General features: G+C 43.7%; 3 protein-coding genes and 1 long non-coding RNA gene across 10 annotated transcripts; 2 read left to right on the top strand and 2 right to left on the bottom strand.

Annotated features, from left to right (window-relative positions):
* The first annotated feature begins 5,726 nt into the window (after positions 1-5,726).
* On the top strand, positions 5,727-29,427 carry LOC146208689 (uncharacterized). Of its 6 annotated transcripts, none has more exons than XR_014705393.1 (4): positions 5,727-5,919; positions 18,962-18,995; positions 24,058-24,122; positions 29,253-29,427. It is a non-coding gene; the product is annotated as an uncharacterized LOC146208689 (long non-coding RNA). The 6 variants fall into 6 exon arrangements; XR_014705394.1 differs by lacking the exon at positions 5,727-5,919 and adding an exon at positions 9,149-9,394; XR_014705392.1 differs by lacking the exons at positions 24,058-24,122; positions 29,253-29,427 and adding an exon at positions 22,243-22,496.
* LOC146208688 (N-acetylglucosamine-6-sulfatase-like) lies at positions 25,068-61,404 on the bottom strand. Its single transcript, XM_084595913.1, has 12 exons — positions 61,210-61,404; positions 59,670-59,729; positions 58,220-58,423; positions 53,233-53,298; positions 49,800-49,898; positions 47,807-47,980; positions 45,776-45,858; positions 41,235-41,353; positions 33,931-34,034; positions 31,007-31,210; positions 30,061-30,177; positions 25,068-25,449 (listed from the first exon to the last, which is right to left on the bottom strand). The coding sequence occupies exons 1-12, from the start codon at positions 61,327-61,329 to the stop codon at positions 25,282-25,284; spliced, it is 1,518 nt and encodes a 505-aa protein (XP_084452039.1). The 5' UTR covers positions 61,330-61,404; the 3' UTR covers positions 25,068-25,281.
* A 16,588-nt stretch (positions 61,405-77,992) lies between these two features.
* Positions 77,993-115,984, top strand: LOC146208687 (uncharacterized). 2 transcript variants are annotated; one of them, XM_084595912.1, is made up of 10 exons: positions 77,993-78,092; positions 90,246-90,435; positions 97,604-97,805; positions 101,612-101,715; positions 103,032-103,234; positions 106,081-106,249; positions 109,141-109,416; positions 110,967-111,111; positions 111,577-111,849; positions 115,703-115,984. In XM_084595912.1, exons 1-10 carry the CDS (start codon positions 78,079-78,081, stop codon positions 115,831-115,833), a joined length of 1,707 nt encoding a protein of 568 aa, XP_084452038.1. In that variant the 5' UTR covers positions 77,993-78,078; the 3' UTR covers positions 115,834-115,984. The 2 variants fall into 2 exon arrangements, with proteins under 2 accessions (XP_084452038.1, XP_084452037.1); XM_084595911.1 differs by lacking the exon at positions 77,993-78,092 and adding an exon at positions 86,874-87,112.
* A 6,360-nt stretch (positions 115,985-122,344) lies between these two features.
* Positions 122,345-143,749, bottom strand: LOC146208686 (uncharacterized). The gene is made up of 5 exons (XM_084579141.1): positions 143,651-143,749; positions 137,164-137,315; positions 136,226-136,296; positions 124,985-125,071; positions 122,345-122,645 (listed from the first exon to the last, which is right to left on the bottom strand). Exons 1-5 carry the CDS (start codon positions 143,747-143,749, stop codon positions 122,527-122,529), a joined length of 528 nt encoding a protein of 175 aa, XP_084435267.1. The 3' UTR covers positions 122,345-122,526.
* Positions 143,750-144,179: the final 430 nt, after the last annotated feature.

Here is a 144,179-nt window from a genome sequence, read left to right as displayed (position 1 = left end):
CAACCTTCCTTCGCCTTTGCCTGGGTCTGCATTCCATGTCCCTATTCCAAGGGTACGCCAACGCCCTACGAACCCTTGGCGTATCGCGGACAACCGGCCAATCTGCTACTCTTGCGGGCTGCCGGGCCATGTCGCACGCCTTTGCCGCCAACGCCTTCCACCTTCTCGACCTGAACTATGGAACTACTCCTACAATACAGACCAGCCCTCGCCGAGAAATCCGCCCAGTTCCGACTTTGTATCTCGTGACAATCAAACGTACACAACTCGCCGATCACCTTCCCCTCGTCGCCGTTCCCCGTCCCCACTCCGACGTGCTACCGGCACTGTTGAGGGAAACTAACAGTCGCAGTTCCCGGGGCAAGAACTGCGCTTGGTTCGAACTCTTCAAGTCCTCGGTGTTCTCCCACTAACGTAATTCAAGTGTTTGTCGACGGCGTCGCAGTACTCGTTCTTGTCGACACGGGCGCTGCCGTATCCGTCATCAGTGAAGCTCTTTGCCGTCGTCTTCGTAAGGTGACCACCGCACTTTCCGACTTTTCGCTTCGCACCGCCTCATCACAGCGCATTCAACCCTCAGCGGCGTGCACGGCCCGTGTTGTCATCGAAGACGTCTTATACACCATCGAGTTTATTGTACTGTCTCGCTGCTCAAACGACATCATCTTGGGCTACGATTTCCTTTCCACTCATCATGCCGTTATTGACTGCGCCCGCGCGGAAGTTTCCTTTTTACCTCTTTGTGATACCGTCTTGTGTGACGTCCCTACCCGGCCTGCAAAACTCCTCGTCGCCAATGACACAGACATTCCTCCATTTTCTGCTGCCCTCGTTCCACTCTCCTGTGAAAGCGTTATTAGTTCGACTGTCTTCTTCACACCTTCCGACGCCGCTTCACGCCATCCCTGCCTCCTGCTTCCATTTGCTGTCCTCAAGTTCGAAGATGGCCTTAGTGCAATGTACGTCTCAAATCCATTTTCGTGCCCGTCCGTCCTGCTACGCGGCAAGTGTCTTGGTCGTATTGAAGAACTTGATCCCGCGCTTGTAAATACTCTTCCTGCAACGCCTACTTCATTAGACGTTAATGTGCTCAGCTCTTGCGATACAGCGACCGCTTCGACACCACCCGATGTTCTTCAACAAGCTATTGACGCAGATCTCCCACCCGCACAACGCGATCAGCTCGCTGCTCTTCTACAGAACTTCACTCCTGCCTTCGACCTTCCTCACACTGCTCTGGGTCGCACGTCTGTCGTTGCGCACGTAATCGACACTGGGACAAACGCACCTTTACGACAGCGTCCTTACCGCGTGTCGGCCTCTGAGCGCCAAGTCATTGCTGACAACGTGGACGACATGCTTCGCGGGGCGTCATACAGCCATCTAACAGTCCATGGGCTTCTCCGGTTGTTTTGGTCACCAAGAAAGATGGTTCCATCCGGTTTTGCGTCGATTACCGTAGGCTTAACAAAATCACGCGCAAGGATGTCTATCCTTTGCCGCGAATCGACGACGCCTTGGACTGTTTACAGGGAGCCGAGTATTTCTCCTCTTTGGATTTGCGCTTTGGCTACTGGCAGGTACCGATGGCTGATAATGACCGCTCGAAAACTGCCTTTATAACACCGGATGGATTATACGAGCTCAACGTTATGCCCTTTGGCCTCCGCAATGCCCCAGCTACTTTCGAGCGCCTGATGGACCCTGTTCTTCGTGGACTGAAGTGGTAGACCTGTCTTTGTTACCTGGATGACATCGTAGTTTTTTCTGCCGACTTTTCTTCTCACCTTCTCCGCCTAAAGCATGTCCTCACGTGTCTCGCCGACGCTGGGCTTCAGTTGAATTTGAAGAAGTGCCACTTTGCCGCTCGAAAACTCACAATTTTAGGCCACGTAGTGTCTAAGGAAGGCATTCTTCCCGACCCCACCAATCTTCGCGCAGTTGCAGAGTTCCCGAAGCCAACCTCCCTGAAGCAGCTTCGGAGCTTTATCGGCCTCTGCTCCTACTTTCGACGCTTGAACTTCGCCTCTATCATCGCTCCTCTGATCAACTCCTTGCCGGCAGCTCCGACCTTTCTGCCTGGACTCCAGCCTGCGATAAAACCTTCGACACTTTACGCCGAATTTTGGTTTCGCCGCCCATTCTACGCCACTTTGGTCCGGCTGCGCCTACGGAGATCCACACTGATGCCAGCGGTATTGGGCATGGTGCCGTCCTTACCCAACGTAAGCCTGGTTACAGCGAGTATGTTGTGGCATACGCCAGCCGAACATTGACAAAGGCAGAATCTAATTATTCAGTCACAGAAAGGGAATGTTTGGCCATTATTTGGGCTATCGGAAAATTTCGTCCTTATGTGTATGGTCGACCGTTTTACGTTGTGACTGATCACCACGCTTTGTGCTGGCTTGCCTCTCTGAATGACCCATCCGGTCGCCTTGCTCGCTGGGCTCTTCGTCTCCAGGAGTTTGACATTCATGTCATTTATCGATCAGGCCTGAAGCATACGGATGCGGATGCTCTTTCCCGCTCGCCATTGCCTAGAGATACTTCGTCTGACCACGTCTGTGCCTACGATTTGTCAACTCTTACCACTATCGACATGGCTACCCAGCAGCGGAATGACCCCTGGATCAATGAACTTTTGGATTTTCTCTCAAGTCCTACTCCCGGTCATTCATCCAAAGCGCTCGTCCGCCAAGCCCACCACTTCTCCATTCGTGACGGTCTTCTCTATCGCCGCAATTATTTGCTTGATGGACGGAAGTGGCTTCTAGTCATCCCGCGTCATCTCCGTGCCGACATTTGTGCTGCGTACCATGGTGACCCACAATGTGCTCACGGTGGCGTATTGAAAACCTACACGCGCCTACGTCTGCGATTTTACTGGCGTGGAATGTACCGCTTCGTACGACATTTTGTGCGCGCTTGCGAATCTTGTCAACGCCGAAAAACTCCTCAGAAGTCCTCTGTTTCGTTGCAGCCGTTACTCTGCCCTGCTCGTCCGTTTGACCGCGTTGGCATAGATCTCTATGGCCCTCTTCCTACTACTCCTGCTGGAAACCGGTGGATTATTGTGGCAGTAGACCATCTGACTCGCTACACTGAAACATCACCGTTACCCTCTGCCTCTGCAAGAGACTTTGCTTTGTTCATTCTCAACAACTTGATTCTTCGCCACAGGACTCCGAAGGAACTGCTCAGTGACCGCGGACGCGTTTTCTTGTGCGACGCTCTCGAGGCCCTACTGAAAGAATGTCGCATCGTTCATCGCACCGCTACTTCTTACCACCCTCAGACGAATGGCCTGACAGAACGCTTCAACCGTACTCTGAGTGACATGCTGGCCATGTACGTCAACGACGCTCATTCCAACTGGGACCACGTTCTTCCCTTCGTAACCTACGCGTACAACACTTCGATACAGACCACCACTGGATTCTCTCCCTTTTTCCTTCTTTACGGGCGCGAGCCAACCTGCACAATGGACGCGCTTTTTCCCTACCGCCCTGATGTTTCTGAATCGACGCCACTCTCGGACGCCGCCCAGTACGCAGAAGAATGCCGTCAGCTCGCTCGTTCGCTTACAAAGGAAAATCAGTGGCAACAAAAACACCATTGTGACACTGGTGAGGCGCCCTCATATGCGCCCAACTCCCTGGTGTGGCTCTGGGTTCCTGCCACAACCGCCGGCCTGTCAAAGAAGCTTCTTGCTCGGTATCACGGTCCATACCGAGTCCTTCGAAAAACATCTCCTGTGAACTACGTAGTTGAGCCCGTTACACCATCTGCGGACTTGCGCCGCCGTGGACGCGAAATAGTTCATGTGGACCGAATCAAGCCCTACTACGACCCGTCTGTCCTTTCGGCACCATGAGTCGCCAGGATGGCTCCTCTGCCCGGGGGGAAACTGTAGTGTGGTGATCTTCATCGATATAACCACTGACATGCGTCGCGTGCTGCCGCTCTCAAGGACGAAGAAGTTGTTCGCTGCCTTGCTCTTTCGCCACGCCTGACGCTCCGCTGCGAGTCTCTCCTGAGCGGCTGAAACCATTTTGAGTTTACCGAATAAGCACACCCCTACAATATATATATATATATATATATATATATATATATATATATATATATATATATATATATATATATTAAGTTTTGTCCTAAACCACTTTTGCATTACTTTTGCTGCTCCACACTTTTGAGCATAAATAGCTTTCCATTCACAAGATTTCATTCCTTACTCAGGTAAGCGAGATAACGTGCCGTCCTTGCCGCTACTTATGCGAACTGTGGACGGTGGTCCGTCCTTCTAACTAAAATTCGGGGTAAATAGTACCACTAGAATAGTGGTAAATGACTCTCAATTTTACCCTGAAGAAGGACGGTCCACCATCTGAAACCGTCGGTAAAATATTAAAGAATAATTTGGAAAAATACTAGTAAAAAGCAAATTATATATATTCGAGTAAAGGTTCCGAAGCATTATATTGTGGAATTAAGTTAACGTCATGTATACATTAATAGGACAAGCTATGGTGAAGAGGTATACTCGGTGCCAATAGCTCCATTTATTTAAGACAACTCTCCTGAGTGGTCTTCTGGAATACAATTCTATTTTATGAAGTCACGAAGCGTCTGAGCATATGCTGCCGTATTTTCTGTAAACACACTAAATGCCTACAGTCACGGCACAGCACTACTGCCAAAGAAGCATGCCAGCAGCATATTACTGCACTGGTCCTGTGGTCTCTAAGTAATCGCCAGTGTGACTGCTTGTAGCACGTTTGATGCAGATAGATATATTTTTAGCAGAGAGTGATTGTCGTTCTTGTAACCATAATATTTGTGGCACATCATGAAACCCGTCTTTGGAATACAAAAAAGCGTCGTTACGATTTCAGCCTTTTAAATCTGGTTGCTTTGCTATATACATCGTTTTGTGTGTGCAAATATATTGCTGTTCATGTTTGTTCGATGCACATGCATTTGACAGTTAATTTAGAATTTTATTTTCACCCTAAACGTTTGCGAATGTCCTAATTAACGGGAAAATTGCAATCGGTTATTTTCAGACCCTTTTTTATGTTTTTTCACTTTCTCGTACAGCAGTTGCGTTGGGTTTACGGCGGATTCATTCATTAGCTCTGTTTCTATGCTGACGTGCAAGACAGTTTCGTGTCTTGTGTACATCTGTGTTATGGACACGAGGCACTTTACAGCGGAAGCAAAATGCTTCCATTGCAGCGCGAAAATACCCCATTGAGCGGGCAGATTTTTTATTGTCTGAACAAATGGTTTGTTATCCTGCTAGCGACAGGTTTTTTGTTGTGAACAGTCCGATTGTATAGCGAAGGGACCTTGTCAGAGCAGTATCCTAACGTAAGACCTACATTTATTGTTATAAATATCCTCCCTTTGGATTAACCGGAATATTGTGTAGTGGGACCTTCAATTATACGAATGTGACCACGGCTTTGCACATTACGTTCTAGCCAGATGAAAATACGGTGCTCCCTTCCGTCATTCCATATGCGTAAAGTAGGCCGTTAGGCGTGTTGCAGCCCCAATAATTGTGTTAAATCCTACATCAATGATGAAAGCACGACGCCACTATTTGATGCATAAGTAACCTGCATCAACACATTTAAATATTCCTTGAAGAAAATTAACAAACGAAGCTATCAAATTCTTATTTTTTTACGATCAGTATTTCGAACCGAGTTGCGGCGAGCAAAAATTTAAATATTATTTATGAACTATAATGATGACGGTCTCAAAAACTTAGCCATTAGAAAAAAAAGTAAAAAAAGTAGATGAATAATGTGGCCGGCCGAAACGAAAGTTTAATTCCTGATCCCTCCTATGATGTTCCCGGTGTTCTCCTTACTGTGCGTTCACCTGCAGACGCCGCAGACACAGGTAATTATTGCTTCATTTAAATTTATGCATACTTTAGTTTTGTGATCAATGGCATGACATGACAGTGCTAATACATGTGTGTTAATTCTACTTATAATGTGACATTGCAGTTTCCTTAAAGGAGAATCTGCGCGTACTGTATCTCCTCGCCTACCTGCACTTATGCTCAGTTTCCAGCCATACCGTTGGCAAACCAGACTGTTAGTTGAAATCCGCCACCTGCCTAACGTTTTCGGTTTCGCATGATTTCTACAGAGCATTTTAGTACACGGATGAGAATTTCGTTGCTTGGTTGTAACATAGAATTTGTATTACTCCATTTATAATCTAATCCACCGATCAAAACACGTACGCCCCATTATGTAGCAATATGTACCATGCAGCACAGTGCAATAATTCTCGTATTCAGATATGTGGCGCAAATAAACACAAACACAGGAGAAGATACACAGCACACGCGCACACTACCAACTGTAAGAAGAACCGGAAAACACTTCCTCTTCTACACTCAGGCACGTCTCAACTCCTTTTCTTCTCATTTTCCTCTTCTTTGCCCAGTGGGAAAATGGCACTCACTTCCTCGCAGACCTTAACCTTGTCCAAACATGGCGGTGACCAATCTCTTCTTCCTCTTCTTCTATTCTTCCTCTTCTTTCCCAAGGGAATATCGACACATTCTTCCTCTCAGCCCGAAAACATCAACCAAACATGACAGTCACAAAATCTATACTGTCTTGTAAATCCACACCTCTGCTTTGCCCAGTAGCTCCTACCACGCTGGACAGGCAAATATCACCACAAAATCACAAGTCATTCACTAAAAACACCACCACACATATACAGTAGGGCATGTCCATCTACACCCCATAAACTTAAGTAGTCCCTATATAATGAGCAACTTTATCTTGCCAACATCTAAGAAGCCACGAGGCCCATGTACTAGAGGGGAAAAATTCAGTAAACTCCCATGGCCCCAAAACGTAAGATGAGTCCAAGAATAACAACTTTAGGCCAAGATTAACAGCTAGAGGCCCGATAATAATCTCATTCTTTGCATAACTCAGGAGGATTGCTCAATAAAATTAAATTCTTTTCTACGTAAACTCAACGAAGCTTCACTAATGCATCTCTCATCTTTCTTCTGTATCCAATACGCCTCTAAAATTTCGCGTGCCATCTTATCCCGACTCATGCCTAATATGTTTAGCCTGCTGAACAACGGCTCACACTTGCACTTTTGGCAGTGCAAGGCTAAATTTGACCCTTTGCCATTTTCTATGGCAAAGGGTCAAATTTACTGAATTTGAATTTGAGTTTACTGAATTTTTCCCCTCTAGTACATGGGCCTCGTGGCTTCTTAGATGTTGGCAAGATAAAGTTGCTCATTATATAGGGACTACTTAAGTTTATGGGGTGTAGATGGACATGCCCTACTGTATATGTGTGGTGGTGTTTTTAGTGAATGACTTGTGATTTTGTGGTGATATTTGCCTGTCCAGCGTGGTAGGAGCTGCTGGGCAAAGCAGAGGTGTGGATTTACAAGACAGTATAGATTTTGTGACTGTCATGTTTGGTTGATGTTTTCGGGCTGAGAGGAAGAATGTGTCGATATTCCCTTGGGAAAGAAGAGGAAGAATAGAAGAAGAGGAAGAAGAGATTGGTCACCGCCATGTTTGGACAAGGTTAAGGTCTGCGAGGAAGTGAGTGCCATTTTCCCCCTGGGCAAAGAAGAGGAAAATGAGAAGAAGAGGAGCTGAGACGTGCCTGAGTGTAGAAGAGGAAGTGTTTTCCGGTTCTTCTTACAGTTGGTAGTGTGCGCGTGTGCTGTGTATCTTCTCCTGTGTTTGTGTTTATTTGCGCCACATATCTGAATACGATGATGCACCAACTTGCCCCTCAAGCCGTTATTTTGCAATAATTTATTTCCTGGTTTTAGTTGAGTGGTACAACCGGGCCGGTGTTGCCTAGAAGAGTTCGATATGTGACGTAATTGATATGTGGTATTCGTAGGTGATATTAAAGTTGTAAAAAACCTGGAAATGTACAGTCGAGCGCGATTTGAAGGCTTTAGCACGAGCATCGACTGCAAACATGAGGAGCATCATGGCCCAGAATTCGCTGCCGAGGCGAGGAAGGTATCAGGTTAGCTTCCCTCACTCGTTTTGCTATTTCTTCAGCAGCCGTCACTCTCTGTTGGGATATCAGTTTCTTTTTTTCATTTTCTTGATTCTGCGAACAGGCAGTGATCGTAGTGCGCACGACGTATTCTTTGGTATTAGTATCTGAAATTGGACACTTTATCGCAATAAATGGAAAGCTTAGAATAGAGAGCAAGGGCGGTGAGTTCGTCGCAGGGGTGAATATAGTTGTTTGGCACAGCGAACGAGGGAGAGAAGAGTGAAAAATCAGATTTTTCCTGTTCCGAACTCGGCCGCCAGGTGCCTGGAGTGCTAGGCTGGTCGATGCTCGCGCCATAACCTTCAAATCGCGCTCGACTGTACAGGGACATAGCAACAACCCCAATAACTGCCGTTAACTGATAAATTACATGTTTTACAAAATTTGTCATAATATTTTTTCAGCTCTCACGAAAACGTTTTGTTATTTCTTATCGGTTTGTCATCTACTATCAGGCATATCGAAAACCCTCGCATGGATGTCTTGATTCAGTTGGCGTGTCATTAATTCGTATTTACAGCCGTTCAATTTAGTATATACTAGATGGAACTCACTGTAACCCGTTTACCAGATTTACTTCTCTAAAGCTTCACTTAAGTAGCGCATTTAGTGCAGTATACATATTTTTCTCCACAAGCCTTCCGTGCCTATTTTTCGGATTATAGATGTCAAAATGCGAGCGGCATGAGGGGTATGGAAGCATAATTCTTCGTTGCTAAATGATTAGGGCTTTAACAACGAGTTTTAGGTCAATTGCTTATTTATCGGGTAACGCATTATTGATTCTGATCTGGAAGCGTGCACAGGAAAAATAAAAAAACCAAACGGAAATTAATTTCTCCACGTATTCAAACCTTGATAAATAAAAAAATCTCCAAAGCAAACTGAATCTGTTTTCGCATTATGCAAATAGGAAAGTCTGCGAACCGCTGTGAGCACCATAATTATAATAATTGACGTAGCAGAGTTTACTCTTGGAAAATGAGTTTGCAGAATATATTCAATAAAGCGTGAGTGCCGAATTTGAATCAACGTGGATATCAAGGTGAAATGTTGTATTACCAAGCTGTTACATTGTACTGCTATGCATTTCTAACATTTAGAAATTGGCGAGATTGCACGGCGGTTGGGAGAGTGTCTAAAGCGGTTATTATGACATGGCCTACTTGCAAAGAAAATAATCGCGAAATGTTTATTCTAAACAGTGTACCTAGTTTCAGAGAAGCAGAGTGAAAGAACATATAAATAAAACACCATGCAGTCATTATTAGGCAGCGGATTCCGAATGATATCTTGGGTGAGCTTATTTCCTGATGATTTTTCAATGTACGGTTTCCTTTAATCATTATAAAAGATATTATGCAGGCAGTATTTCATTTAGAAACTTTTACAATATCAATGTTTATTGCGTGGAGCAGTGGCGTAGCGGTCTTCGCATGCGAGAGGACCGTGGTTTGAATCCAGGAGCCACGCAAATCTCCACCGCAATAAAAACACATTGAGATTGCATAAATAGGTTTGGGGTGCGGCCTCATACCACTGAACACCTCCGGAAAAACATACCTCACTAGAATATGATTTGTTTCACCTTGTGTTTGGCGCTCTTTGGCCATAGATGCCCTTGCGCCAGAAAAAAAAATCAGTTCATCATCATCATCATCATCATCATCATCAGAGCATGATTTGGCCGCACTCGCGCAGATTTGGCAACAACAAACCCTCTGCTCAGTTCCCCAGCGTCAGCGGAGCAGCTGACCATGGCGTTAGTCAGACCTATAACAAAGCGCAGGTTGCTAAGAATGTCTGGCTCCTGACAGGCCGTGAATTAAAATCGGCCCTGCCATTGTTTACCGCTTCAACCTTAGACTAGAAGGGCTAGTTTAGCAGTTCTTAGTTTAGTAGCTGCCATAAAATGGAATATCACAGGTAGTAATGAAGTTAGGAGGCCAAAACGCGACACATACTGTACTGTGTTATCCAGGTTCACCGGAGAGCCAAGAGCTAGGAGTAAGGTTTCTAGTCCATAGGCACATAAATGGCAACATAGATGAATTCTGTAGCATTAATGCGCGGATAGCAGGAATCGTAAGCATGCTTAATAATCAGTATTTTAATGAAGGTTCTACAGGCTTAGGCGCAAGCATGTAGTCCTACTAACCGGCCAGTCGGAAGTTTCTAAAATAGATATAAAATGGCCAATGGGGAAAGTAAAAACGCAACATACTTTACTGAAGCGAATTCAATGCCAATGAAGGAATGAAGCAGGCTGGAGATCACGCAGTGGGAGGCCACAGCACTAGTTCTAAGAATAGAAGAGGGGAGCTGTTAGCTGAGTTTGCAGAGTGCAATAACTTAAGAATCATCAATACCTCTTCCAGTCAAGATAGGAACCGATAGTGAGCATAGAAAAATCCAAACCTGGGGATTAAAATTGACATTGCCTTCATTAATGTGCTGTGTTCCAACCCTGGCATAATGACACTGAGGTAAACAAAACGGTTTGATACTGTGATGGCAGGATAGTAAGCTATTAAATTGGTCTACACTTGAAGAGAGAACGAAACAGATTAGTGAGGGAGCAGTCCATCAAAGAATTAACGCTGTGGGGAGGTATGTACAAGCATTCAGGATCTCGCTACAGAGAAGATATTCTGCTTTAAGCGTGGAGGACGACCTTAGTGGAGAAGCAATGAACGAGTCCTTCATCATCATCGCTACTACTCAATATCAATAGAAAATTCAAGGAAGAAGTAGGTGGTAGGATAGATGGAGAGGATGGCGGTGATTTATCTAAGCGTACGAACGATTTTATTAGAAACGACAAAGTATGAAAGCTCAAAACCCAACATACAGGAAGAACTAAATATGTCCAAAGTGTCCGACATAAAGAAGAATAACATGGAGCCCGTAACACAAAACATGAATACATAGAGAAGACCAGAACCAAAACAACCGACCTTGAGAAGATGTGCACCCACAACCACGAGCGAAGACAGCACCACCGCCCAGGCCGTCCGGCATGTCGATGAGCCTTGGACATGGGCAAACAACGAGGCTGGACATGATGCGCCGGGGACATGCATTCATAATATCTTTCCATTCATCATCGTGGCAACTGTTTCATCTCAACTTCCTCCTCCTATGTTCAATGCCCATCATACATCTTATTTCTAACAGTGGACCGATAATATCGCTCCGTGGCCGCGAGTCATGATACGAAGATGGCGAAGCAGGCAGTGGCAATGGGCACAGCACTTGCGCTAGTCCCGCTGGCCATTAAAAGCATATCTCATCTTCATGTCATCATGTCATACTGTTTCTGTTATGTCGAAGCGATTCATCGTTTGCCATGTCTTCACGTAACAATATAATTCAACAGCCATCAAAAAGGTAATCGCCTACGCTTTCCTCGGAGTCAGCCGCTTTTGGCTCCCATTGTATGTAGCTCAGGAGGAGCGCCTCCTGTCCCTACCTTTGTGTGCTGATTACCCCCATAAACGCTTTCATGCCTAATGCACATGAGCTTGCAGATGATGAAAAGACGGCACATTGTTACACAGGTGACGAAATTCATTCTCCGGCATTGATTTTCTGCTTACCCGTTCCTCTGCTATTTCTTATGTTCGAGCTTCGTGTTCACTTTCCTGCCTTTTATGAAGTTTATATGCCACCTCATCGTTCCCATGGGATTTTAAACTGCGGACCTTAAGGCTTCATTCTGGCTTCGTTTCTCCCGATTTTTTTTGTAATGCCTACGTTTTAACTAGCCAATGAAGGCTGCCTTGCTTGGTTGAAACGCGTTATGGCGCAGTATGACGCAGTAACTTCACACAGCATTCGTCTTTTTAGCCCACTCGCCCGGAAGCTTAGCAGCAGGTTGATGAGTGATGACGTGCAGTCCAGACCAAGCCTACCTGCGTTCAGCCATTTGTATTGCTAGTTTCGGTTGTTCTCGCTACTGTTGACGTCATTCCAAAATGAAATAAAATAAAATAAATTCCAACACACCTGGATCTTACCAGAAAGAAAAGGTTATTTGAAAATTTTGGGATTTTCGTTGTTACTTTCATTATTTCTTTCGCAATCGACGAAAATATACGTAAGGACCTCCTTGAGGGCATTGCCTCAGCGCGCTGTATTTATTTATTTTTTTTTTGCATTGTCACACTGCCTTTCACAGTGGAGTGGACGCCATATGCAGCTTTCAATTTTACGTCCGTCCACTGGAGAGCATAGGCAGATGCGTTCATTATATCATGTAAATTGAGACAGCATTTTCAAGTTATAAATTCAAAAAAAAAACAACATCGCGTTATTCTTCATCTATACTGTAGCCTAAATGCTTTATGTTTTGTGGTTCGAAGTTTAGTTTTACCTCATTATTAAATGTTAGTTTCAGTTTTTATTTTTTCGAGTTGTGCTTATCAACTCAGGTTTGTCGAGATATCATTTCCGATGTCTTAGGAAAAATTAGTCGGCTACACGGGATTACAAAATGTAATAGCTGTTCCTAAACTAAACAATGGCTTCTCCACCAATGCTGTTACGTGGCGACAAACAAGAGAACGGCAGAACCTGGTTACATGCTGAAGGACGATTTAATGGCTGGCCTAGCGCGAGGGCTCCTCTAGCGTCACTGCCGATCTTCTTCGCGGCGCTTCCCGGTTCCACCAAGCGATCGTCCCAATCGGTTCGTTGACGGCGATGGTGACGTGATGATGTATATGTTCAAGAAAAGATAGAAGAGAATGATGCGCTTGCCACCACGATGACGATGACCACGATAATGCTTGGGTGATCCTTCTCCCCTGGAGCTCTTCAGCCATAGACCATCGAAGCATCCATGGCATCGATGGCTCGAGGTCCCTCGGGCGGCTGGGCGGGTTGGGAGTTGCGTGTTCTTGTCTTTCGGTTCTTCTGGTCCGTCGCGTACTTGCTCTGGTCTCGTCTCTGGTCAGTTCATATGTGCGCCTTGTCTTCAAATCCGAGCTGAGGGCTGGGCGGCTGTAGTTGGTCGGGCCTGGGCAGGAAGGACTGGGGCAAAGTTGCGCGGCATTATCCAAAGGCTGCTTAGAACAATCTAGATAACGTCGTAAACAGCTACCAGCGCAAGCTGGAACATTGTAGAAAGACACACGAGTGGCCGGAATCTTCGAGACAGATCTTGGTGCATCTTACGCTACGAAGAAACTGATAAAGGTGCGACTCGCGACATCGAGCATTAACAAACAAAGAATACAGAACTGATACGCGATCCAGAATCAAAGTAATAAGGCCGTACGCCGGCGGCTGTTAAAAAACAACAAATACAGTTTTGAACGTTTCGTGGCAATATTAACAACGACATGGTTTCAATCAATTCAATTCAATTCAATTCAATTTTGGGATCAATCCGGTTTCAATCCGGTTCCGGTTTCAATCAGCGACAAAGGAAACAAGAGCACAAAGTTATACCTATTCTGAAAACATTCTGCATGGCTTAAACACTCAAAAGATTAATACAAATCACCAAACTGCAACACTCTTGAGACCTGCGGTTGAGGTGACTAGCCTTATGACTTCATTGTGATTCCCCATTAAGTTGTCAGGACAAAAAGTAGGTATTAGCATTTAACGTAGGAAGCGCTACCTCTTCTATCACGTTCTATTCTCTTCTACAGTTCCACTTAAGTACTTCTACTATCATCGTCTCTTGGTCCAGAACTTATAGCAGCGCCTGCAGTTTAAAAAGTGATGTAAACTTTCTCTGAATTATTAAAAGTACACTGAAGACGTAAGTGAAAAATAACAGACACGTGTTCATTGCTGCCGATGATTGCTTCCTAGAAGCCGAATGTTTTCGGCACAGCACAAATAAATCGATGCGTAAGGTCTTTCATGTCTTTGCGTAAGGTCGTAATGTCTTTCATGAGCGTTTTCATGTTTTTGTCAAGCGCTCGCGAATTAAATACACAGGCTTGTATGCTTAACATGCCAGCTCTAGCACATTATCGTAGTGTAAATGCACAGCCACTGCCGCAGCCCTTCTTACAAGGAACAGGAACCGTTAAACTGAGACTGCAGCGATTACCATGGAAGAAAATTATATAAAACAGCTTTATGTGCCGAAAAGCTTGGGGGCGATGGACTAATGATATTATACCTCTGAAATGAAACCGCTCTGTTGGCGCTTGTTTCTTCGAACAGCGCTTGTGGCTGTGACGTGGATGCTTCATGGTTGACACCATTCGAAGTCAAAATATTGGGATGCTTTACTTGTGGTTTCCATTCATTTTGGGATTTAGATTCACCCCGATTTGTAGAAATGTTCGCATTATTATATTCAATATGAAAGCATAAAGAATTGTTTAGTAAGAGTGATATTAAGAGTCATGCGCATCAACTGCGCTTGGCTTTGACAATATCTCTCGAAACTTTAAAGCAGTGCAAGGCATGTATCTCTACTTAGCAATAGCCTCTTGTACGGACTAGTATTGCAGCTACAGGGCCTGCCATCGACGTGATCGTCTAATGATGCAGTGTCATGTAAACGGGTCAACGTGGTTCGCACTGCAAGACCACAGTTTGAAAGGAGGTTGTGTAAAAAAAGATGCTCTATTCCATACCCTCGCCATGCATTAATCTGTACAATGTTTTTTTAACCTTTTGAATTACGATATATTCATTGCCATCAGTAACAGCGTCGCTCATCCATGCAGTGTCCAGAATTGTTTCTACTCTATTCTATTAAAATTTAGCAGCGATTCCTAACAATATCTGGGTCCGGTAGCCGAAGTGCTACAATACTCTTAAAGAATTGTTTGAGTATATAAGATTCCCAAAGATATTATTTAGGCTGTCTTCTTCTTCTTCTTCTTTTGCCTTGATATATGGCGCACATACGCACGATGAGGGATTGGCCAGGGTTCAGTGTAGACTGCCAAATGTCCTACACAAACTGAATCACTGCATTAAAGCAATTGTCAACTAAACAAAAACATGAGATTTAAGATCACAAAATTTATTAAAAGGAAACAAAGGATTTTCAACATCACCTTGCTAGCATGCGAAATAAGCGCGATCGTGCGGTAGTTGGAACAATCTTTGGCACTGCCTTTCTTTGGAATGGGGATGTAAACTGACCTCCTCCAATCCTGTGGCCACTGCAGGGTTGTCCAAATCTTCTGACATAATGTATGCAGAATGTTAACAGCGTCATGGTTGAGGTTTTGAAGCAACTCAGCTGGAATGCTATCAATTCCGCTAGCTTTGTTCTTAGCAAGGCTGGCTAAGGTCCATTCAACTTCACTCTTCAGGATGCCCGGCTCGAAATCAGTGATCACAACCGTCTTATGTTGGGTTTGCACATTCGGGTCCTTCTTGTACAGTTCTTCTGTGTATTCCTGCCACCTCTTCTTTATCTCTGCGGCTTCAGTGAGGTCCTTGCCTCGTTTGTCCTGTATCACGCCCATCTTAGCACAGAAGCTTCCTTTGATATCTTTGATTGTCTTATACAGAGCTCTTGTGTTCCTTAATTGGCTGTTGTCCTCAACTGCTTGGCACTGTATGTTCAGGAAGGCATTCTTATCTCTCCTTGCTATTTTCTGAAAATCCGCATTGAGAACCTTGTATCTTTCTCTTGAGGGGTAGAACCCAGCAAAAGGGGAATCGTACATAGCGCCTCCACAAGAAAATGTAACGAGTACAAGGCAGCAAACACTGAACGGGTCAGTTGGACACACTACACTCAGTTTCGACCCCTTTTTGCTCCGTTCAGAGAGGCACGCGGCAATATAGTATGAGCGCCGACCAAAGTGCTTGTCAGCAGCTTGTAATGGCGAGAGTTCGCGCACGCGCAGTAAGGTAGAGCCTTGTCTGCTACGCTGTTAAACTCACGATTACACACGCCCTGTCACAATACCTCCAAGATATTATTTTTACTTCGTAATGTTTAGTTGCATTTTGAAAGGAATAAATAAAATTTAAAGACTAGTTTAGTTGGGCGAATGTGATGTACAGCCGCCCATATTTTTAACACAGCACTAGCGTGGAATAAACTACTCCTCAGCGCCTTGAAACGGCGAGAGTTCACGCACGCACACGAAAATAGATCTTCGTCAGGTACGTTGTTCTGATCCACTGGAGATACGCTCTGTCACGCTGCACTCTCTGCTAGCAAAAAAAAATAATAGTGGGCTGTAGAGTACAGTGCTTTGCCTGGTGCCCTTTATCGCGTTTTTCATCTCAGAAAGAGCTGCTGAAATCAAAAGATTCGCACTGTAAGCAATGCTTTTCATGAGCTACTGTATTTCTTTTATTTTTTCTTATATTGGCTCGGCTCAGCCAGCGCGGGCATCCATAATAGGAAAAAAAAAATAGGAAAACGCGTCTAAGTGTCACATCTTATTTATGCACATATGCTTTACTTCCCATCAGGGCCTCGCGAACAGATATTGTGGTAGAGGGTGTGTCCTCGTGGTCGACACAGCGTAGCAGACCACGCTCTATTCTCGTGCGCGCTCCATAACGTTCGCCGTGTTTCACGCCTATTGCCGCTATAAGGCGCTGACTACTAGTTTGTTCCACGGTTTCGCCATAGTGTTAAAAATCAGGAATATTGTATGTGTGCTGGCACGCGCTACGCTTGGTACTTGTACTTTCAGCCATGTGATTTAATAAAACTTTTTATTTTCTCCGACGATTCTCTGGCCACCAGCTTTGGCGTCGGCAGTATGGCAGCCTCTTCCTGTTCGGGCTTGTCGTTCTGTTACGTTTATTCATGCAATACCTATAGGCGAGCGCCGCCATTATGGCCACATTTCCAAATACACGCTATCCTTTAATTGGCCAGGTCTCTGTAACACTTCGGTCGCAGTTTGGCAAAGGTTGTGTTGCAACGACATGCAAAGCACAGGGTGAAAGCATATTCCCGTTCTCCGAAAACTTCAGTAACAGAAGTTCCGGGTATGTCACTTAAAAAATACAACCAAAAGCTAGTCAATAAAGTCTTGGTTTCGTTCGAACACACAGCGCAGAACGCAAACTAACACACTATTAACAAAACACTTGTCTGAATTAAAAACTTACACTAGAGCGCTTATACATCGGTTGCGTCCGTCGCGCCATCTTTGCCACGTTGAAAAAGTTACCATTGATATCGGCGCGCCGTAATTCTGTTTTCTCAACGGTAGGGCTCGCAATTTCTTTCGCCCCACTGGTTGTCTCTCAGTGAGTTAAACGGCGATTGTTGCTGAGTGGTCTCTCTGAACGCAACATAAAGATAACATACACTCACTGAAGGCATGAATTGATTACTGTGAAGCTAATTGCATAGTGTAACCGTCGCCGTATAGTCACCTCGTGACTGTGTTCACGGCTGGTTTTCCGGGTATTAAGAATAAAAAATTTCATATTATGCAACGTAAGCGGGAACACCCTCCAGGAAATGTAAGGGTAATGTATTTCAATGTTGTAAATTAAAAAATAAGGAAAGCACTAGCAGGATTCGAAAACATTTTAGTACTGAGATAACTAATCTTGATCCATTACGCCACAGAAGTGACGGCAATTGCGGCCTTTAAATGCGGTAATTTGATAATACATTAAAGATGGTGCGACAAGCCCAACTGTGGTGATCAGATGATTACTCCACGCAATTTTAATCCAGAGCAAAAATTTATTGCGTATGCATTTTAGTTTACGTACTGCATTGTATACTCAACAAAACATTTGGCGTAATGACTTGCTTCTGTTGTGTTTTATTTTTTAGTGTCGCATCCCGCACTTCTATTTCTGCAGTTTTCGACGAATGGCAATACGGAGGTGAGAGAGCGGTAGTAAATTAGGCGGAGTGTTGGTTGCCGCGTTGGTAGTACTCTAAAGCTTTGAACAGGAAATATAACTTAGTGACTGCACTGGGGCGAGATTTGGTCTCGGCCAAATTACTTTTATTTTGTTTATGAAAACAGGGACCATACACACTAATTGACTAAAAGACAATCATATTTTAGGTGAGTCGATTGAGCCCTTCGAACTGTTTCATTAAAACAATACGTAGGTTCCTCAAAAATAATAAGTATGGAGCTGAAGTTAGTGGAGCTGAAGAATCACACAAAATCGACATCCTGCCTACAAGAGCAATGCAAAACGAACAAAAACACCCTGATTCCGAAACAAGGAAACACAAAGGCGCTCGATTTTGACTAATCGACGGCAATGCACGAGCAGGTCTCTCTGGTTGTTCTCATTGGCCCACAAAGAAAATTTTCCCTGTTCTTTCTCTTGCTTTTGTTACATGATTCGCACACTTCTTCTGGTCGTCTGTTCACATCAGTCGTTCCACATTTTAAAACTCTCGAACCTATATCTTGACATCATTCTTATACACAGGCGAAAGTACGTTGGCATCTCATTTAGAAACCGGCTTTAGCCCATTGAGTGATGTTCTGCAGCTTATGTTCAGAGCGATTCTCGAGAATAAATACCGTGAACCACATAGCCAGGCAACGTAGGATGTTGCATATAAAAGAAGCTTTACCATGCCATATTTACGATTTGAGTTACTCTCCACAACGTGACAGTGGATTGATGAAATTTTCCCCTTTTTCGTGATTTGAATCCGGTTATAAGAGGCTGTGACCTCAAATGAGACACACTACTGTCAATATTCTTTCGACAGGTTTGAAATCAATTATATGCAGCCTACGCATTATGCTGTAACTCTGGATCCCTCTCACGCAGTATAAGGAAACGCAGGAGACGTATGCATAAAGCCTTGTTTAAGCAAGAGTTGTAAACGCTCTTACATGATATTTTCGGAGTATGATGACACAAGATTCAATATAGTTGGTGGGCTCGAGTGCCGTATCACCTTCTCATATTACAGTGCCTTGTCCAGTCGACAGCTGATACCATGTCAGGTGAGTGATGTCTCACGATATAATCACACCGCAGGAGTTTCGGTGTCCGGCCATATCACCTGCCATTTGCAACCTGGAAAGGCACGGCTAAAATTTTGTACACATATACAGCCCGCTCATTCTCCCCCTTTAAGGCCTATTGCACAGTAGTAATGCTAGCGTTTCTCAAACACTGCTAGGGCTTTATATCGCGCGCACGTATTACACTATTCATTATCCGCTTTGACGCTTCAGTGCTGACTTAATTTCCACTTATTGCTCAAACATAACTGCATTTTTTGGAAATCATCCGCCTCACTTTGGAATGTCGCATATACAACGGCATGCTGTTAGTAGGTCTAAAATTGGAAACATATTTATCCTTGTGACTGTCTGTGATCACGATTATGCAATCGCTATACAAAGAGGACGTCGGATACTACGACGAAGATGGCTGCCTTTACATCATCCAGCGACTGATGGATATGATCAAGTGCATGGACATCCAGATTATTCCCACCAAACTTGAAGACATAATTCTACAGGAACACTCTGAACATGTATCCGAAGTTGCTGTGCTGGTCACACCACATATGAAGAGGGCTCTGCAGTTGCTGGAGGGCTGAATAACTGCAGGAACAGTGTGTGTGCCCCTGAGATATTGGCGAGCGAGATCAAAGTTATCATTGCAGCTTAGTGCCCACTGACACGGTGCTCAGTGCCTGTGTTCACAATGCTGTACTTCTAACGAAAAGGGACATGACTTTAAATTCCTACAAAACCAAAATCTTGCAAAACCGAATGCCGTGCTCACGAAATCTGGTATGTGAGTTGAGTGCGCTGCGCTAAACAGGCTCAACACTCGCAGCAAGCAAAGGTACCATCTAATAGCCTATATTAATGATCCCACAATTGAACTATTCGAAAATAAATGTCGCAATAAAAAAAACACGGTGTGTCGTTTAGCCAAGAAGTATATCTTAGCATCGACTTTGTAGTCCAAAGAGTTCATGTAGACACTGCTTCGCGGTGAAAAAAAGGGAACGTAGAACCACTTCTGAAAAATATTACAAGGCCTGCAAGTGAATAACTTTCCCGCTTGTAGGTGTAAACAACCCTAGCCTAAATGTAAAAATTTATTGTGCGTTATGAACCCACTGCGAAATAGGCTACAAGCATTGTAACCCTAGAGATCAGCATAAAACTTTTCATATAACTGAAAAAATATAAAGCGCACCAAAAACATCAAATGCTTCATGTATTAGAAATGACGAGTCTGCGGCTGAGCTCATTATGCAGGGAGTGCTCATCATAAATCACAGCCAAAGGTCCGTGCTGAAAAGGACACCCGTAACGCTTTCTCACAGTCGTCCGCAGCTTACGCCGGAAACGGAGGCGCCAGCTTCAGCAAAAAGTGTTCACGGCTGCGATTCAATACACTCCGAAAAGCTGAATGTAGTTTCAGCGCCGCGCCTCTGCCAAATAACTCTGGCTGTGAGCTGCTGTATGGTTAACAAGCAGAACACTTGTGCACTACCCTGAAAAACAGAAAAGTGAGCTTCTTTAGTTCTGCGCTTACCTGTCCTCACAAATTTCCTCACATGTATCGCCGGCTGGCACTCCTAACGTGCTTAAGTCTCACATTCCGCACTGGATTTTGGCAGTTCGGAAACACACTAGCATCACTGACACGTACTGAACCAGCTAATGTACATATGTTGCCGTACGCGAACGTGGCCTTGGCCATAAACAACATTACGCGAGAACGACAGGTGAAGAGAGCTGGTGTTCGCAACGCTATTGTTCAACTGGTCACGTGACTGTCTCCTGCCCACCTCACACTGCAGTTGTTGTCGTTGGTTGTAGCGCATTCTAAGTAGCGGATGTGAGGTTGAATTATTAAAAATGATCATAGTTTTTCTTTTCGCGTCAGATGTGTGGGCACAAAATTTTAATGCAAAAGCAGCGAGGAAAGACAGACCATAGAAGCAATAAATCTCATATCATTGAACAAGAACGTGAATGTAGAATCAGTGACCTCAATATTAAGAGCAAGAAATGATTTAAACACGAATGATTGCGCAATATCAAACAGCAGGCCAATAACCAATATTACAGGAAATGCACAGCATAAATAGTAAAACCAAAGACGATAAATATAAGAAGCAGAAAGGCGCCGTGCCGATGCGGAACGTACAGGGTCGTCCACTTCTAGCTATAACACAGACACTGCTTTCAAATCAACATTACGTACGAAACAGCCACATATCGATGCAAATCGATGCACGCACACAGGGACCCGGATGTGCTGCTTCACATGGCCTGCCACTTAGCTTTATTGTGTGGCCGGTTCGAACGCAACAGCGTTTTGAAGGCGGTGAGCGTGTTATAGCTAGAAGTGGACGAGGCTGTACATGCATCATAAAAAAAAAACGTAATAATCAAAAAAGACAAAAAAGGGCTATGACAGAGTGTGCGAAAAGAGTTCATGTATCCAAGCAATGAACGCTCAATTATAAAAAGCTACTCTGTGCCTAAGCGAAGTATTACAAGAAAACGCAGTAGTCTCAATATATTATAGCCCCCCATATACTGTCTGAATGCACTTCTCTATATAAGCACCGCCTCGGTGGTGCAGTGGTAGATGCCCGACAACTGTACCGGAGTGCCAAGGAACGATCCCGACTGCAGGCGGCTGCGCTTCGTTGGAGGCGACTCGAACTGGCGTCCCTGAGCTGTGCGATGTCAGCGCACATAAAGACCCCCGAGTGGCAGAAATTTCCGGAGTCCTCTACTACGGCGTCTTTCATAAGCTGAGTCGCTTTGGGACATTAAAGCCTGCACACCAATCCAATTTCTATTAGCTATTAAGCACGAAGAGAAAGGTTACAATAACGATTTTCTAATAGTGACTAGTAGGTCAGCCACAGGTGCCAACGATACATCTATAATCGTATCAAATTCTACATCATTCAAAAACCCTTGCGAGAATAGTTGCAGCAAGACCCAAACCACAGAGAATATGTCCTTAACCTGGCGCAAAGTAGCAGGCGAGATGCTCAAATTTCCGGCCGACCTCTCAGCCTTTGCAATAAATTACCACATCTAGTCTATAAACAAACGATTACTGTCAAACGAACATTTAACTGAAATACCTACCGGCCATGTCCTGACATGATAGCTCCACCATGTTGACTCGAACCTACAATGTTTTTGCACATTGTTGATGTATTCTGTCATTGTAAAATTTCTTTTTGTTTTCTTGCAGGTAACTTGGCTGAACACAAACAACTGCATGGAAGTGTGTTCTTTTTAGTCTTTGGCAATGACAGAGGCAGAGAAATGTCGTCGCGTTACAATTGCCCAGACTTGCTCCAGTGGAAACCGTTTCTAAAATATTTGCTAAATTTTTTTCAAGTAAAGAGTCTCAATTTTTCTTCATAAAGAAGAATTGTGGTACTTTTATGGGGATAAATAAGCAATAACGGTTTAATCAATTTCATACAACACATGATGGAACGTTTAGCGTTGGCGTTGAGGGTGCATGAAATTACAACGCCGGGTATTCTGTGTGTGACGCCACGACCCTCGCTACGAATTAGCATTTTTCGCTCACACGCAATGCCAGCGCCTCCGCTGAGACCAAACTCTCCTTTTGATTGATGTTCACAGGAAGGGAAAGGCGCAGTATCTGTCACACTTGTAGCTGTGGACACCTGAACCGCGCCGTAAGGGAAGGGAGGAAGGTGGGAGAGAAAGTGGATAGAGAGAAAGAGGAGCCGTAGTGGAGGGCTACGGAGTAATTTGGACCACCTGGGGATCTTTAACGTGCGCTGACATCGCACAGCACATGGACGCCTCTTCGTTTCGCCTCCATCGAAACGCAGCCGCCGAGGTCGGGATCGAACCCGGGTACTCCGGCACAGTGGTCGGGCGTCTTACCACTGCACCACCCCGGCGGGGCCCTCCTTTTCGAAGGGTGCAGGTTTCAGTGTGTGATGAGGAAGTCATTGCGTTCTCTGGTAACCTTGTATTATAATCAAGACAGATAGGAATACAGCATGATGATGGCCTTCCTGGCGTCTGTAAGTCATGCAGTCATATAGAAAAAAAAAACAGGTGATCTTATTGACCTAAATGTTTCGACCAGATCTTGACGTTATCCGACAGGTTTTGACATTATCTCTATAGTTTGCAGGGCTCCCATGATGTCCGTGGGAACTAATTCACCCCGAGGTGGAATAACCATCCCATATTTCTCAGTAACTCTCTTTCCCCGACCCTCATCCTGGCAATCATGGGCAGCACCGGAAGCCTCATAGGACGAAACCTAGAATTATCATGAAATATTGAATGGTCGACAGGTTCTGGCGTTATCCCATAAGCAAAGTGACGTCAACGATAGGTGTAGAGACATTCTTTGCAGGCACGAAAGGAGGAGTATATCTGCGTTGGCGGTGTCTCTCACTGTACCAAAGTTAAGCCTCCTTCTTTCCTCTCTCTAGAAACCCGCGTCGACATAACCCACATTCCAAAAGGAAAGCGAAAGTGGTTTTATTTTTTAGAACGAAATCTAACGATTTCAATGCATGAATTTTGTGGGAAAATTTGCGCCAGCGCTAAACTTTCCGGCGCCGTTTAGAACGTCCAGGAGCTGAAATGATAACGGTGCGTTTTGATTCATTGCAGCGCATGGCTGTCGATAAAGACAATAGCGGTGCGCACGGCGATAGATTGCGAGGTATAAAAATACGGGGAAATCGGCTGCGGGGATAGCACATGGAAACGAAAGCCCTATTTAACCGTGATTGCGCTTTACAAATGTGCCCAATGATGTGTATGTTTGAGAAGGCTGCGGTACCGGAACACTACTGCATCCATAATTATTTTATTTGCTTCAAGTTGATCTCAATATGTGGTTCACTGAGGCGGTGCCCACATACACACATGCCGGCTTACGGGCTCAATGTGACATCTAACGCACGAGCATCAAAATGCCGCATCACATTGCACTTCCTTGCAATTTCATGTGTCCCTTGACATAATGACATTTGATGATGTTAACACGTTCATTTTATTGCAGATATAACTGAGGTGACGCTCTGTGTTGCGCGTATCGTGCCTTGTTTTGATGCTTTCGGTTGAATGGTAAGCAGTCTTCGGTTTCTTGCATCTTAATTCTCGCTTCAGTGAAAGATTACTGAGGTTCTGCACAAGCTGCCTTACGTGGTCCCCGTTTTCAAAACTCGAGATCTGTCCCACAATTTTAGTTTGCCGGTTTACAAAGCCACGAAATATGAAATAATTATAGCTCCTGCAGTGTGCCTTCTTTCTTTAATTGTTTCAGATTTTGTTAGTGTGTTTCATATATGCTCTTGGACCTTGGAATGCCACGTCTCGTTCCTTTACGGAGCCATGTAATCCGGTTTGTAGTTTTCCAAGCTAAGGAAATTAGCATATAAGAGGCACACAGGTTAGATGCTTTTGCTCTCAGTCCTTTTTACATGTCTATCAGGCTGCATGGCGAATGCAGTGTGTTATACCCTTCCTTTTTTACTTTCCTTTGAGAATGTGTCATTTGTATTCATTTTGGCACGGAGTATGGAGCCAGCACCTCCTAGGGACTTTCCATCATAAAGATAACCGGAGTCTTGAAGGCATTTCCTCAGACAGGAAGGTAGGTATAGCTTGTAGAGTGGCAAAGTTATCGAAAAATAGCCTCCGGAATACGCGGAATTATTAATTGTACCGGATTGCACTCCCAAGCTGCGAACTTGTTCATCGACCAAATGTTCTCTATGGAGGCTCTTAAAATATGGGGACTGTCCTAACTAAAAGGTTCTCATTTATTTTAAAGCATTTGTAAAGCATTTGAACAAATATGCGCAGATTTTCTGCCAAAGTGGTGAGCCCCAGTACACTAAACTGCAGTATTTGTGAGCAGCAGATCCAGGGAAATGACAAAATGAGTAAGGAACTTTCTCATAAATAGGGATATTACACCGGGCAACAACAGGGCCTGGAAAGGTAGCAGAATAATGTCTCAAAACAATTTCATAGAAAGAAAATATTTTTGAAGCACACCTCTGACAACATGTTTATTTTTATTCTCAGAAGTATGCAAACAGATTTGCACTCTGAAAACAGAGGTTTGATTTACAGCCGCTAGCCTTTTGTTCACACAAAACTAGTGTGGTGGTCCGTTTATATATCTGAACGCTTCTGCCTATGAAATGGTAGTGTGGTTAATTTATTTCGATGTTTTCTAGCTGCCATGCCCCAGTGATGTCTGGAAAAACGAAGTGTGTCATTGGCTCGCCTTCCAGCAGCTCTCATAGCAAGACTCGCGCCGGCAGGAGCGGAGTCCTTCGACACAGTTCCGCTTATCCCTCCCACGCTGTCGACTCCCCGCCATGGGGTACAGGTTGTGCAGTTCGTGAGGGTCTGCTGTCAAGTTGTAGCTCTCTGCGAAGCCCTGCAAGTATACGGCGAAAGAAGATAAAGTGGCATATAGAATTCGCAGTGAATAATAGGCTAAAATAAGTGCACGTTTCCTAGAGTGGTAAGGGCGTCATCACTGCGAAGTGACTAATAATTGTTCTTTGAAACAATTGCAGGAAAGTGATACGCATTATCGTGGCGCCTACAGAGCCGTCTTGGCAGTTACCCTCTACTCATCTGACACCATGCCCGATAACAAAGGGCGCTAAAGTTTCAGACTCCTACTTCACTTGCTGCGCAGTGAAGTAGGAATTTGCGTTTCTACAGAGCTCCCGCTAATGTAAACCCACTCTTGATGTCAACGGCAGCGATAGAGTAGGTACACTATTGCTTTCATCAGAAACCCAAGTTTTCAAGATGCAGTGCGATAGCCAAGTCCACTACCAAATGCAAGGGTATGCTCGAAAAAGGCACCCTGCGCCTAGTCGAAACATTCGTGACGAAGAGAATTGTGTGTTATAAACCGTATTTTGAACTCAACACGGGCGATTGCGAAAACATCTGATATGTGTATACTCGAATGTACCTACACTGCCAATCATCCTGTGCTGTGAGAGGGCAGAAACGCTGAAAGAAAAGGATGGAATTTTCTCGCTCCAGTTCTAGAATCACTCAAATGGTTTCATTCTTCGTACACTTCCGGTACAGATAAGTAAGCTTACCCCTTGGTCACGCTCTCGTACATTAGACAAGGTTTTCAGTAGATAGCCACAAAATATAACAGATATTCCATACTTAATATGTTTTTGTTGTTAAATGTCGAAATACGTCTCAATAACGAAAATATAAGGACAGCAGTCAAATCTGAGGCGAAGACATGGATTCTATTATATTATTGGCTTGCCTCAGCTGTGTAGCTGCTACTCTAAGTATACAGCACTTGAACATTGTTAGCGACCTCCATAATTTGTTCAATACCGGACAAGCGAGAATATTTTGAATCTTTCTAGTATCACCTGATGACTTCTTTACTTTGATTTTTACTCATGTTTTATTTTCACAGATTAGGGCAGGACAGTCAGAAAAAAAATAATTGTGAATGGTTTGATTTATTCAGACGAAATGTAAAGGCATCTTTTTCTTCTGTTGGATTGCGGTTATTCATCCTAGGGCATGTGCTGCACCTTTACGGCCGCTTTTACTGTTTCTTACTTCACTAAGTAACTATCATAACTACAACCCTATAATTGTCCCACAGCTGGCACGGAAGTGGCATTAAAAACTTAGCTTAGCTGTTGGTGCCCTATGTCAGAATGAATACCTACAAGTCAGAAGACATTGATATATTTTGTTGTTCTTGCCGAAATCTTCTCCTACTGTATAGTTCATAAATTTGAATATCGCTTTTCTTTCTGATGTTTGCTCTCGCGGGGTGTTAAATGCCATACAGTGTTTTTTTATTTACATTTTGATCAAGACATGATGAAAACGACGTGCTTTACATTTCACACACTGTTGTGATTGTGCGTGCATATTTTTAGTTTTGATGTTGTGCAGTCCTGTTACCGCCTCCTCCCCCCCCCCCCCCCCCTAAAAAAAGAGAAAAACACAGAGGCTGTGGGCGGGTCAAGGTGCCTGTCAGCAGCTTTTTTCCCACTTCTTCACATCAATTTGACCTGGCGACGAAAAAAAAACGATTATTTTGATTACTATTATTACTATTATGCCGGTGAGGCTTTGTCCCAATCTATTGCACTCATCACACCAATCACGTTAAAACCAAACAGCGCGAAGTTTTTTTTTATTACCTGAGACGAATTGGGGGCAATCAAAATTGTAACGCGGTACATTTGAACTCTTCTCGGCCTATCCACTCTTGCGGGAGATATTTTGTCTTCTCATACTACGGCAACACCGGCTCCTGCATTCAGTCATGAGGAGGCAATTGTAGCCGTCACTGGCAGTTATAAGTATTATTATCATAGACCAAAGGGACAAAAAAAGACAGTTACAGCATTACGGTGCCTAAGAGCTGGAGGAAGGGGGAGGAAGATGAGGAGGAGGAAAGGCAGGGAGGTTAACCGGTAATAGAAACCGGTTTGCTACTCTTCAGGGGGAAGGGGGTGAGTGGATATAAAAGTGTTGGGTAAGAGAGGAATGGGTGAAGTCAGTATAGTCACATCAAAGCTATATCACATTGCATCACATCACGTCACAGTCATATCACGTAACATATCAGGAAAATCACAGCCTATCGGGTTAGAGCTGGGCCTACACAAATCCCTATGGTGTCGCTCACATGAGTGATCCAAGTGTGCCTCACGGACGGTCTCGCTACATCCTGTGACTACAAATAGTGAGCTCCCGAGAACACTCACTCGCACTTCTCTGAGAACACTTTTCATGTACTGATTCTCATATCTACTGTCTTTTTGCACAATCACCCTAAGTAAATTCAGAGCAATCGCTTCGAGTATACATGGGCTGAACGGAGAACGCGTGTCAAACAGTTAGCGTTTACATGGCCCTAACTCACCATTCACATTACACGGAAATAGATAGCGGCCTCCAAGAAAGCGTGCGGAAGCTAAACGACACCATAAGAACAAGGGAAAGCATAGGTACCGTCTTTGCCAAAAGTAACCAGGCTGCATGTTTTGCTTCTCGCTTGAATTCTAAAGCCAACATAGCTTCCCAGACACAACCAGAGGATCACAACTTATTAATAAGTGGGGGCAGGAACTCGTGTTTACTTTGTACATATTTACAGCTTCAGAAGTGGTACGAATTCTCTGCTACCCGACCTACAAGTGAAACTCGCAGCCTGGTTACTTTTTGCAAAGACGGTACCTTGCCAATATATTGCAGTTCTTAAGGACGCTAAGATTCCCGAAATTTCTTATTTATTGATTATTATATTGATCGGTACAGGTGGGAAACTGCAGAATAAAAAAAATAGTATTTGCAAGGTCTGCGTGGTTTGTAGGTATCTCTATTCATAAATACGCTGCGGGCATTTTTGTAAATACCGGCCTGTCATACAGTGACGTATCGTTCCTGTTTGCAATGTCACCCAGCACCCATAATAAAGCTTCCTGTCTCGAGTAGTCGATCCTCTAGCGGTTTTACCAGAAATGTTCTAGAAAAAATTAACCGAGAAATGGATGTGCCAGTTTTTATGTAGTTCATCTAGGAGACCATGAGTAGCCACTACAATGATGACTGCGCGTCGACAAAACGTTATGCACCGAAAACTGTATTTATATGATCTCACCTGCCAGACACTAATTAGAAATGTTTTAGTACACAGGCGAGTCAAGTTAATTTGTCCCTCAAGAGTGTTATGGCACTTTAAAGTGTGAATAATTGACAGACGCTTCAGTGGGCCATATTGATTGCTTTATTCTAAAATTTCAAAATAGCGTGACGCCATCTTGTGTAAATCGTAAAAGCATATCAAAGGCGATGCGAAACGAGGCTGGTTTCCGCTGACTGACAGGCAAAGCAGGGAGAGTTCGAAGTACAATAAAACACCCGAAGCAGCCTTCGAAGAGTATAGAAAATGTTGCACTTAAGTTGCAGGGAGATTTTTCCAATATGTTGTCACGTGGGTTACTACAGTGATAGTTATAGCGTTTGCCCGCAACAGGTGAGATCAGTTGTTTTCATGCGAGGTTCTCTGATAAAAAATAGAACTAAAAAACCTTCGTTCTTCGTATGTGCAGCACTCGATATGTCCGATGCCAGGCAAGATCTTTTCATTTCCATCGTAGCCCAATCACATGTTTTAGTTCGTGTTCTCTCCTTTAACATCAATGCTATGTTTTGTCATTATAGGTATACTTTCCCCGCGACAATCCTAAACATCCCATTCTGGCTGAGCCCAGCAGGGCTATTGGGTTGGCAGCTAGATCCGAATTCGGCAGAAATGTTTGAAGTCTCAAGTTGAGCAGTGGAATTGACACCTGAATAAACCGTTGCATAAATTACAAGGGAGCAACATGACTTTACATCCCTGACACATATGTGTGTATATTGTAATTGTCTGACGAACACACTTTTGAACAAGATTGAGTTGAGGGTCGAACACGAGACCCCTGGATCCCGACTAAAACTTTCCACCCGCAGGCCTTGTCACATTGGGTAGAATAGGAAGAGCAAGTCGCAGAACCGATTTTGAAGGAGAACAAATTCGGATAGTGTAGTGAGTACAAGGCAGCGGTAGTACACAAGGGACAAATACACAAGCCAGAAGTGCTCTGCTACGTCAAGATGGCTGCACACCTGCTCTACTTTACCCTCGTCTACCCTGGTCGCTAGGAGGAACCTGGTAATTTAGTTGCCTGCATTGCTATCTCATGGTGCATTCTCAAAGCCGAATATAGGCGCGGATTTTTTTTTTTTTTTTTTACCTCCGCTGAAATGCAGCCCTTAGTGAATGCCTTTCCGAAATGGAACCTGTTTTTGCAAAAGATTGGGGAACATGCCCAAGCACGTACCGTATCCTATCATTAGTTACCACTCGGATGATTCAGATTAGGAGCTTGTTGTCAAAGTAGTGTGATAATCTTACACGAATATTGGCCTTTGCGGAAGTAGCGATGTAGTTGTTGTGAAAGTTCCAAGACCTTCTCTGGTGACTCACCTCGTCGTCGTCAAACGTGCAGAACTTTGTGTTGACCTGGTCTGTTATTTGTCGCACACAGAGGTACGTGTTGTTCCAAGAATCCTCGCACTCGCATTTCACTGCCGGATCGCAGCCCTGAAAATAAGGAGCCTTGATTTGTTTGAAACTTGACATTTTTCTTTTACGCCCTTGGCATATTTCGGGTCGCCACACAAATAAAGTAAATATCTGAACAGTAAAGTCCATTCAATCGTTTGTGCAGTTAAGCCAGCAGAGTCAGGCGCCGTTATTAAAGAGCGACAGCGATTAAAGTAAATCCGGAATGCATCCAGCAGCCCGTTGCATTGCGCAGGTATAACATTATTGGCAAGGCGCGAAACATTAAACCAAATTTCGCTGGAGTTGATAGCCATCAACACCTGAATCCCGTTTTTTCACCAGTTGAACTGAGCAGCGAGTAAGTATCAGGATCGACATATTTAGCCGACGGTACACACTCCCTGGATAAAACCAAAGAACGTTGTCAGAGGCCTGGCTTGCAAAAACGATTTGTAATAGGTTGTTAGGGTGCGGAGTCGCGAAACAAAGACAACGTTTTTCTCCCTGCACTGCGACATTACCGCTGGTTCTTGCTCAAGCGGGATTTGCTTTGTCTCCCACTTCTACTGTAAGGTTGTAATTGTGATGTAATTCTCGTGAGAAAATGCACCACAATTAAAATCAGCCCAGCGCTGACATAAACGCGAAACTGCTGTAATACTACTTGGCGCCAACTTATTCGCGGTAAATGCACTGAGCAATGCCCTTGGGCCGAAAGCTTCTATAAAAGCAGCTGTGGCCTTCTCACGACATCAAGTGCGCCTGATACGTAGAAGGCATTAGGTCACGGCACATACTCTGCCGTTATCGTTCTGTGATTTCTGTCATCAACTGCAATGATGGCACAGTTGCGTTTTGAACCCACCGACAAGCCATACGGCGCGTGGCATTCGGAGCGGTCGTGCGCCTCTCCCTCGCCGGTGTACTCGACAAGGAAGCTCTCTCTGGACCAGCCAGATGGAGCGCTGAGGAGGAGCGGCTTAAGACTGATGCCGTCCATATATTCTTGAGGCGGCAATCCAGCGAGATCCAGAAAGGTGGGCGCCAGGTCCACGTTCAGTGCTGTGGCCTGGGGTAAGAAGCATTGTTTGAATTGTGATTGAATTTCTGTGTGCAAGAGACTCGCAGGATTGCGCCTCAGCAGAGATGTCAGATTAGGCAAGCGGCCGTAATATTCTCACATGTCTCGCTCTTTTCCTCAACAGCAATAAATATTGTAACCATATATGCTCAAAACTGCCGTCGTTCTTTGGGTTCTGTCTATACACACCAACTATGTCAGCATTATCTTGAGTAGATGGCGTGTTTTAAGACAAAAGCCTTTATACGCCCATGAAATGAAATCCCGTGCGCGAGGGTTGTGCGCGGGAAATCTGTGCGTCGGAGCTGTGCATCTGATCTGTGCATCGGATCTGTGCGCTGATGTGTCGCTGCTAATAACGGATATATGAAGAGGAAGATTATGAATGAAAACGATTGTAGGTGATTGGCAAGTATTAATAGTTATACGATAGATATCGATAGGACTATTGAACCATGTCAATGACAATAATATGGATAAAAAGATAAAAATGACTACGGAATGACGAATACGTCAAACGACGACTTGTAATGACTGCAACTAGCTGAAAATAAGTAAAGATGTTTAGTTATGAGCGGTAATGACTACAATGACTAAGCCTGATTCAACATGTCTATGGAACAATAAATATTTCAAACATGGCTAGTAATGACCGCAACAGACTGGAAATAAGTAAACATCCTTAGCTGGGAGTGGTAATGACTACAATGACTAGGCATGACTCAACATGACTACGGTACAACAAGAATGTAAAAATAACATGTAATGCTGAAAGTAAGTAGAAATGAGTAAGTATAGTTAGCAATGAGTGGTACTGACTACTTGACTCAGCATGACTCGCGACTAATAAAATGAATAAAATATTACTAAAGATGATTACAGGGTCACCAATACGTCAAACGGCAACTTGTAATGACCGAAATAGACTGGAAATGAATAAAAATGTTTAGTTATGAGCAGTAATGACTAGACTGACTAGGCATGATTCTGCATGACTATATATGGCACGGCGATATTTGTCAAACAACGACTTTTATTAGCCGAAACATGCTAGCAATCAGTAAATATGCTTAACAATGATTGGTAATTACAGCAATGACTCCGCGTGACTACGGAACGACCAGAATGTGAAACGACGAATTGTAATGACCACAAACAGTAATAGAAAACCCAATAGTAAATGAGAGGCAAATAGTAAGATCAGAAAAAGGAAGAGGCAAACGATGAGAGGCAAAAGATAGGAGCGGAAAGGCAGCTTTCGCCGTTCCCCTCTTAACAATTATCGAAGAGTCCTTATAGTTTATTGTTTGTGTCTTTTATAACAATAAATGCATATTGAAAAAAAGGCTGATTGTAGGCAATCTATATTTGCATCCGGTCATCATGGGTATTCATGTGTCATATTAGTAACCGTATCTAGGAAGGGCCATTTGAAATGTTTAGCCACAGTTATAAGGTGAAACTGCCAATATGCGCTGCTTTTCACTGCCTACTAACTAACGGTGACAAAAATACTTCGCATCTAATACACAATTTAAAGCAAGAAGTTTAAGAACCTTAAAAGACGATTTGTTTTTTAAATGTGTGATGCAGCTTATTAATATTAATTAACGCGCACGCAGAAAACCGCGTCTTCTATCATGCTGCCGTACTTCTTGATTCATTCTTGCAGACTAAATTGGTTAGCACGCCAGACCATACAAAGCAAACAAAACGCTTGATATTGCTTGCTTATGTTTGAATTCAAAATCTTCTTATACCCAAACTAACATAAAGACTTAAGCTAAAATATATATGAAGGTAGAATTTACAAAAGTTCCCAGACATGAATAGGTGTCGGCTGAGACAGGGAAACTTGGGGCAGAAGTTGGCATCCTTTTTGATGCGTAGACTCAGTGGCTTGCATCAGAATGGTTTTACAGCATCTGTAGGAAATATAAATTCTAGAAGTATTCAAAACCCCTCTGCCTTTACTGCAAACATGTGCACATGCTCGCTACATCAGCGAGCGATGCTAGTGAAGAGGCGCGCAAGCTTTATTAAAAAATACGAAAGGTCTCTAACCTACATACTCTGAATGAATAGTGTGAAGAAACGCAAGCAATGATTCCTGCATTTTGTGTCAAAACTTGTCTAAATGAAAACTTCCTAATATATCTGACAAAAACCAGGAAACGGGAAAGGAGACTGCAAGAAAGGAAACCGAAAGTAATAAATCTCAGACTCCGACCTGCAACCCATTTTTTTTTTCGGCAAACGTGTAAGAGTTAAGGTATCTTACAATAGAAAAAAAAAATATTCTGGTATATGATGTACCTTTTGAACGTGTCAAGAGCAGGTACACGCCACTAGAAAATATATCAAAGTACGGTATCTAAGAGCAGAATGCTGGGAAAACTGCTGAACTTATATTCCCGATAACCTAGTTTCTAAACTTTTCTGGTTGTCATTTTTTCTTGAAGTTATGAGCTCCATCGAACTGTGATGTGCAGATGAGCACTTTGCTGCGTCCTCTAAGATTATTATTACATCCAACATGCAACAAATAGACATGCTTACTCAACGGCTCAATGAAGCACCTGTGACTGCGGCCACTATAATAAATTTCGGAAGTTAGAGTAATATCAGATCGAATATTGATACAGTATTTAACAAAATTCCCTTTCGTTTAATGCATTCCGCCTTCCAATTATTTCATGCATGCTTACCTTTTCCGTCCTGCTAGCTCCAATTCCTGGCCCTGTAACAATCAGCGGGACGTGAATATCAGTCTCATACGGCTGCCTCTTGTCCTTCGGCTGGGAGAACTGACCTGGACATACCGGCATATGCAGGCCTCTTTAACGTGGTGTTCAAATAGCGTGCTCTAGTGTGTCAGTGCGAGGTCGATTCAATATTTTCTAATTAGCCATTTTATTTCTACTCTATATGTAATGACGGCGATAGTGACGAAAGAATTAGGAGGCGAGGAAACAAGCGGCCAACCATGCGCAAAGCCGGCCTGTTGTCATGCTGCATCATAACACGCTCTCTACGAAGAACCTTCTTCAGTTTTTTTCGTCAGAAGATTTGTGACACCCATAAAGCATTAATCCTTGTTTCAAAAGATGTTTGTAGTGTAACCAAATGTAAGGGAACATGAGCCTACCAGGATGACTCGCGCACCTTTTCTGTGTTTCTATCATATTCTAACATCATAGTCGACAGGCTTGTTTGCACGCGGGCATGTGTCGAGGTCTATCATAAATGGCCCAGTTTTCCTCACTTTTCGGAGTGCTGCAAATATCTATTGATCGAGACTATAATCAATCTGAGCCACTGCAAAGTGTTTTTGTCGGAGCAGAGTTGGCTGCTAAAAAACGCACCAGAAAAATCATGCCTTCTGCGTGGTCCATCCATCCATTCTTCATCAGTGCCAGCCTGCCAGAGCTGCGTATTGGTGCTTTGCAATTGCATGCAAGCAAATGGTATTATGAATGTGTTTTAGTCGCCATCAATACAAAAAAATTCTTTCACTACTCCGCATGAAGCAGCGACCAATAAAAATAGACCTAAAGACATAAAATTAAGCTGATTTGTACACTCTGCGCCAAAATTCACCAATAGAAACAATTGAATATGCCCCTCCATGGCGGCTTAATGGTTAAGACGCTCGACTAATGAATCAAAGCAGCCGGGTTTGAACCTGATCTCAGGTAGCTGCATTTCAAGGCAAAACGGACTGACATTCGTGTGCTGTGCGATTTCAGTGCACGTTAAAGATCCCCAGGTGCTCGGAATAACTCCATAGTCCTGCATTATGGCACCTTTATCTCTCATTCCGCTTCCACTTACGTTTTCGTCCCTTCGCTTATGGCGGGGTTTAAGCGTTCACGAAGAAAGTGTGACAAATAATGCACCTACCCTTTCCTAACCAATTTAACGTTTTTCTTTTATACCAAAAAACTGCCTCATCTTAGACTTCTTCAAAAAGGAAATGAAAAAAAAGCCGACTAAGTAGAGAACTTCTAGCCTAGGCTTTGCGCAGCTCCTTATATCAATAGTTACACAAATGAATTATAATTGTGAGTTTACGTTTTGAAGCGAAAAGCTTCACTAGGAGGGTCGGAGCCGAACTTTGCTTTGCCGTATGCCGTGAACGAGTGACGTCACAGACAAGAACAGCTGCGCAGCGCACTCGCCAAGCTCTGCCGGCGTTGCCTAGCAACGCTTAAGAGGTGTGCAAGTCTTCCTTATTAAAAAAAAACTTGTCTCCATCCGTGAATCGAGCCTCCATCCCTTGGATCCCCAGCCGAGCGCTTCAATTACCGCTGTGCCACGCCTCGGGTCCTGAAACGCTCTTCATAATTCTGCTTGTCTGCCCTGAGGATGTTAACGGGATTCCGCCAGTGACAGATACTGCAATTGGCGCGCAATTTGAAAGTACCAAAGACTAAACTACTTAAGTCACTCAATTAGGGTGACGTCATGGATGTGACTTCGCCTATTGGCCGTCAGCTATGACGACCAAGCTGGAACGAGGGCACTCCAACGCCGCCGGGGGGCGCTTCTTGCCTTCCGCGAGATATAGGGTGATATAGGGTATAGGGAGATATAAAGAGATATTGCCTTAAGATATAGGGAGAAAACTGACCATGATAGCAACTGCTACCACCCCGTTTCAAAGGGGACTCTCCTATATTCCTTTCCATTCCATGTTCCCGGATGACAGATGCGGCGCCTTTCCTGTAAACGAATTATAGAACGCCGGTGAACTGAGACGCGCTCGACATGGAAGAAAAGAAGAGTTTTGCTGCTGGCGTACGGCGCAGTAGATTGGAGAAAATAACTTCTGATCTGTAGGTAGTCTCAGCTTTTCGCTACGTATATGCAGGCGTAGTAGAGCTAAGCCATCTAGCTATTGGTTGCATCAAGCATTCGAAAGGTATGCCATCCTAATGTTCCACATTCTTTCTCCCGTCGAGAATAATACAACCTAGTGTTTATATTTTTCAATGCAGCAGTGTAGATAACATTGGATGGTTTGTTTTATTGCTTTTATTGTATCCACCTAAAAGCACTGAGAGCCCTTTCGATAATTGTTATAAGCCTAACCAATAAGGCAGTAGTGCTATTAATGGCCCCCCTGCACAAATTTACTTAGTCCTGTCCTTCTGGCCATCGTTCCTAGACATATGGTAGCTCTCATCTCCACGCCTTCCACGTATTGTTTCAGAAATATGCTTTTTTTAGCATTCTTTTCATTTCATTTCATTTTATTTCCTTAAAGGCCCCAGGAAGGGGTACTACATAAGGGGTTGGAAACATTATAAAAACATAGTTATTGTACATATGTTTTGACATTTTCAAGGAACTTGGATGAGCAGGTGATAACAGCGATGTCATTTGGAAGGCCGTTCCAGTCTGCAGCTGCGCGGGGAAAAAAGGAATTCGAAAAGGTAACGGTGCGTGACAATGGACGGGCGACGTGCAGGCGATGACTGGTGCGGGGTGATATGCGTGCTGGGGGAAGAATATAAGGGGCGGCCCGCATGGGGCTGTTGAATATTTTATGGAATAAAGAAAGGCTTGAAGTGCGACGACGGAGAGATAGTGATGATAAACCTGAGGTTGTTTTTAGGGCAGAGACACTAACATCATAAGAATACAGGGCATGGATGAACCTGGCAGCGCGATTTTGAACGGACTCGAGAGAATTAATGAGGTAAGCTTGATGGGGGTTCCAAATGGGTGACGCGAATTCCAGTTTAGACCTGACGAGTGAATTATAGGCTAAGAGTTTAACATGTTGAGGCGCACAATGTAGGTGACGTTTTAAGAATCCTAATGTTTTATTGGCCGATGATATTGTGTTAGTTACATGCAAATTCCAAGAAAGATCACTAGAAAGTGTTACGCCTAAATATTTATATGACTGAACAGGTTGTACGGGCACTCCAGAGATTACGTAGGAAAAAATAAGAGGATTACGACGACGGTGGAAGGATAAAAGTTTACATTTATGTGGGTTAAGTTCCGTTAGCCAGTGGTCACACCTCTTACACAACCGCCCTACTGAGATTCATCTACTACGCCAAGCAAAAGTGGAGGAGAGAGGGCCCCTGGAAAGCTTGAATTCCAGCCATGGATAACACAAGAGCAACCGCTCTCATTAGATTAACGTTTTTCCACCTCCGGGCCAGCGACTAGCTGACTCCCAAAGCATAATCCAATTATCAGAACTGAGTCACTGCCTTTCTTGCTCTATGTGCTTGCACGGTGTGTGCACTCCAGGCCGTTAGCCTTACAGGACATCGGTTCTCACTTTTTCACATTGCTGCACTTCGACAAAGTACATTTTCTTCTTGCTGTCAGCCAGCAAATTAACCCTATTCACCGCTTTACTGAGCCACTCTACTCACTTCCTAATTCTCAGGTGTAAAAAACCTTTTTCATAGAATGTGGTCTGTTTAATTTCACGCTTTATTGTTAGGGTAAATATAGCGGCCCACACGTGACCAGCGTGAGCTGTGGCAAGATTTCGCTATTGGATAACGTTAAAGGTCTCTTGGCCCAGACAATCAAACACCTGTACCGGCGTTGTCGGTGACGTCGGCATCAGCGTAATTTGCCAACCATCTCGGGCTTTGCGCTAGGAGTGGTCGGCACTAGTTGGCATGACCGATCATTGGTTCTTATAAGGTTTTGGAATATTAGATATTAGCGAGATCACATAATGTAATAACGCTGGGAGCAGTTTCCAACTCGGGTGGCTTACTTGAGGTGGCAAGGTGGAATCAACCTTCCTGTGCTCTTGAATGTACACGGACGACGAACCGCTATACCCTCATTACCTTTAAGACGAAGCTCAGTTGTCACCCTAGTTCTTATCTCGTATTCGGGTCAGCCAATTTTTCTATGCACTTAATGAACAATGTTCTAAAATGCAAAAGAGATTCCTCGCAAAAAAGAGTCGAGGGGCCACTATGGACCCCTAAATTGCGATGAGGCGAAAGCTTTATATTGCGGTGGTGGGTATTTTGAGCGATCTTTAACTGAGCTATGGCTGACTGCTTACTGACTCTTTAGCGTATGGTAAATGATTTTACAGTGTGACACAGCTTATTCGTGTATGTGATCCGTTTTCCTGACGGACGGACGCACAGACACACACTGATGAGCTTATAAAAGCTTTTGCCTTGGCATTCTTTAGCGCTCGTTTCTTGCAGTGTCATTCAAGTATAGGATTGCCGGTACGACGTCGCTTCTATGGCTCATCGTTCACATAGCCAAGTGCCATTCTGAGGCAAGCCGGAAGCACCCGAATTGCACTCGACGTGTACGAAATTTCGATATTTTTTTTTTTTTTTTGCATCGCACCGCCACCCTGTCCTATGACACCATTTTGTTGCTAGGATGCGCCATCACATGAGCGGGGGCGGCCACCATGAAAACCACGTTTGGCGTGACGCTGGGCAGTGAGAAATTAGATATATTTCTCACGTTCCCGGCTTGGCTAAGCCTACTAACACGCTCAGCTGCTGGTTGGAGGGGTAGGAGTTCGGTCCCCGGTTGAAGATGATTTTTATGGAGAAACCATGTAAGGAGAAAGCATTTTACTGGCGTTGTCCGCCAGTAAAACATGTGAAACTAAAGCTTTCAATAATCTTGATAGCCACGCCAGGCACGTGAGAAACGTATTATTCAACTGAGAGTTTCCGTCCGCGAGAACTTTCACACTTCGCGAAATTCCGCAAGATACCGCGAGAATTTGACATCTTTGACAAACGCTGCGTGTGACGTTATCATGGCGTCACATCAGGTCGCGTGTAATAACCGGAAGTGACGGGAGTATTACGCGACATTCGGTCAGGACGCCTCGTTTGGTCATGACCGATGGCATCACCAAGCCATTCACACATCAACTGTAACTGTGTTGTCTGAAATAATAGACTTTGACTTTAATTTGGACATATGAAGCTGACCTCGCCTGGCGTTCGATATAAACGTTCTTGCTGCGCCTCTCATTTGGCGCTTCCTGGCATCGTTCAGCAGAAAAAAAGCAGATGCTATAAATGAGGGATACAGCGGCGTTTCAAACAAAGGATTTCGCCACATTGCACTTTAGTGGTGTCAAATGACCGCTAGAATTTTTCTCTTAGAGGGTAAACAGAACCATGCCGTGACTGATGACGTCATCGATTTGATTGACACCTATAAGGTTGACATTCTGGTGAGTCATGAACCAAGTAAGCTAAGGCTTTCGACTTAAAAGGGTGTCCAACAAGATGGAGAAAGAAAAACGATGAGGTTAAATACCGAAATCCTTGAAGGAGGGATCGAATGGATAGGAGAAAAAGAAGGGGGAGTTGATAAAAGAACAGTGTAAGACAAAATAGTACATGGCATACTAAGAAGTCCCGGTCACACATTAACGGAGCCGAAATCGAATACGACTTCGGCCAGCTTCCGAGTACCTCAATATCTGCCAGCGCACGTATACTGCACAGAGAGTGAATCAAGGCGGTAAATGCGGGGTATATACATAACACTAGGAGTGGCTAGAACACGCACTCTAGGGAAGAAGCACGTGCGTAGCTGCGGATGACAGCAGCCTGCAAATACCCAGACATGAGGGATAACTGTAAAAGTGAATATTAACAGTAATATAATCGTCTTCTCAAATATGCTTCACTGAAGTGTATCCTTCTAAATTCACAACAATCACAAATACCACTCCTACTGTGGTTAAAAGTCATTGTGGCTTGTCTGCGATGACTGCTGGCCGTCTTCGTTATCTCAACTTGGAGAACGAAAAGATTACAATAATGATCAGCTCCTTTACAGTAAGGCAGTAATAGTTTCTTAAAACTTTTAAAGCTGTTCTAGTCTCGTGCAATATTTCTAGCCCTGTGGCTACTTGGAGATGCTATAGATAAGGGGATTTGTTTTTAGGAAAACATTTCGGGCACTACCTCTGTCCCTGGCGGAGGCACACAACTCACCCTCATCTGGCAGTTCATAAAAGAATGTAAAATGCCTGTTTACAGCTCTAACAACCTGCTGTTAGTTTCAATTTGTGTGGGAAAATTTGATTCGTACAAACAAAAATGGGGGTTTATAAGATGCGTAGCATCCTGCACAGTTGGCAGGTCTCAAGATAAATAATAATCACAGTGCGTTGCACAATTTGAACACCTATCAGATTTCATGACGATACTTTGTCCTTGCTTCTTCCTTTCCTTTGCTGATGAATTGTTAGGCGGCCTGCTATTTGTTAAGGCATAGATCCATTATCTGCATGACTGACGAGCCCGAATAACAAAATCAAGAAGATATGCAACAAGAGAAGTATTAGTTGCGCAGATATTGTTCGCCCACTTAGTCGTAGTGCTTGACGAATTATGAGATGCGCTATTTTAGGCTAAATTTCTTTACTTTCTTTAGTACTGCAGAAGGTTGAGATTATATTACTTCAGCGGCGGCCCGGAAAACTACTACAAATGCAAACCTTTGCCTGCTGACGAAATTTCTGTGCCGCCCAAATGCCTTATCTTTTATCTGAAGGCCCACCTCTAGCAGCGCCACTCTTCGTTGAGGTGGGGCTTTATATGGTCGCTAAATAGTCGTTACAATAAGCTTTCCTAAACGATGGTGGAAGCTAAGCGAGGCGCTGCTTCCAATAACCACTGAAAATAGAGGGACTGTACCGAACTAAAAACCGACGCCACTAATATATTCAAAACATTCCATATATATCTGCATTACTCTGGCGACTGTAACTATTACTGTATAAACCAGAATTCATTGACATTTCACCTTTGCCAGCATGGCAATACTTAGTGAAAATCACTAATTTAATATGCAGGAGCATTTCGGAAGAGGTTCTAATAGCTTAATGTTGCCTATTTACTGGAAGGAAATGGACAAGGTGCTGAGCACACATACGAAACTCTAAGACAGTGCATTCTGTTAGTACTATGGGGAGAAAAAAACAGCCTGGGGAGAAGAAAGATTATTCCTTAATACGCACCCAGATGGTAGCCATTATCTGATGTGAAGAAGACATATGTGTTGTTTAGGAGCTGCTTTGATTCAAGTAAGGCTATGATGTCCGACACCAAATCATCCACGGATAAGAGTGTGCGCAATCTGAAAGTAAAGTAACGGCAAGACAAGTGATTTCATGCTGCCGCATGTGCGAGCCGCAAGGACCGCAATCTCTCTCACTGTTCACAACGTCAATAAACAACGCTAAAGCGCCTCCAGGAGCATTTCATGTCCCTTTCCAGCCATTCGACGACTATGGCAAGTGGGCATTTTCTGTTACGTCCTCATAGAGTGATTCAACACAGTTGCCAAATCTGAAGAGTTCACATCCTGCACTAAAACAGCTCGACATAGGTAACCAAAAGGGACCTGTTTGATGCACGAAGACAGTACGGATGATTTGAAGACATCTGCAAAAAAGAAAAAAAAAGTGCCCCTCTTTTGGACAGTTATTTACGATACTAACAGCCCATAATACGAGTCCTAGAAGCTAACTTAAAGGATGCAGTGGTAGATTATACAGACGAAGATATTTCCAAGCATCACGTTTTTAAAATATATCGCGCGCAAGAAACAATTATGTATTAGGTCGTCGCAAAGGTCAACAGGTAAACGCAGGTTGTTACCTTCACTCCTTTATTCGAAGTTTTACTCTCCTTAATTAACCTTAAGCACATTAATTTAAGGACACAGGATTCATTTGCAGCTAGTTACACGTTTGGGATGACTTCGTTAGCGTGCCACTTCTTGTTTCGGCACTCGAATTCAGGTTCCTCGTTCCCTGTCTGCGTCCATCGTGACTTCTCCAACCCTTCTTTCGTGACGGCGTCCTCCTAGACAGTATCTGTTTCGCTTTCCTTTCTGTGCAGGTTTTCCGAATACCCTAGCCAAGACTACCGAAACTTGCTTGGAAGTAACAGCCGCCGCCGTCGTTCCCAGCACGGGCCACGTCTAACTCGGAGAACGGGGGGTTGCGGTCTCCGCGACAGCGTGTTGTCGAGACATCGCCGCCTTCCACGCGCTTGTCTACCTGCCTTCACAACCAATCTGCTGCTCTGTTGGCTTTCATTTGTTGCCAGCGGCAAGACAAGCACAAAGGCAAAAATAAGTTGAATGCTCATTGTGCAAGTGTTCAAGCAAATCCGCGAACACAACTTAGCAATGCGGAACCACAGCGCTTATGAACCCATTTCACCGGCAGCATTCTTAGTGCCTAACTAAGTGGCACCCTTAAGCTGAACAAAACTACAGAGGTGGTCCCGAAGTGCGAGCAACGTTTTTGTCGTCCTGTCGGTGCGATAGATTTTTCAGCAGGTGTGTGTTGACTATTTGCCTAACAGCAGTGGCTATAGTGCCGCAAGCGACTGAAAAATGCCGTGTATATATAAAAGTGTTGCTATTGCACATATTTGCGTACTCAAGGCAAAATGTTGGGCTTGTTGACGTGACGTGATTAATTAAAAAGACGCGCATGTAAGAAGGACAAAAACATCAAAAAGGACAAGACCATATCATCTGTACTGCTCTTCAAGTGACTAGGTACCCTTGCTATACCAACGCAGTAGTCCGTTCGTACAGTGCGAAGTAGGAAGGCCTTTTTTCTTTGCGCCTAGTTATCCAAATACTTCTTTATAATCGGCACTTCGGAGAAAACCTAATAAAAAAGTTCTGCAAAATAAAGCTGTCGTCTTATACACAAACTGCTTTCTTGAAGGGGAACACTAGCCCGTGGAGCCATCGCCACATAGGATCTACGCATGTGGAGGCGACGAAGTTATTACTTTGATCGTAATCGTCACTATGAGCAAAAGCTCGCTCAAGCTAGCCTTTGGCTCTCAGCGCATGGTGTTTGAGTAGGGATCATTGCAATGTCCGTAGTCGTAGCGCTCCTCAGGCTAATACCTTTAAGCAACACCGACTCGTCTACTTGCTCTCCCTCTCGGAACAGTCAAGTGCTTCAAAGTAGACGTTTTCAAGTATACAATTGTGGGCAAATGCTTTATTATTCGGCAACCGTGGAACATTATAAGATACTATTATGGTAATCATGACGGAAACTTATGGATACGGTCTTAGTTTTCAAAGCTGAACGCAAGTATGCTTTTATTTTTCTTTACTTTTAACGAATACCTGAAATTTTTCGAACATCAGTGGCCTCTGTTCTTGACAATAGTTATCCGGTAACTGCCCAAAATAATGAGGCACAGCCATTCAAATCTTTAGCTCAGAATCACAGCATATCTGGCCGTGACGCACACTAGATAAATATTTGTGCGGTTGTACATTCTATAAACATATTGATTGAAATGGCCTAGGCTTCCTTAAGATAATTATTTTTTGGGCATTTAAGCTTCCACTCAGCTTAAGACATGATAGCTCAATTATTAGCTTTAAATACATTTACCTCCTCTTTTGCTCTTTTAATTCCATTGTTTTGTTTTATAGGATTCTACTTACATTATCCAAAATCTAAAATACAAATATTATTTTAATTAGGCTACATTTCCAAACCACACGTTAAAAAGTGTCAGATTGAAGCTTAAAATGCATTACTCCTACTATATCTTGGTCTTAGCGATTTTTGTTCCTTATTCTACCCTTATGATTATAAGCATACGTCATTGTTTGGCAGTGAAAGTTGACTTCTCGTTCTTTAACTCACGGCACCAAAATGCCTGATCACTGAATATTTCAAGCTTACTTTCGTTCGCAATCTGCATAATTTCAACAAGGTGCAGTGAAAGTTATCTTTCAGAGCTTTCGTCTCTTTTTTCAAGCTACCTAACATGCATCATTAATTACTGCTCTAACGCATTACCAACTCTTTCGGAAGCTTCGGATCCGCTTGCTCTTCGAATGGTTGTAAGCCGATGGTTCTTTATTCTACTCAGACTCTGTGTTTCCCCCAGGCAGATATGCAGTTACAAAGTAGCGCTCTGGCTTGCGAGCCTTGGAGGTGCATTCTACCTGAGGGCAATGTTTTCCGAAGCGATTAAGATTTAAAATGTTGGTTTCGCGAATCTAGTTTTGACCAATAATACGATCGTTTGTGAAAGAACCATCAACGCTTTTGTCTTTTATTTATCTTCTGAATATTTTACACAAATGTTTTCAGTGTTCTTACATTCCTTGCCAAACATTGGAAACTCAGGCTATTGTAATATGATTCAAGTGTCCCTATATAGACGTTCTCCAGCCAATGATGACATGAAATTGGGTAATTCCTTCTGGTCATTAAGCCATTGGATCTCCTATTGCAAACTCTTAAGATATGAGAAGCGTAAGATTAACGCTACAGTAACGAAACTAACCACTACTTCATGAGCACAAGTTGAAGCCAGTGGCTCTAGGGCTACCTTGATAAGCATAAACTACTTCGTGCACGAATTGCATCTGATCATATCGAATTGAACTTGACTTCTTAGAGGAACATCTATACCTGCTAGCAATGTTAATTCTAACTATCTTAGGAGGTTATTAAAAGGGGGGCAATTATAATGCTTAATTACATGACAGCGTTGCCTAACTGTGCTCCTGGTTTCGCCCTAAGTTCCCTCTCAGCGTCCTCAGATCGTGCTCAGTGGATATGAATGAGTGGCATATATCTGAAATATAGGAACGCTTCTGAACTAAACCGAATTTTAAGAAGATCCTCCAATGAATCCTTGCCGATATTTTTCTGCCTAAACAACAGACTGTAAACAATCCATAAAAGATTTCCTTGTGCCAAAACTAACCGCGCTGCGAAAGGAAGCAGATAAACTAGCAGATCACAAGACGTCGTTCGCAATGCGCCCAAAAAACAGCAAGCTGTACTGAAAACTTCCATCAGCTTGCATGATTGTGAAACCCATGGGTCCGAGCCGATTTCATAAACAGATTAGCATCATCGAAGGAGAGCTCAATCAGGTTGTTGTTCTCCCTTTTATTTTTCTTATAGTGGGCATGGATACAAATTTTAGCGGAGATGGTCCTAACTACTCTATATCGGCCCTACCCTTGCTTATTCAAAATGCCCAAACTTGCCCAGAAACTTGTAAGTTTTATTATATGTTCTCTCATTTGCGATTTGCGCTGGAAACTTTTATCGATCAAATTGCAGTCATTGCCAACATAGGCAGGAAATAAGGTTTTTGAAATATAAAATGTTTAACAGTTAGCGGCAGTAATTGCTCTTACAGTTTGTGCAAACCACGGATGCAAAATAGTACTCGAAACAAAAACTACCAGACCCCGATGTTCTCCTAGAAACGAGATCAAATAAGCAAAAATCTCATAGGTAGCAGTATATCAAGAGCATACCGCAGCCGAGTAAGGCTTTCAGCATTCGATTACATGACGTTTAGAGCACGAACAGTAATTCGGACTCATCCAGAATAAGCAGCTGTACATGGTAGAAACATTCGAATGCAAACATTTTTGTGCTATTCTGCGCACGGCCTACACCGTATTAAAATGAGAATATTTTAATATTGATTTCGTGTATCTTATGCAACCTGCGCGCCATAGAGAGTGTTCACATACCTGTCTCTGTACGCTTCGTCAATCCAGGAAACGACATCCTCTGGAATTGGATGAATTGCTCGCCGTACCAACCAGTGCTTTGTCTGCAACATAGACAGTCATTCCAAGAAATTTTGGACATTTACTGGGAAAACATTTTTGAACATAAATTTCTTACGTTTTTTGACATCACAATAGCAATCTATATACCCGCAGATTTTTGCATGATAGGCCTATAGTTTTGCTATTATTTTCAAACACGCTGCCCATTGGCTTTATGCGGCAGTCTCCATGGATTGTTAAGGGGTCATGGCAAAATTATGAAGCAAAATTTCTGCACGCAATATATCTTTAAACAATTCATGTGAATCTATTTATAAAAGCATCTTCAGCATTAAACACTTACCTCACTGGTATTTACAAGTGCAGTCTATGCTTCTACTACGAAAAGCCCTAATTAGACAATATAAGCGACAGACAAACATCACAAGCGATATTCTGATACGCATAGAAAGCACCAGCCATCTCGGTCAGTATGTTCACAATACGGATCCTACAATATTCTATGACTAACTTCAAATTTATTTTTTAGAGCGCAGTGTATTTTCTTTGTATCGCTGCCGTACTTGCGAACAGAACATCTCCTTCAAACTGTGCGCAACAGTATCTTTTATTATCCCACAATAACCTTTTTGCATCTCAGTCAAAAAGTGTCCTAATCTCCTGGACAGAGATTCCAATAGCCCTGCGGTGGCAGGGATGTCAATATCCTCTTCAATTATAGCAAATCGTACCTGATAAAGACAAGGTACCAGAGATGCCAGAGAAGAAGCAGTAGCCACGGTTTATGAACATAATGGTGTATATATTTCAATTATTGTTCTATTTTAATTATATATATCAAAGCCGTCACAGAGCTCTAGGGAGTTTCTACTGATGATCCGAACGACACGGGAGGCCGGTCTCGGCGGCCGATTTTTGATGCAGCGAAAACCAAGGCACCTTTGCACCCTGCGATGTCAATGCACGTTGAAGAGCCCCAGGTGGTTGAACTTCTGAACTCATTCAACATGCCGTAACTAAGAAGATGAGTCCCTTTATCACGTCAAATTTTAAGGCCGACCAACCGTACACTCCGATCACATACAGTTCGAAAACATTGTAGCTTACATAGAAACTGAGTTAGTGCATAACCCCTTCTACTCGTGAATCGTTTTTGGGAATGAATATTAAGTAGTGTGCGCTTTTAAAACCTTCGTTGAAGTCATTTAGGTTCTTCTTAAATGCAGTAAGGTGAATGCCTTTACAGCGACTCTTTCCAATTATTTGCCGACTTACCATTCATGTGCATCTTTTTCTTTTTTTATGCTCTTTTGTTCTTTTTTACTCTGTGTACTTTTCCATGTTTTGGCTTTTTCCTCTCTTTTTGACTGCTTTCATTTTTGTCTGTATTACTTTTTCCCCTTTTACTCCTGACTGACTATTTCGACCTTGTCCTGAAATGGCGTGGCCTAACATTAAAGCTTTGCAACGTTGTTTGCACGTTTTTTACGCCGCAGTTGATGTATTTCGCACAATTGAGGCGTCCGTGGCTGTTTTGAGGTCTGCACACTATACTGACAACTAGGTTATTTTGAAGTAGAATTTACTTTTTGTTATTCGTATTATTTAACTAATTCCCAACATCAACAAAATTTCAAATTCGTTTCTCTACAATGACGGCGTGACACGCTCCGCGCACACACAAATCCTTAACATACTCATGCGTCTATCAAGGCCTTCGCGTTGAACATTGCATCTATATAAGTAGGCACTCATGCTATGAAAACAGGCACCTTAGCGGGTAATGAAACTGACACCGCACTGAGGTATCAATAATAGACAGAGACAGCATCTCGAAGTCGTACTAACGAATATGTATATATGGATCGCCGTATCCAAGCTTCACGCACGCAATGGCTGGTGCGTGGCCGGGTTGGATGAATGCGCACGCGCAGGCATTACACATATTTATATCACTACTGAGAAAAAAGATCCAACGCCGATACGTACGTTGTTTGCACTGACGTTAAACGATGGCGTCCGAGGCGCGTTGAGTTTCGCGAACGCATCTTTGTGGCGCATGGCTGGCGTGAAGGGCTGATGAGGAGCCGGTGTGCTCAGCATCATGAAGAATGGACGCCGCGCGTCGGGCCGGTTGTCCAGGAAGGTCAGAGCCTTGGCTCTCTGCAGGAGATGTGTATTGTTAGGAGGATACTAATGTGTGCTTTATAATAAATCTAGAAGTTTTTCAAATAAAACATAAAGCATTTGTTTCTGTAACTACTTCATAGGGTTTTCAATTCTGTCCGTAGCGTGATGTTTAACTGATTGAAGTATTAGACTTCAGTAAATTTAGGCATGTCTGTTGGTTATAAATTTCAAATTTTCATTCGTATCTACATCCTTTGCGGCCAGGAAACTGTTATAATTACAGATTTTGAGAATATTTGGAGGGTGGCGGTGACGTACTACTAATGAATCGAGAGGAACCACGGCATCGCGCATACAAAGGTAGGACTTCATTCTGAAGCGTTCTCAGACTACCACAGCTGAAAGTATAGTTGTTTCCGTTGTAGAATCGGTGTCAAAGCAATTATTCGTGCGTAATTTCTTTTTGGATGCGTCTCCCAGTTGTGGATGACAGTTACGCCTCGACAAGCGCCAAAACTTTGTTTTTGTGCGCAGTGCAGCAGGCTAAGTTTGCTACTGACGTGAGACATGAGCTACTGACACAACCTCAAGGGCAACACTGAGAGCATTTTTTCGCCGCGCATAATGCTCCTCCAAACTTCATCACAACAGAGTGCTCCACAAAGAATGTTGGACATTGACGGAGTTAACAACGTGCAGAAATGTCACCGATCGCCGGCAATTAGAATCCTTAAAATTTATTAATTGCATCATATATGGCCATTATCGGCTTCCGTCTGCCAGTTATATAATTCTAGCCAATCCCACATCCACAAGGCACTATCATGAACTTAACCTCAGACCCGATTTTGCCACAACCGATGCTTTTAAACACACTGTTTTTCCTTCGTACGATTGTGGCGCGGCTACGTAGTTCACATCGCTCCCTTCCATTGCATGAATTTGTTAAGGCAACCATCAACCGTTGATCATTGCCTTCATGAACACATTTCAATCGTCAGTTCCTTTCTGCGTTTGTTTGATTTTTTTGCTTCATTGTATTCCTCCTGCTACAGCTCTAGATAGAGCTTGAGTAAGTACAAATAAAATACAATAAATAAATCTACGCCCGGTCATTGCAAGGCACGGGGAAAGTGCTAGTCGAGGAGATAGGCTATAATCTTCATTCGCGAGATGGGACTATTAATTCGCCGTCTAGCAGAGAGGCATGAGTGAGTACCTTAATTTGCTAAATTATATAACAATTATCGAAAGATGTGCCCGGATCTTGCATTTATAGACTGAATTCATAGTAGCAAAGAATAAATGGTCGAAATTCCGCAGCCCTCTACTACAGGGTCTCTTGAAGCGGCAGTCGCTTTGGGACGTTAAAACCCTACAGCACAAAGCAAACTGAATGATCATCACTTGTTGAATATCACGCCATAAAATGCATTTATTATGGCTTCCCAACAGATTGATGGGGATTATTCTTCATATTAAGCCAACAGTGTTAGTTTACAAATGCGTAAATCGTATTTTGTAGAGCAATCTTGAACACATCCAAATAATGAGCATTTTGAGCTAGTGCACGAGTACAGGGCGATGCGGCTGCTGATCATAGTGCGCTAGAGTTCAAAATTAGAGACAAGGACCCTATGAAATAGTCGCAATAATGTTTTCTTTTCACCTGTCAGGTCACTCATGTGATTATTGTTTCCTCTCTGAGCAATATAGCTGTATTTAATGCTCATTGCTAACTTGAAACCACACTTCTGTACTATACTTGAAAATGAACGTGCCATCATCCAATAATCTTCCCAGTTACATGGTCATTGTCGACGAATAGGTAAATGATCCGTTATAGGTTTACCATTACGTCCGTGAGGTAATCCTTGTCGGGGCTGTCACCATGCTTTTCTGGCGCACCGTTCACGGACAGGGTATAGTTGTAGTAAACAGAGTTTCCCACCTGCATCAAATGAAGGAAATAATATTTTGTTTCAAATGCCACACAAAGTGCCAACTATTAACTTCAATAAGCAGTATAATTGGCATTGTGTACTCTGCATTGAAAAATTCCGGACGGACAAGATGAATGCGATCCGTGAAGGTAACCATTAATGAAAGATACAGCTGAAGTACTGAATAGTCACACATGTCTGGCGACGTGCTTTCCCTAAACGCATTTCCTTAAAAGTAACAACCCCCTTCCTTTCCTTATACCTGATGTTGATTCTGAGGACGGCGCGAAAGGGACGAAGACAAAGAAAAAATACGAAAACAACAGGACAGGCCAACAGAATCAGCAAGGCAGAATCAACATCAGCTATCAACCCCCCTAGCCCAAACCAAAGTATTTCCTTATACATTGTATGAAATCCTGGAAACACCAAGCTCGAGACAATATTTACCTACGTACGAGGATGATCAACTAAGTGTTAAAGCATAGCTCCGAATCTGCATGGAACACGCTGAGTACATTTTTTCATGCTTACTTTGCGATCATAAAAGGTACACCACACATTTCACTGAAACCTTCGTGAATATTTCAGGACATTTCCTCAAATATGTCCTCCTTTGGAGACGACGGTGCCTCCTCTTAAAAGCCATTGTTCAGAGAGTTTCTTACTGATCCCACTAGATAATTTCGTCAACGCATGACACTAGCAGTGTAGACTTCAAGGCAGTAGGAAGAAAATTGGGCGCTGTGAGCGCTTCCGAGGTACTCTAGGGAGCTCGGAGGTGAAGCCTTAGTTCTTTGTTCTCAGTTAATTCTTCGTGCGAACTTGTTTGCTGCATAATCTGAAATTAGCCCGAATTAGCAACAATAAGGACACAAGCACAAAATAACAAAATCCTGTTAAAAATGGCCCGTCCTTCCAATCACATATTCTGAATTTGATGGCGTGATGGCTGATGCGTTAGCAGCTGGGAGCCTGTGTTGGCACGCTATCTAGTGCAAGGTGCCTAGGTACGACGTCCTGAGAAATAGTCGACAGCTGAAGATATGGCTCTGCCCTTTTCGGCGCATTTCCGGCTTTTTCTTTGAGTTAAATCGAAGTACAGCGCTTTACTGGACACCCGTGGCATAGACTGGGAATAGTAGCTTCAAATCAAAGGACGGGTGCAGTTTATGGGCTGGAACAATACCACCAGTGTAAGTCTAAGATGCTCAAGATTTCGAAGAATGGGTATCCAAAGCCACAGCGCTCTTACGATTTTCACGTAATCAAAGGAGGTGAGCATTCGCCCTCTACAATATCAGATATATGTGTATATTGGGGGCGGGGACACGCGCATCAGTGAAAAGTTTCGCGTAAAGCACTAGTTATAACGAGTTTCTTCGCTTTGAGAACTCGGAACTCTCCGAAAAAGCGCGTAGAGTACAATGCGTCTTCAGTCCTATATAGAGAGGCAACTGTTTGCTTTGCCTTACAAACGAATCGTCGTAAGGGAAGCTGTAAAGAATGTCCTTATAAGAGGTATAATCAGAACTAAAACAAAGAAGCTGGAACGACAACAGACGAGAATGAAACGAGAAATGCACGACACCTGCTGTTACTTAACGTCCGCTGGAGAAGTCACATACCTACACTATATAAACTTTATTTCCAATCACACCCCTAGCCAGGACGCCGCCGTTGTCTATAATGTTTTACGAGATTGTGGACACAAGACTATGATGAAATTGAGCGGATAAAAGCAGTCAGTCTTACTCACCAAGTTCCTATAACAAAAGTATCAGCCCCAGATTTAGATTCTCGTTCAATTCTCGCTGCTCTATCCCCGTCGCAGGATCCTTGTTAAAGTAAGATACACATGCCCTCATTTCTCTGTGTACTTTCTCCCTCCCTCATAAGTTAACCGTGATTGGAGGAGGTACCTATAATAATTATGAGGGTTTGAGAAGTACTTACCTCTTCGATCACGTGTTCTGAAAAAGAAGCAGGACCTACCGCCTGCCCGAAGTGTCCTGCATCGGCTACAGAGGTGGATATTCGTTACTTTCTGCAGGACAAGAGCTACAAGGAAAAGGATTTCACAAGGCGTTGGCAAATAGCGGCCAAGAAGAAGCGTTTCGGCCACTGGCTGAGAGATAATTGCAAGAAGTGAAGAATGCTCTGCGTCTTGCCCAAAAATTTGGTACGCAATTTCCGCTAAAAATCACCTAACCCAAATGGTGCCTTATAGAAAGTACGCGAAATAGAAGAGAGTCTGTCATCTCGTCTGAAGCGGAGAGAAAACAGGAGAAAGCCACCTTGTTTGCATATGTCAAACGCGACTGCAGGTGTTGTTTTTTTCTACGAGTTTCTTCGCGGCAGAAACGCATAGAAGGCCTGCTTTCATCACTGCAGCAAGAAAGCGACGCGCAATGTTTTCCCATACGTGGAGTACAAGCACAGCACTTGCACACATTTGAGGGAAGCACAGCATTGGCATACCAACAAAGCGTTCCTACTATCCGATACTTCATACTCCATCCCAAAAACCGGTTCGTAAGCAAAACAAAAAAAAACCTGGCCGCCATCGACGAAATTCTATGTTCTATGTACTAGCATCATACATAGGGATATGAACTACCTGAAACAGAAAATCTGACTAGAAGATATTAAGGTCCGACCAATGGACCGCGGACACAGCTCCTCTGACGAGCACCGTGAAAAAAATCACATTCGAAGAAACGAGCACGCTGGTAGCGTAATATAATGTTCTGAAAAGAAGTTAGGTTGAGTCGTGGAACAGCACAAAAAGATGGCTGGAAGCGGGCTCCCAGGTAGTGTCTCCCCTGTGTCGTAAACGGCATTGGGCGGTGGCAAAAAGAGAAAGCGAATATCGCCTCGTGCTGCTGCTCAATAGTCTTGCCATAACCCCATATAAAAGCCTAGGTCAGTCTCGAAACTCTGGGTAAAGTAAAGAATGGTTGACGTTACTATTTTTCGAAGTTTAGGTCTTTTTTTTCTTCAGTGACCCTCCGGAAACGGCAGCGTTCAGATGATAGCTATTGTTCCAAAGCGAAACAATGACGCCAGGTTGTGCCTTTATCGTTAAAATCGAACTTAGTGTTCGTGCGCTTTGTAAGAAGGGTTGGGAGCTGCTCCGTAGCTGTTCGCACTTGTACTGATAACTGTCTACGCAAGGTTATAGTTGCACAGGATCTGCTTCGTAGCTATTTGCACGTATACTCATACCTGTCTACGCAAAGTTAAATTAAGAAAGACTATCCATCCGCCTAATTATCGAGCGTTTTGCGCACACTGGTTTAGGTAGATAATTGTCATGACGTCTGTGAAATGTATACTTACCAGACCATTCCAATTGCTCCAACCTGGAGGCACGTGCTGAATTCCACCCGCTTGCTTGTGACCATACTGCGAAAATATACCAAAACGTCTTAAGGGAACCTTTTTGTTTTTGGCAATGTGAAGAGAACGAACATTATGGGGCCGGTGCTTTACTTATACAGAAGTAATATTGGAGGTGTTTGTTCAGCATTAAGCTCACATCTTTACAGGACTTGCTATCTGTCTATAAACAAGCGCAAACATTTGTGATTCGGAATATTATGGTTCTATATGCGTGTGCTTTTATCTTCGATCCGCACAGCACAGCAACCCTCCTTCCCCGCAAGCACACATACGCACACATGCACGCACGCACTATTTTAAGCGTGAGCTCTTTGGTGAAAAGAGCAGTTATTAACCGATGGTTGCTAAGGCCAACAATGTGTATTCTACAAGCAGAAAATATAGGAGTGGGTGGCAGAACGCTTGGTGGATTGATGAGGTTACGTACGCAGGGGTCAAGTGGATGGCGCTAGCGCAAGACCAAGTTAATTACTGGATTATGGGAGACGCCTTCACCATGAAGTAGCTACAGTCAGGCCTATGACGACGATGCCAATGATGCAGTTATGAAGACGCCTATCATACAGGTGGTAATCAAATATGCTCCTTCAGGGGTTTTATTGATATGAGAGGTAATGTGACCATCCATAATGATGAGGCATTAATTGGCACCGTGCCCATGATCAGCAATAAGCGGCTTGCTCGATGTCGTCGTAAGCCTTGTTTCTGACATCATTACGTTCTACTTTTGCCGCAGTCGAGACGAATGAAAAGACTGAAACAATACTGCGACTTGGCTGTAAACTCACAGCCCACGAGAAGGACAGAAAGCTCATAAATTTTGCACGGAAATGGAGCTGGTATCTGGGACAGCTGGTGAAAATTCATTGCAGGAACACTGACTGCGCTATCTAAAATTGTATGAAGAGAAGAAGCAGGAATAAACCCTTCCTGATATACATTGTACTTCTTTATAGAAGGTAACGCTGAAAATATCGGAGCACTAGAGTTTACAACAAGCGCAGATTTTCAATACATAAAATAAAGCTGTTGCCACAGTTGATGCTGCATCAACAAAAACAACATTACATCTTTCTACCGCCAGGGCATACCAATGGCTGGGTCAGGCTTTTGTCTCCTTTTCTAGAGAAATCATTTCACTTCCCAATGAACGCATGGCTTTAGCCGCTCTCTCCTCAGTAGAAAACCAGTGCCTCGCGTTTCTTGCAGCCTATATCGCTTTCGAGCGTCCCCGCTACTGAAAATTCCGTTAAGTATCTTGTACATTTTGCGCTAAACATATTTATTTTAAGGGGGAACCGGTACGAACCCAGCATGCCACCGGAATGATACCAGAATAAATGGCAAACCGGGCCGTGACATAGGAGTTGCCGACAATGGTTTCTGAAGAAAAAAAAAGCTTACCCAAGCTCAGAAAAAGTTCCCATTATAGAATATACTGTTCTGGATAAAACGAAAATTGAAAACGAACACAATTTTGTTCCTGCGAGAACTCGAGCCGTCATCCTTCGACGGCCAACCGACACTCAATGCCGTAAACTGTATATTAGTAGTACAATAATGCATTCCTCTCGGTCTAGCGTAACTTCGCTTTGCGCACTTGGAATCGTTCTCGAGCACAGAAATTTTGGTCTATTTAACCGTTTGCCCATTCATTACGATGAATCGTTTTTCTGGCCATCAGGTAGCTGCGCACAATACCAGCAGAGCAGCGACGCCAATAATTGACTTGTACAGTGGTAAGCAACCTTGTCTAGAGCGCACCGACGGTGCTCCGCGGGGCTAGTCAGCGCCATCTAACGTTAGGCCCTAGGTTTGAGTTATGCGTCCCGTGCGCATGCGCGGCCAAAATAAAGAGATGCCTACTCGTGGGTTCTCAGCCTCATTTCAGTTCAGTGCTTGCACTTCATGCCGGCAGGTAGGTGCCTAATGATAAGAAACAGCACCAGGAACACTAACGCGTTTCGCGCGGATCACGAAGCGGCTAGACAACGGCAATTCTATATCAGGTGAACGCTCGGTTCAAAAGCATTTGCAAGTGATAACAAATTATAGCGCGTTCCAACAAGCACTGTAGCTAAGAGGGCGAAAATTGGACCTAGTTGTTTGTTTGGTGCCTGTTTTTGTGCTCTCCGTATAAGGTTGCGACCACGCGCCACGCGTTGCAGACCTATTGTTTGATAGCGTGTTTTTTGGGCAGGGGTATTAGCTGTAAGAGATAAAGTATTTTGCATCCGTACAGATATAGGAACTGAACTTCTTCGATGATAAAGCACTGGGGCGGTGAGTGGTGCATATGCAGGAACGCGTATTAATCTTCTATCACTTGCGCTTGCTTGCCTGACCGTCTCGTTACACTGGAGAAAAAAAAGGCGAAATCACGACGCTCTGGGGACCATCACAGCCTCACAAATGCAGGCAGTGCGACCCTAGCGGCACCAAAGGTACTCGCAGGGCAGGGGCTGGACAAGGAAGTGATGAGCAGGCATACCTCTGAGTTGCCGCGCATGCGCACGGAACGCATATCTTAAACCAAAAGTCTAACGTTAGATGTCGCTGACTTACTCCGCAGAGCACCGTCGGCGCGCTCTAGACAAGGCTGCTCACGACTGTACTGACCCTTTTCTATGTGGCAACACTCAAGAAAATGTTGACCGAATTGCAACTCGCTTAGGGAATATTAAGAAAGTAGCAAGCCACGAAACAGCAAAATTGTACCCTACCCACCATTGCTACTATTTCTGTAGTACAGTCCCTAACCGACCGCTACAAGAAGTAAGGTATATTCGTCGTAGGTGCTTCGTGCAACAAGTAGAGTGATATGCTGCTAATATTTGGTAGCCATTGATATTGTTCAGTTATTAACGCATACTCATTGTGGTCAGAAAAAGCAACTAGCAATGCGGCCAACTCACGTGACGCATTGATGTACGCATAGCTTCCAGATATTTGTATAAAAATGCCCATAATACAAATATGCCCAGATACAAAAAAGTTGTAATTTATACTCTGCAAATATGTTTTCATGCTTATTGGAGAACTGGCATAGTAGCATTCGAGGATTGTGTGTCCAGTTCGAGCTCCATACAGTACCATGCGATACGATTTGAGCTCCGACCCGGACATGGCGTGCTCTGTATGAGCGCCCTACTGGACAGGGCTAGCCTTTTTGTGTTCTGAACTAGAAATAAGCTGTCCAGTTTGGGCTGCATACTGAATTAGTCAATCAGTTCGAATGGCTATACCGGCATGTTATAAACCTCTATACCTGTATAAGCTTTACACAAGATATTCGCCGGAAAAAAAAAACCGCTTTGGTGTTATACGGAACATTTAAATAGGAGTCTGCGATAATGAGACAGACAGAAGTCCGCAAATTTGTGGTGCCGCGCACGAGGGAAGCATGTGGTAGCTGCAATGCTAAAAAATAAAAAAAAAACCTCCTGCCTAAAAACACTGTCTTCATATATCTTATTAACAAATATTTAAAGTGTGCAAGGCTTACGGCACATTTCACTACTTCAATATCGTCGCTCACAAGGTTTTGCGAGATGCTTTTTTTACTAGCAGTAATTATAGTAGCAACAAAAAGCGCACGGTTTCATATAATAATGAGCGCGAGGGAATCAAAGTCAAAATAATGCTTAATACAGACTATAGTGTAAATAAACTTGAACAGAAAAACTACAACTGTTTTCGCGAACCACAGTAGAATTTTGCAATATAAACCAAGATAACATAAGCTTTCTTCTGATAATATAGTCCTCTGCCTGTGCTCGAAACTCCAGTCATACCATAAATAAGATTGTACGTAACGGCAGTGGTCTGTAAACGTTTTCTCCATCTTTTTCTTTCCATTTCCTGTAATAGGTTGCTAAAGCAAATCAGCACATAATGACGCCGCATTAGAGGGCTCTCTGCGAAGAATCGAATACAGCGCCCTGTATCACCAAACCAATCGTTACCGAATCAACAAATGTAACACCCTTCATAGCTAGATTAGCAATATCCCTTTTCTAGCTGGACTAATATTTCGCATTAGCAATTGTTCTCAGCGTTGTAAAGTTTTTTGCGCCCTTTTGCATGTTTTCATGGTGTTCTATAACAAAATTTATGTTGAGGCTGTAGGCGATTTGTTGCATTATCTTCATGTATCCCTCGTTTGATAAAGCATTAAATCTTCCTATGTTGCGTATGAACTGATTATACGAACATTCAACATGTTAAGCTCAGCTCCGTGCAGAAGAAATGACAGTACATTCTTCCTGCATTTTACCACTCAATATATCTGTATTGAACTATCGTATTAGGCCGCTCTGGACATGTATGAATAGCGACATAGTAAAATATTAATACGTTCTTCGGGCGATGATTGCGATGTTATTTATATATGTACACGGTTCAACACAGTGGCGGAAAATATCTTACTCTTAATCTGCGCTACTGCGCCCAAAATGCAGCATCACCTAAGAAGCGCTTATATTCAAATAAGTTCCTATTGAGGCTGCGCACTGTTGCACGTTTTTCAGGATACCAAATCATTTAGCAACAAACCACAAAAAAGACGCTAATTGGGACGCGGAAAGTACTTGTTCAATAGACCTCCCATGAGATATCGTAATCGACACTGTCAAAAGGAGGGCACAAACGCCGACATGGCGGTTAGATATTGTTGTGCCCAAGAGAATGATAATTGTTAGGAAGTTAACATGGACAACACATGCACAACCTGATTATGTTCTTCATTTTACAAGACAAGACAGCCTTACAAGCTTATATTTTATGATATAAAGGCAGAGAAAAATTGCCAAGAACGTAAGATGATTTTCCGATGGCCACAATGTTTTCTGAACACGCGAGAAGAGCCGTAAATGGCTCATCTTCGTTGTAACTGGATGAGAAAAGACTTCACGCATCCACATACCTGGTTCAGGTACTTGCCAGCATAGAAGGTTTCGTAGCCGGCCGCACGAAGGGCCACCACGAAGGAGCTACTCTCGGGACCGCGCTGCCACGCAAGCGAGCTGCAGCCTCCTGCTACGGAGTTGTTGCGGACGCCGGCGTTGTGCGCGTAACGACCCGTAAGTATGCTGGACCGGCTTGGACAGCACAGCGGTGTAGTCACGTACTGCGGTCAAACCACCGCCAATGCGAGTATTTGTGACGCAAGAGTCAGGAAAATGCTTACATAACAAAAACAAGACAGCAGCCATCAGTCAAAACGAATCTGAGGTGCTTTTACAAAACAGCTTTCATCTTGCGAGAATGTGGAGATATCTCTCGCCAAAGAGGCCGTTTCGATGTCGCTTACAGGGAGCTTCCACGAAACTCTGAGAGCGCCATTTTCCTGTGCAGTGCAGCAGTCGACCGTGGAGCGGGCTGCGCAAAGTGTCAAAGCGATGGTCTACTGTAAGGTCGAGGACTTCAATAGCCGAACGCAGACTGAAGTGCAACAGATGTAGTCCGGACGAGAGGACTGTGGGTTTTTCAAAATACTAAAGTACGTTTGCATGAATGCGACAAGACCCGGAGCTATATCGGAACGTTGCAGACAAACGTGGCTTGCACGCATGAACAGACATGACATTCTCAGCAGTTCGGAAAAATACCAAGTGTGTGCACGTCATTTCGTGTCAGGATTGCAGTCATCGTAAAGTTTAGACAGCCGAGACATGCAAAATGAACACATGAAGCTGGAATTGTGAGCTCCTGCACCAATCTGTGCCTCAATGTACAACATTCGAGGTGAGCCACTTTCGTTTGCGGCGTTCCGATCGCTGGTCTTGTCGCATTCGTGCAAGCGTACCTTTGTTATTTTGAAAAACCTGCAGTCGTCTTGCCTGGACTTCACCGTTTGCACATTAGTCTGCGTTCGGCCATTACAGCCCTAGTAGACCATCACTTTGAGACTGTTTGCACAGCCTTCTCCACGGTCGTCTGCTGCATTGTACAGAAAAATCGCGCTCTCAGCATTTCTTGCAAGCTCCCTATAGCACCATACTAGGGTTGGAAATCACAGAAACCTGCGGTGGCGAAAGGCTGTCAGTAAGAATATCCAAGACTTTTCGTGCGTACAAAAATAAATGAAACGTGGTATCTACAAAATGCAGGATGCCAATAGAAGATAACTGGTGATGGCTTTAATCATGAAACCATAAAAAGAGGAAAAGCTAGTACGGGATCCTATTCGATTCAAAAAAGCATGCATTTATTTTCACGCCTAAGAATTCTAATTTCAAAATAGGACAATATATATAATAAAGACGTTTATTAACGGGACAAGATAAAAACTTTTAAATATGATGAGCGTTTTAATTTCAGACGTTAACAGGGTCTGTAAGCCGTTAATGCTGGAAACATTTCTTGCCACTCACCGCATTGGCGAAAGTCACTCCTCGGTCGCCGAGCAGCAGGCGCGTCCTCTCCAGTGCTTTCTGGGATAAGATGGTTTTCTTTCACTATTCTGCGTTTTTGTGAAGACAGGGATGGTAAAAGAATCTTTATATGAAGGTATGATGCCAGTACTTATATCTTTCTAAGCCAACGTAAGACCATTTCAGAAATATTCGTGATTCACAGCGTTTTAAAGACCGATACTGAAGCATATCAAGCCATATGCGTGCTAATGACCTCCTTGGATCCATCGAGGGCGAGAACTTGCAGAAAAGTAAAAAAGAATCTACAGCAGTTTGCTATTTTTCATCGTCTTTCTCCAGCTTACTAAAAGCATTGATGTGTTTTTATTAATCTCTTCATTTCGTCTATGTTTTAAGAAAATGAGATGGTTCTGGTGGTTTTCATTAAAATCATGTTTGAATAATGCTTTAAGTCACAACCACTGTCTCTCAAACAACATCAGGGCGGGAGAAGTTGCTACGTGATTTGCCAAATGCTGAACAGTGCAGTAACACCTAAAGGACAGTGAAGCTCCGGGCAAAAGAACGTATAAATCCAGTATGCGTACGCCATATCAAGAGCCGATGTCGCCTTTTATAATAAATCTACTGTCACCGCTACCATCCTACAAATCGAGGCGTGATCCCCAAAAGAATATATGTGGTCATGGCGCAGACGACTCATGAGTAGCGCTGTGCAAAACAGACATTTGTTGCAAACAAAAGACTCATGACGAAAATCTGAAACTGGTTAGAACTGATGCTTGGGCGAGTTGGTATGCTATTTTGAGTAAGAATAGCGCAACTTAGACATGGACGGATAGCGCCTGTCAGTGTGTGTCTTCCTTTCGTCCTTGTCTAAGTCGCGTTGTTCTTCAAAAAGAACATCTGAAAAGTCGAGTAAAGGGCACCAACTCATGCTACTCTTCTTTAAATTTAAATTTAAATTTAGCTCTAGTTCTCTAACAGTTTATTGTTTGTTAAAATGTCTCGACAGCTGAACTTGAGTGATATTTTTTGTGAGTAACTGCGAAGGAGCCTTACACGCAACTATCTCAAGAAAAGGATGCACTTATGCCGAAAAATAAGTGCGTTCTCTTTAGAGAAACGCTGAGTACAATGATAGTCCTATTTACGTCTCGTCAACCGCGTTGTAGTCCTGCAGTACCATGAAGAATTGCTCTTTCTGAAGCAGAATTTCTCCTAATGTTAAATGCTACGAAGAGACAATAATCCCAAAGTGGCTATGCAGCGCCTGTAGCTCGCGACCGCTCATTTACAGACTCCTTCAAACGTTTGGGCATTTTTCTGATCGCTTTCTACTTCAGAACCAGTACTCAATAATCAAATCAGCCATTGAATGACACGTGTGTTACTTCGCCATCGCGCAAGAGATTTATAACATGACAAGGGCATGTTTTAACCGCCTGGTTTCACGTACGAAATACTTTGTGGGGTGAAAGAGCAATAATGGAGTTACACATCACAGAAGAACAAGAAAGTAATGTGCGAGGCTCACCATGCTGCCAAGCTCCAAGTCCAAATCATCTGTCAGGAACAAAATCATGTTTGGCTTTGCTGCCTTCGTAATAGTTGCAGTAGCGGCCGCCACCGTGATCAGCCAGAAAAGTGAAGTCATCCTGAATGACACAGTGTCACCCAAGCTATGGGTAGCTTGTGGGCGCTTATTGCAGGTTCGGGCTCAGCGTTCAGGAAAAGGCTAGTTGGTGTAGAGACAGAAAACAACATTGCGACCATTTAATCTCGGCTGGTAACAATATCGGCCGAAAGCTTAGCAAAGCTTTAAGCGATCAACAAAATAAATTTTTGTTCTAACATCTGAAAAAAGCGATCCTTACTTTCGGGCAGTGCAGTTGTGAAAACTATTCGCGTTAATAACGCAAAAATGCCTTGTACATCTTTATTCATGGATTGCTGCACATTACAAGCGCTATAACATTTTCCGAAATTCTTTAATAATTCCGGCTCAGTTACAGAGGGGCTTCATACAGCCTGTTTTCGCACAACGAAAAATAGCTACAGGCACTGAATGTTTTTTGCATAATCTCCGACTGGAACAAACTCGGGTAAAATAGAGTAATAGATGTATCGATTTGGTTCTTTCTGGTTAATTAAAAGTACTGTACGCAGCAAGTGCTTCCTCCTTTCGATCTCTGTTTGCTTGAACAGCCTTTATATCTGATTATTCTCTTATACATATGCTGGAGTTTCAAATTATTCAATACAGTTTTGAATGAAAGAGACAACGGCACTGCTTGGTAGGTTAAGTGCACGACAATGCGGACATCTATTGCGCAGTCATATACAATAGAAAAAAATAAAGATATTGAGATTGTGGGGATTCACAATCCCCTGCCTCCATTATAACGCCCGCGCGTAATTAACATGCGTGATTACACGCGCGCGGGTAGACAGGTGGGCGGAGGAGAAGGCATGCTGCTAGGGCTGGCACGTCGGGGCTAGAAGACGACTGTAGCGTCTAGCACCCCCCCCCCCCCCCCCCCCCGCCGTGGGACAATCTTGCGAGAATCAACCCCCATAAGATGAACTAATCAACTTCTTGATCTTTTTTGCAGGGGCTCAACATATTGCGAAAGCGTTTTCCACTGAAGGTGAGTTCAGCTCACCAAAGCCACGAACTAATCGTGTGGTTTGAAATGTCAAACGTGAAAGATACGCACTTGATGGCAGGTTAAACGGGTTGAATTCACCACACTTTCTCGTGCTGAATTGCATCCCTACGCCTGTTATAGCTGTGGAAATCAAATGAATGCCTTCTACGTCCTTAAGTACGTAAACTGCGTCATTGTTGCACTTATTCGGCGTCATTTAATCAAGATGTGTGTTAGGAAAGACAAATTGAGCTTTCGAAGCTGTTTTTTAATGCTCAATAACGCAACCCTGATTATAATTTTGAAAAAGTGAGCTCGCCTTTGATTTTCATTTCTTGGTTTGGTTCTCGGATTATAGCGTCATAAAAAAAATCCGGTTGAGAGAGGCAACGTAGTGGAGGTGTCCGGAAATTTCCACCAGCTGTCGTTTGACGAGCACTCCCATCGCACAGCAGGAGGGTGCCTTGCTTTTCTTCCTCCACCAAACCGCGGCAAATGCGGCCGGAATTCGATTCTGCGCCCTTGGGTTCAGCCTTCGAATGGTCTAACCACTGAGCCATCGCAGGTTTTTGTGTGTTTTGAAGTTGACAATTTGTTTCTTTATTTTTAACCTCAAAGCCCCAGAAGGGGCATTACATGAGGAGTGGGCATACACTACCAAAAAAAACAACATAACTTGGTACATATTTTGCACAATGCCTATACAGAGGGCCTAGACAAATATATGATATAAGTACACAACTACCGCGGATTGAAAAGCAATAACAAAAAAATTAACTGGTGACGAACAGTGGATGTAAACCTGGGTCACGCATAAAAGAACAAGGAAGAACTGGACACTATAGAAGTACAATGGAACAATGTTTCAGCAGATTGGTACAGCAAACTAAGGTGCGTAAATTACTTTCAGCGTGTCTGTAAATTTCTTCAGATCTTAAATGATTACTGCTATGTTCGGGAGACCGTTCCAATCGTTTTCTGTACGCATGAAGCGCAAATGTTTCGGTTTTTGGGCAAGGGTACACACTAAGCACGAGATACATGAAATGGGGGCACTAACAGCAGCCATTCGCTTTTTAGAGCCGTGTCATTAGAACGAACTCCATTTAAAACGGAGTATGTCCCTTGTTAAGCCCGAAGCCACGCCATTTGGTCTTCCGCTGGGCTCTGGCGGAGGTTTGAGGGGGTTTGATGCCACAATTCTAACGGTGCAGAAAAAAAATCAACGTATGACAGTTGAGATCCAAAAAGGCCGAAGTGACGCTGTGTTCCTTAAGCATACGTCAGTCGAAAGTACACTTATCTCGTTTTCGCAGTGGCAAGTTTTGATTTCGGCGAGAGATGCACTCAACAGCAGTCGGTGCTATCATCGTGTTTCGTGCCGAGGGAGGCCTACGATGCAAGCAGCAACCCCCCTTAGAGGTAGGCCTAACATCTCGAAATGTGCCACTGATGGAGCCCGGCCGGCTAAACGGTTTGGCTGCGGCCTATTTTGAAACAGTTATCGTGAGCGGCGCCCTGGTATTTTCATTCAACCAGTTCGACGTGATACTAAGATCAAAAAGACGCCTGCGCGATTGACGCTAAGGGTCGGGTTGCATCGAGTGAAGCGGGCGCTGCGTAGGGGTAGGCCTAACGTTCTCAAATTTCTCGGCTAACCATCCGAATTGCCTGGGGCCACTGTTTAAATGAATCGTGAGCGGAGGCATCTTCGCGTCCGCCTCGAACGGTATCCAAGTGCACCCGAGAACGAAAAGCCCCCTTCCCGCGTTGTTCACTTGAGTGAGCATCATGTACAGTGTGTTGGCTTTTGCTTCGCTCTGACAAGACGACGTTTGTGCACTCCTGTACAAGTTCTTGTACAGCCTTTATCAAAAGTTTACAGCCCAGGGGTCTACTTACTTCTGAGCGATACCATGTGGCTTGTAATGCATCCCAGGTTTTCATACTTGCTGAAGGCAAGATGATTTTTCGTCCTACCTTCTCCAAGGTCTAGGACTTCTACGATTATTAGATTAGAAGTCATATTATACAACTTAAGAGCAAACCCTCTGGGCTGTAAACTTTTGATAAAAACTGTGCCTGCTTTGTCTCACTCCTGACCTGCGAAATATTCCTGCCTTGATAGGGCAGCCCTGAAGGATAATATGCTTGAAACCCAGTCTTGTGTCTTTCTCGGCGCAAAATATTATCGTAAGTGTTCTTGAATTTGTCTGTTTGGGCGGAGAATCGCATTTTATTGTTCTGTTTTGCGTCTTAATCGCATCGAGCCGCCAGTCAAGAGCGCTAGAGGGTGCTGCCGAACAAAGGGGGTGCATTTTTGCGCCCACTCGATGCAAAGGGGACAGCCACATCATCACTATCATCATCATCGTATTAGAGCAGGTATATTGTTTTAATTGCTCGTTGCTTTAGTCATTTAAAAGATTATGCGCCTCCGTTCGAACGACGCATCGTCAGTGCATTGTTATTGAGTAATAATTGGTTCATAGGAAGGCAAAGATGCAGTATCTGTCACACTTGTTCTGTGGACACCTGAACCGAGCCGTAAGGGAAGGGAGGAAGGTGGGAGAGAAAGTAGAGAAAGGGGAGCTGCAGTGGAGGGCTACGCAGTAATTTTGGCCACCTGGGGATGTTTACCGTGCGCTGACATCGCACAGCACACGGACGCCACTGCGTTTCGCCTCCATCGAAACGCAGCCGCCGTGGTCGGGTTCGAACCCGGGAACTCCTGCAGAGTAGTCGGACGTCTTACCACTGCACCACACCGGCGGGGCTTGTTACTGAAGTACCTGCGTTGTACCTGCGTTAAATTTCCTCGAGCCCAGCTTACGCGCTCTGTGCTAGTCTTCTCATATGTCTTCACTGATGTTTGCAGTTGCCAATAGAGATAGTTTATCGGCATTTATATTCGATGAAACAATATCAGGAGTAATTATCATTTTTGTTTCCGTGCATATATGTAACGTATGCAGCCATTCGCAATCTTCTTGCCTGAACACCTAAATGGGTGCACGGAATTCTAGAACTTATTGTTTATAAGTGATTGCTTTTTGTAAGCTGCAGTCCCTGGGGAAATATGTTTCTTCTGTGTGTGTTGCCCGAACTTCTTTTTTTTTTGTCTCGCCAGATGCTTCCGAAGCCTGCTTTTGTGGCTTTGAAGCAAAAACTGCCGTGCCCGCTTGTTGTCTGAAATAAATTAGTGTTTATTCACCATTGTTTCAAGTTGACTGCTTCGTGTGGAAAATTGATTTTGTAACTTACACATCACTCTCCTGAATAGAAATGATCAATGTCTTGGTTTACTGTCAATGCAAATTGCATTTTTATAACCCTGCCCCTTCTTCAAGCACGTCCTTTCTGCTTGTAGTCTCGTTGTGTTTGGGCCGTGGGTGCTTTTTTTCTTCAGAAATGCAAGTCCACTGTCCCGTGCGTAGATTGAGGAACGCATTTTAGCTATCACACAGTTGTTACGCCTTACCGAACAAAAATTTGGAAGCGATTCATACATTTTTTGCCTCATGCCACTGGTGCATTTGCTCGTAAAACTAAACCATCGTAATTTCTGTGCGTAATGTGTGAGCAAGTTCCGAACGCCGAAGCGCGGTGCCTAAAATTTCGCCAGAACGTTTCAATATTTGCGTGTGCTTTCAGTACTTTTTGATTTCTCATTACTTCTCATTTCATCATTATTTTATTTTTTCAGTGTTTTCATTATTATATTCTCATCATTTTTTTCTTGTGTTATGAATTCTGTTTGGATTGGAAGGCAAATGTGTCTTTCTGGGTCCAGAAACTTCTTGCTAAGCACAGACCTGTATTTATTCTGCGTCGTAGCTTTTGTTTTACATCTTTTTTTAAAGAAATGTTTAAATAAATGAGCTTTTTACATGATTTCTAATATTACTTCCTGCGTTCGTTGTATGGTTTGTGTAATATTGTACAGCCGGGCAGTAAACATGGTAGAGCGGGTTCGAAGGTTAATATCAGGTGTTTAGACGGCATTAATTGTCACTGCTGTTAGGTTCGATTGAATTTCGTAATTAGAAAGCGTAAACTGCCGCAAAGGGCATCGTTTTGTTTCCGCCGGTTACAGCGATAGGCTGCGCGTGGCTGCGACGTCATGGGTATGCATGGCATCACAATGTAGTAAAGCCAGCATTCAGATGCATTTAAATGCAGCGATCCGATGCGCTTTTCTTTTGATAGTGGGAGGCAGAGCTGGCCCACACAGGTCTGTTTGAGCAGCGCAGCCTACTCACCAGAGTCCGGGAGGCAGCCCAAGCCAATAATATCCTGGACTAAGGAAATCACCCATGCCATTCCGTTAACCAAATAATGTTTACTCTCGCCCTCTCTCTCTCTTTTTTATTTTGATGTCCGCACTCTGCTCCCTGCACCACTATTCCTTAAAGATGTTGGTATAATATATCAAGTTTATATACCACACCTTTTAGGTCCTTTTGCTCTTACAGAATCTTACGAAATTGCACAGCTCCGCCTATATTTCACGGAGGGGGTGATAACGCAAAAGACCAAGCGCATCGGATAGTTGCCTTTACCTCTTTGATGACATCAATCTCGGGGGAGCAAGATCGTGGCGCCGTGCATACACGCCGTCATGCACAGCGTATGCTGTACTCGACAGAAACGAACCGTTACAGGTGACGGCGATAAAGGCTCTGTAATTGCGAAATTGAATCGATCCTCATAGCATTTATAAAGGCTGCGGAGAAAACAGCTCATATTAGCTGCACATGAACTTATGTTTCGCAGTGAGCATCTACCGGCTCCCTATACTAACCGTAAGTGCTCCGAATATTTGGGAGGGAAAGCCTACCACATATCACCTCCCGCTCCATGAAATAACTGCTCTGTTTCTTGGAGAGTGAAAATCAGCCTCAAATGAACTCTCGTAGCCACCCGCAAGTACATACATCGTTTTTCTTGGGGAAATGTATACCACAAATTCAGCGTTCTGAGTCTAACCTCGTTTAAGGAGTACGTTAGAGGACACACCATTTACTCCAGATTGAGTGGATTCGTGTTTAGTGTATGACACCTGTTGACAGTTTTTGTGACGGGCTGAAAATCGGGAGTGTTTGTTGATGTAGGTGGTTTATTGGAGTGAATAGAATTTTTTGCGAAAAAGAGATAAACTGGCTACATTTCGTCGATGCTTCAGTAGCGGTAAGCTGGTACGATTCTTTAGTTCGGTTACACCAAGGTAAGATGAAAAATCAGAATAAACAAATTTAAATGCTCGCTTTTGGATAGTTTCAATACTATCAGAAAGGTACAGTTGGTGTGGGTTCCAAACGTCGGTGGCATATTCTAATTTAGAGCGTATTGATGTGGTACAGGCTAATAATTTTGCGTGTATAGGAGCGAGCTTCATGGAACGTTCAAGGTAGCTCGGGGACCGGCTCGCTGCTGAAGCTCCTTCTTAATGTGCATCACTTTACGTTTAGCTCTGTTTAAAGACATTTTTATCTTTTGTATCTATTTTCTACAGCTATTAGGTCGCTTTGTGAGCTAAGACTATCCTTATAATTAGTTATTTGACTATAAGTACCGCAATCAGCTGAAAAAAGCTGAATGTTATTGTTTATGCACTGAGGGAGATCGTTTATGAAAATAAGAAAGAGGAGGGATCCAAGCACTGGTCCCTGGGGAATTCCGGAAAAAACATGGGCAGGTTTAGACACTGCGTTATTAATCGCTAAAAATTGTTTTCTATGGTTAAGGAAAATTTCTATCCATGCAAGAACAAAAGGGTTCGGAATTTAAAAGTGATAATTGTACATTAGCCGGCCATGAGTTACTCTGCCAAAGCTTTTTTTAGGTCTAGAAAGATAGCGTCGATTACAAGATTCTTATCTAAATTTACATGTTAGTCGCGAAGAAATCCCTAAGAGCAGTGAAGAATCTCCCATAAATAGAGAGAGTCAGCTTACGTTCCATAATTTTAGTCTATACTCCTCTTTCTGATCTACATTGTCACGTAAACGATGACTGGAAGATATCTTGTGTAGAATATGCGTCGAATAATTCAGAATCCTGGCAAGTTCGGTGCTTTCAGGCTCTTAACAATATTAGGTCCGTTTTACTGTAATTTAAGGCTGCATCTCAAAGTTACATAATTTCTCTCTGCGTATGCGTGTTATTTGTTTTACCCCCAGACGCGTTAAAATACCTCTGATGGATATTAGTTTAGTAGGTATCCAAGGTAACTGCATCAAATGTTTGATCGAGTATAGTTGCCCATCCGAATGGGACGAACTGAGTTATAAGGCATGGCATAGTTTACAGCATTTTTTGCTGCCCAAAAATGCTTATTAGTAAATACTAATTAATTATAATTTATTATTTTGGATCACAAAGTAATTCTGAAAAGAAGGTAACAGACACTAAAAAAGAGTATCTGACTTCAATGCTTGTTCCAAGTTATCATTTACACTCACGGAACAACCTATGTAACCAACTAATTAATGAAGCGGGCCATAGTTTGCGGTATTTCTTTTCATTGTTTTTACCAGCGGCTAAATTGTTACACTTTTCATTAAATGGTCTCAAAAAGTAGAACACTCTGAAAAAATAACACTTAAATGCTTTTTCTAAGCGACTATTTACACAGTTTTATTATCATCCTGTAAATCAGGCTATCAAGTTGCCAGAAACGGCTGGCACTTATCTCTCGCTCAATTCAACAGCAAAACCCCCATCGGGGAGACACCATTTCAACGGAAAGAAACATTTTCTTCTCTGAGACGCCTTTGGCGGCGTCGAGCAGCACCACTGCCGAATGGAAGGCTTCTATTGTATGTGCTGCTATGAACGGCGGCAAAGAAACATTTAGGTAGACGGTATACGGGGCAATTATTTGTATTAGGTTTATTTAAGAAGACCAAGAAATTCTGCGTTATCCCTCTTCTGCTGACGTCAATACCTAAAGATGTATTGTAAATATTGATTACTCTACTAATAATTTGGAGAACGAAACCTAACAGCAGACAAGGTACGCGACTTTCAAGAGAAGTAAGTTTGTTTTTACGGCTCGAACCTTTTTAACTTTATTCATCTTTGCTACTTTAAACTGGGACACCGGGAAAAATAAAGAGAACTGCAGAATCTGCATTGGAGTAATACGAAAGCACGGATGCTGCTGTTGGATACTTCTAGTTACTTAATTCAGTTCTTGTTTACACATTTTAGTCTTTATTACTTTCAAATTGCGCGCCAATATCTTTCTATGCCCTTTTTTGCTCTACTTACAGTTGCGTGACGTCACATTCTCTGCGTCCCATTATTTTACTTCTTGTTTACCCATTTTAGTCTTTGGTGCTTTAAATTTGCGCGCCATTATGCTTGTTTCCTGTTCTTGTTCCGCTTACGTGGCGTCACATCCTTCACGTGACAATAATTCACTTCTTGTTTATCCATTTTAGTCTTCGGCGCTTTCAGACTGCGCGCCAATCCCTTCCTATGCTTTTTTCCCGCTCTAATCCTGGTTACGTGACGTCAACGCCTAGACGACACCTAACTGCCTTAATTACCTACTTTAGTGTTAGGCACTTTTAAATTGCGCGCCGATCCCTTCATATGCCCTTTTTTGGCTCGACTTCAGGTTGCTAGACGTCACACCTTTGATGTCCCCTTAATTGACTGACCTAATTATCTAACTTAGTATTTGATACATTGAATAGTGGCGCCAAGCCATTTGCTAATGAGACCTTTTTCGCCTTTACTCTGAACTCAATAAATAATTGACCTCAATATTTTTCGGACGCAACATTACGTTACTTCTATCTATCGATTGACACCGCTCATTAACCTCTACCACTTCTCAATTACTAACGACTTCTGCGGACAACTTTTACATTCGTTGCCTAAATATTGGCCTAAATATTTATCGGCAACAACATTACATCAGCCTCTATCAATTGACACCACTCATTAACCTCCTCCGTTACTCAATTACTCACAACTTCCACTTACACGATTTTGCTGACGCGGTCTGCGGACAGAAATCTGTGAACATAGCGAAGTAATGCTTTCGAGTTAATGAATGCTACTATACAAATAAATAAATAAACTCCATAATTACATTCTTCTTTATAAGCCACTGCCGAAAGCGGGGCTTTCGCCAGGCAGAAAAAAATATTTGGCGCACGGCGAAAGCTAAGAACACGCATGCAATGTAGTTACTAATATATAGTTTTCAACCACCCCCCAAGGTATGCGAGCAAATTGCTTATTCTCGTTCCACCGGGGTGGCGCAAGGGTTACGGCGCTCGACGGCTGTGCCCAAGGAAGCGGGATCGAATCCCGGCCTCGGCGGCTGCGTTTTGATGCAGGCGAAACGGAGTGTCGTCCGTGTGCTGTGCGATTCAGTGCACGTTAAAGAACCCCAGGTGGTCGAAATTTCCGGAGTCCTTCACTACGGCGTCTCTCATTGCCGGAGTCGCTTTGGGACGTTATACTCCACAAACCAACCAACCAGCTTGCTTATTCTTGCGCTTTTTTATAATTCGCCTCATCTTTGGCAGTTATGGAAAAAAAAAAACGTCTCTGCTGACAACGCAGAATGAACAGTAAAATGCTCTAACATTTTTGACAAGTGAACATACACAACGACGATAGAAAACTACCTACACAGGTTGCGAAATTGTATTGTGTACATATCCTCGCAATCAGTAATGCACCGCTACCTTCGCTGCCCTCATTATGTTTTTCTTCCCAAACTAGGAGTGCAGTAGCTCAGCAAAAATATATCCTTCTGGTGATCTCGCCATACCCTCATTTGTAATAACTTTGCTCCCGCATATTGTAACTGCCCTTTGAGAAGCAGCTGTAAGAAGATTGCAAGTTAAGCCCTATGGGGCTTATGACATGTATATGAATTCCTGAAAAGTTTCGCAATTTTTTCTCGTTTACAAGAGTAAAACATTTAGCAAATCATTAATCTCGGTAATCGAGGCGCTTGCAATATAATCTTGGAGTCCTTGTTCTGAACCATACCTTTCATGATTACATGCCTTACAGAACTACTTTCAAATATTTACCCTTGAACACGCCCAAACAAGCCGTAAAGAGGAGCAAGTGCCTATTTTTTACGCTGCATGGTAGATTCACGCGTCACGAGTTATGCAGCTAATCAACTACGCACAAATATAACGTTCGCCCTCAAAGATGGGTCATAGAAATCTTAAGCGCCACTAGTGAACGAACGGCATAATTCCTTATATTCCACTGCTGTTTTCTCATTCTGGCTTAACACCCTGATTGTGATTCTATCCTAATAGTGGCTACTTTCTGAAAAATGCTTTCTGTGAAAATAAATAATAAACGGTAGTATGATTATTTTTTGTGTTTAGGGAATCTTAAAAATGTGATTTTGTAGCCAGTTTTTGTGGTCTCGGACAGACTTTCAAGCCGTAAGCTACAGGCGGTGACCGCGCAAAGGGCAGCCGCATTGTAACTTGATGACTTTCCATCTATTGTAAGAAAACCAGCACGAATAACGTCAAGTAACCTGAAGTGGAAACCAGCTAGGGTCAGCGTGATGTTTGTCGCAGCCTGTTCGTGTTCTTTTTTTTTCTAAAAAAGCGGCACTATGAATGCGTTGTAAGAACATAAACCACCCACCTTTCTTTGAAAGCCAGCTTCGATCAAGCCCATACGGAAAGATGTCTGCAACAGAAACTCCTCTCTGTGGCCGCATCGAAAGTATCTCAGTTGATAAGAACGTGTCGGCAAACACCACGGCGGAAACGAGTAATCGGTCTGATAGTCGCTATCGCTGAAGAAGATCCCCTTGCTTCTCCAATTTGGTTTCAATTTCCGTACAGGCCGGCAGCTCTCGCTCCCCTCCCCCCTCTTTTCTTACATTACTAGGCTCCGACATTTGAGAGCACGTATTTCAAATGCTAAGCAGCAATCATTTCGGCGCGCCAGGTCCTCTTGTACACGCCGAAATATTTAATGAAGAGGACTTTGAAGTATGACTAAATCGGAACATTTTACTCCAAGTAGCGAGGCGATAATTGTAGCAGGAGCTGCGAAAATCAATCGCGTCTAATTTGAGTTCGATTTCGACAGCCTTGAAGTGGTATTAAATCAGCGTTGGATTTAAAGCATGCGCCAATACTTTGCGAATATGCTCAAGTTGATCACAAGAAAAATAAGCCAAAGAAAGAATATAAAATATCTTGGCTGTCTTAATTATAAATACTAAATGTATAAAGAGACGGAGAAAAGGATGTGCATCAATAGATGACGCTGAATGTGAGACCAGGAGCTCTGAGGCTCAGGGAGTAATAAACACGCCTGGTGGCAACATTGTGATGGAAAACTGAATTTATGAGTACAACACATCCATATAAGTTGCAAAGGCACATGTTAGAGTGACACTTAGTAGCCCGGGGCTCGGAAGCTGGACCAGGAGAATATATTGTTACGTATATGCCACCGTAGAGGACGACGATAGAAAATAGAGTGAGAGACGACGAAGCTGAAGAAACCGTTGGGGCTTGCCTGAACTCTTGCTGTGTTCTGCTGTGCTGTGCTGTGAACACTTGCGAATCACCTGCTGTGGTTTCCTGTGCTAGCCTTCTCCCCGTATCGTCTTGGCGGAGGTGAATCAAGGTCCTCGTACGCACCGATTAGCCCATTTACGCTGCCAAAAGCTGGATCTGCGCAGCGGCCGCCACCTACCTGGGATGCCAACGACGTCCCAAACAGCCACGATGACCTCTGAAGCAGCCCCTACCACCACGGGAACATCGCCCCAGCCAGTTGTACTCACGTAAATTCGCCACCCTCCCATCTTTAATGGCGACGACCACCCAGACGTTGACGACTGGGATGAGTATGAGCGCTGCAGCCGTAACAACCAGTGGGACGCAACCATCATGCTCGCTAATATCATCTTCTATTTGGCGGGAACAGCTCGAACATGGTTCCAAAACCAGGAACAAGAGCTTGTTACCTGGGACATCTGCAAGCATAAGCTTCAGGTATTGTTCGGGAAGCCTATTGGGCGGACTCTTGCTGCAAAAACGGAACTTTCTTCTCGAGTTCAAGCCCCCACAGAGTCCTACCTCGCATATATTCAGGACGTTCTTGCGTTATTTGTATCGCATAGTCAGCAGCTCTTGGCCGGAAAGTGATAAGTTAGGGCATATCCTCAAGGGTATCGCGGATGATGCATTCAACATCCTATTCTGCATGGATTGCTCTACTGTCGACTCGGCGCTTCAAGTCTGCCAAAACTTTGAGCAAGCAAAGCAATGACGTCTCGTACATCGCTTTGCCAGTCTTCAGAACACGGCGGCTACATCATCCTGCGATGACCTGGCTCCTATGCACCAGCCCTCCCATCCCACGACCGTGATTCGGATCGTTCGGAGAAAACTTGCCGATATTCATTGGCTAAGCTCGTCACCAGCACCTTAGCTTGGCCTCTCACGAAATAGGTGATGCCTCTTGCGATGAACGGCAGCCGTTCCAAAGCAACGGGGTATTTCCTTCTATGGTTTTGATGCATGCGCTACCCACTCCGACGATGACGCTTGATCGGGGCGACACGGTCAAATCACGGCAACGTGTAGACCGACAGGATGCGTCGAAGTCGTCATAGCAGGAATGGTGTTGTCCTTCGGTAGCGTGATGAGCTTTGATCGAAGGTCGGTTATCACCCAATGTTCACGGTGCAAATCCATGCCCAAACTCAAGTCTCGCGAACAGTTCTGCTGTGCCACGAAGCAGTTATGATAAGTGCGTTCCTTTACTGTCCCTCTTTCCGTGCACCCCGCTTATGGCGTGATAAGGTTGCGTCTTGTGGTGCGGATCAGAGGGCCATCCAAAGTTGTCTTCACTTTCTTGAGCTGGCGGGCGAAACGTTTATTGATGATTGAATAGTCGCCTCCCGTGTCTCCGAAAGTGGCAACCATGCAATAGTCGACAGGAACTTCATGGTCACTTGTTCGTGTCCTCGTATTGCCTCAATGTTTTCGGCGTTCGATCTTAGTCGAGTACTGACATCGCGGCCGAGGCACGTTGTCGTGACTTCGTGTGTAGGCGTTGTCAGTTTGCGGTTTGTTCGCATTGTCGTCGGTACTGTCGTCGTGTACAGCGATGATATAATAGTTGCAGCGTCGTCACTTGCCGTCGGCGACGGGGAACCTTCGTTAGTTCATTGTGTAGCAACCTTACCTAAAAAACGTTACTCTCTAGTTTTCCCGCGGGCGCTAAGGGACATTTTCGAGCAAAGCATCGGTACGAAGACGCCAAAGGGGCACTTGACTGCAATTTGAACCGGTACCGACAGCTTGGTGACTGTACCCTGCATAAATATCTAACAATCTTGTGTGGCCGTTATGCGACTCGGAGTCGTGGGGCGTGGAATGCAAATCCGCGCAAGCAAATCTGTCTCTACAGGCAGTGACAAAGGACGTGGCCGGCCTCAACAAAGTGGACACACAATCGTATGTTCGAAGTCCTCAATGCGGTGCATTTCGTGGGGCTTGATAGTCGTTCAAGGCTTGGATGGTGGGGTCAAATGGGGAGGTGCGGGAACACATTGAAGGCAACGAGCTCTTAGCGTCTGATGTTATGGTTGCGGCGTTCGTAGCGTCAGCGTAGCTCACCGTTGGTTCTTGTTAGTAAGTGGCCGTCGGAATTGAACCAAGAGTCTGCTGAATTGTATCGTGGACTATGTCAGTGATCGCCGTTAAAGGGGGCTGTTGTCAAGATAGTCCCAACCAGAACAGGTCGTCTGGGACAACCTCGCGGATAATACCCCGAAGGCTGCCTCGATTCGATGATGCACTGCTGTAGTACATTGCACAGGCCGGTTGAAGGGATCGATTCTCGTAGCGCAGCCGGGTATTCATCGTCTTCTCGATGGGGCATGCTTTGCATTTAATGGCGGTCACGGACTTTGACGGATTTCCGAAAACTCCGGCACAAAGCAACTCTTTAACGTTTCGCATCGAATATATCACTTTCCCCAGATCGGTATGTTAGAGTCGGCGTAAAGAAATAAGCGCTTCGTTCCCTAAGCATAAGCCGGGACCGGTACATTGGGAAGTTGAATCCTTGATTGGAGAGGGGACTGCGCTTTTCCTTTCCTGATGACTCTGGAGAATGTCTTCAAGAGCTTCTTGAATGCGTTCCATTCATTTAAAAACTTAATTCTTTGCAGACCAGATTCGAGCAGGTTCCGGAAATGCGATGTGAACTTGCTCCAGATTTGCAGAGTCTTTCCTAGCGTTGAACCATAGGAGATGTTCGGAGAGGTCCATCCAGTCTTTCTAGTTGTTACTGGACAGTCCTTGGCAGATGGAGGCTCCCGGTGCTACAGGAAGAACAGAGGTGGCTTCTGGTCGTCAGGCATCCTCGAGGATTCCCTTAGTTAATGCAATTTATCACTTTTACCAAATATCACGTGAAAGTGACAAGAGTATTGAGAAACAAATGAAGAGACTAGCCTTTCAACAAAAGAAAGTCTGTTGTATGATGCTTTATTTTCCATGCAGAAAAAGAGTTTGTGCTTATAGGCCAACACCCATTTCTTTACAGCTACATGTTCACCAGTCAATTTGTGTCTGATTTTGGATTTAATGGTTCGCGCTGAACCCAAACTGGTGGTACTTTCCTAAAGGATGTACTGTCACTTCAAAGACCTGTCTAAATCCGTATTGGACGGCAACGTACCAGCAAAATTATTTGTGCCCTCAGGTCATGCTTCAAGACACATAAATTATAGCACGTTTAATAGAACAGGGCTGTTTGATTATGCTTGGAGTAACTTTAACTTTTCTGTTTATTTCTAATATTGTAGAGAAAACATTTTCAAAAGGCATGCACTTTGTGCAAAATACCGGACAATGCATTTCTTTTACTGCCTCAGCCTCCTCACTTAATTGTATAATTTCTGTCTAGCGAGCAAAAAGCCTCCTTCAGGTGGTTCCGTTGGTATATTGTGATTATTGCGTACGGTTGGATATAAATTTTCTCATCTAATGATTCAACCATCGGTATGTAGGACAACGCCATGCTTTCTGTTGCCAAAGGTAAAGTTTTTTTATCCTGTTTTATAAAGGGAACATTCTGCGTGTCAATTTAGCCGAATGTGTCTTTTTGTGCTGTAACAAGCATAACCTTAAATCAGGAGGGTACAAATAAGGTCCTAAAGCGTTTTCGTTAATTGCGTGTCTTCACAAGGCATGCAGCGGCCCACGTAATGAGAGCTATAACCTCAGCTGAACTTATCTGTTCTGCGGTACAAAAACAGCCATCTTTACTAGTAAAGTTATCAATACCCACAGAATAATTTATCTTAGCTGTGCTAGAATAAACGACAGCATTCGAAGGTAAGAGAGGTAAGAGAAGAAACAAGTGCTGCTTGGTCAAATTCGTTTGTTAAAGCTTCTTGATGTGAAATAAAGCGAAACAAATCTTTGATTACTGAACGTGGTGTATATACAAGCACTTAAATGAAGCTGTCGAACCATTTGCTTATCAAGGCAACTTCCACTGCTGATTTGGAGCTAACATTGGTATGAAATATGAATCTCGCCCTCAGACATTTCGTAATTTTGGGAACGTCGTTCAGAATACTTGAATCGTTGTCACTGTATAACTAGCTCCGTAGGAATAGCGCTGCACAGTATGAAGGATAAGGAACTCAAATATATAAATTGCCATGTCATGAAAGGAATTTAATTTTAAAAGTAATCCGAGGAAATGGTAAGCATTTACGTTATCCAGAATGTCATGGTAGTTATAGGTTAGATGAGGAAAACAGCGAGGTTGAAGTATGTAACAAGTATGAAAACTTAAATGCGTACACGCATTTCACCAGGCACTTGCTTTTGAATACGCAATTATGTCCCACACACACACACACACACACACACACACACACACACACACACACACACACACACACACACACACACACACACACACACACACACACACACACACACACACACACACACACACACACACACACACACACACACACACACACACGCACGCACACGCACACGCACACGCACACGCACACGCACACGCACACGCACACGCACACGCACACGCACACGCACACACACATATATATAAACATGCACGTTATTATCACTACTGCTTTCCGTTTCATTTTGGGCTAGCGATAATTTCTTCGCCTTCGTTTCTATCTTATCCAATAAGGGCACATTTGCTTAAGTAATCATTGTTTTTAAACATTTATTTCAGAAATGCGTCATTAAAATTTTTTTCGGTCTCTTTGTGCATTGTGATTCTTATTCAGCTTAGATAAGCTCTGGTAAAATTTTTATCAAACGTAACTATTTTCCATATTTTGTTTTTGCATATGTATTTTTTCTGATGTATATCCGTGTTCAACATCCCAACTGTAAGGTCCGCTTCCCGCATCTTTTTATTATAAATTAGGCGTATTCAATGCACCTGAATAGCTCGGTTCGCAGAACTTTCTTTTCGGCAGCCTAACGAGCGTATAAGGATCTAGGAACCGTGTAATTAATGTGGTTGTAAAAAGCCCGAATGGAAACAACTCATTGACGACATGCCCATATGATAACCATACATTTCATAATAAATCTATTTGACTATATTTACCTTCGAATGCCGCTAGTTCACCAAATATTGAAGACAGCTTGAAGTAATATGCGCTCGTGCATCTGAGTAATTGATAGACTACCCAAGTGTAATACTTTGCCAAGATCATGAAAGACATCCGGTAAGGAATGCTGCACGGAGTTTACCAAATCGACCAAGAAATTAGTCGAAGATGCTCATTCCGAGAGTATGTGCATCGTCTGGGCTTGATAACATTTCATTATCCTTAAATGCTATATCTTAATTGGGCCATGGAAGACGTGATAACGTTCAGCAAGGCTGTTGCTTAGGCTAGTGGTGAAGTTTGCTCATTTTTTGCTTTAAATGAATCGAGGACATTGCTCAGCACCTAACAGCAAGTGTAGAGAGCCCTGCCACGCGAGAGCATGAAGATTTTCCACAAGAACATAGAGACTGAAGCTCCGTGTATGCCTACGGCGACGTCTTCTACGGTTGCCGCCTAGTGAACGCCAAGAGACTGCTTGCATGCCTACACTGTCTCGTATTCGGTAAAAGGGGACTGCTCAACGCCCTCGTATTAGACGCACGCGCTGCGATACAATTCTCATTGTGATTCCACGTAAGTATCAAAGACAATTAGTGTCTTTCATAAGGATAAGCACCCGTGGTTGAGTAGCAGCATTGTATTGCAGAATTACACCCGGTAATTTCCGAGAAAACATGTCGCATATACGCTACTTTTACCCATGTGCCGATTTCCGGCACCTGTTGATTTGCTGATTGAGAACTTGCCAATACAAAGAGAGAGGTTGGTTGCAACCGGAAGCGAAGTATTCACGGTTCCGACTCTGCGGTCGTTCACGCGGGACAAGCAGCATAGCGCGTCCTCGGCATGACTCGATCTCTATCCAGGTCATCACCGCTACACGAGCATAGGTCCAATAAGGTTTAACGCGTCTTCTGCAAATTCTGCGAGATACTGCCTGGAAAGCAGGTTCTGTAATGAACACACTGTTTGCCCTTATAGAAGAACTAGCGTAGCATTTCTTGCGGACTACGTTATTCTTCACAGACAGATACATATATACTGGCTGCCAGCACCTGATCTCTACTATACGCACACTTGAACTACGTAGGTCTCTGCAGGACAGCAGACGATGCAGATGTTAGCGATAGCTTCCATATGTAACGAACAAGTCAGCCAGGTATCAAACAAATGCAGAAAAAAATTGTGGCTTCGTTATGAAATACATTAGAAGCAAACCAATTTCCCCTGCCGCGAATAGAAGCATAAAAAACTGTTTTACGAATGTGAAGCAATAATTAATCATGGATGTGACTGACTAGAGGTAGACAAAAAAACCGCATTTCACTGGTGCGATCAGGCGTCACAGATAATGAAGCCGTTTGCCAAGTGTGAAGCGAAAGCTTGTGAAAGCGTATATACCCGGTAGCGTACGGTGCCTCATGCTGCCTTCTCTCGATTTCAACATTTCCTAGTGATTGTGGAGATGTAATTGGGCGTAACCAGGAGGCCCACTCAAAATGCAGCATACTCTGAATTAATGCGCGACCAAGCCCTCCGTATGCCTTCCAGGCCGCAGCAGCAGATGTCGCTAATCTTAGGCGACACCGAACTATACCGCTGCGAGTTGGGGTCATATTTCGTGTTTCAATGCCACATTGTACATCAAACTACACGTAGTGAGCCATTTTCGATACAGTCATTCTACGTAAACGAGAAGGGAATTCCTCGCGCTAGGCTTTTAGCGTTACTGGTGTCAAGGGATAATTATTGCGAACCTATACGAATAGACCTAGAGTAGCAGTAAAATGATGCGGACTTTGAAATGACAATCGTATTCAGCGCGCCAGCTGCCAGGTCAAAATGCAGAACAAATTTCTGTATGACTCGAAGGATTCATGCATTAAGTGGCAGCTACCCACTGAACTATTTCCGTTGCCAAGGGCAAGTATTACTAATGGCTACAATGCTGTTTTCTGATAACCTTTTGGAGAGTACTACCTGTATTTCACTTTTGCAGCTTCATAAGTTGACCTCATGCATAATTTATAATCAATAATTTTCGTATTTAGGCCTCAGATTTTTATATATCAATCTAAACAAAATTACCGCTTATCTTCCAACTTTGCCGGAGAGAGAGAGAGAGAAAACTTAATTTCAAAAAGAAAAAGAAAAGAAAAAGAAAAGAAAAAGAAAAAAAAGGGGGGGGGGCAGTGAGTGGAGTCTTCATTTCAAGACCCCAGTGGCCTGGGCTGCCGCTCTTGCCTGAGTTACCAGCCTGCGCTGGGTCTCTAGATCAGAGCATTGCAGAGTGGCCTCCCACTGCGCCTCCGAATGGTGCATGTTTATGTGTGGAGGTTTGGGGCCTGTGCACCCCCATGTGACATGGTAGGCGGTGGGCTGGTCATTGCACCAAGGGCATATGTCTGTGTAGCGTTCTGGGAACATTATGTTGTATTGATGTAGATTGGGGTAAGTGTTGGTTTGAAGCTGTCTCCGTTCCCGCATTTCTTGTGCATTTAGACCCTTGTGTGGAGGGGGATAAATTCTACGTTGTTCCCGTAGGTACTTAAGTCGCGCGCCGTAAGTCGCTGGGACAGGAATGCTGGTTGTGAGATCGGGATTAGTGGCCGCTCGGTTTGTGTGACCTCGAGCTAGCCTATCCGCGACCTCATTACCTTCCAATCCAGAGTGCCCCGGAACCCAAGTGATCTGATGTTTGAGCTGTGAGGTTGTAACCAATGGGTTAGTTGTGAAGCGAGATAATTTTTTAGGTATTCTGCCTGCAAGGAGGAGCCGACACGCCGCTTGTGAGTCGGTGATTACGTGCAGCTCTCGATTGGTCGCGTCTCCGTAGGTAATGGCCAGTACGATCGCCGCCACTTCCGCTTCTGTGATAGTAGAGTGCTGGATGGACATGCTGGAGACTTCTGTGTATGAAGAGCCCGCCAACACGGCTGCTGCTGCGTTCGGTGTATGCTCGTATAGAGCGGCATCCACATAGACAGTTTTCGGACTGCGTTCCACTGCACGTTTAAGATAATTCACTCGGGCGTGTCTTCTGCCTTCGTTGTGGACTGGAGACATGTTCTTTGGGAGCGGGGACACATATACTCTTGCCCGGTACAGAACAGGAATGTTAGTCGTTGACTATATAGCTTGTACGTCCGAAGAATAGCCAACGCGCTCGAGAATGAGCCGGCCAGTCCCAGTTGACAGAAGGCGTTCCCTTTGGGACAGGAGTACAGCCTCTTGAATTTCTTCAAATGTGTTGTGCAGTCCAAGAGCTTCCAATTTGACGTTGGAGGTGTTTGTTGGGAGGCCTAACGCGTTCCTGTAAGCTGCACGTACCATTGCGTTTACTTTGTTGAGATCTCTTCGGAGCAGGGTAGTCCATAGGAGAGGCGACTGATCATCAGCGCCTGCACCAGACGGATCGTGTCTTCTTCCCGCATGCCTCTTCTGTTTCTTGCCACCCGGCGGATGATTTTAGAGATCTGCTGTGTTGTGTTCTTGAGGAGGTGGAGCACGTGGTCTACCTTTCTATCGCTTTGGAGCCAGAGACCCAGGATTCGTATGAGTGGCACTTCCCGGATTGGGACCCCATGCAGGAGGATGCTAATATTGCCTGGTGATGTATAGTGGTACCCACGTATACGGATGGCTTCAGATTTATCTGGGGAGCATTGGAGCCCGCATCGAAAGGCCTCTGTTTCCACGCAGGTTGCGGCTGCTTGAAGTGTTTCTTCTTTCTGGCCTAGAGAGTCGGTGGTTGTCCAGATCGTAATGTCATTAGCATACAGGTTGTATCCAATGTTCGGAACCTGTTGCAGAGCCCTTGCGATTCTAATCATGGCGAGGTTGAAGAGGAGCGGGGAGATGACCGATCCCTGTGGCGTGCCCTTGTTTGGCATGTCGTGAAGATCCAATCTGATGTCACCCATTCCTATCGTTGCCGTTCGGTTGGACAAAAAATTCTTGACGTATCGGAAGGTGCATTCTCCGCAGTTTAGGTTATTGAGCTCGGATAGGTTTGCCTCGTGAGACACGTTATCAAACGCGCCTTTTAGATCTAGCGCCATAATGAGGTGCTCGCCTCCTCTCGCAATGTTAGAAAGTACCTCCTCCTTGAGGAGAAGAAAAGCGTCTTGAGTGGACAGACCCGATCTGAAGCCGATCATGGAGGGATGGAAGAGGCCGTTATCTTCTATGTAGTGTTGAAGTCGCGTCTGGATGACTCGCTCGTAGAGCTTGCCCAGGCACGAGGTGAGTGATATGGGTCGTAGCGTTTCGACCGCCGGCTTCTTGCCCGGTTTTGGAATTACGATTATCTCCGAGCGCTTCCACTCAGAGGGAATTTCATTCTTCTCCCACAGCGAGTCGTTCAAATACTTGGTGAGGTCGCTGATTTGTGCCTTGCTGAACTTGCGGATCATGGCGTTGCTGATCTTGTCCGTTCCCGCCGTCGGGTTGCGGGTGCATGATCGAACTGCAGCATACACCTCGGCTTCAAAAATGGGAGCATCGAGTGCCGGATTTTCCTCGCCCTGGTAGGTCAAAGAGCAAGGAGGAGCTGGGCTGGTGCCGATATATTTGTCCTTAAGAGCTTGAAGCAGCGTGGCGTCGTCCCCTGGAAAAAGGTGAGCAATACGCTTCAGGGTCCGTGTAGATGCGGATTTTGATTTAGAGGGGTCAATCAGGTTCCGCAGGATTGTCCAAGTACGGCACGTTCCCAGCGTTCCTCTCAATGACTCGCAAAATTGTTGCCAATTTTGTTGTGCTAGGTTGGTGGCGTATGTCTGGGCTTCCTCCGTGAGCTGCGCAATCCGCAGACGGAGGAGTCTATTTAGGCGCTGTCTTTTCCATCGCCTCACAAGGCGGCTGCGCTTCTGCCGTAGCTTGAGAAGATGGCGGTCTACCTCTGGGGCTTCCAATGTGCGTTGTATTATTTCGGTGGCTTGCTTGTGTGCTTGTCTGATGTCTTCGCCCCAGTCTTGTATGGACTGAATTGGACCTGATGGGACGTATGCGTTGCGGAATTTGGGCCAATCGGTGATATGGGCAGCGCCCAGATCCCTCCGGATTTTGGTAGATGATATGGATACGCTTAGTATGCAGTGTTCACTTCCCAGGGTTTCTTCTAGGTTCGTCCATGTAGCCTCAGCAACATTCTTGATCAGGGTGAGGTCCGGGCAGGAGTCACGGGAGACGCTGTTACCTTCCCTTGCCGGATATAGAGGGTCGGTGAGGAGTTCCAAGCCGAGGGCTTCTATTGCTCGCGCAACTGTCACTCCTCTGGCTGAGTTTGACTGGTACCCCCAGTCCCGGTGAGGCGCGTTGAAGTCCCCGACCACGACAAGCTGATTTGCTTGCGCCAGGTGGGTGGCTTCGGAAAGGAGGTTGGTGAAGTCGGCCTTTGCGGGTCGTGGCGGCTTGTACATGTTGATGACGAATGTACTCTTTCGGCCTCGTTTGTTAGGCACTATTTCTATCGCTAAGTGCTCAACTTCCGATTCGGATAAGGAGTGCTCGATTACAGTAATGGAGTTTGCGACTAGGATTGCAACCGACGGCATGTGGGAAGGCGCAGAATTGGCTTCTCGTTTACACCTCCAGCGCCTGCTTCGCCGAAAGTTCAGTTGCAACGTCGAGTGTTTGCGGAGTTCCCGGAAGTTACGCCTGCAGATTTAACGCCCCTTGGTACTCAAGTTAACTAACTACAGCTGTAAACCAGGTTCATTGAGCAACAACAAAAACGGTGTGTATGTGAACAAGCATTCTACATTCTGCCTTCGGTCCAGCCAGGTGTCTCCATAAAGCTCACATAGCATTTTAAAGTGTTCTCCGCCAAAGTTGCTAAAGTAGACGGAACCATGCCTAACAATGCTAAAATGCAAAGCTAGTGGAAGAACTGGATAATTTTTTCAGGGCAAAATAAATGAAGTTGTAGCAAACGACCCAAGAATGCAGATCGAAATTTGGTGCAGCTACACCATGTGTGGTCAGTTAACGCAAGAAGAATATCAGAGGAATAAAACGAGCCTCAGCTTTCGAAGAACATGTTGAAGGTCTGTATGGGGGCTGTCAGAAAGCGAAGAGCTGAAAGGAAGGAAAAAAGCAAGCCATCGTGGGACACCAAGATTATCTAAAAATAAAAAGAAAGTGGGACTTAATCCAATACTCCACAACAACTATCTTTGAAATCAATACACCCTCGTGCTCACAGGGCGAATATTACGTGTAAAATTTACAAATTATTATTGCTTCAGAGACTGCTGAGATACTATTGCGGACTTCATCCAGCGCGCTGAACTTAAGCAGAGTTCAAAACCTCAAATATCGATCACGAATTCCATTCCTGTCTGAAGAACACTGAATACATCAAGCAATTTCTGAGGACCTGTATTTGCCCAAATAATATTGATTTCAGTTATTGTAAATCCATGCCACTTTTTGTCAACGTCCGCGTCACGCCTCAGAACAAGCTTCTCCTACAAAGGCTAAGGAACTGAAGGAAAATAAGTGAATGTTGGAGTTTGTGTCAAGTTGGCGAGAGAGGCGCAGAATAGCATGACCTAAGGGATTCAAAGCGAGACTGACTTTGGGATAATTGAATAGGACACGCAAGGTTTCTGTTTCTTGGTGAAACATTCAGCTTGGCCAACGTACGTTTGGATTACATGAATGTAGTTTTTTCTAGTTCTCATTTTGCAATTAACTTCTATGCGCGGAGAGTTCGTGAACGTTTGGATAATTTTCAACTGCCGTTGTATTTTTGCAAACACATCTTTTCTATCATCTGTGGGCCTCAAACATCGCTGCGCAGTTATGCCAAGAAGTGTTTTGCTTTGTGTATTTGTCTGTCAAATATTGTCGTTGCGCGTGTTCTCACTATGATATGCGCAACTTTTATTTTTCAATATTTGAAATATTAGCGCAGATCACGCCTGTGCATGAATATGACTAAATGGTTGCCCTTTGGATACAGAATGAGCATTCTGCATAAAAACAGGGGATAGGAAAGTAGTATTTCGTACTATATACAAATCATCTAGTTCTAGTCACTTGCTAAACTTCAAGACAGTTGCCCAAGCGGGAAATAAAATTAGAAATTCAGCAATTTCTGATTGGCATCCGTCAGGTGCCGCCATATTGCTAGGAAGGAAACCTGTACCGCTGTCAAAGAAACTTCATACTTCAAACGAAATCTTTCCTGTCCGGAAGCTGTCCGGGGTTATGGCTCCACTGTCTGTGCTAAACAGGAATGCAGTGCATGGTAGCGTGAGAGCGGATTCAAGAGGATTTTCTTTTATTGTAGCAGGAAATATGTTACAAAAAACAATGCAAAAGCAGGTGCCAAAGTCAAGACTTTTAAAAGGACTTCCTGTAAAGGCTATTAAGAAGAAACTTGCGGAGAGCAATTGTAAAAATTTTACAGTATTTCGCATCAGTGATTTGTGGCGAGAGAAACATGGGAAGTTATTACAATCATCCTTGTTTTAATGAAAGCAATACTACAACAACTCATACAATAATACCACGAGAACTAATCATAAAATGAAATACAAAATGACACACTAACGATGTATGTTTGCAAATTTATTTAGGCTTTTAATAAAAACTGTAGAAGAGCGGAAATAAAGACGTAAAAGTTTTAACGAATCATTAACAGCAAGTGGTAATAATTCCAAATAGGAGTTGCGAAGAATCGAGTTGTTTGTTTTCCATAAGTGGTGTTTGGTTCAGGCAGTACGAAATTATTGCTGGTAGGGAAGCGTGTGTCGTTGCGATGGGGTATTTGTTCATTGTAGATTAGTGAAAATGAAAGTAACTCTTTACTACATTACAAATTAGAATGCATAGACTGTAGTTTATTATTTAGGGCGCAGAAAGATTATTGTCGAAATGGAGCAGACGTAGGGAATTTTCAGTCCGGTGACTATAAGTAATAATGCACAGAGCTTGATTTTGGATGATTTGAAGGGAAGACTAAAGCGAAGGGTATGTGTGATACAACACTGAATGTGGGTGTGTGTGACCGAGTAATAAATAGGAATGTGTTTGGGAATTACAAAACTACTGGCGAACTTTAATTAGAACTCTAATACCATAAGCCATCTTGCGCGAAATGGAAGTGATGTGAGTGCGAAATTTATTATGTTTATCAAGTTCCGCACCTAGTAGGGATACATGGTCAGAAGCAATGATTGAGTTTGAGCCAATGATAACAGATGGATGTTCGCTAATAATTTTATGAGGTGAGCTGAAAACTATTAACCTGGATTTGGAAGCTATATGGGACCGAAAATTATCCCGGGACCAATTAAATCAATTCTCTGCAAAAACATTCAGTTGTTCTATCACCTTGTTTATATGTGAACTTGAGCTAAGATGGTCATGTCGTAGGTATAAGATTTATTAAAGCGCATTGGGAGGTCATTAGTATATAGTAAAAATATGTCATTTGATAGCAATAAATAATCAATCCCTGTTTTTAAATCCCAATATACCTGTTTTCAACTCTTTTGGCTTGCTTTCAAATGTTCATTTAGCTATAGCCCCATTTGTGACTGGCCAGGCATTGAAATCTTTCCAGAAGATAATTTTCGTGACAGTCTTTTTGCCGTATCACTTTGCATCCATTTAACGTATCTTGCACAAATATTTATAGTAGTCGCGCCACACAATATCGTTCACTCGTGATAAACAGATTACAGGGGATGACAAAGTCACTTTGGCTGCCCGTTAACCCGCCTAATAAAGCAATGCACTATTCTTATCTTAAGAACATCCTTTCATCTTTCAAGACTGTTTGTTATCGCCCCTACTGCTCCTCGTATAAGGCGACCGAATATATCTAGGACTAGTGGCATCACATGAGTGCGTTTACATAAAGCACTTGTCACTCGTGACGTATTGAGGTTAGAGGACAGTATAAAGCTGGAGATTATTATTCAGCCATGTTCTGACTGATAAAACAGTTGCCACTTGCGACGCGTCCTTAAGTATTGATAAACCATAGCCTCTCGGACGCTATCTTCAGCAGTGAGGCTAACACTTCAGACTGATCTGCGCTGCTATCCGCCAACTTTGTCAAGTGTGATAATGGCTTCTTCGGGACCTGACGCTAAGCCCCCTCTACCTGCTTCGAAACGGTATGTGTCGGCGTCTGCTCATTCGACGCGCTCGTTTTTCTCATATATTCATATTTTTTGTGGTGCACTGCCAGGCAGTTAAGAACGTTTACGGTACTTTATATGCTATGGCAAGCAAAGTTTACGCGGGTATCGTGAACCGAGAACATTTTGAATTAGGAAAGTTTCTTTCTCCAGTCGGTACCTACACCGTTCTGCCGCAATATATGGGCTAATAGAGTGCCTTTGGGAAGCAGCTGTGTCGCAGTTGGATTCTGCTGAACTGGAACGGTAACCTTCTATACGATACCAGCCACGGACTCATGCGCCTATCCAGCTTATTTATAATTTTCCGAATCAAGGTTTAGTGATGACACGCTGTTTCATATCATACACAATGAGCAGATAAAATAGGCTTTTTAGTCCACTCCCCGTCTCCTAGAACGCTATGGCTCGGCCCCCCGTGGTGGTTCAGTGGTTAGGTCGCTCGACTGCTGTGCTCAAGAATGCGAGGTCGAATACCGGCCTTGGCGACCGCTTTACGATGGAAGAGAAATGAAAGGCACTCGTGTGCTCTTCAGTGTCAGTGCGTGGTAACGAACACCAAGGGGTCGACATTTACGGTGTTGTCAACTATAGCATGTCAAATAGCTATAGCCCCTTTAGGATGTCAAACTTCATAAACCAAAGCCAACCAACAAAATGTCACCGGCTGCCAGTAAATTCCCGTTTTCTTGTTTTATCTAAGTCTAACAAAGGGTGATTAACAACCTTAGATATGCGATGATATCACTTGAATGGCAGAAAGTGAAGTGGAACGCAAGAGACTTCTGATGCGCGTACAAGAAGAGAGTGAGAAGTTTGGGCTTAAACTGAATATTAAAAAGACAAAGATCATGGCGTCTTGCCCTATCAAGTCCTGGAGCATCAATGGACAAGAAGTGGAAGCTGTGACAGATTTTCTCTTCTTGGGCTCCAAGATTACCTCGGAAGGTGACTGCGGTCATGAAATTAGGAGATGCCTGCTTCTGGGCAAGAGAGCCATGGCTAGCCTTGACTGCCTAGTAAAGAGCAGAGACATTAGTCTGCCAACCAAGATCCGTATAACTCGTGTTATGGTCTTTCCAGTTGTGATGTATGGATGCGAGAGTTGGACTGTGAAGAATGCTGACCGCCGAAGAATTTACGCGTTTGAATTGTGGTGCTGCCAGAGACTCTTGAGTGTTCCTTGGACGGCCAGAAGATCAAATCAGTCGATATTGTCGACCATAAACCCTGACTGCTCATTGGAGGGTCAAATTCTAAAGTTAAAGCTCAGCTAATTTGGTCATCTGATGAGAAGAGAGGAGTCGCTGGAGAAAGATTTGATGTTGGGAAAGGTCAAGGGTCGCCGGAGAAGGGGTAGGCAGCGAACGCGATGGTTAGATGACATCCTCAAGGCGCTGCAGGTGACGTTATGTGATGTTAGGAAGATAGTGAGAGATCGGAAAGCGTGGCGTGATATGGTCCATAGGGTCACGAAGAGTCGGACACGACTGAACGACTGAACTGAACTGAACAAATGGTTATTCGGCTTCGCGAGTCGTCGTTCTTCTGGTCAATGAGATCAGACTATTTTCGCGACCCTATCCTGTGCTGAATGCAGCAATACTTCTCTAGTTGTGCGCTAGTGCCAATCGCACGTTAACCAGGGTTGCTTAATAAACTCACCGAATATATAATGATGTAATATGGCAGTGCACTCGATTTCATCAAGCCTAGTTTCAAGGCTTCCCGTTCATGTTTTGCTGACGCCCGCTTCATAATATTTTATGCCACAGCAACCAGACACCCTTTATGCACTAGAATTTTAAATAAACGGGATAAAAACACAGGATCGCACTATTAGCCAAAGCTACTGACCTGTATATTACTAGCGTTATCGGCTTGAAGAAATTGCTTTCTTGGCCCCCAATTCGAAATAGGCGATTAAGTAAGTAGGCCTACATTGATGCAGGAAATAGAGCAGGGAAATGTTTTAGTTGATCGCGACCTTTATGAAAATCTGGCTACGTTTGTCTCCGCGAGCAAAAAAGGCACTGTTTGGAAATACATGAAATGGCTTGCCGCAAGTCTGTATACCAATCGTTTCCTTTTTTTCAGTATAAAGTAAACAACGAAACTGATTACCAGAATGCGTTTTCCCAGTATCTTAGACAGTTTTCTTAGTACTGTTGATGTATCATCATAAGTGTAAAGATTGTGTCTGTGCGTTTCTGCCTTTGTATTTTTGTACCTTGTTGGCAAGTTTTTTTTTTGGCGCTGCTTCCACGCTTATCGTCTTCTGATTTTACTGTTCCACTTTTGCCTTAATGGCTTGGTGTCCTTGATTGTTTTTGACGGTTTATGCCTTGATTTACCTGTCATTTTTGTAAGGCCCCCAAATGAATGCCCTCTGGGTGCAAAGTAATTAAATGACAAAGGGAACTTATAAGCGATTAACGCGACATGAGAATTTAAGCCGGAAATAACTGTGCCACGAATGTTCAATAGTGAAGTTTTCAGCGACTTATGGTGAAAAACATTTCACGTTCAGTTTTCGTTGAAGAAATTAGTATTCTTTTTAAGCTTTTTCTGGAGGTCGCTGAAGCTGTTCAACGAGAAAAACTTGGAAAATAAAACTGTGAGGCTAATATTTTGCCTCTGTGCTGTTCAGGTACCCGTTGCTGCTAAAAACAATTTGTACCTCTGCTTCAATTCGTTATAGTCACCTGAAGATGGGTTTGTACGAGTATATATATTCTCTTACCATGACATCTATGCATATAACCAAGCCGTGCGTTTCATCATTTTGATTCCGCAAGAGTGCTGATTTTGAGCGTTTGCAGACCCGAGCTGGAATGAGACTGTCTGTAAACCAGTATTATGCTCGCGGAATTTATTTCAGCTTATCATGTGTTCCACAAGAGAGCGAATATGAGCTGGATGGTACATGTTGAAGAAAAGAATAAAACAGCGCTACGAAAATTGTACCTGGAAGGGGAGGGCAGATCACGTTTTTATTCTTCCCTTGTAGCTTCTTGCATAGCGATTTTGTTCTGTTTTTATCGTAGGTGTCTAAAAAAACTTCGCCTTCACTTCTGTGACGAAAATAACTTTTGTTTCTTTGCTACAGAAATTTGGACAAGAAAGCCAAGTGTACTGCGCAGTGTTCACTCACCAAAGCTTCCTGTCCGGTAGTAATGAAGGCCAGGATTGAAGAATGCATCGTCCACTCACCCTTTCCAGCCGCAGAGATACCTTGCTGCTTGTTCTACGAGGCTGCTAAGGAGGCGCTTTCCAAAGATCCAGAAAAGCTTGCGCTGGTACGTGTTTCCTTAGTGGCTTCATAAAATGTGAGAGAGAGGTTGAAGAATACGGGAAAAAGGGGAGCATCGCTGGTTTTATACTCTAAACTTGTCAGGTCGCTGCATCCTCTAAAAATTCCAGCTGGGAGCCACTTTAGGGAAGGCGTCCTAAATAAATGCCTTTTCTTTTGAACATTAAGCCGCGGAATGATAATTCACGATATAGTTCCGCGACCCTTACCTATGTTTTCCTTTTACGTGCCATCAGTTTTCCCGCCTGCGGACGTGTTATTTTTTTAAAGCCGCGAGAGATGGAGTGCTCTTCTAGGTTCATTTTAATAATTTCAATTCGCGCATGGAGGACGCAAAGTGACGAAACGTGCGTGGCCGCCACAGCGTCCAGTCAGTACAAAAATGCCTGGCTGACATCGTCGGCCACCTAGCTCAGTTTCTCTTCAATACAGGACTGCACACACACTCGATACACAGCTCACCTCATAAAGTCATCCTCTTTTCTACCTGCTTTCCATCTCGACGACGTTGCAGTATTTTATCTGCTGCAGCTATGGCATAGCCCTGTCGATAGGCACAGTGCTCTTTATCGTGCTGAAATTGCAATTTTGTAAGACGCAAACGCAGATAGTGATATCTCCAGCAGGAAAGGTTCTTTACAGCGTTTCACATGCTGCATTCAGTACTGCGAAAGGTGAGAACGATTGTTGTTAATAAAGACTTCGCTTTCGACATGAATTCGCTCCTGCACCCCAGTTTCCTGCGGCGGCTAGAAGCATAGACAGGGGTGCAGGCCATACTGTACGGCCCATGTTGCCCTTACCTTTCGAGGTGCTGTAAACAGAATTTGAAACAGAGTATATAGCGGTTAGTACCTGAACATTGTCGGCAGTGTGCTCGCTTTTCCTCCCGTCACCGTATTTGAAACATGAAGTAGGATTCCCACTAAAGGTGTTTAAGCACTGTATTCTAGGCGTTTAGCATAATTGCCCTGTAATCGCCACCTTTCGGATGCCGCATGAGCGTACCACAGGCACGGGTGAAGGCAAAATGACAGGATGCTGAGCGGTGTAGCTTGAACCTAGCTTTACAAGCGAAAGGTGTTAATGATGGCTTTTCATGGTATAGTCAGGTTGCGCACGGTTTGAAGATTTCAATTAGGCGTACGGTCAAGCTATGTCTTAAGACTAGATGTGGTAGCGGCTTCAACATAAAACGGTATTTATACAATTTTGTTGAGAAAGCAACATTAAGCCAGGTTTCGCGTCGTCGCGTAGCCGGTGGCCGCTGGGTAAGAATGGCCTTCAACCGCCGTTGCCTAGCAACCGCTTCAGCCAGGCTCCGCCGGATGGCTCCGCAGTCGGGTACGCTTGCTCCCGCCAAATGTTTTGCTTTGTTTTGGTGCGAAAAGAACGCTACGACAGCCAAAAGGAGACCTCGGGTGGCCGCAGCTGCGCCGTGCATGTGAAGAGGCGTAGCTACGGTCTCTTCATAAAAACAAATAGTCTCCACCGGATCATCAGATCCAAGCCGAGCTGTTTCACCAACTGAGAAACGCCTGGGACATTTTTTTTTTTCGGACGTCACGTTTATTACACGGGGGTATGTACAGAAATGGCTATATACACAGACTATTTACAAAGCACTCCGCCGTTTCTGAGCTGCTCAACAGAAAGCACACATAAAAGGCAGGCAAATATAACTGAGTAGTGCATCTTAAGTCTCCTCTAGCTTGAGGATGATAGCAGGGATGATGATAGGCTAGCCAGCGGCGTATTTCGGGCGAGCGTGCACTCGGCAAGAGCGCTAGCTCGGCCCTCTCCTTTCATGTGAGAGGGTGAGATTAGAATCAGCCTGTCATGACATTTGAATTCAAGTTACCGCTATGCCACGGGTAGGAGCTGCCAACTCGGGTCTTTGCTTTCATATGGTAGGGTGATATCAGAATAATTCGGCCAGAACCATTGCGTTCTTGTTATCCCTACAACACGCAGGCACGTCCATGCGGTTTGGTTGAAGCGTGACTTTATATGTCGGCTGGTAGCTTGCGCTCTCGCGTCATACCCTTAAAGGATGAGCTTAAGTGTTCCGAATAATGTGTGCACCTTACGTTGATAGGGCGTCACAGGGGAAAAATGTAGCAGGCAAAAGAAGCTTCCGCAGTTGCTTTCGCAATTCAACTAGGGTTAACCAGTGGAAAACCTCAGCCAACGTTTTTTTTTGCGTCGGCCCTGCCGTGATGGTGCAGTGGTTAGGGTGTTCGACTACTGTGCATAATGTGGGATTGAATCCCAGCCTCAGCGGCCGCTCCTTGCTGCGGGCGAAAACCCAGGCGCCCTTGATCTCTGCGATATCAGTACAGTTTAAAAAACCTCGGTTGGTCGAAATTTCCGGAGCCCTCCGCTACGGCGTCTTTCATTTGTACGTTAAAACCCACAATTCAAACTATTTTTATCGGGTTTGAGGTGAAGAAAGACGCCGTATGTTTGTCTTATATTTCGGCAAAAACCTTTCAGGTATGCTCACAGTGCGTTTTCATTCACTGATGCTTTGAAAAAATTTCATTTTGGTTGCTCTGTCGGGAAAAAGAATGCATGGTATCTGTCTTCACTCAAACTTATTCGGACATGCGAGACCAAGTCTGAAGTTGCGGCCTGAGTAGAGCGTACTTTTTAACATATGAGAGTAAGCCGGCTGAGAGCTATAGAGGATTTGAAAGGCTGTTTCTGAGACTTCAGGCCATCACTCGGAATTCTCAAAGCAGGACTGCGGTTGGCCCATCTAATTGAGGTCAGTTTTGAAAATAACAGCTGCTTCGGACGCATATGGAAACGAATTCATAATGCTATAGAATATAGTTACTAAGGCTATTCTTTCTTTTTTTCTGCTTTTTTTTACTTGATATTTATGTTTAATATCTGAACTTTTAGATATTTGCTGTAGTTTTTATTTGTGATCACAAATTTATTAAGCATCTTCACAAACTCATCAATAAGGCCTTATTTCTGCGGTCCAAAAGAGCTCGCGAAATACTAAAAAAAAAAAATTCTAATGGCGGGGCACTTGCGCATCATTAATTTGCTGCTCTCAGACGTACAACGGATGAACGAGGTTCACTGTAGTGTTACTGTGACCAAGGAAACAATAGCTTTCTTTCGGCCAGAGTCATGCTACAGTCAGCCTAGGAAAGCCTATGTTGATCCTCCGTATCGGCACATGTTGGGGTGTTCTCGCTGGAGTCTTTTTTTTTTCTTGCTTTTTAAGGTGACTAGCGACGAACGAAAACCATTTAAGTACACAGAATGAAGGTTGCCTCTTGTGCGGATGGCATTGTTCGGTGTTGGTACCAAACACAACTAGACAGGCTATCGAATTTTTATCTTTCGAAGAGGATAATGCACGGCTCTACCCGTGGACAGAGACAAATAAAAAGAATATACGCAGCCTTCGCAGCGGCGACCTTGAGTTCGGGATACGCCGCTGTTGCGTCGTTTGCGTTGACATCCCACAAACGCCGCGTTCACTTTCGCTCGCTGGCGTGATGTTGCCAACCGCAGCATTCAGCATTGTCGTCTCACAGCCCTGCCTCCGTGACAACCGCTGCATGCCAAGGTATATCTACCTTGTGCATGCTGTATCCGCCTGCTTTTTCCATCTTTTCTTTAGCATGGCAGAGAAATCCGTAGAAGCAAGATAATGAAGCGAAGGCGCATGACGGTCGCTGACTGATAGCTTAACAATAATTCACAGAAAAAGACGCAGTGGTCAATGACACGATAGGCCAGGCGAACCGACTGCGAGATAAGGTGCCGAAGGGATAAAGGGCGTAGAAGGAGGGACGAGGTTATAGATTGAATACTAATTACGAACGATGCCTTCAAGCTCTTCAGATAGGGGCCGTGTGAAAGGAAAAGCGAAAAGATGGAAGAGAGCCATACTGCGTCAGTGAACTGGGGGAATGTTCTGAGCGAAGGGAAGAGGTGCCTCAATGTTTCCTTTTCAGGAGTGCCGGCGGACCGGATAGAGGAGCAAAACCGAGGCATTAGAAGACAAAACAAAGAAATAAACACAAAATGATGCATTGGCGTGGAGCGATGTCAACAACCGCGGAATAAATAAACAAACACAGCAGAAATCTGAACTCAATCTATAGAAACTTCATGGAAAGGGTGCCCCTTGATTCCTAAGTAATTAATCGCTCCGCGCTGTCCCCATAGCGCCTTTGTACGGAGACTTTCTAGTGAAAAGATAATATCTCGCATGATGCATGTGAAATTTTGCTTCTTAACCATACAAAGGGTAATGCTTATGCCAACCCTGCAGCAGCGCGGCGACTTTATGAGCACATTTAGAAGGCCTTCATCACAACCAGGTTAGGGTTATTGTGACTTGCGATAGTTGAAACATTAGGTATTTTAATGACGCAAGTGTAACCATGGTATGCGCTATCAAAGCCATTAATGAGACCGCAAAAACGTCGCCAATGACGACCTCTGGCTGACTGAGCCCTATCAGTTAATATCCATAAAATTACATACCAACATTGAGATCTCCACAAGTTCCAGTTTTTTTGTGGACGGACAGTGAAACGTATAGAGGTTGAAAGGTCACCTGAGGCTTTTCCAACAGCAGTTGCTTCATATTTCGAAACAACGAAATAATGAAAAAGAGAAAAATTTTGATCCATTCTTAGCCGAGAGCATCGCTCTCTTTCACGCCCCTAGGTCTGTGTCATTTCCTTTCAAGTGTACTTTTTCAGTCTCAATCTCTTTCCCGCTAGTTGCACTGTATACCCACCTACGGCTATTTTTCTGGTAGCTCGTCGCCCGATTAGCGATTGTTCGCAAGCCTTAGCGAATACCTTCGAATATATGTAACCGTGATATGGCGGTGCTCAGCGCATGGACCGGTCGGTCTTGTCACCTGCACACTACCGCCTGCCAGAGGCACGTTTGTGAAGAGGACCATGATATAAGTTATTCAGGTTGGCAGGAACGAAGTGATAAAAGTCCCGCTTTGTATCCAAGTGGATGAATGTTCCTGCAGGGCCTTGGATTTGCAACTCTGAGTAAAAGTTGGCAGGCCAACTTTCCAGCTTTTGCCTACTCGGTTATTGGTAGGCGACGCACAACATTTATAAACCCGTTTAGACCTAGCGAAGGGGTGATTTTGCATCTAAATGGGGAGATAACTCAAAAACAGGATGAAGAGAGGAACGAACAAATCGGCGCCTCTGTTGTTCGTTCTTCTCTTCGTCCTGTTTTTTCCTTTTCCCCCTTTGTACGAGGGTCATCCGAACGATAAGGTCTCCAAGTCTTTTATAAATAGAAAAAAAAGGTTTATTTTAAGCAATTTACAAATTACTTAAAAGGCAGACCATAGTTCGACTTTCCCACATAACTGCCGTTGCGGTCTAAGCCTTTTTGCAGATGCTGGTACAGTTTTTTCATGCCAATGTCATACCAGCTCACCGCCATGCCCATGTCATGCCAGTTGGCTTGAATTTTCGTGGCTTGAGCGAAGGGGAATGCCGCCATTCACGTGATTCTTGTTTGGTCTCAGGTGTGAAATCGAATGCCCAGGCTTCGTCACCCGTAACAATGAAAGGAAATAAGAAGAGTAAGATTGGGATGGAGCGCGTTTGGCAAGCACTCGCAGATTATGACTAGAAGCATACGGGTATTGCTCAAGAGGAGAGTATATAACAGTTGCATCTTAACTGTGCTCACTTATGGGGGCTGAAACGTGGAGGCTAACCAATAGGATTCTACTTAAGTTGAGGACAACGCAGAGAGCTATAGAAAGATGCTTCTGAGGTAGAGACCACGAAAGAGACCAAAGTGCGCAGTTTGCGCTCCCGTCAAAGTTCCCCAACTTTCATTCCATGGCCCGCACCTTTTAACTCGACTCTACCCTAACTTCGTACATGGCACATGATAGTCAAACCCTACCAACCTACAACTGAATAGATCACATTAGTTTCAAAACCGATTGAAAAAAAAATATGTATACAATACAGTTGTGATCTCTTGTACTGCTCGTCGACTATCTACTGCCCACGCGGTAGCTATCTGCTTTCCTTGTATCATGTACCGCGTACTTAAGGCGTTGTAAAGAAGGCGGGGGTGAGGGGGGCGATAGCATTCACTGTTGCCATTATTATGCAGTATGACAAAAGAAAAATGCGCGTTTATAACACGAGAGGTGGCGACACGGAATTATCTCCCACAGCAAAAGTAGTAGCCTTGTTCATTAATCTAGCAACTGGGATATATGCCTGATACAAAATCTATATCGCCTCGAAGTACAGCGCATGAGAACCACACAAGTACAGATAGACTCCTAACGACATCATTCGTACCCATCAACGCTAGTGCAGTGGTTAAGGCACCCTACTGCCTAGCCCAAAGATGCGGGATCGAACCACGGCCGCAGCGACCCATTTTTGGATGTAGTGGAAAAGCTAGGCGCCCATGTACTGTGCTATCACAGTGCACGGTAAACTACAGGTGGTTAAAATTTTATGAGTGCTCTACTACGGCCTCCCTCCTAGTCTGAGTAGCTTTCAGACGTTAAACTCTATAAACTAAACTAATAAACTAAGGCATCCTTCAATTCATATAGAATATTTTCAAACAGAATTAAAAAAACAGAGGGAAATGGGTATTGCATGAAAAACAGATATATGTATATTTTGTGTTATCAATATAAATTTGCTTTCTGATAGTTCCCCATATCGAAATTGTTGTAACTGAATTTCGTGCCTCAATTCGAATTCTTTTCAGTGTGGATTTCTACATGCAACAAGCATGTAAATGTAGCTAATATAAAAATGATTATAAGGCGTAGACTCCGACGAGCCTGTCATTGAATAACTTGTTTCTTGATGAAGAAGGAAAATTCTGAACTGTCTGTTTGGCTCTTCCACTAAAAAAGTAGCGACTTTTGTGGTGAAGACACACGGCGGGTCTATGATGACCCAATACCAGCTATATGAATAACATCGAATAATAAACCCTGTATGCTGTTATACAGCTTTTTCAGTATAGAATGCCTTAACCAAATATGAAAAAGGTATAAAGCTGCTTGATAGCCGCTGGTGAATTTGTACTAAAATAACACTGGGAAAGCAAAGGAAACACTGGATAACACAAGTGGGTCATATCATGTTCAGGCGGATGGCACTGCCTCAGCAACGCGCCGAGAGCTCTTCGTGCGCATGCAACGCTACGCCGCCGGCTTCCAGAAGCATGGCTTGGGCCCTGGGCACAGAGTCTGCGTCCACCTCGGCAACAATGTGGACAACTTCGTTGCCATGTGGGCATGTGTCTTTGCTGGAGCAAGCGTGGTTCTGGCCAAGACGTCGCTCACCGAACGTAAGCAGGCTGCAAGCAGATCATCATCCAGTGTTTCAAATTCACAACGTGCGCGTAGTATACATTCTCACTTCCTTGATGTTTAGTCAACCGCGTGTCTGTTGATTTCTAGTACTCCTTTGGCCTGCATAGGTTATCAGAGGAAATGGTTCAAACAAAAATCGTGCGGAACAGTAAGGCCGAGCTTTAAAAGTAAGTCTAAGTAGGTCTGGTACTGAGGCTGCAGTTTTCCCGTTTCCCCTAGAATACCCTTCTTTGGTTTAATGAACTCTCTTATACAGAAGTACTTTAAATTTTCCTTTATTTTAGCTTTGGATCGGCCACGACCGGGCACTCAGAAACTAAACTATAGGGCGGTAGTTCAAAATGGGCTTTAATGTGTGTACCGACTTCTCCTCAAATCGAGAAGCAACCGAGTGCAGGAGAAAACATCCCCGGAAGAAACGGCCCCTGAAGAAGCTGCAACGAGGAAAAAAACGTCTCCAAGGCAAAAACTGGCCCTAAAATGACTTCATCCGGAACTCACGTGAAAAGAAAGATACACATTTTATGCCATTCTTTCTTGGCTTTGAGTTAAATGTATACATCATTTTAAACCTGCGTCTTCTGGACGCTCGAGATGTTTACAAGAACTGCGTAAAAGCATGGTGAAAAAGCCATCTGGCTCTATATATATTTTGGAGTTCCGAGCTCCGCAGCTCGTTAAGCGATCTAAGACAGCTCTAATCAGCTTCGTAATACTGCCCACCGCGAAATGCACAAGCTGATCGACGTGCGGTAGTCTCGGGAACCAGCCCAAAGCAGAAGACGTCACTAGAATAATTTCCCATACCTTCTGGTGACAAGGTTCAACCGTTCTTCTAATGATGGTGTACAAGTGTGATAAAATTGATGATGATGTAAACAGGGCGAAGTTTAATCGGTCGTGCCCCCTGGCCACCCTCAACGAACGCTCTAAGCTTCTGGTACGGAAAAACCGGTGGTCAGCTCGCCTTTTTCCCGCAAACAAAGCGAAAACGAGGCGCTGTCAATAGTATTACAGCTGCCATAATTTTTATTGTTGTAAATGCCCATATCAATTCGATGTTCGCGGTCAATTATAAGCCGACCACTGAAACCGCGGTAATAAAGTTAACATATATCATTCATGATTGGAGATCGCCGCGGTGGTACGCAGTCTACGTCCTGTAGCGCAAGACTACAGTCCCCGTTCGTGGACATTTTTTCCTACTTCACAAGTAGAGACATTTAGTTACAGCAACGTTTATTCCGCCCTGCTTTTTTACGTTGCACTAATCATGCTTCCATCAAAGCTAGAAGCAAGTGAACGCGTGAGCCACAGATTGTACGTGGACAATCTGGACCGTGGGACGTAGTGATGTAGAAATTATAGGCACCTTCAGACAGTCATGACAACGTTTGAAGATCACGTAATACCTGGAAGCCTCAAAATCATCTCCCAAAAAGTCTGAGATGTTCGTGTACCAGCCACTATGCAGCAGATCGGGGAAAGAACAACGAGAATCAAGCCAAATTTACAGAAGCGACCAATCTCCACAGTCGAAAAGCTTTTCAACTAAGGTATGTGGTGGCGAGATAATAATTTATGCGGAGAAACAATAAGGAAACTCGAAGGCTGTGCTTAAAAATAATGTATCTAATTCAAAGCATTGTTAGCAGAAATTGGCAACGAGCGAGACAACCTATAAAGCTCGTAAAAGCCTTTGTCATCAACAGAATCGCCTACGCTGTCCCGTATGTACACAAAGCTAACTTCTGGGAGGCTAAGATTGAAGGGATCAACACGAACAGCATAAAATCAGGACATGCTTCCTGATCACCATATACACTGATCGGCTAATGAAGCTGGGGTGAAAATGATAAGGGAAAAGTGGTAGAGGCCAAACAAATCTCCCAATACGAAAGTCTGGCTAAGTTCCCAATGAAACAAAGCGTGCAGCTGAGATTAAGCATCCGTAATGGAAGTCAAGGGTACCATAATACAGATGTTCAATAGATGTCGGAAAAATTCCCCCGCTGCCACGGGGAAATTCTAGAGCATCACCACGAAAGAAGGAAGAGAAGCGCGGAAACGCTGCATATAATATATCAAGGAAGATAGGACGTGGTTCATGTTTACGTCGCCGAGAGTGAGCACAGGTAGTGCTATCGTTGCGGTAGTAACGGATTATCAACAAAATCTCAGAATAAGCGGCTCGGTCAGAACGAGCGTAGCTAACATGACTGATGAGGAGGCTAGTGCCGTTGCGATAGCGGGGACAATGGCTTCCCCGAAATATTCTCAGATAGATGTAAACAATGTTGCAATAGGGCAGATTGTTTAGGTAATGTATGGGCTTCTTCAAAAATCCAAGTTATACTTTGCAGGCGCTTCGTCTCTTTAGCTTCACTGTGTTTGGCCCGTACTATCCGTGTCATTATATAATAATATAGGGATGTAACTAACTCGAACAGGAGCAAGTTCTCATAAGTTATTGATCAAGAAAAAAAAATTAAAACATTGTGGGACTTTGGGACACTCCAGTGTTAAGCTCCAATTCTGAAATTCCCCTAGGTTTATTCCGGGTGGTAGAACACGCTGCCTGGGTCGAATGTCTACAGGTCGCCATCTAGATTGAAAAGAAGACTATCCCGTATCTGTTTGATAAATAATATTTACCGTCACCACTATTCTAAGCTGGCATCACGCCTGATCTTGAGGGGAGAACGTGTGCTCCACCTCGCTGCTGTCCGCGGTGGAGTGCAGAACGACCCAGCTCGCGAGCGTCTGTGCGCAATCCATATTTCTACTTTTTCACTAGCTTGTCAGCGGAAGCAATAAGAAAGATATACCATTATCTTTCTCTCACTCCATTTCCACACAGTCCTCGTTTCCACTCTGTGAAAAAGATCGTCAGATATATAAATAATCGCTTCCTTCTTCACAGAGTACAAACAGGCATGCATGACGTGGAACTAGCTTGTCCGAGTTGAAATCAAACAGACCAATAAGTTTTATTCCCATTCAGTACCCCATTTCAAAATGATCCCGACTTGACCATATATGCCAATTTGACCATGCCGTGAGGTCTCCCGATATTACGTAAACAATGAGGAGTTAGGGCTCTGCCATTTACCCTGATACCTACCACACCCCGAGTCATGCCAGTGGATTACCAGTCACCAGTATGTTGTGGACAACGGGGCAATCAGATGAGGACATATGAGCTCGGCGGAAGTAGGTTTAGAAAGGCTAAGCAACAATCCTTCCTTAGTTTCAAATAATAGGGCGACATATTTGCCTGGAAACAAACCGCGACATAACGCCCTTTCATTAGGCAAACAGACATATATTAAATCAAGCACTAAAGGTATTTCCCTTTAAGGTTACATTTTTCGCTTTCTTACTATGCCTCTATTTCTGCCACCTCAGTTTCGAAGCTTCAGATATTAGATAGAAGATATCAGGGCCGGCAAGTATCGTTTCCCTTGGTTTTCTTATTTATTTTATAGTAACCACGTACTACTGTTTCTCTGTGATGGCTCTCTATACATGTTCATGGATGTATGAATGTATGTACGTATGGATGTATGTATACACTGTCTTCTACAAAATGTGCAGCCTCATTATCTTCTGTGACAAGACCAATAGCTGAGTTTGCAAAATCAGCAAGACTTCCATCATGAAAACGCTATCAGTCGACTGCGTTTTTTCCTAATCTGCAGAGAAGCCCTCACTGGCTAGGAACATTGGAGATGAAAATTTATGCACTTGTGGATAATATCTGTTCTTTTTCGTATTCAAGGCGAATTACACTATCAGCTCAGAGACAGCGACAGCACCCACATTCTAACGGAGCCAGCTTATGCAAAGAAGGCTGCCAAGGCGGCATCTTCTCTTCAAATGAAGGTAAGTAAGGCAATCCGAAGTAGTAGCAGTCCACGGTATAAACGACAACCCATAAACTTTGCCTAAGCACCTACCGCAGCATAATGAGGGCTTCTTTCTTCCTCCCGTAGTCTGCCTTTTTATTAGACATAGTTTTATTTGAGAAAGCATTTTCCCGCACAGTTCAGCTATCTCTCGACTATTGAGACTATCACATCTTGTGGTGCTACTTCTATGTCCCAGTGAAAACAAAGTTGACGCTTCTATTAAGGAATACATAGATGCATTTAGTTAGCTGCTGACGATGCTGCAAGAGGGCTTTCTTTTGCGCCTTCTTACTATGTAGTTCTCGTGCTTTATCGGGAAGTCTGGTAAATAAAACAGCTCTGACTTGTGCCGTGCGTATTTAGAAGAAAAGATAGTGCATAAAGGCTGGAGTTACATAAGTGACAAAATAATTACAGTGATGATTATTATTCATTGGCAGAAAATATACAAATAGCCAGCCCGCTTAAGCGACATTCTTGTAAAAGGAGCAAGGCACTACAGCCTCATTGCATATGTGCCGAGCAGTACACAAAATTGACGCAATATTAAAAGTTATCAATAATGTATATACACATACGTGAATTGGAAGGAATGCTAAAATACCAGCCAATAACGCCAAAATATGCAAACGGTTCACAGGAATTTCCAGAAATGATATATTAGAAAGTACAAAACACTATAGCCTACACGACAATTATCGCTCGTGGTAGTGAGCGTTTCCATTAAGGCAATGTACTTAACGTAATTAGGAAAATAATATGTTGCAACAACGAGGTATAGGAATTATGTGTGCTCTAAGATGGAAGGCTTTTCGTGTTCGAGGACACGTTAGCAGCTAAGCTTACTTTCTCATGTACACGCATGGAAACCTGAGTTTGATAAATATCAGAGGAATACTGCTGAGAGACAACGTTACACGTGAGGGTTAACGAAGCGTTACAACTGAGCGCTTTGGTTTTAGTTCCCTTTTTTATGCCTCATCGCTTTAATTCTTCTGCACTTAACTTTGCACTCTTCTATTTTCTTTCGAGCTGCTTGTGTTTATCACCGCAAGATTATTATTTCGTTGATAAAATGCGCTTTCCAGTACGTTCTTGAAGCCGTGATGTTTTTCAGTCCATCAAATATTTGAGGTGAAACATTAAATAAACAAAAAGAAATGTTTATCGAATTGCCTGCTTCTTCTTTTAACTATAAAGAATATGCAAATTTTTTTTAGGGAAAGTTCGGAAGAGGGTTTTTTTGTGTGAGTAATCTCTGAGGCTACCACCTCTCGCATATGTTTGCAGGGGTTCTTCGCTACGGGATCGACGGAAGGATTTGTATCGACGGCTGAGTTTCGGGACCTGGACGAAGCAACCTTCCGAGAAGTTCCTGCTCAGGACCCTCGAAGTTGTGTCCTGTGCATCTGCTATACATCGGGAACAACAGGGCTTCCCAAAGGCGTCGTTTCCACCCACTACGGCTTCCTGGCCAACATTGCCACTGAAGGGTAAGCTGCTGGCTTTTGCTGAAACCTTCAAAGAGTATCAAGGCTGCACAAAGAAAAAAGTTAGCGGAAGCCTCTGCAGAAGTTTTGCATTGAACTAACTCTTTGCTGTTCATTAGGGTTATATATATATATATATAGCATACGTCAATAGACGTACTTGGTTGCTAGAGGTTACATACAAGTGAAAAATTGCTTCCTACTGTTTCCAAGTTTATTTGTAGTCGACGTTTCGGCAGCAGCCCTGCCGAAACGTCGACTACAAATAAACTGGTATGAAGCAATTTTTCACTTGTATATATATATTATCTCAATATCAAAACTTTTGATGCACGTGGGTTCGCTCGAAGCAAACTTGAGAAGCAACGTGCGGACATAGAATTGTTTCTGTGGTTCAGGCGCTTTTACAAGTGCAAAGATAGATGAGACCAGTGAACAGAAGGTACATTTTTGAAATAAGGGTATAACAGAATCACTTCCATAAGCATTCTAAGATGCATGTTAGCCGGCACAATTTACATTCATAGCAATTAATATAACAGACGAATCAGTACACCTTAAAGAATAAGACGGTGTACAAATGCATATATGCTAAGAAACTCTGCCGAAAAAATGGCACGAAGGTAGTTTAATTCTCAGTCACCTGGTTGAACACGCTATCTTCATTGAAAGCAATTCAGGCAACATATGAGCGCATATGAGTCCACAAAGTGTAGACTCGTTTTGTGCTTTAGTGCGCAAGACTAGCGCAGTGTATATATTCGACATAAAATCAGCGGGCAAAAAATGTTGAAAAAATTGCATACCTTGCCTTATAACACGATCACGGTCACATCTGCTTCTGCTTCAAATTATGCCATTCTCAGCACTATTTCTTGCACTGGTGCGGCTTTAAATTTGTACGAAGAACGTGAATCAATTTAGTTTTCGGCTTGCATTTAAGTCTGACGTATTTGCAAGGCATGTGGTTGCCAACATAATTTTTACCCCCGCACGCTAGCCACTAGCAGGTGTAATAACTTCTACGGAGCGGCAGCTTTCAGCTCTGGAATCGTAAAATTTATGTTTAGAAGCCGTCTGAACACATTCATTGCTTTCTAATCGTATCGGCCTCGGGAAGGAACCACAGATCGGGATCAAGAAAGAGAAATAATTTGGAGAATAAGATTGGGATGGAGTGCCATTGGCATATACCCCGAAATTATGGCCAGCAGTTTACCGGTATCACTCAAGAGTAATGTATATAAGTAGCATCTTACCTGCACTCAACTAAGGGGTTGAATCTTGGAGGCTATACCGTAATGGGTTCTCTTACGATGAGGAACACACAGAAAGCTATCAAACAAAAAGTGGCAGGTGTAACGCTAAGAGATGGGAAGTGTGCAAAGAGGGTCAGAGAAATTTCTTGAGTTAATTAGATGCTATTGGAAATTGGGAAAAAGAAATGGGCATGGGCATTGCATGATCTGCCCATAGCCATTTTTGGCGAAGAGAGGATAACCGACGGTCAAAAAAGGTGCCTGAAAACTGATTGAAGGAAAACGTAGCAGTGGTTGGCAGGTCGGCGGAGGAGGTTCAGAGGTTCGCAAATGTCAAGAGGGTGCAGCTGGCACACCACCTGATGACTTGGGCAATGGGGAAAAGGCCTTCGTCCTGCAGTGGGTGTAGTCCAGCTGACGATGATTATTATTATGATGAACAGTTTTGGACGTGTGCAGACCAGTTTCCCGCCTTTGAAAATCTTTGGATCCACACCGCCCGCATATTTGATATATCAGCAGATTGGAAACTAAGGAAATGCTGTTGGGGAGGCATTTTAAGCAACGATATTTTACAACTATGTCGTAGCTATTCGCATAAGCGGTTTTGAATCTTACCTTGAAACTTTACACTAAAACGCAGAAACAATTCGAGAACTATTTGTTTCGGGACTTCTATATTCCCTAAAACCGTACTAATAAGGCTTGTACATAACCAAGTGTTATAAACGCAATGCATGATTTCGGCCTCTCGTCAACTTTTGCACACAGCCAGATGATAGCCGAGGTAACAACGAATACTGATGTTACCCTACCCACCTCTGCGCAGGGTATCTCAGGGCTAAGGCGTCGGAGAGCTTCTCAGAATTCTGGCTATCATTCGCATGCAAGCAGTAGCGCATGCTACGTTATTAGGAGATCTGGACACGCGTGAACGCAGACCATTAGGAGGGTCCTTTAGCGTTGTTTGAAGATAACCTGCGCCAGGTGGCGGAGACTAAATGATAAAGCCTTGCTTATCGACTGTGAACCACTGCAAGCTTTGACCTTCATCGAGTAAAACGTCACGTGCAGTCAAGGACCTCTCATTCACTTTTGCACAAAGAGGTGGCCACCTCACTCTAAGATTGAAAAATTAGCTAACATTCTAAGCCAACAAAGTTTGCGGAGTGCATAAACCGAAAACCTGTTTATGTTAGCTTGTCTAAATGTCTGTAGTAAGAACTATGACTAGAGCGCAATCACGATCACTCCAAAGGAAGAGCTGCGAGCTTTACGATTAACCTAACCGAGAACATATAAAAAAGGTCTGCAGCAGTGTAGAATACCCCGAGCTGGACCTGCTGTTGTTTTGAGAGCTTGAGCAAAATCAATCCGCTGTATGGTCTGACTGGTAGAGCTAGCAGGAAAGCGAGAAACTTGGTGACGCAAAAAGTGGCATGATCATCAGCGATGCATTCACCATTTCTCAGCGTATTTGATTGATAGCTGGTTGCTTGGCGCTGCTGACTATAAATGCATTTTTCAACGGCCCGTTGCCTTGGAATGTGCCTCTGCTCCTATAATTCAGGACACAATGTTAATTCGCAGGTCGTGCTTGTGCTGGGAAGAAAGGGACGGGGTACTCGTGGCCTCCCCTATTACGCACGCGTCGGGCTTCATCTTCATCACCATCGGTGTTCTTCTCGGCTCCACAGTTGTTATGACATCGCCCGGGAGCAATTTGGAATTAGTCAGCCAGTTAGTCAGCAAGTACAAGGTACGGTGGTCTTCTATAGTTTTGAACATTCAAATTCATCGAGGATTTGTGCCATTATTGTGAAAATATAGGTACAATATAAGACAGGGCTAATAAAACATAAACTTGATGAAAGGTGATTGCTTTTCCTAAGGACGCTTGGGGCAGCCACTTCTTATACAGGTGAAAAGTGAAAGGTGTTGATTGATGCGGTGTCACGGCGTGGTAAATAATGGGGTGTGGATTTTTGACAGCCTTGAAATGCGGCGTCCTTCATAGGTTGAGGCTCATTGAGACGCTAAAACCTACGCACAAACCTAGACTCAATAGTAAAGACATCCTTAATTTACATTACTCATCTACTGTGCCCAAGTACAAGGGATCAAATCCCGTCCGCCCAGGCCGCTTTTCGACAGAGGCCCAAAGCAAGGCGCCCGCATACCGTGCGATGCCAGAGCACGTTAAAGTACCCGAGGTGGCCGACATTTCAGTAGACTTGTTCTACAGCGCTTCTAATAGCCTGAGTGGCTTTGCGACGTTAAACGCCTTGAGCCAACCAAACCAATTTTGACATTACCTTGGGACATGCGGAACATGTCATCACATCGAAACCAATTCGTTCCAAAAAGTCCTACTGGTGTGTTGTGGTAATATCTGCCGATATTAAGTTATTCAAACGTTGAGAGAAACAATAGGCGCTGCTTATCATTGACGTTATAGTAGCTTGTATTTTGATTTTCATGTTCTCGCAATCGTAAAAGATATACAACAGCGCTATTTGCAGTTGATGTTGCGATTTTATAGGCACAAAAAGTTAGCCTATATACACAACCACCATCATCATGCTCCAAAGTTCCCTCTAGTACAAAAAGAACCAATCCCTTTATTTTCGCATGAATCTGTGGGTCTCGGTTCAATGGCTTTTTAATTTCAAATCTTTATGACAGTCCTTTTCCTTCTGATGCTGAAGTCTGACTCAATTAGCTGAAAACGTTAGCAATTGAAATTCTTAGAAATAGTGCAGAATTCTCTTCCTAACAATCATCATAGCATACACATGAAAGATATCAACATTTGTAAATGAGTGAAAACAGATAATCTTCCCTTCTGTGTCTTTTACCGATCATTGAGAAGCAATTTACCAATTGGTGACGGCACTAGTAGTATCATCAGTGTGGATTTTTCGTGTCGACTGATAGTTAAAAAGCCTATTATAAAGACACAAGAACCAAGATTATGTCAGAAGTCTTGAAACTACAGAATCTTTAGAGACTGGGCTCCTCGGGACGACACACGCAAATTGCCTATTGCAAGGATACTTCGCGGAACCCTGAACTAATACATTTTAATTTCCAAATATTTTCTAAATTGCTGCGCGTAAAATCGCTCTTCCACTTCCTCTTCTAACCATTCAACTTAACCTGTGTTTTCTAACGTCGTTGGCATATAAAATCAAAGCAGCTTTTTCTATCCCTTCAGTGCGCATGTGGAACTAGCTCTTTTATGGCACCCTTGGAGATCTATTCCGACAGCAGTGAAGACAAAAAGTTTCCAATGTAAAATGTTTGCGAGCCTCGCCAGTTATGACGGAGGTGAAATTCACCTCAAATTTTGAATATGTAGCTGAACGGGTCCCACTCGTATAACTTGTTCAGTTTTATTCCCCTGGTATATGTATCATATAGGTTTTGTAAGTTGATGTGTGAGGAGGCTGCATAAGGAAGATTTACTGGATGTTCACTGACGCATTAAGTGAACAAGAAAGTACCATCGAAAGTGGTAAAATTCGAGTTCTCTTTGCAGAAAAGCTCCCCGCCGAAATAATTTCGCAAACAAACTACCACTCTAAGCTTATATATGTCGAATAAAAAAATATTCATACCAGTGTACTGCGTCTGTTGGAGGCTTTTGTTACGTGAAGTTTAGCCGTCTTAAGGCATGAGAGGAGCTTTTATTTCCCCTCTCTTTAATTTCAAGGAATACAGACATCTCGGATTCCCGTTTATTGCTCCAAAACGTCTGGCTATGAACCGACTTCCAAAGCCTATTTTTATGGGCGAACAGCGCAAAATACAAGCATAGGAGGTTAGGAACCACAAGACGAGCGCTGACTCACAAACAAGTTTCTTCACTCAAAGCAACACAATTTATGAAAAAGAAAACCTGCCATCCTATCACATATACAAACCAAAAGCACATGTAGCTAAGCAGAACCAAGGCATATTACCTCTCTATCTTGTAGTAAAATAGATGGCTTGCTTAATCGTTTTTTTTCTAGAAGTGATAGGTTTCGATAATCTCAGTTTTTAAGCGGGTCGGGTGCTTGCACAGGATATCACAACAGTGCAAGAAAGGACAACAAGATTTACAGACATGGACATGGTCAACAAAATTACTAGGTTTGTTAGCGTGCAAATTACTTGCACGGTCTTTAAAATGTGTATTAATGCCCCGCCCCGTCTGTCCGATGTACACTTGTCAGCATGACATGGGAATTTACGAAGTACCTCTTCAGCGGATGGCACATACCTTCTTTCATACTTTCCTCCGCAGGTTATTTCAGCTTATTTCAATTGCTCAGCCTATTCTTCCAACACAGCCTAAGTCCTTTTAAGTCTCCTGGGAGCAGGAAAAGCAACCCCTTATAACAAACGTTGTTGTTATGCCATTAAAGTGTTATTTTATATCTACTTTTAAATTGCAATTTTTACAGGGGCTCCAAATATACAGCTAACTTGAATATGCTGCGCGGGAAATTAATTTTCATTAGGCCCCAACAGAAGAAGCGAATAAAAGGAAAACATTATTGGGCCTCCTGGGTATTGCTTACGGGATACGTTTTGTACGTCTGCTGACTTTGCTTCACAGCAAATCACATATACAACGCTAAAGTGTATTCATTTTACTCCCAGGTGACCACGCTGTCAATTTTACCTGGGCATCTAGGCTTGCTCGTGGCTGAAATGCAGAAGTCAGGCAGCAGTCTCGCTGGCATCCGTCGTATAAGCCTTAGCGGCGGCGCTTTTCCAGAGACCGCCCGCAGGATAGTACAGGCCACCTTTAGTGACCTTGAGCGCGTAATACACGTGTACGCCTTGACCGAGGCCATGGGTGTCGTCTGCTCACCTTCCAACTACGGGACCCGAGGAATGGACGTCGGCTTCCCGGCTCCGTGCTCGCAGATTATGGTGGGTACTTCCGGAGTTACTGTTTTCAATACACTTTGAGTGCATGTGCCTGTACAAGTGCCTGTGACAGAAAGTTAGGCTAACATAAAAGGCGAGACGCATCCGCCTCGGCTAATTGGTTGGGTGCAGCTACAGAGGGGAGCGGCAATTCTTGCTAAAAAGAATAAATAAAAATCGAAAAAACAGGACAAGTTTCTTGCAGTAAAATCAAGGAGCATGCACAAGCGAAGGAAATACTACGGTGAATCTAATAAATTTTGATGACACCACTCTAACAGCCGTAACGTTTTTTTGTTTGACCGCAATAGGTATCATACGCTGCTATAGTTAGTAACTCTCATGGCAAGTGCAGCGCAAGAAGCTGCAAAGTTTTTAAGTACTATTGTATCTAAACACGCGACGTGTATGACGCTTTCAGCGTTAACGCAACCAAAATCAATACGGCATGTAGTACGTGCAGGTGTAGACACAAGTAAACGCTGCATGCTTTTTCGTTCAAATTTAAACGTCTCCTTCTGCACTGGAAATAAGAACGCATCACTTATCCACGTCAAATAGCACTGGCAACTACTACCGGTTCCCATTGGGTGCCTAGATGTTGCCCGCGCACCGCCATTCACGGTGATGACAGCGCCGCCATTTTGGTTTTAAGGAGCGCGTCGCGCATTCGACACTACAGCATCGAAATGACCGCGCTTGACCGCTCTATCCGGCTGCAGAGACGAGCGTAGTAGGGACGGCCGCACAGACAGCCGCTTAAAACCAAAATGACGCCGCGGTGGCGCGATGCGGCACAAAAAGGTCATCACCCTGAACGGCGGCGCGCGGGCAACATTGAGGCACCGTAGTTGGCACATTACCCGACTGCCAGTTTAAATTATGCTAAGGATGAAAAATGGTAGAAGGAAAAAGCTTGCACCCTTTTACCTTTCTCCGCACCGATACATCGTGTCGCAAAGACATACACTAAAAGCTTGGCACCACTTGGCGAAGGGGTATTAAACTGAACTTTTTCGCATATTTAATACATCGGCATATTTGTTCTTCGATATTTGTTCTTTCGTTACAGGATTTAAAAAAATACCTGTTCCATTGATTTTAAGTGCCACAAAAGATTTCCCGTCGTCGCAGGACTAGCTTAAGAAGAAACATATTGCTATACTTCAAGAAATTAGTTAATTTCAAGTATGTGTTCACAACACTGCCTTAATATATCTCGAACTGGCTGTAAAATTGTTTTAAAGTGTTTCAAAGTCCGGCTAAATTGTGAAAGGTGTTCTTAAACGTTTAGCAAATGGCCTGCCCCTCTGGAGAATATGCTGCTTTTTTTTTTGTTTTTACTGTTCTCGTTAACTTAGGCTTCATGATTTTCCAGACCACTTAGCTTAAGGTGAAGCGACCCTTAAATGTTGCTTCGAACATATGGAAGTCTTGTGTATTTTTTTGCACACAGGCGTAGAGTGCATTTATTTGTGTTGGAATGAGAGCTCCTGAATGAGGTAGAAATAACAATAGCCTTGTACTTGACTACATATCAAATTATCTGCCAGATCGCTGACATGGTGACGAGACAAAAACTGGGACCAAATCAGACTGGCGAAATATGCTTTCGGACGCCTACGTTGTTCAAGGAGTACTACAAGAGGCCTAAGGATACTGCCGAGACCATAGGCAAGGACGGCTGGTGCAAGACAGGTGCGTTATTCAATTTCGTAAGGCAATCATCCTGAAAGTAAAGACCTGAATACTCCTCTGTCCACCCCCCCACCCCCCCCCCCTTTCAAAATTTCCCCTCATTGATTGAAAGCGCCGCTTCATACAACACGTAATACAATAAACGAGACCAGTCTGTGTGACTTTTTTAAATGAAGCATGCCTTTAATTCGCAAAACAATGAAGTTTTTCAGCGACTAAGTAAAACAACGTCTAACATAAATAATAACTTTGCATATAATATATACAGTATACTCTAATGCGATGAGTTTTTATCTCGAGTACCATTTGGGCAGTGTTGCTTATAGTATTTCCGAGGCGCAAACAAAAATGTCAACATGACAGGAATGCCAGCTCATTTTCTCATTACTATTGGTGACATAGCGACACAGTTCTATAGAAAACAGAGGAGCCTGTTTTCAATGCCTACGCAATCATCCAACACAGGCGACGCGGGATACTACGACGAAGATGGCCGCCTTTACATCGTCCAAAGGCTGAAAGAAATGATCAAGTGCATGGACAACCAGGTCGTTCCCTCGGAACTTGAAGAACTGATCCTCCAGGAATACTCGGAACACATTTTCGAAGTAGCCGTGGTGGGTCTTCGGCATGCTCATTACGGAGAGGCTCCAGCGGCTGCCGTGGTACTCAAAGAAAATTGTGGCGCGAAGTGCGACACTGTGCATCTTGCCAAGAAGATTAAAGCCACCATTGAAGGTTGGTACAGAATTCCATGCTGTTTTCTTTCAATTGCCCTTAAATTACCCTTGTACAGAATGATAGTGATATCGCACGATGTCACTTGACCACCTTACATGGTCGAGTTGGCAGTTCTTTCTATATCAGTCGGATGGATGAGGGGAGCTGCACACTTCACCTTCCTTCCATTGCTTTTCTGATCTGCAGAACATAGGCCATGCAAACGCCTCAGTTATGATATGCATGTATATACGTCGGGTTGTTTCTGATGTAATGCAGTAGCTTAGAAGTTCGTGGAAATTGGTATATGTGAGAGGCAGAAATTAAGGAAGTGCAATGTGGATGCACCAGGGTGACGGCGCCGCAAAGGGAACCGCTGACGGAAGCCGTTAGAGCTTTGCGTCTTACCTAAACAAATGGAGCGCAATCACCCGCCCTTTAATTTTTATGGTTCGCTCGGAACGCAATGCTTTGGTAGTAATAACGTCTTCAAAGGCTTCGCGTTCAGCAAGAGAGCCGTTCATAGAAGCTAAGGTGCATTACTTTCGAGAAAAAAACCTGCCGTCGGTGATTCTTCTGCTTGTTTAAAGCTTATAGAAGCGTATACAAATGGCCTATAAACTCAAGGGATAGTCATAAAGCTTTAGTTGGTGGCATATTTCCGCATATGACGTTCGCATAAAACAAAACCAGGAAAAAGTGTCGGATAACCGTTAGTTTGCAAGGTATGCACTAAAGAAAGCTTTCGCGTAGATAATGGATATACCGATGCTCATTCTCTCTCGACATTAATACAATACATATGAAGAAATGTTAAATGATATAACACCACAACGGCGGCTTAGTGGTTAGGACGCTTTCTGCTGAGTAAAGTGATATGTGGCGCATCCCGAGCTCTGTGGCTACGTCTCGAAGCATTCAAAGTGGCAGGCGCCCGTGTGATGTCTGGTGCTTGATGATAGTGCATGTTACTGTTTTTCTAACACCCCGCGATTCGAACTTCATAGAGATGGATGTCAAATCTTCCAGGGCTCTCGTGCGACAAGAAAGGCATGCTAATTCGGACCCATGCCGACGCGCCCGTACTTCTTTCTGAATGCAGTGCTTTGAACTTGACCATTCACATGATTGGATAGCTTAAGAATGTATTCTAAAGAACACTTGGGCACGAATACAGGCATAAATTCACGATTCATTGATTACAATATGAGCTAAGTGCATCTATATGTTCAAGGTCCTCGAGGTCAGGAGGCCCAAATGAGAGTCGCTCCTGGCGTCTTGTGAAACCTTCAATGACGCCGCTTAAGTGTTCTCCCAATCCCAAACGGTTAGCAGTCTTTTTTACCCCTGTAATGAGCCACGCAAGCCAATTATGTCTATTATTGTTTCTAGTTTGAGAGAGTTTTGAAGCAGGATTCGATGCAATATTACTGCTTTAGCGCTGGTGTGCGTCACAGTTATGAGGATATGCTTTCAAGGGAATGCCGGGCAAGGCGAACAATTTGAAGCCATATCGTTGGTTGCCTGTAGGATTCAGACTAATAAAGAACTATATTGAAGACGGATTTTTTTTTTTTGCAAATTGCTGGCAATGATTGCGAGCAACAGCAGCAGCACCCATCCGTATCCTCGGACCATCTACGTGACAGTGTTTAGGTAGCAAAACATGTATAAATGCTTCTATGCATATAGGCACACTACACCTCTGGTAAAACGAATTCAGAGCGCATTTACTCAGAACTGCGGGCCTGCCGTCTTGTCCATGCGCTCATGTGTGGTCTTAGAATACGCTCAACACTGATGATTCTCCGGTGTGGAGCCTTTCTGGTCCAACAATTTGCTTTGCGCGTGATTCGCTTGCCGGCTTGCAACAAACACGTAGCAGCAGCGAATAATGGCTGTCCTAGTGTATGTTCGGCCGCACGATGACAAAAAGGTCTATGCGAGAACTTTTAATAAAGGTGGCCATGCTTTCAAACATCCACTTACGCCAGTGCATGGAAGCGCTGTCTCTCGGCACGATCGAGTTGGTTAAATATACAGAGCTAATTCCTGCTTCACGAACTCTGAACCCGTAATAAAGCACCTGCTCACGCGCAAAGATCTACATCAGTGCCACGGGTTGCCTCCCGCAGAGAAAAAAGGCGCCAGTGCGTAAAGAGCACTTATAAATGCGACAGCATTACTTCGCTATGTTCACAGATTTCTGTCCGCAGACCGCGTCCGCAGACAGCGTCCGCAGAACGTGTCCGCAAAACGTGTCCGCAGCAGTTGCGACTAATTGAGAAGTGGTAGAGGTTAATGAGTGGCGTCAATCGACAGAAGGTTACATAATGTTGTGTCCGAAAAAATAATTAGGCCCATAAGTTAATTAAGGAATAATTTGAGGTAGAACATCTAAAAATAATTGCGAAAATATTGCCATTAGCGAATGACTTGGCGCCACATTTGAATCTATCAAATAGTAAAATAGTTAAGTCAGCCAGTTCCGGTAACGTCAAGATGTATCAAATTCTAAATAGTTGTTTAAATCAGTCCATTAATGTGATGTCCAGGATGTGACGTCACGCAACCTGAAGTCGAGCCAAAAGAGGGCATAGGAAGGGTATGGCGCCTAATTTGAAAACACCAAAGACTAAAATAGTTAATTTCAGTTAATTAGGGTGACGTCAAGAATATGGAGTCACGAAACCGTAAGTAGAGCTGAAAAAGGACTCGGAAAGGGATTGGCGCGAAATTTGAAAGTACCAAAGACTGAAACGGTAAACAAGAAGTGAATAATTGTGACGGATGGTGACGCCACGTAAACGGAAGGAGAGCCATAAAAGGGCATGGTAACGAACTGGCGCGCAATTGGAAAGTACCAAAGACTAACATGTGTAAACAAGAAGTAATTAATGTGATGTCACGCGATCGGAAGTAGACAAAAAGGGCACATAAAGGGGTGTAACGAAACAGTTACAAAAAAGAAAAACAACCCAAATTAAAAATAACAAAAAGAAAAATACCGTAAAAAAAAGCATCCGTGCTTTCTTCACATGACTCAAATGCAGATTCTGCAGTGCTTTTTAATTTTTTTTATGAACTTGGGGGAACCACAGTATTAAGTCGCACACGACAGTCACAGAATGGTCGCACACGACTGTATAAAGTTCCAACCACACTTCTCCGATCCGGGCGGCTGAGTGGTAGTGGAGTGATTAGGGCGCTCGGCTACTGTGCCCAAGAATCTGGAGTCGAATCCCGGCCGCGGTGGTCGCTTTTCGATGGAGGCGAGAAGCAAGGCGCCCTTGTTCTGTGCGATGTCAGGGAAAGAACCGCAGATCGTAGAAACTTCTGGAGCCCCCCACTACGGCGCCTCTGATAGCCGTAGTCGCTTTGGGACGGTAAACCTTAACTAGGTTCAACATGATTTACTTGCATCCTGATTCTCTTCAAACTCGTTATATGTTCCAGAGTACCCAATGTTCATTCAATTGCATTATTGGGGATAACTTCCTGGAGTGACTCACAGTAGAGACGCATTTAAGGGAATTGATATACTTTTTTCCTCCTCCCCCCGTGGGGGGGGGGGAGGGAGGCGTTCCACAACATGAACAGAAATCGCACTTTAAGCGGCGACATTCGGCTCTACAGCATTCGAAATGCAGACAGTACACCTCGGATTGAACCCGTTTCCCCCGACTAAGCAAGTCTACGGCCCTGACCACCCACCCACCGCGGAGAGGCAGAAGGTTGATGTGCCGCATATTGAAAGAATCATCACCATTTCCCTCAAAAATATTAAACCAAGCGATTATCTATTTCGAAAGAAAATGTTATTTACTACGTTCAAAACTCATGATGACCTTTTCTTTGCTTTTCCTCACAGATAACCTGGCCGTGCACAAGCACCTCTACGGAGGAGTCTTTTTCTTCGATTCGCTACCTAAGACTGACACTGGAAAAGTCAGCCGCATTGCACTGGCAGAAGCATGCGAATTAAAAATGCTTCACCAGTAGAGACCGTGCATTATTCGAAACAAAGTTAATGTAATATTTTCTATTTGAAATGCTGCTACGGCAAAATGTTGTTCTGCAATCTTCACAAAGTCTAGTGTTACCATGTGGCTTTGCAGTGAACAATAAAAATCATTTACCTAGTCATTGAAAATCACGTGACTTCATGGCTGTGTTCATAATTTTCACTTAATTTTATGCTGGTAACCTTCTGTCGTTTTCTTCGAGGAATCGCCTGCTCTTAAAAATTATGCGGGACTATCGTTAACTAGATAGAGCATTTGACCGCTTATATCCGTCAGTTTCATAGATTTAATGCAAACGACCTAATCACCAGCGTTTAATTCGGCAACGATCTGCGTAACTTCATTAAAAATACGGCGAACTCTGCTCCTTTCTTGTTCCAAGCAGCGTCGTCATCGGCACGTAAATTTTGTATTCTTCGATATATATATATATATATATATATATATATATATATATATATATATATATATATATATATATAGCGAAGGGTACGCTTCATTTAAAGAAACATTTTATTGGACTCGACGTTTCGACCAGAAGCTGGCCTTCATCAGGAGTGTGAATGCAAGCGATGGGAGTAAGTTTTATATGCAAAGAGTGGAAAGAGAGACAGGTGCGCAGAGTACGATGGCATTGTAGTGATGGGTGGGGTAAAAAGCAGGTGCAGGCGGGTAGTGGAAGAAAGTGCAGGTGGAGAAAAAAAAACGGCACATGGAAGGAAGCACAGTAATAGGTATGACCCCAGGCGACAAAAGCAGGAATTGTGTGACCTTCATTGTGTGTATGGTGGAGGAGGCTGACATTCCTTTGGGCCACCTGCAGTAAGCTTGACTTGGCCGTTTTGGGTGTGTTTGAGGAAGAAATTTACGGGGTAACTGAACTTTGAAGTGGAGAAAGAATACCAGGGCTCTCATTAATACCGGCATGCAGGGCACTAAATTTAAATATAAAGTACGATTCTCGCTGTTCCCGTTCGCGGTTGCTATGGAAGCCGTTCTGGAGCAGGAAAACTTTAAGTTTGTCGAATTCGTGATTTTTCTGTTGCATGTGTTTGGACAGGGGAAGGTGGGGGAGAGATTTGGTGTGTGCGCGATGGTTGTTGAAACGAATTCGGAAGGGGTTCTCGGTCTGCCCTATGTATTGCATATGACACTCGCCACACTCGAGCTTATATACCACGTTCCTGGAGTCACAATTCAAATTTCCGCGGATGGAGTGTTTAAAATCAGAGTGTGTGCTCTCTGCCGTGGTCGTTGTTTGCATGTGTTTGCAAACTTGACATCTATTCGTTCCGCACGGCATACAACCCACAATATCTGCTTTATCGATAGTAGAATGTACTACGTAATTTTGTGAATTTTTTGGTCGTCTGTATGTAACCCGCGGAACCACAGAAAACATTTTGGAGAGGCGATCACTTTGATCGATGATGTTAAAGTGTTTTTTTGTATTTTGTTGATGTTCGGAGGGTTGTTTGCGAAAGTTAAGATCAGGTTTGAGCGGTGTTCATTTTGTGCTGCCGGCCGGTCTTCCCCAAATGTTTCATTGCGATCAATTAATCCCGCTTTTTGGATGGAATCATCAATAATAGTTGGCGGATAGTGCTGGTGTTTCGGAACCTCCCGCATACGGTTGGAATTTTCCTCAAAATCTTTTGAGCGTGAGCAGATTCGTTTGAATCTTATTGCATGAGAGTATGGAATTGATGTTTTGCAGTGGCGCGGGTGGCAGCTTTTAAAATGAAGGTATTGTTGTCTGTCCGTGGGTTTTCTGTAGACATTGGTGATTAGTGCCCCGTCTTCAAATTGAATTAATGCGTCCAGGAAGTTAATTTGAGTGGAGGAGTAGGTATGTGTGAATGAGATGTTGGGATGTATGTTGTTAAATGAGGTAATGAATTGGATGAGTTCATGCTCGTTTTCTGTCCATATGATAAATATATCGGCTAGGAAGCATTTATAAAAAGCTGTTTTTTTTGGGTACGAGCGTAGGAAGTCAGATTCAATGTGATCCATGAATATGTTAGCATAGTTTGGCGCCATTTTCGTTCCCATGGCTGTACCACTGATTTGTAGGTAATACGAGTTGTTTAATTCGAAGGAATTGAGTTTTAGAACCAGATTAGCGAGTGATGCGATGGCGGTTGGGCTAAGGGAGTTTGGGGCTTTGTGTTTTTCATATGATGTGATCAGAGCTTGGATCCCGTCCTCGTGCGGAATGTTCGTGTAAAGGGACACCACGTCAAGGGTCACTAAAAGGGCTCCTTTGGGGACAGTAAATTTAGATAACTCTTTCAGGAAGTGATTAGTGTCGCGTATGTAAGATGTATGTTTGGGAGGGATATGTTTGATGAGGGAATCGATGTAGTTAGATATTGGTTCTGTGAGGGTGCCAATGCCGGATACGATTGGTCGACCGGGATGATTTTCTTTGTGCACTTTCGGGAGCATGTAGAAACGCCCTGGGGACGGATCTATTGCCTCGAGTGCCTATCTTACTCGTGGTAGTATTTCCCCTTTCTCGGTGAGTTGCTTTAGAGTTTGTGTTATAATTTCCTGGTGTTCGGCAGTGGGATCTGATGGGAGTAATTCATAGAAATTTGAGTTGTTGAGTTGGCGATATCCCTCGTTAATGTAATCGTCTTTGTTTGAAATTACTATACCACCTCCTTTATCGGCAGGTTTGATGACGATTTCCGTTCGCTGCCTAAGGGATATTAAGGCGTTACGTTCTTTTTTTGAAATGTTAGAGGGTCCGGGCCAGTAGGTCTCGAAAGCGCGAAGGATGTCCCGCTGTACAGTTTTATGTACAAATCCAGATGTTTTTCCCTCCCAGATCTAGGGGTCCACTGTTCCTGAGAACGGGGAAGTGAGGCAGAATTACTGTTAGGTTTTTCGAAAAAATATTCCTGTAGTCTTAGGGTTCGTGAAAAATTGTCTAGATCCTTAAGTAATTTGTATTCGTCATATCGTCCCATATTTGGGCAGAATTTCAGTCCACGGGATAGGAGTGCTGTTCCTTCCGGGGTAAGTGCTGCGTTTGAGAAGTTAAGAATGTTATGCTGAAAGTGTGGTCTGTCCGGTGTTTGGTTAAAAGTGTTTAAGTGGGTTCTTGAATCGTTTGCTATATTAGACTGATTTTAAAAATTAACAGGTTGTGGTATCGCGCCATGCTCAAGGTTTATATAAGGGACGTTATCTCTTTGAAATTTTTTACTTTTCTTAGTCCAAATTTCTGTAGCTCTCCTGCACTGGAAGACCTCAAGCTCGTTGCCCTCAGTTGTTGATAGTGTAATGTTATGACGAACCCGCCCCTCCTCCCGACTCAGCGATGCCAACGTCTCCTCGCAGTGATTTATGGTTATTTTCAGAAGGTTAAGTGATGCATTGAGGAGTTCTTGGCTCCAAGCCAATTTATGGGCATTCGAAAGGTTGTTCATTGACGGAATTAAATCTACAGAAAGGCGCTTCGGTACCATATTCGACTGGAGATAAATCTTAAGGGCTTTTACATGGAGCTGGTGCCTGATTCGTTTGTCTAAATTTTTTCTTGCTTTTAAGAAATGCTTGGAGTACTTGGCATCATCTGAGGAGGGAGCAGTAGGCGGGCGAGCTCGGTCAGCTCGTCAGTCCCGCTTAATTCGCTGCGCTGAGCCACAGCGTCGCCTGAGGTCATACCTTTGTTTCGGTGTAGCGGCGCTCTCTGGTCGGTCGTTTTCATTGGAAGGAGGCTGTTGGAGTCCTGTTGTGTCTCTTGGAGTGGGTGTGCTGGCATCATTTCCGATGCCCTGCATGGTGGATGAAGCTTGTTGGGATCCACGTGTTGCAGCTGAGACTGGACCCAGCCATGATCGGGGCCTCGTCGAAGTGGAGACCGGGGATGTACCGCCTTGCACAGCAGGCGTCGGTAGTAGGGACGGGCGGTTTGATGATGGGCAGGTGTGGTTATTCGGTGTAGGATTTCCTGTTGTTCTGGATGGTTTGGCGGCGGCTGGAGGCGCAGTGAAATGTGGTGATCTTGGAGTTTGCAGCAGAGCTTGGCGAAGGGGCGTCTTCGTGAGTGTAGTGTAGCCTGAACCACTTGGTGTTAGGTTATGCGTGGCACGGCGGCATTTCAACCCAGATGTCCGTCCTTGGTTGATCAGATGCTCTGCTTCCTCAATGGTTGGGAAATCTGGTGTTGCGGGTGGACCAGCATCTTCACTGTTTTGGGATGGGACCTCAAAACAGCTGGCAGCTATTCGGGTGCTGTGCTCCATGGTGGGTTGGTGGGTCTTATCCGAGGTTGGGAGGTGGTCTTTCCATGGGGCCATGCAGTGCCGTTGAGCACTGAGGAGGAGGTTGAATATATTCCAGGCGAGCACCGAAACACCTCCAAAACTTGGGTGCACTCCATCAGCAGCCAGAACTTTGGTAGCGGGAAAGGCCTCCAAGGAATGGTGGAGGTAGAACACGTTTTCTTGAGAACACAATTCAATGAGTCCGTTGTTGAACTGCATGACGCGGTGGTTAAATTGATTCACCGTCCGCCAATTCCCGGAACCTCGTCGGCGGTTAGGAGCCCGTGGTAGCACCAAAGTGGCACATACTGCCTCGATTTCAGGCCGTGTGGCGCGGATGAGTTTAAGTGCACCCGCGTAGCGGTTGAGGGCATCATCGATGCTTGTACGGGAGATGTCGTTGGTGCCCAAATGAAGAATGAGTCCACTTACACTTGGAGGCACGAAGTCCAGGAGGTTTGTTATGTCCTTGATTTCAGCACCGGGTTGTGAAATGAAGGCTGGAGAGCATCGGCTTGATGCATCGAAGTGGTTGTAGAGATGTTTCGTTTGGGAGTCGCCAATCAGAGCCCATGTTGGCGCGTGGAGAGGAAATTTCCAGAGGATGTTTCTTGAAGCGTTAGTGGCGGCCATTGAAGAAGGTAGGATGCGAGAACGTTTAACGTACTTGGCCACTTAAAAAATTATAGAGCGAAGGGTACGCTTCATTTAAAGAAACATTCTATTGGACTCGACGTTTCGACCAGAAGCTGGCCTTCATCAGGAGTGTATTATAATAAGGGTATAATAATAAGGGTATTATAATTTTTCTTTTTCGGTTTTCCATGTCTCAAAAAAAGCAAAAAGAAAAAAATGTTTTCTCAAAATTTTCTTTTTTTTTTCCCGATCCCTCCCATCTCTAGCTTAAAGCATACGCGGCCATAGATTTATTGGACATAGGGTTCCACTACGGCACGTGACCCCATGACATAAAAAGAAGTACTTTGGTGGTTTGGGCTAGTTGGTTCATAGCTGAAGTTGATTCCTAGAACGGCGCGAAAGAAACGAAGACAAAGAAGGAACACAAAACCAAACCTCAGTTTAAAGTTGGTGCCTTTCCTGTTGTTTACGTATCCCATGACATACCAAATTTGGAGGAAGCAGCCAAATCGCAGTTCTCATTTCAGATGGGAAAGTAAGTGTGGCCCACAAAGCTCGTAGCGTTTTGAATCCTACATCCAACCTCTAGAACACGTCGCAACGTTCGTGCGCCTTGCCTGAGTGGGTTTTGTAACTTATGTCTCGTGGTCCTTCACTTTATGGAGAGCTTACGTTTGTATGCTAAGGCGTATACGCGAAGTTATAATGGCACAAATAATCCAATTAGTGAAATATCGAGTTTAAAAGAGCATATACGCAGACTAGAATACGCAGAAACCAGAATGGTAGTAGGTGTTACCGGGGTCGTCATATTTTAAAGGCAGATCTTACGTGTCCGCCAATATGTTGCTCTAGAGGTGAGGAATTATTTGACACCTTTAGATAACCAATCAAATTTCCCAGTAATTATTTATTGGGGTAAATCATATGAAAGGTAAATGGGCCGCTAAAATATCGGCACTCTCTCAATGGTTCTTATGAGCATAAATCTATCTTTGCGTTAACTCTAAAGCAAATAATGTCTTATCGAAGTAAAGAATTTGAGAAACTAAAAAGCTTACTATCGTTTTCATGCGCAAAAAATTCACATATTCTTTATGCTTCTCCTCTGCTTATGCTAAAAGCAGAAGAGCAAAATAATGTTTATAACCCGAAAAACTATTGCAGAAATCTCAACTAATCTGCAATTACATCGCATAGAAGAAAAATTACTGATCAGGAGGACACAGCGTCGCACGCAAACCTGCGACGGCAATCGAAGTCTTAACCAGGTTAACTTTTATTCTAAGAGTTCTGCTGGCAAAACTGATGTTCAGGTGAGTTGGTACGTCATTTGGCAGAGTAGCAAGGCTTAGACGAGCACGGAAGGAAGACACACACAGTCACGCGCGTGAGTTCCTAAAAGCGGCCTTCACCTGCTGTTTGGAACTCACGCAACCAAATAATCAATGTGTTGTTCCTCTCTTGTAATAGAGTCGTAACATTACAAATTGTTATACACACTATGACGCAGCATTTGTCCTGTAATCTTTAGCTAGAAAAAGTGAAGCAGCCAGCGGTGTCGTACTGTCCATGACGTTTAATCCAAACCATATTAGAGAGCGATAAACTTTATTAGACGGGATCATACGTAATCGTTACGTTATAAAGAAGACATTCCAAAAGAAAATAACGTTTCAAGATACAGGTACAGATTATTGGCGCTCTCAGTGTTACAGCTTTTAATTCATGTGCATTTGTTGTTTCACTTCTCATTTACAGACGTCCTTCTTGTACAGCAAGACGCCGTCTCCACACTTCTTTTTGAAAGCCGTGGTGCATGATTTAGGAGCAGTGGCTCCTGACTGTGGTGCCCACCATAGTAGGCAATCTGAAGAAGAAAGAGATGACAATTATTTTTGCAGTTATAGGGCTGCCGAACCTATGCTTATGATTTCCATGTTAAGACCAGAATGTTGTTCAGGGGATTACAGTGGCACCAGCAAGCGCTTCCTCATAAACGCATTGATTGATTGTGCCATCGCGACATTACAAGAGAATCCCAGAACCAATAACCGGCCCTGATGAAAACCTTTGCTCTCATAGGCACTGGGTAAAGCATAATATTTGTCTCAGAGCAACTACTCCACACTTTACGTCACGAGCGTTCCGTTTCGCGCCTTCGGTTTTCTCAGAAATCACATGAGAATGTTTGCTCCTTTAATGTAATGATGATATTTTGCTTTTGAAATCATTCCAATATGTTCGAATTTAAATCAAATTGTCAAAATTATTATTTATAGCACTGAATCTAGTCATTTGTTCACGTTACTAGGCAAGCTACGTGAGCTGAGCATACAGCTTTTAGCATTTTTGCAACGGCAATTTTGCTGCCCATTGCCGCTCACTAAATTCTCGTCCTGCATACAAACTATAATATACACAAACGGCCATAGAAACAGCTAGCTACGCTTACTAGCATTCGCCGCAAAGCTTCGTGTTATTTATGTTCTAGCTTCACACGTCAAGAATATCAGCGGGCAGTGAAGAGCATAGAAGAGCTGCCCTGTGAAACGGGCTCTTGTTATGTCGAAGAGCTGCGCTACTATGTGAAGCATGCTCGTAGGTGTGACTTCCCGTCACTTCGGCTGCAATACATCGCTTTCGGCCATGTGAATCGCGAATTTTCCAGTGAAAGAAATGAAATTTGCTGAAGTGTAAATACTTATACAAATATTAGTCCTGGCTGGCTATTACCATCTGTAATAATAGAGGAGCTTGGTTGTAAAATCTTATAATTGAACCGTTCAATATTAGCGGTAGAAAGAGCCTTCTACTTGAGAAATCTTCATTTTATTTAGATGGCCGTTAGCACTGTAAATGCTATGGCGAAGAGTGTAGTGTTTTAGCTTGGAAGTCCTGCCATTGAAAATGCTTACAGTTCTCAGCTGACACAACCTGTATATTTCATAGTGGCAATCACCAATGTACCACTAAGCGCCGACGCCCAGGCCCCTTACAAGGAACCTGTAAATATTATTCGATATTGTGAATAACAACATTACAACCTTCCCGTCTAAATGTTTTCCGTTCTGATTCAATTACCATGGCTTTACGCGAGAAAAAAATCACTTTCCTAGAAGTTTAACATGGCGCTACTTTGAATCCCATACCCTGATCATTTTCCGCAGGGACTCAACTGTGCCTGGACAGCACCGAGTGTGCACCTCTCGAGGGTTCTGAAAATGGGTAGTTGCCACTTCGACTTGCCAGTTCGTAGTAGCGTCTTGTGCTATGCTAAATATTGCTACTGTCCGTATTGTGGATCACCGCACTCACCATGACAGCTTCATCAAGGTCGCCTAATGTTACAGGAAGACACTAAGGAGATTTTCGCAAGAAAGCCAACCAGCTACGCTAGCTGTCCGTTATAAGGGTGGGACACTTACGAAAACGCCCGAAGATATTGCTAACGGCAGTATGTGCGGCTCGTGTGGCCTGTCTTCATTCTTATTCTTGTGAACAGGAATCATGATCATTGACTAATGATGCCGACTCAAACAATTATTAGTTATATACTTGAGATGGTGTGCACCGGAAGCTTCACTACATCCTCGCATATTGCTCTGGCAAAGCATTCTATAAAAGTATACAAGGCCTGCGCTTTTAATCCGATGAAAAAAGTTGTTTAACAATGTTATGTTGATGCTTATTTACTGCATTTGTTTCAATTACCGGATGAGAATGTTGACAAAAGTGCTCGTAACGATTCAAACAGGTTGGCTGCTGAGAGCTCTGTGCCTTCTTGGATGCCATTTCATGCTTCATAATGACTTATCTTCTACTAGCCGCCTATATGTGGTGCTTAGCAAGAACAGAGTAATAATGACAGATACAATTCATCATCAGGTTGAATTTTGCAAATCTAGCACCTGACTTTTACGCGTAAGAGCTACCTATGGCAGATTTCAGTACAGCGTTTAGAGTCAAGATGCTGTTATTTTCTCTCAGACTACCGTTTGGAAACATTATTGTAGATTTCGTTACGTGAAGCGACCCATTTGTGCAAAATTAATCATCTGTATTCATTCTGCAGAATGCACTGGCCGCTGATCATGCCTGAAGTGTTTTCTTGAGTTTGCAACGTGTCCAACTTCTGGTCTTAGCATTATGTTAAAAAACGCTAAAAGAAAAAAAAAAAATGTTCAGAATAACATCTTATTTACTCACCATCGCGCGTCCCCCAGAACATCCTCATAATCAAACAACGCGCTTCCTCGCTGTAAATCGCCTGTGCCCGTATTGGTTTAGATTTATCTGAAAAAAGAATGGAAAATATAAATCTCTACGCTGAACATTGTAAGACACGCGAAAATATACAACATCCGCATCTGGGCCATGCTTTTGTCTACATCGGCCCAGCACTCTCACCAAGAATCATGTGAATCCTTCGCCTAGGGCCACCTGTCACAATGCGGTTTTTATTTAAATTTTATGAACCATGCGAACTATGTGCAACTATTTAAATGAATACGTTTTGTGGCGCAAGACGAGTGACTTATGATCAAAGCGCCTGGGGCTTAAGAAACATCTCTGGATTGGAATATGGCAAAATGAAGGAAAATAAAATTGTTAAAATATTACTTTGTTCAGCAATGTTTCATTTTCCCGCATGTCCAATGGCATTTACAACATCTGTATATTCACTCCACATATTAATAAATGCGACATATAATTGGGTGGGGTTACTAGGTAACTATTTAATGAAACTAAACAAAGTACCTGGAGTGAGCCCTTATTGAAACGATTTATAGCATCCTGCCTTACACTTCTTTCATCTTTAACCAGACGTGAAATTTCCAAATTTCTGATAATATTTGGGAGCGCTCCATGTGAACAAACATGCACAAAGATTAAAGAAAAAAATTCGGCGTGAAACATACATTTTAGAACTTTAATTTATTCCAGCCTAGCCGGGAAAATGAACAGCAGAACCATATCAAAATATGACAGATCATTATATATTATTCATAAGCGTTTTTGTGTTTGTGTAGTCGACGGGTCAAGTTCTATGCGTTTCAGTATTGCTTGATTCTGTATTCCTTCTCAGAACCAATAATACATTCCAGTAATTACTGTACAAATGTCTGCTTAAAAAATCGGTTGATTGCCGGTATGGTAATGTAGTCTACTACAATGGAATGATTGTAATGCCATCCAATTATTAATCTGATAGCAGCAAGGTGCACATCTGCAAACGACCCCGAGGTCAGAACCAATTTTCCTCAATTTTCACCAAAGTTATGACATCATAGATTAGGTGTCATTAATCCTCTGCTGTAAACCTCTGTACTATGTAATGTGCTTCCCTGTTTCCCTCACCCTCTCAACAAAAAGCAGAATCAAAAGTCGGCAGAAACTGTGGAGTCATATCATCTCGCCAAATGTCTGCACCCGCTTAACAATCAGAATGCATTCATATGTCACGTGCCTCGTAAGAGATGCAAAATCTGCTTATACTTCTTTGCCAACAACGCCTACAGTGCAAAATAGAGCGGAGTTTTTGTACAATTAGGCACTTAGCGCTGCACGTTAAGTTATGGCCGTGCGGAAATCGAACTGATGTCCTCTCGATCGCAAACCGGATGCACTTCTTTTACGTTTCAGGGGATTTATTTAACATAATGTTTAGTGGATTAAAATTATGCTCTCTTCACTCTAAAGATTAGCACCGCTATCTGAAGCGGCAACAACGATAAATTTTGGGCCAGATGATTGTTCTTACGAGGTAAGTGTATAAACAAACAGCCATCAAAGAGGAACGAGAATTCATGCTGTTGGGTACTCAACCTCAATTCTTTTCTACTCGTCTGTAAACCTGTAGTACACAGCTGAAGACCGTTTTTTCAGAGCGATTGGCAGGTGTCTTGTGCAATAGTGTAATACCTTAGGGTAGACAGTAGTCACACATTACTTTAAAGATAAGCACAGTTCCAGTTCAGACCAATATTAGCACTTATGGTAAGCTCCCCAAAGTATCATCCTGCTGCTTAGAACTACTAACTGGCCCAAATATATAACTCTATACTTAGCACCATTGTTTAACGAAAATACATATATGCACATGGAATTTCTATCACATCAACTGCATAGAATATTTAAGCATTCCCTGATATCTGTCGCCGCGAATAAGCTACCTATCTGAGGTATACATATACTAAAATAAGAACACGGTTTAATGTAACTATCGGTGACCAACTGCCAGTGTGTTTCGTGCAAATAAAGTCAATTGTGTTAAATACGCTTCGAATCAGTTACATTCTGGCGGCTAATAAAATTCACTTCTTTCGGTAAGTGGGGTACAAGGCTTTAAATCATTTTAACCAAATAACGCTGCCTTAGCACTAAATTTCAAATTTCGGAACATCTAGCAATGGAAAAAGGGAAGCAGTAAATATTTTTCACGAAGGAGGAGGCACGTTGCCCGAACGTAGATGGTGAAGCACCGCCACCATTGTTAAGGACGGGGGTCCATTTGCTTTCAGATGCTTCTTCAGGTTTTCTTTTTTTAACGCAATGGCGTTAATGGCGACGTTACGCCGAATATCCGACGTGGGCGGCGTAATCGTCGATGTAGCTACAGCACTCGCGTTTACGTCGGTGTTGTAGGAGAGAAAGGACGGACATGACTTTGGCAGGTGGTAGCTGGCAGCAGATATGGCCAAGAAGTGATTGTTAGATTTTTTCTGCGATTTACAAGACCAAACAATATCTGAAAGTTGGGAGAAGCTGCCAACTCGAGTTTCTCATTTAAGATGGGAATGTGAAATACAAAAATTTGGAGGACGCTTAAGCTTCGCCTTCAAGAGTGGAACGCGATAGCGTTATTGCACCTCGTTCGCACCGCCCACTCACTCGCTCGGTATGCTCTTGAGTCACACAAAGACGCGGACGCGATCATGGGGCTGACGCCTTGATGGGATCGCCCTCTATCTCGCTTGGGAGCATCACGCAGAAGCATGATTCCTCGGAAGCAGCTCGGCACACATCGCAGGGGACGCGTTCCCAGCAGAAGCGCTACGGGGCAGTGATCACGTCAGAGGCGTCCGGCATCAGACGCTGCACCTAGCAATCGCACTGTGAGCGGAAAGAGGAGCCGCGTCGCCTAAACACCACTGTTCGAGTGACGCACGCTGGATGTTGGAAGGGGAGAGAGCGAGAAAACTTATTAAACGCAAGGGTATTGGGGCATCCTCGCACCGCTACCCGCGCGGCCCGAAGGGGAGAAGCGGGTGAGCGAAGATAGTGATCTAAAGAAAGGAAAGACGCTTGATTCTACAACCCGTGAGGGTGCACGGCGAAACGTCAGGGGCGAGTGGCGCGCCACGTGTCGGGGCAGCGCCGCACATTGCGAGGAGGGGTTCTTCTGTGTTTGCCGCAAGATGGCTCTGCATGTGCGCAGAGCGGAAGAAATGTAGCGGAAACGTACTTCGCTACTCGTGTAACTGCGACTTCTGTAAGTAACATGCTCATAATTACCGATATACACCGCAGTATAACGTTCTACGGCACGTTTCTAAGGCAACGCCGCATTCACTAGAAGCGCTTTTGTACCGCTTTCAAGCATCGAACTCGGGGGCCCACTTCCGGCCGCCGTAGCGAACGGATGTGTTATGTTGGGCTCTGTTGGAGCGGGTACAGCGGTCATGTCTGGCCGCGGAAACAGGCTTTTTGTTTCGGACAGTGATTATCAGGTTGTACTGCCAAGTTTGCCTACAGGGCAATTTGTTGAAAATACTGTTCTTTTGCACGGTGACATCAGGGCCCGCTCATACCGGGTGGAAGACTTTCGCGATGCGCTTGCTCCGCTTTCGCTCATGCCGGATGTTATCGCCCTGGGGGCGTACCGCATGAACCACGTCTGGGCCGTGACCTTCAAGGACGCTGACTCGATGAAGAGGATACCTGCAGACCTGCAGGTTAAAGGTACTCGGTGTCTCGTCATCGATCCTGCTAACCGAGACGTCCGAATGAAGGTACACTGGTTGCTGCACAGTGTACCAGACGAAGACGTGCAGCTCGCCTTTGCTGCTTTCGGGAAGGTGACAGATGTTGCAAAGGAGAAGTGGAGAGCACAGGGTGTGTCGGATAAGGGTTCAACAACAACAACAACAAGACACTCAAGTTGAATCCAGGTGTCAAGCTCGACGACCTTCCGCATCAGGTGAGCGTCAGTGGCGAATTGGCTGTAGTGGTAGTGCCTAGCAGGGCCCCGCTTTGCCTGCGCTGCCAAGGTACAGGTCACATACGGCGTGAGTGCCGCATTCCACGATGCAGCTCTTGCCGTCGGTTCGGACACGAAGAGAGTCAGTGCACTCGCACATATGCAGGTGTCACCGGCCCCGGCAAAAGCGATGAAGCTTCCGAGCTGTACATGGATGAGGCGGACGCTGAGGAGACTTCGAAAGCAGGAAAAGGACCAGCGGTCAATTACGTATTACAGCCTAATCTTCAAGTCCTTGTGCCGCAGAAGCCTAGTGTTCACGCTAGCCCACCGAGCAAACCAATAGTTACCGACCAAGAGGAATCTGCGTTGGATAACGCGACGAACGACGACGAATCGAACATCGAGGGCGCCGAAGCAACCGCAATGGACGTTACTCAGGGAGCAGCTGGCGTCGGTGCCGGTATACTTCCCGGAAAACGGCCGCGTGACGAGAAAGATACCGAGAGTGAGCAACTGGACGGCAGTGGCAGCGGGGAGCCGCCACCAAAAACAACCGGGAGGAGACGGCCGCCCGTCAAACCGCGGCCGAACCCGAACGTCCCGTCCGAGCCAAGGCAGGCGGTGAAACCGCCTCCATAATCCTTTGGCCTATGTGGCCAGGTGGACTCAGTAAAGACGGTGCTGGCTGTGATCTGTACGGCGCCTGCGAAAGACTGGATTGGGGAACGCTGCATGGAGGCTTTATGCACTGTGAGTTTAGTGCTTTTTTACCCGCTACAAACTCTTATTAGCGGGGCTTTTGTTACTAAACATGGCGGTTAATCTCGATGTAACATTCGTCTAGCATCTTTAAATGTCCGGGGTTTGGGAGCAAGAAGACGACAAAGCCAGCTGCGACGCCTAACTCTTGAAAATGACCTTGACCAAGAAACTAAGATTGAAAGCGAAGAGCTAACTGATCGTATGGCGGCGTCGTTTTCTTCTTTGTATGACGTATGCGTCTGCCATTCCGTCGGCGCGTCGGGTGGCTGCGTTTTATTTATTCGTAAAAGTTTAGGCATCAACGTTGCTTCCGTTGTGGCTTCCCAATGCGGTCGCCTTCTTGTTGTTGACTTTTCGTTTTCGAATTATAGTTATCGTGTTGTCTGTGTTTATGCTCCGAACGCTGTGAGCGAGCGCAAAACATTTTTCGAAAGTCTCGAAATGCATCTTAGGTGCGACAAGGTAGTAATATTGATAGGAGACTTCAACTGTGTTTGTTACGCACAGGACCGCGCAAGAAATTTGCCAGTGAGGGATAAGAGTGCTCAGCTGCTGCACTCTTTAATTAATGAATGTAATCTCGAAGACGTTGGCTATTTGTTCTCTTACGACGCACACCCTAAATACACGCATTTTCAAAGGGATAGCCACGCCAGATTAGATCGAATTTATGTCTCTGTTGAACTGGCTTCATTGTGCACAGAGTATGACGTTAAGCCTGTAAGCTTCAGAGACCATTGCTTAATAATTGGAACATTTGGCAGGAAACAGCGGAGGTCACGATTTAACTGGCACCTGTGGAAATTTAACGTGAAGCTTTTAGAGGACGACAGTTTTGTAAGAGAGACAACGAAAGAACTCGATAAATTACTTTCGACGCAGGCCGAAAGCTATATAGTTGAGTGGGAGGAGCTAAAGCAGAGAGTAAAGCTTTTAGCTATCAAAACTGCAAGCGCAATTCGATATGAAGAAAAAAGAAAAGAGAAAGAAATGCACGAGGAGCTTGAGTTTTTGCTTAGCATGGATAGCATCCAGCCGGGAAGATATGCACAAGAAATAAAAGCCTTGAAACGACAACTTGAAAACATTGACACTGAAAAGTATAAGGCAGCAGTGATAAGAGCAAGGTCTGAAAAATTTTGGGCGGGGGAGACGCCAACTAAGCGAGCGCTGTCAGATGAGAAACGGCACGCGTATCAAAAGGAAATACGGCAAATTGACAACCGAGGTGCTGTAACTAGTGATCCTGCTACTATCAAAAATACCTTTGTAGAACACTACAATGAATTGCTTGGCCGTAAACGCGAAGTCAAAAATGGCTTTCAGGCAGAATTTTTGCGCCAAATGCCAAAACTCGATAATGATGTTAAAACGCGTCTAGAACGACCCATAAGTTTGACAGAAATAGAAAGCGCGATAGACGAGCTTCCAATGGGAAAGTCGCCAGGACCTGACGGGCTTGGCGCTACTTTCTACAAAGCATTTAATGATTACACAGCCCAGATTTTGCTTAAAGTGCTCGACGAGTCATACGAGCGTAAGCAGGTCCCACCTTCGTTTTCTACATCGCACATTGTTTTGATTCCGAAGTATGATGAGCCAGGAAAACGCCTGTTGGTGGGTTCTTATCGGCCGATAAGCCTCACCAACGTGGATTACAAAATATGCATGAAAGTGCTGGCGAAAAGGCTTCAAAGTGTAATACCGAGTCTGGTTGGGCCACACCAGACGTGCGGCATTAAAGTTCGAAGCATCGCAACTAATGTGCACGTGGTACGAACTGTTTTGGAGTGTTGTGACGCGATTGGATCTCGAGTGGCAATGATACAGCTGGATCTCGCCAAAGCATTCGATCGCGTTTCGCACGATGCCTTGTTCGAAGTATTGGCACACTCAAAGATAGGGCGAGTGATTGAGGAAGGTGTTCGAATGGTGTATGCGAACTGCACGACACGGATAATTGTGAATGGAGAGCTCACTGACAGCATTCGTGTGCTGTCGTCGGTGAGGCAAGGCTGCCCCCTGTCACCCCTGCTGTTTGCGGCCTACCTCAAGCCTCTCTGCCGGTCTATCATAAACAATGAACGTATAACTGGTTTTATGCTACAGTCAGCACAGGTCAAAATGCTGGCATATGCAGATGACACCGCTGTATTCTGTTCAAGCAGAGAAAGCATTCAAGTTACTGTCCTTGTTGAAAAATTCTGCCGACAGACAGGCTGTGAAGTAAATTGGAAAAAAAGTGCCGGTTTCTGGCATGGAGACTGGGATGTTACGCCTGAATACTTTTCTCGTTTGCAATGGTCAAAATTGCCGACCCAGTATTTAGGCGTGCCGCTTGAATCGTACCAAGATCCCACCCCTTTCTGGGCTGGCCAAGCAGAGAGGGCGAGAGAGAAAGCTGATTCATGGCAGGGCAAGCCATTGTCAATGTTCACACGCGCTTATGTGTGCAATGTTTTCCTTGTGGCAAAGATATGGTACGTAATGAATGTGCTTTCGGCGACGCGTGTTAGCATTCCAAAAAGTCATCGTGTCTTTGCCGTTTTCATGTGGGCATCAACATGGGAAAAGTGTAGCAGAACCAACCTCTTTCTTCCTGTTAAGGCGGGGGGCTTGGGCCTTGTGCATCTCTTTTTGCGACAGGTTGTCTCGCGTTTTTTTTTTCCTTCGTGATCAAAACGACAAATTCTTGAGGACGGTTATGCAAGTACGACTGTGTAAAATGCTTCCAGAATACGTCGTCTGTTCTGGTGAGAATATGAGTGGCACTTTAAAAGGGTACATGCGCGAAGTTGTCTTGTCTTTCAGAATGTTACATGCGCATTTTTCAATGGAATACTTGAGCAAAGTGTGTAAGAAGAAGCTGTACAAAGATCTTCTGGATGTGACGATACCGTTGCCGATTTACCGCGCACCACACCGTGGAGGCCCCGGACAGGATGTCTTAAAGCGTGTGAAAAAGATGCCAGTTAGGCCTTCATTTAAAACGTTCTTCTTTAAGCTACATTCCAACACATTGCCTGTTAAAACCTGGTAACATGAAAGAGGCTTATTCGTTCCCTGGACAAAAGACTGTCTCCTTTGCAAAAAACCAGAGACAATCGATCACGTCTTTCTGGATTGCTGGGACCCAGTCTTTCACTGGGATGTTCTCCAGAGAACACTAAAGAAAGACCTTCCGTTAGATCCGTATGGCATACGGTTCCTTCCAGTCGAGAGTGAGGGTATTCCTTTGGATTTAGTCATGGTCTTGGGCCTCCACAGCCTGTGGAAAACAAGGATGCAAGTGCAACATGCAGATGTCAACGCGCGTTCTGTACGCGAGAACTTTATCGAGAGTGTGCTGCTCCTTAGAGAAACGTACCGGGTGCTTTCTGATCCACCTGACTGGATCAGTGTGCTCGATGAACTGGCTGTCCTCAAGAAATTTTAAACCTTTCGTGACAGCCGAAGTCTGGTTGTTGCGAGTTTTACCATTATGTGGATCTTTTTTGAATTGATGTGAACTCAAAACAGACAATAAAGAAAAAAAAAACACGTGGCTGAGTGGTAGCGTCTCCGCCTCACACTCCGGAGACCCTGGTTCGATTCCCACCCAGCCCATCTTGGAAGTTGCTTTTTATTTATGAAGTGCATGCCGGGGTTTATCGCTCACGGCCAACGCCACCGACGCCGACGACACCGGCTTTTCTGCGACACGAACTCCTTAACGCTGTCGCGTTAATAAACATTCTATTGCTGTTGGGTATCGAAAAAGACCCGTTACTCCTAGGCTTCACAGGCACGTTCATACGGCTTTGTTAAAGCCAGGCTTCATGTGCCAGGTTGTAGCCTACGCTATAGTGTCATATCCTTAAAGCTGGAGCATTACTGTTAGTTATACGTTTTTTATTTCTTTTGGTATTGCTTTTTACATTAGATATTCGTCGTAGCTCTCACTGGAAAAAGGCCGGTGTATACATTTGGTGTTGCGGTGTAATCTATGATTACTAAACAGTGCGGCGGGGAGAGATAAATGTCACAACCATCACCTGTGCTTCCCATGTCTGAAATTGTCTTTGGCCTCCTACAAGTAGTCATACTTATGATAAGGGAACACGTGAGCTCTCAATAATTTAAGACATTTTACAAAGAATGGCGATTATACAGAATATCTGCCCTCGCGGCCGGAGAAAAGTAGGGAGCGTTTCCTCCTGACAGGGCCCGGACCTCAGATGACAACGAAGATGCAGCGACAGTGGCGACGACACCAGTTTCTCGAAAACAAAAACAAGAACAGTGTACATAGCTTTACATTTTGACTAGATGCACATAAGTAAACGTATAGACATTTCACAATTCACAACTGTTATTTAGAGGGATTTCTGCAGTTGTTTCGTGCAAGAGGCAAAATAATGAATTGTGAAAAACCGTGAAAAAGCAATGCTCTACTGTGAAAGGGGAAAATTATGAATATTTAGGAAAATAAATATTAATGCGTGATATGAATCAAACATGCAGGGATATAAAGGTCGAAAATTCGTTACGAGCTGTTTTAGTTTTCGGCGCTATATCAATTAATTCAGATTTTAAGTTACAGATCAGCATAATTTGATAATCCACTGTTTCCTGTTCATAATTTGTAGGGGGACGTTTTACTAGAACGGAGGTGTTCCGCAGAAAGTAAGTAGCATCTCGACTAAGGTAATATTTCTGAAAGGTGGTGTAGTTTTCTGCTATTTTTTGTGCAGACTAAAAGACATATCTTAAGAGTGTTAACTTGAATTGTAACAAATGGTATAGTAAACTGTTTCGTTAATTCTTTTACACCGATACAGGTTTCAGAGGGTGCAAGTAATCAGACCGCCTACGTTGGTGTGTTAACAGTTTCTCCATGTCAGTATGACCGCAAGTGCCCCAGACTAATAAACAATATTTAAAATAGAAGTGAACAAGTAAAAAATACAACTGTTTCTTGAAGCGAGTGGGTAATAGATACGGAATCCAATAAATAATGTCAATAGATCGGGCTGCTTTGGTACGTACATTCTCTATGTGATCAGAGCAGGTCAAATTTGATTGAAAAACAACACCTAAGAATGAATGGCTCTCAACTTGTTCTAATGTTGCGGAAGGGTAGCGCAGAATATTGTCATAGTCAACTGGCTTCTTTTTTGAACAGAAATGAATAAGTTTCATGTTCTCTGTATTAGGCTGGAGTTTGCTCATACAGAGCCAATCATAAAGTTTTTCCAACCAGGTATTTAACCTGGTTTCGATTTCTTGAAGGTAAGCACAAGAGAAAAAAGAAACATTGGTATCGTCGACGTACAGTACGATCTGTTGCGTCATTCAACTGTTAACTATGTCATTAATGTATAATATAAACAACAAAGGACCTAATATTGAACCCTGCGGTACATCATATTTAATTGGCTGCATGATAGACTGAAAGCCAAGTAATGCACAGAGCTGTAAACTGAAGCTGAAGTAATTATGAATAAGATATACTGCTATACCCCTATTCTCATGTATTTCACGCTATCTAATCAGAATCAGAATCATAATGTGCTGGTGAATAGAGTCAAACGCTTTCCGGAAATCTAGGAAAATTCCAAGTGTATATAGCTTGTCTTCGATGCTTATAATCCCTTCTTTGGTTAGTAAGAACGCCATTTCTGTTGATTTATCCTTCTGAAAACTTGTTGTTGGTCACAAATTACATAATCGCAAGAAGATAATCATTTAGACGCTTGTGTAGAACTAGCTCGGCTACAATGAAAAGAACGCAGTAGATCCGAAATCGGCCTATAGTTATTTAGGTGAGTATATGTTCCTGCTTTACGTATTGTTGCGACGCGTGCTATTTTCATCTTGTAGGGAAAGATAGCAGATTTAGGCATGCTGTTACAGATATGTGTCAATGGCCCAGATAAGATACGCGAAGGGGCTTTCACTGGCACCGCTTTTATTCCATCATAGGCAGCTGCTGATCTGTTGTTAAACGAGCACAGAATAGAGGTAGCAGCAAGGAAAATTGAATCAGGAATGTACACTTTATTGTACTGTTCTAACTTATAATCCGAACTTGTAGGTGATGAAAAGTTTTCCGCTCCTGCTTCCATGTGATTGTTAAATATATTTGCTTATGGGTTTCCTTAGTAACGTATGCCATATATTTCTAATTCCCTTGGTATAACTGCCGCGCTATGTCCTGTAACTCGTGGAATCTTTACCAAACCGTTCTGAGGGTAATGCAAAGATTTATTAAATTGACATTGGTAATACTCAAATTTCGCTTTTTTTACGTCTCGGCTCAATCGGTTCCACTCAATGAAGAGAGTAAGCATATTTTGCAGAAATGCCATGAAATGTCACCAAATTATTGCTTATGGAAGATAGTTGGGCTAGTTGGTGTCCCGTCGGTACCTTTTGTCGCTGTCCTTTGCGTTTTTCCACGCTAGTTGTAATGACGCAGTCTTTAACAAATTATTGCTTACCAGAAATAAAAAAGGCCACAGACTCGTCAGGGCTGCTTTTGCTAATGACATACTTGACCGGGATGTCTTTTCTGCAAAAAAGTACACACCACACAAACTCATTTACCATCGTTCATTTTCTTCTACAGAAACGAACATTGAAACCTTTTAAAAATTCGACTGTGCTTCATGCTAAGCGGCCAGAGTCCCCAACCTGTGGCGATCATGATTTCGGTTGCCTATTACGAAGCATATAATCGTGATCGCAATAACTTACTAGGATTTATAATCTCCCTCTTGTTTCACGCTTCAAAGAAAATTCTCAGACATGTACATGCAAAGGAAGCAATATCTAGCTTTCAGCATTGCACATTTTGAATAACACAAGTGTCAGCAGCAGAACAAGAGCTGACGCTTGAATTAGTAGCAGTAGTAGTAGTAGTAGTAGTAGTAAGCACACAGCAGTGAGGGGTGAACATAAATTATGCGATCTTTTGCTACCGCTATAAACAACTTAAACAAATGCATCATCCCTATTTTTCAAGTTTGCTTCAATTGATTTTTATGTTAGCCATGTCATGCTAATTAGTGAGGTAGTTAATATAACTAGGAATTCGTAATATTAGTAATGGAGAAATACGGTAGAGGCCTTCGCCCTGCAGAGAATTTAATCCGGCTGATAATTAGTCCTCATCCCACATCAATACAATTAATTTGTTAGCGCATGTGCAGTGCGAAATTTAAGAGTTGACGTTACCGTGTTAAATAAACAATTATGGGCTTCACGACACTTGTGCGTATTCTCTGGATCGACATCAAGTTTACAGCATACTGACGGAGAGACAGGAGATGGATTGTGGGGCAGGCATGCACATCACCGATATTGTTTTTCATCGACTATTATAAAATTGGGAATAGAATAGTTGCTTGAAAAATAACGTTCTTCAATGAACACTCACCCGGGTTTACCGTTCTGTCCTTTAATGAGCCATGTGTAGGTTACTTCGCGAGCAGAGACGTTCAGCTCAGAACGGACAGCCCACATACATTCCAACATTGGTACATCTATCGTCGCTTCCAATAGAACACCATTTGGCAATGATTCAACAGCCTAGAAGAAACAAAGCTGTGCATAATGATCATAATATACTAATAAATCTTCTACTATCAACCACTGTACCAGAAAATATGGAGGAGGTCGCAATATAAATGTAGTTCCTTTTACTTTTTTATTACCCAAGCTTGAGAGGTCCCACCTTTCCCTTGCAACGTCGTCTGTGTAGAGCCTATTTGGCCATGAAGCCAAGTTGAAAAGCTATGCATTGGTCCTGTTCGCGCTCTTTTCTTCCGAAAGTTGCCGTTTTTACCCGTTTAAGGGTTCGCTGATACCACAGCATAAAATCCAGAATTGCATTGCTGTTCTCTTCCTCTCTTTCGTTTTTGATAGCAAGTTGACATTCTCACTTCGTCCAGGCCGCTGAAAGGTACTCCTCGTAGCGAACGTGTCACCCCAAGCAAGGAAACATGACACGTAGTCTATACCTATAGGTGCGTAAGTGATTAAACTGATAGTCTCGCACTAAATTGTATTTCACATTTTTGTCAGGCGCAGTGGTACACCAAAAAGTTGTACCACACATAAGCTTGGGATAAATTTTCATTGACGAATGATTGAAAAAAAAAAAAATCCATATATACTGAGATACATCGCAAGAAAACTGCATATGCATACACAGCGCTGCGTTTTATACTGCGTCTGAGTCGTAAAATTTGCGCGACTTTCTGGAATGGATATTCACAAGAACGCGCAAGTACTGTTGAGCATGCAACAGTTCATATGGCCCTGAATGAGCTACGTCGCTGTGTTTCTAAATAATGATAATGTGGTAGAAATAAAATACATGTAGTTTATTTTGAAAAAGGTAAAACACACGAAAAAGCGTGTTACTCAGAGCACTAGGTAGAATTTCAGATACCTATAGTGGCCTTGTCGGCCATGTTTTATCGTATTTAGAGAGCGGTTAAATAATAGTTTTCTATTCAGTTGAAGGAACTTTATCAAGGAAGCTGACCCGAAAAGTTCTTCATTGAAAGCGTAAGTAGAATAGTGTTAGTGCGCCAGCACTACTATCCGCATTCTGACAAAAAGCTGATATTTGAAATCGATTTGATATTTTACCTTTCCGAGGGTCTTCAGGTGCCCACAGAAACAAGTGTGACACAGCGCATTTCTTTTTATGTAAACCGATTATAAAACGCCGGTGAAAATTGATGCGTTCAACGAAACGCTGGTTGTATTCTACAAGGGGCGCGCTATGTAACCTGTGTGGCAGCAGAGCACACGCTCTCGTAGACGTAAACAAATTAATAAACGAATTACTGTAAGAAGATCGTATATGTGACGCACGTGCAATTGATGGAAGAATGGCTGCGTAATAACACAGCACAATAACATTTAAAAATCGGCTGTGGTTTAGCTTCGGTTAAATCTACTGTGAAGCGAGAGCTGAAGCATGGTTACGCATGGTAAAGCTCTTTATTCAGCAGAAGGTGTTTCTTTGGTTATGGCTAGGAAGAGACTCCGGTGATTTGTAAAGAAGTTCGTCTTGGTTTCAACTTGGCTTAGTCAGAGTGCGTGGCTTCGCACTCGATATTCACGTCCACAATCGCGGACGTCCATATTCTTGACCTAACCAGGTCAAGATAATGTTTTCATATTTTTTCTTGTATATTGTATATTGGTTAACACGACAGGAAAGGCGCAGTATATCAAAATAATAGCTTGAGGGACAGGTTGGTGCTGCAGTACCCAGGAAGCACAATATGATAAGAAGCATGTAAAGAGGTTTATTGGGTGTGTGGTGAGAGGGATTTACGAGAATCCACTGACGTGCGAAAAAGTATACATAGGTTACACTGGAAGATGCATTAATAATATATCAAAGGAACATGAAAAGTCCATAGATAATATGAAGGGGTCCAATTAGCCCTACACTGTCAGAAGTGCAAGTGTGAGCCATTGTTTACTAGGCTCATTATTTTAGGAAATAATGAAGACAAGATTTCCCGCGAAATTTTCAGGCGTTTTGGATTCACAAGAAAGACATATGTGTTAGTGAAGCGTCGTTGTGTTTACGCAAAAAGATTTTACTTTTAATGAGGAAGCTTCCTGAGTAATGGTAGATTTGAGTTTATTATCGCCCCTAGCGCTGCTACTCTAAGACACCTTTCTTGTATCGTGGCCATGTTAGTTGTTTTGATCCTACTTACCCTCAAGCACACGAGCTCATTGCGCGCATCGCTTCTTAGATATGCCGGGCAAGATGTGTATCTTTTCGCTTAAGTAGCGACTGGCTCCTGCAGAAGTGAGTGGTATTGGTGCTATATACAGTGAAGCTGAAGAATAAGAAGTGTGTGTTCAGTTCCACACATAGAGTTCCTTACACTAACTAGAGGGAAAGCTGAGGGCGCTGCACTTCAGCCACCATGGGCGCGCTAAGAATCATGGGCCGGTGTGCTTCTTGTTGCGGGACAGTCGGTTTTTCTCGGGTACGTGGAGTGGCGTTACTGCGATGTTTCTTTTTCGTCATCATCATCATTTGAAGGTGCGTACATAGACCGCGAAAGCCATAGTAGCGAAGGCTCAAAAGCAGACGTCGCCAATAAATGGTTTCTGTTTCCCGAAATGCCACTAAAAACTTCCTGAAGTGATTGCGCAACCATAAATATTTTTATAACGTTTTTTTATTTCAAAGTTTGCATATTAAATGCGAAATATTGGTATTTGTGCTGCTCAAAACTAAGCCAATAGGAGAAAAAGCCATCGCTTATATTTGATAAATATCACACTGACATGCTGTTTCTCTCTCTCTTTACAATTTATAGTCACAATATTCAATCTTAGGGCATTATTTACGGTAGAACAACGTTTATCTTTGCATTAGTTTTGGCCAAAAGTTGTAGTTCTGCACTCTGTAGCTCACCGGCCCATGATGCTTTGAGCGCCCATGGTGGCTGAACTGGCCGTCTGGAAACTCCATGTAAACGCCCATAGACGGCAGCACAGCTTTCCCTCTAGGTAAGAGTAAGAAACTCTATGGTTCCACATTACAGTTGGTAGTGTGCGCCTGTGCTGTGTTTTTCTTCTGTGATTGTGATTGTGTTTACGGTGCCACATTTTTGGGTGCTGCGCAGTATGTCTTTGATCTTCAAGTTTGTTCAAGGTGATAACCTCCATGACTTGGACGGCTCGTAAATTCGGGTTTGAGGATAGCCATAATAATAATAGTAATAATTGGTTCACAGGAAGCAGCATCATATTCTGAGTGAACGCCACGAAATTGAAGACACCTGCAAGCAACCAGGTGGAGGTCATGTTTCCATATTTTCTTCTTGTATATTGCAGATTAGTTTGTAAGAAAGAAAAGGCACAGCATCGGTCTCTGACCTTCAAGGTTCTTCAAGTTGACATGCTCAAGCCAGGAGTGTGCTTAGGTAGACAGGTATTTTCCCATTCAATAACGGACATTCAATCAATCAATCAAGCCAGGCCTGCATCTCAGTTAAAGTCAGGTTTTGGGCAAAGGAAGATAGAGTATACATTTCGGGGAACACCACAAAATCGTGAACACCCACAGTTATTTAGGTCAACGCCATTTGAAGGAGAAATTAACTGTCAAACGGAGACCTGCTACACTTTCGCTTCCATGTTTCGCTTCCATTGTAAATTGGTTTATAAGAAATGAAAGCCGCAGTATCTGTCAATGTCATCAGAGGGTGTAAATCGTGCATTCTCGACGGCTCGAACTACCTTGAGTAGTGAAGCTTCCGCTTCAATGAATGCAACATAGCATACAATACTGTCAAAGCGCCCTGCTGCTGTACGATATGCGGTGAATAACTAAGGTAAACTGGCTGGTAAGTATGAATCATAGGAGAGTGCCAAAACTTGGTTCGTGGTATACATGCAGGGAGCCAAATAATGCTGCCACCAGCTGGCAATAACCAATAACATTGAAAATATTTTTCCTGAAGCGCCGAACAAAGCAGCTTTGCAAATAGTGAAAGATCTTCATCTGCTTTCATACATGTGCGTGCTTCAAGGTGGTGCTTTTCTTACACCAATTATCAAATTAGGATTTTGCTTCAATATATACACTCAGGGTCACTTTGAAAACGTCGGAGTGTACGCGGTGCCGGCATGTGCTGCTTGTTTCAAGAAAATATTTTACTGTTTATGGCCATGCACTGCCTGATAATTTTTACACTTCGCGCCTCGATTCAATGCGCTCTTGTACTGCATAATGTTCAGAGCCCTGAAACTATTCTACCAATTTTACCAAATTTACCAATTTTACAAATAGTACAAATATACCAATTTTGCATTCGACAAGAGAAGACGAAAGTAAAATGCAGCGCAATTAGAGGAACCTCAGGGACAAGTTTAGGAACCACATTTTAGGGTGTAAAATGAAGCTCGCTTATTATCGTTGTGCTCGCATTTTTTTAAGAAAAGCAATATCTGAAAGTCTCGTTTCTGGTCTCGTGAATTTTGCCCATATATCCATTTTGTCTGTCAATTTTTGGACGTGAATTTCGGCTGTTCACGGTTTTCGGCCTGTGCTGCTTTTTGATAGGTATTTTTCCTGTTTACCGATCCGTTCACTAATATTACTACTTGCGTAAAAATGCACAAGTTGGCGCCACATGCACCTGCGATTCAGCTAGGTTCCGTTAACATCTGTCTGGCAGTTACCCACATTACCAGATCTTCCAACGCAATGCGCCTGATGTAGTGAACCGAACCACAGGACCTTTATTTAAAAGCGTACGTTTTTCTGTGTAAGTGTTTTACAACACGAAACTTAGGGCCAAAGAGGACTATACAGACGAAAAAAACAAGCCAGTAAGCATTGTTCGGGCCTCCACTCAATACTCTGATATACTGGCACAATAAACATCAAACTGAGCAGCCTAACACAGTTAATTCACGGGTTTTTCGCGTCACGTACAACAAAACAGCGTCAGCCACTGAAATAAAAAAACGCATAGAGGAATTGTTTTTTCAATTTATGGATTAATTGGAGGTAATCAAATTCCCGTGCTTGAAAATTTGGAAACAGAGGATGCCCGTTATCTTCAAATTTTCACTGATGGCTTTGTCAATATGGTGAGAATAGCTAATGGAGTGGACTTCTCACCAATGTCGCGAAGCGACAATGTCTTCACGGAAGCTGCGTTCACGTCGAGCTCTTCCTGTAGTGATCCTAATGTATTATAAATCCGCCCTTCAAAGGTTAGAGCGCAGGTCTCCTATTGATGACTGGTTCCATACATCTCTCCGCTTATTGCATACTTTCTAAGGCAGAGGGTTTTCTATACGTTCCCAAAGGATGCTCTCACGTATAAGGGGCATATATGCAACGAGGCGGCGAAAAACTCACCGTAAAGCGCTCTAAGAATATTAATCAGCAATAGTTCCTCAGGACACTAGAATTCGCTGCAGAGAAACACTGTTCAGGCATTTCAAATCCTTGTGGAGTTCACCCTACCAGCCGTCGGCAGTTCAGTGTTCACCCAAGCCGGTAAAGAGGAAGGAACGTTCGTTTTAGAATTAGATTATGTTCAACGTGTCACATGAGGTGCAACTAAATGCTCATTCGTCCGCTGCTGAGGTTGAGCGTGGTACTGATGAGCCTCCCCAAGTTTAGGTCATATAGTACATAAATATCTTGGAAGGTATACCTTCTGCTAGTTGGCATCAGAGGTCTTCTCGTAGACTCCCGCTGCGTAGTGCTGGTTGCGATTTCATAGGTCACCAGAGCAGGGTGCCTAAATTTCCCCACTTTGTATAAATCATTTTCGAGCTCACATTAGTTACCGTACCGGTTTGCATTAACAACAGGAAGAAAGGTCCCCCGGGTTCAATGACTGCTGGCTTTCTTCATGCATGTGCGAGACATAGACCGAATTAGTGAATTCGCTTGGGTGTAAAATGAAGTTGGCATATGTTGTTGCTGATGATCGCCTTCATAATGTCGATTGCAGCGCAAATAAATGCCTCGCCCGTATCTTTCACAAATCTGCTATCCATAAGGTTAAGTGCCCCATGTACTTTCTCTACTAGCAACTGCACACCAATATTCTTAGAAATACCGCATTCATTTTGAAGCAAAAATTTCACTATGCGAGCTTTTTAATTTTCCGGAATAGCTTTTGTCCCGTAAATTTCGTATCAAATTTTGCGTTAGTTTCAATCATTTGTTCCACATAGGTATGGGCCGGCAGGGTACTTATATTGGACTCTTTCATTTAGAGGGCTTCTTGTAAATGCAGCTAGATCTTATTTCCAGTAGAACTCAAATACTGCTAAGAATTATAACTTCTATATTTGATTTCTTGTTGCAATGTGGGAATTAGGTCGATATGACATGAAATGACTCTTACTTTGAGCAGATCCACTGGTTTGTTGTTCGGGCTTTTGTCTCCCACAGATGGACGCAAAGCGAATGCTCCTAGGAGCCATAGCAGGCCGGCAACACTCATTGTTTACAGTGTCCGCTACTCCTACAGTTATGACAATGTACTCTATTGTACTCTGTATAAAAGCGAAAATGGAATATATATACCAGAGGCACCAAATATATAATAAAAATGCTATGCATTTGGCAGAAAGAATTTACTTGATGCATGGCATAGCTTCACTAGAGCGTACAGTGCAGCTGCGGGCGCCATACCCTATCGCTGAACCGAATCTTTTTTTTATTAGGTTTCATGCCGCAGTTAGTCCACACATGCCTGCACAGTCAAATATAAATATACCAAAAGCAGGCAACTGGCCTCCGATATTAAAAACAAACATTTCCAGCCTCGTGAAGGATGCTATCCACTCGGGTCTATGGCCGTCATACTGACACGTGTGATTAGAATTTGTTGCCGTGATAACAGTGTAACGTCAAGGGGGGGGGGGGGGGGC

The sequence above is a fragment of the Amblyomma maculatum genome, chromosome 1 (assembly GCF_055883805.1).
Source record: "Amblyomma maculatum isolate TAMU_Amacu chromosome 1, ASM5588380v1, whole genome shotgun sequence".
In the NCBI taxonomy this organism is placed as follows: Eukaryota; Metazoa; Arthropoda; class Arachnida; order Ixodida; family Ixodidae; genus Amblyomma; species Amblyomma maculatum.
Note: the sequence above shows the minus strand (reverse complement) of the source record. Positions and strands in the feature narration are given on the sequence as shown.

What these genes read in the sequence shown, in the direction of transcription:
- LOC146208688 (XM_084595913.1), bottom strand. Translation starts at nt 61,329, where the DNA reads ATGACTTCACTTTTCTGGCTGATCACGGTGGCGGCCGCTACTGCAACT. An exon ending in GACGAAGCGTACAGAGACAG is followed by an intron (nt 41,354 to 45,775) that starts GTATGTGAACAC and finishes CTTTACTTTCAG; the next exon opens with ATTGCGCACACTCTTATCCG. An exon ending in AGATAATGGCTACCATCTGG is followed by an intron (nt 34,035 to 41,234) that starts GTGCGTATTAAG and finishes CGGTATGTCCAG; the next exon opens with GTCAGTTCTCCCAGCCGAAG.
- LOC146208687 (XM_084595911.1), top strand. Translation starts at nt 87,063, where the DNA reads ATGGCTTCTTCGGGACCTGACGCTAAGCCCCCTCTACCTGCTTCGAAA. An exon ending in AGTTAGTCAGCAAGTACAAG is followed by an intron (nt 106,250 to 109,140) that starts GTACGGTGGTCT and finishes TTTTACTCCCAG; the next exon opens with GTGACCACGCTGTCAATTTT. An exon ending in GATTAAAGCCACCATTGAAG is followed by an intron (nt 111,850 to 115,702) that starts GTTGGTACAGAA and finishes TTTTCCTCACAG; the next exon opens with ATAACCTGGCCGTGCACAAG.
- LOC146208686 (XM_084579141.1), bottom strand. Translation starts at nt 143,749, where the DNA reads ATGAGTGTTGCCGGCCTGCTATGGCTCCTAGGAGCATTCGCTTTGCGT. An exon ending in AACCAGTGGATCTGCTCAAA is followed by an intron (nt 137,316 to 143,650) that starts GTAAGAGTCATT and finishes TGTTTCTTCTAG; the next exon opens with GCTGTTGAATCATTGCCAAA. An exon ending in GGACAGAACGGTAAACCCGG is followed by an intron (nt 136,297 to 137,163) that starts GTGAGTGTTCAT and finishes ACTTTTTTGCAG; the next exon opens with AAAAGACATCCCGGTCAAGT.